General features: G+C 59.9%; 4 protein-coding genes across 6 annotated transcripts in view; 3 read left to right on the top strand and 1 right to left on the bottom strand.

Annotated features, from left to right (window-relative positions):
* Positions 1–388, top strand: part of H2BK1 (H2B.K variant histone 1) — a gene marked incomplete at both ends in the record, with an annotated part of 985 nt that extends 597 nt beyond the window's left edge. The window contains one exon of the mRNA XM_079538281.1: positions 152–388. Coding sequence (XP_079394407.1) covers positions 152–388 — 237 coding nt within the window. The remainder of the gene's footprint in view (positions 1–151) is intronic.
* Positions 389–10,995: 10,607 nt separating this feature from the next.
* ASB10 (ankyrin repeat and SOCS box containing 10) lies at positions 10,996–17,451 on the top strand (the record flags this gene model as incomplete). Its single annotated transcript, XM_079538439.1, has 5 exons — positions 10,996–11,293; positions 14,629–14,896; positions 15,444–15,948; positions 17,004–17,117; positions 17,266–17,451. The coding sequence occupies 5 exons, from the start codon at positions 10,996–10,998 to the stop codon at positions 17,449–17,451; spliced, it is 1,371 nt and encodes a 456-aa protein (XP_079394565.1).
* Positions 17,452–30,848: 13,397 nt separating this feature from the next.
* On the top strand, positions 30,849–36,602 carry GBX1 (gastrulation brain homeobox 1; the record flags this gene model as incomplete). The annotated part of the gene is made up of 2 exons (XM_079538056.1): positions 30,849–31,308; positions 36,082–36,602. The coding sequence occupies 2 exons, from the start codon at positions 30,849–30,851 to the stop codon at positions 36,600–36,602; spliced, it is 981 nt and encodes a 326-aa protein (XP_079394182.1).
* Positions 36,603–43,442: 6,840 nt separating this feature from the next.
* On the bottom strand, positions 43,443–136,625 carry AGAP3 (ArfGAP with GTPase domain, ankyrin repeat and PH domain 3; the record flags this gene model as incomplete). Of its 3 annotated transcripts, XM_079538398.1 has the most annotated exons (18): positions 43,443–43,664; positions 43,809–44,064; positions 46,176–46,398; positions 46,680–46,770; positions 47,150–47,304; positions 55,329–55,490; positions 58,261–58,434; positions 71,556–71,721; positions 75,738–75,842; positions 82,155–82,247; positions 85,567–85,722; positions 91,817–91,944; positions 95,600–95,734; positions 97,306–97,447; positions 105,320–105,405; positions 105,546–105,633; positions 108,716–108,774; positions 113,090–113,864. In XM_079538398.1, 18 exons carry the CDS (start codon positions 113,862–113,864, stop codon positions 43,443–43,445), a joined length of 3,216 nt encoding a protein of 1,071 aa, XP_079394524.1. The 3 variants fall into 3 exon arrangements, with proteins under 3 accessions (XP_079394524.1, XP_079394525.1, XP_079394526.1); XM_079538399.1 differs by lacking the exons at positions 43,443–43,664; positions 43,809–44,064; positions 46,176–46,398; ... (6 more) ...; positions 82,155–82,247; positions 113,090–113,864 and adding exons at positions 83,383–83,445; positions 136,343–136,625; XM_079538400.1 differs by lacking the exons at positions 43,443–43,664; positions 43,809–44,064; positions 46,176–46,398; ... (7 more) ...; positions 85,567–85,722; positions 113,090–113,864 and adding exons at positions 83,383–83,445; positions 136,343–136,625.
* Between the last annotated feature and the right edge of the window lie 5,145 nt (positions 136,626–141,770).

The following is a 141,770-nucleotide window of genomic DNA, read 5'->3' as shown; positions in this document are numbered from 1 at the left end:
CTAAAGGGACCGGCCACCAATGTGAGATGCATGGTCACAGCTATTTCTCCCCGGAGATACAAAGGGTGGCCCCGTTCTTCTCAGGTTAGTGTAGCCCTACTGCCTGTCAGACGGTAGATGTATGTGACAGTGCTTCATTTGCACCTTGCAGGTGCACCCTGACACAGGAATCTCCTCCAAGGCCATGAGCATCATGAACTCGTTTGTCAATGACATCTTTGAGCGGCTGGCAGTGGAGGCGTCGCGCCTGGCTCAGTACAACCACCGCTCCACCATCACCAGCAGAGAGGTGCAGACGGCCGTGCGGCTCCTGCTGCCTGGTGAGCTGGCCAAGCATGCTGTGTCCGAAGGCACCAAGGCTGTCACCAAGTACACCAGCAGCAAGTGATGCTGTGTTGCAATAAAGCTTCCTGCTCTGACTGCACTCTGTCTGTCGTGGTGCTGTGAGTGCCGTGCAGCTGCTGTTGGGTGTTTCTGGAGTACAGTGTACAAATGGCTTGCCTTAACCAGACCTGGAAGGGTGGTGGTGTTCAGAAAGGCAAAGTATGGTTTTAAATTGCTGCCAGCTATTCTGAGAGGTGTTAAGTGGAACCCGGTCTGCTGGAGGGTGCGTTGGGTGGACCTTAATAGGCAACCCAGAAAGAGGATGGAGCACGCATCTGCCATGGCTTATCCCACAAGCACTGATTGAATTGTTTTCCACATACTCCTCTTTAAGATGTGGAAACCTCAGAGGGGGAAGGGGGGAAAAAAGCTGGGTAAAAAGCCAGTGAAGTTACTGCGGTACCTGAATGTTCTGCAGTGTCTTCTGCTGCAGCTCAAACAACTCATCTGTGGTCTCACCCCAACACAGTGCGCAAGGATGAACTACGCACTGGGCCTGGCAGTTGGCTGCTCTTTAAGGGCTTGTCCTCATCATGGGCATGATGAGCAGATGGGGAAAGCTTGTGCTGATATCGTACTTAGCAGGAGGGAAACTGTAAGTCATATTTTCTGTCGAGTTAGTATTGAGGGAGGAGGACTACTTCAGTTTTCCAGACGCTTAACTGCTGTTCAGAGGGTTGGCTTCTGATGAAGGGGACCCAAAAGCTGGTCTGAGAATCAAACCTGGTTCAGAGAAAGCTGCAGTTGGGGTGTTGGTAGGAGGCGCAACCAAAAAGTAGTGCAGATGGCAGGTAGAAAGTGCTGACTGTCAGCATGAAGTTTAAACTGCTGTAGGTGGTGAGTGAGTACGGGATTCTCCGTACAAGGACAAAAAAAATCCTGGGATGACAGAACAAGCAGTCAATGAGGTCATTTATTTATTACAGACTTATATTTAATCAAATCTTGTGGTTTTTAATGAAAAAAAAAAAAAAAAAAAAATAAGAAAAACCCCAAAATGCCTACTTACCTGTGAGCAAGGTGTCGAAGAGCAGTTGAATGTGGCAAACGCTCCAAGATCAGCATGTCCGAAACTGCTGGTAATGCAGCAGAGCAGGGACCTCTTCGAATGTGTGGAGAACTGCAGTAACAGAAAATGTTCTGTAAAGGCTTCTTACTGCACTTTGTTGCTTAGAGAGAAAATGTTCCACTCTGGGAAAGGTGTGGCTGGGTGTGGGTCAGTTGTCCTTGCATTTGTTCCAGCCAAAACAAATGCTGCTTTAAGGCTTGCTTGATATTTAACTAAGAGACTGGAACATGTGTAATTAAGTGGTTTATGGAAAGAAGATCTTACCAAATATTGATGGATAATGGCATAAGCTTGTCATCTTTAATTTGTGGTCTGTCTCGGCTTTAATTAGCTCTGTATGTCATCTAGAGCAGCTGGTAGCAGGTGGAGACCTTTTGGCTCCCCACTTCTCAGAGAGTTATCACAGATTACTGATGGAGGTTCCTCAATGCAGGCTTGATGCATCCAAATTTGGTTTGATGCAGCAATAAAAAGCAAAGCCTGCAAGTAGACTTGTAAAACCACCGATAATGCCTTTAACCCTTACATCGCAATTTTGGGGGCGCTCTGACCTGTGTTCATCAGAATTGTTTCAGCAGACTGATGGCCAGATGGTGTTTGTTTTGATCGCTTTCAAACAAGAAGAGGCTGCTTTGCTTACACACAGAAGGCTGGGGTCATTCTGGAAGCAAGATGAGTCCTTCCACAGTCCTCCAAACTCCTTGTTTCTGTTTCTTGTATTCCTGATTGCAAAACCTTATGTCATCTTCAAAGTCCCTCTTGCTCTTCCTCAAGTGCATCTTTAGTATGCTGGGCCTCTTTGCACCAGCCCAAATTACCAGAGTAGCTTTCATCCACTTGTAGCAGACAGAGGATGGACTAAATCCCTCTGTGTCACTTGTGCAGTTTGGGTAGAGTCACCCGGGGTTCAGTGAAGGTCCCCTGCCAGTTTGGTGGGACTGGTTGCTCCTATTCCAACATCTTCCTGTCGTAGCAAAAATGGGGGTTGGAGCATCAGGGGGAACCAGGGCTGCGCTGGAGCTGAGGTGACAGTATGTGGGGCGGTGCTGCACTTCACAAAGCTTATGACTGATGAATCTCATGAGCTGTGTGCCCTAACAGCGCTTGTCCTGGTGTCTGTGGGCTGCGTGCTGTGCAACAGGGGCAGGGTGCTGTGGCTGGGCTGTCTGCAATGTGGGCTCATGGGCACCTGGCACCCGCAGCAGGTTGGGAGCGTCCAGCCGAAGAGCTGGATTGAGAGTTCCCACTCACAGCTGAAGGCGAGCGGTGCCTCTCATTGCATGGGAAGTGATGTCCTGCTGCTTCCAAGGCCGCACCGTCTGCATCTCGGCAGCAGCATTTGCGTTTCCCTGACCCGACTTTGCGGTTCGGCTCGTTGCGGCACAGGAAGCGCTCGCCGGCAGCTCGGAGCTGCAGTTCTGCTCCTGCCCTGGAGGTGACTCCCTCTGCCTGCTGGATCTCGCATGTATTCCTGCAGCACGGCCGAGGCTGCGCTGCTCCCAGCAGCTGCCAGTGACTGTAAGCTTCGCTCCGCGGTGCCCCGGCTCCCTCTGAGGTCACCGCACACGAGGGTAAGGCGACGGGAGGCAAGAGCGGCTGCCTCCTGGAAATGTCAGGTGGGGCTCCTGGCGGTGGCTGAGGAGTAAGGCTTTGCTGGTGCAGATCGTCCAGCTCTGCAATCTGTGCAGTCCCCAACCCTGCTGTTATTGGTTGGTTTTCTTACACAGAGGCTGAGAAGGGTGGCTTTGGTGGTTGGCCCCATGTCCCTCCTACATTGCTGTTTCCTCACAAATGTGGAAGGAGTTACAGCACACAGCAGAGACGCTCCAGGCTCAAAAAGCAGAAGGAGTTGGTCGGTCCTGGAGTGGTGAGCACTGCTCCGAGCCTGCCAGTCTCATCTGCGTTTCCTACATGGAGAAGATTCATGCTTTGCTGTGCAGGGGAATGCTGTCTGTTTGTCCATGGTGCAGCCACGTAGGGCTGCCTTGATAAACCTGCACAAGATTTGAGGGAGGGAATAAGAGAGACCTCATTGTGGCCTTCCAGTACTTCCAGGGAGCCGATAAACAGGAAGGGGAAGGCTGTTTGCAAGGGTGGATGGTGATAGGACAAGGGGGAATGGTTTGAAACTGAGACAGGGGAGGTTGAGGTTAGATATTAGGTGGAAGTTTTTCCCCCAGAGGGTGGTGAGGCACTGGCACAGGCTGCCCAAGGAGGCTGTGGATGCCCCATCCCTGCAGGCATTCCAGGCCAGGCTGGATGTGGCTCTGGGCAGCCTGGGCTGCTGGTTGGCGACCTGCACACAGCAGGGTTGGAACTGGATGAGCATCGTGCTCCTTTGCAACCCAGGCCAGTCTATGGTTCTATGATAAGATGATGTAGATCCTCCTCTCTTGACGGACCACTCCACGTTCTTTTCTGAGGCTTTTGTGAGCACAGCTTCACAGCTCAGCTTCCTACAGACTGGACTTGTAGCCTGTAGCCTCTGTGCCTGTTTGTGCCCTGGTGCTCATTTGAATCAGGTGAGGTCTGAATGAAGTTTCTATGGGAGCAGTGAGTAAGCTGTTCCAACCAGCAGGGGAAACTGATCATAGCAGCAGTGAGCCAGGAGCTGGTAAAAAGCACAGCTTAGCTTGGAGCTGTGCAGGTACTCTTCCGAAGAGCCTTGGGACCACTTCAGCCCATGTAACTGCCTTCTTCCAAGTTTGCCCGTATCCTTGCTAGTCTCCCCATGAGCTCTCAGTGCTGCAGTGCATCCCTGGCCCCATGTCCATCTGCTTTGTCCCTATCAAACGTTTTTTATCAAACGTATTATGTGTGCCCGTGGGCCAGAAGCAACCTCTTTAGGGAAGGAGACCATGGGGCAGAGCACCTCTTTGGTCTGTGACGGGTGGTGCAGGTCTGGAGGGAGATAACTTTCTGGGCAATCTGCAGACCTATGTGCGTCTCTCTTCCCATGTTACTGTGTCCCTTGGCAGCAGTGCTGCCAGGTGGCTGCTCTGGTGCATCATTCACGCTGTTCCAAATGGCTTAGGCAGGAATGGTTCAGCACTCAGAGGAAAACAAGCTGGTGATGGATAGCTCTGGTGATGCCAAAGCTGTTAAAATATGAACCTCTGAAGTGCAGCCAGGGTTTCAGCACAGAAAGGGACAGTGACTCTCATCCACTCTGTGCTCAACTGCTGGAGATGGAGTGCGGAGCTGCTGCTGGCCTGTGTCCCTTCCCTTCTCTGCTTTGGGCTGAGACAGGCTGTTGTCTCTGAATAATGGCAACTCCTTAACTTGTTGTGGCCCAGAATCCTTGCCAGAGAATGGGAGACGAGTGATGATTGAAGGGCAGACAGACACTCCCCCTTGAGCACACATGGCTGTCTGAGGCTTTGTTGTGCCTGGTACTGTCCTGTAAAGGGACTGAGGAGCTGTGGCACCCTTGGCGCTGCTCTCCAACTATGCTCTGACCAGCAAGGATTGTTGCAAGTAGTTTATTTCATCCTTTGTTGTTGCTCTTCATGTTCCATTCGCTCTGGAATCTTGGATGCAGCCAGCAGTAATGCTACTTTTCTCATCCCCCCCTGCCTAGGAGGGGGGTGGAGAGGTATTCACAAGTTAATTTTCTTGAAAAGTAAATATTATCCAATATCTGTAATTCCATTGCAAGATAACGATGTGGGGCAGGAGGTATCCCTGTTCTAACGGCATTTCCAAGCCCTGCGTTGCCTCCTGCCAGACATGCAGGAATGCTGAGGGACTGCTGCCTGGTTAGATCCTGTTGTGTACTGAGATGTGGGCAGGGACTGCAGGGCTCAGTGCTGATCCAGTGCCATGGCCCTGAACGGAGGAGCCTGGGGCAGGGCAGCGCTTCTCTGCAGCCTGAGGATGGCAACGGGAGCGCTGGCTGGTGGTGCCCTGCGTGGCCTCCGGGTGGCAGGGGGGGGGATGCTCCCCATGGCCCCATGCAGGGCGTAGGGCTGGAGGAGAGGATGACACTGGCAGAGTGGCCCCATGAGGAATGGCTGCTGCAGGCCACACGCCGTTTTCCCATTAGCGAGTGTTTAGTTCAGCGTTTTAAATAATTGTGTCCTCAGAATGATATTTAAAATCCATTTGGGAGGCAATGAGGCGGGAAAGTGCCTCTGCCATTGTGATGACGCTGCGCAGGCCATGCACACATGCATATTACAAACTCGTTACAAGCTCGTTTACACGCGCGCTGCTCGCTCCCCACACAACCTCTTTCTGATGTTCCTAATGTTTCTTCTTTCCCACCGTGGCTGCTTCCACCTGGCTAAAGGGAGAAACGCACTTGGTAAGGCTGCCTGGCGTCATTGCAGCAGGAGGAGCAGGGAGGTGGCCAGGTGCTGGCCTTTCAGTGGGCTGTGTGCTGGTGGCCCTGTCTGCCAGGCGTCCTGTCCTTCATGGCCAGTGCAAAGCTGTGTCTGCTCTCAATGCGCCCCGCAGCTCCCAGGTGTGCTGCTCTGCTGTGGGAAGGGCTGCAGTGCCTGCAGCGGGGTGGCTGTGGGGCTGAGCACCATCATGCACCATTGGATGTCTGTGGGAGTCTGTGGCTGGAGGGGCCAGGCGTGAGGGAGCAGATGGAGCAGGAGCTTCAGCAGAGGTTTCCTGAGCACTGCTGGGTGGCTGGAAGAGAGGGCAGCCTCACTGCTCCTTCCTATTGCTGTTTCTCTGCTGGATGGGCATGCCTGGCTGTCCTCCCAGGCTGTGCAAAACAGAGCTCCTGGCGCTGCTTTGTCCTCGTCCCCTTGTCCTATTCCTCCTGATCGTTTTCAGCACTAGGAGATTCCAGCTGTGATTTTTTTGCTTGGTGCCACCTTAGGTCCAAAATTAGTGGGATGATTATCAAGCTCCCCATGTGTACTCAAATGCAGGCTGGACTCTGGCATCTGTATCCTCTGAATAGTAACAGCTCTGGCTGCTTTTCTGACTGTCCTGAATAGGAAACAGGTGACTACAGCACCCTATTTTCAGAAAAGACCCCTGTGCAGCTACCAGGGCTGAAGCGAAGTGGGGGTGAGGGCAGAGGCTGTCAAACCAGAGGATGACAGAATGCAAACATGGGGTCTCTTCATGGTTGAGGTTTTAAGTGGTCTCAGGAGGTGGGATTGCTTCCCCCATCCTGTCCCAAGGCTGCTGTTCCTGCGCTCCAAAGGCAGTGGGTAAATGCAGGTGGCCAGATGGATGCGGGACAGAGGATTTGGGTCATTGCCTTGTGCTGAAGAGGCACAAACTGTGCTGTAACCTGGGGCAGTATTTTACACTGAGCATGGATGTGTTGCTGGGCCCTGTGAGATCACTCATACTGCTCCTGACTGTTAGGGACCCCTGCTTTCCTGCTCTGTCTTTCTGCATAGCAACCAGGAATTTTTGGGGAATAGTTCCTTTGGGCATGGGGCTTCTGTGGGTAAAGGTGAGCTGGGTGGAATGGAAACTGAGAAGGGAGAAAGAAAGAGAAAGGGAAGAAAGAGAAGGATAAAAAATAAGAGTGACACATAATCACTGACACTGGCTGCCAAGAGGACCACAGGAGAGGTTGGAAAGGACCGAGTGTGACAGAGAAGGCTTAGGCCAGGGCTTGAGAAGAGTGGCAGAGAGCCTGGGAAAGGAAAGCGATGTGTTGCAGTTGGGATGAGGGAAAGGATACGATCAGAGGCGTGATCTGTGATACCATCCCTTGGTGCTGTGTGTTGATCCTCGTACTCACTTCTTGAGAGTAGCTCACCAAGTCTGAACTGCTCACCAGGATCAAAATGAAGGTTTGGTGCTGCTTTTATCCAGATTCCTGACAGCACTCAGCGGTGTTCCCAGTGTACCCAAGTAACAGAGCTCAGCTCAACTTTGTTCTCCTCTCCTTGTCCCTAATTACGGCCTCCTGTGGGGAAGCTGTGACATCTGGGGACCTGCCAGTAGACGATCCTGCTCCTAGCACTGATGGCTGCAGGTCTGCACTGCAGTGTCTCCCAGTGATGGTCAGCTGCTGTCCCCGTGGCATTCTATGTGCACTGCTATACCATATGAGAATTACACTGTAAGCTTTCTGATTTTGATCTGCCCATCTTGGCCTCCAACACAAGGAAAGTTTAATGATAAAGCAAATAAACGATGCAGGAAGAGTCAAAACGCACCTCTTCCAGTAACAGCAAAAATTCTTAGAAGAGGACTGATAGCTGAATACAACAGCAACATGCAGTTTTGAGGATGTACATCCTCTTCCCTCCTTGGGTCTGGCACGGGTTGTGGGGTTGCATGTGACCCCATTTACTCTGACTCTCTCAGTATTCTTTCCTTCCTCACACAGAGCTCCAAAACATTGGAGGCAGAACTTGCTAAAGGCCCTGAGGTCACTGGAGACAGAGGGTGCTGCTGATCTTATGTAGCTGGTATGAAAATAATGTACAAAAACAGTCAGGAGGAGGTGCTTCCTTCCCCCACCCCCCACACGAGGCTGTGCAGCCCACTATGGTGCACACGGTGGGTTCGGTGAGCTGGATTTGAAGGAAAAACTTTGTGCTAACATAAACATAAAGGAAATGTTCTGATGGGGGGGAAGTCAGTGAGTTTTTTGGGAGGGGGAGGAAGAGTCTGATTGTGTTTTGTGCTTTTGTTTGTTTTTGTAGTGATGGAGGTAAGAAGACTCCATAGTACTGCTACTACTCCATAGCAGCAGCTGTTATAAAGCGTGCAGAGAAATGTGCACAATCTCAGCTCAAGGTCTGTGAAACTTCCTGAATGTGGATGTGATGTCTGGAGCTCTCAGCTCTGCCCAGCAGCCCGATTGTCCCTCTGGACCCGTTTCCTGGGTGGCTGTTGGCTGTGAATAGCTCTGAGGGTGGAAGTCTATGTCTGGATGCAGTGCCTAAGCCACAGCTGGGGGAAGCATGACCCCATTGCTTCCAGTTGCTGCAGCAGCAGGAGTTGGAGGGACAGGCTGGAAAAGAGCTAGGGACTGGTAAATAAAGATAGTACTGGGTAAAAGGTGTCTGCTAGTAGTGCAAGAGACAGCAGAAGTGAAGGAGACATAGGGGAAGGACAAGAAAAATAGAATAAACAGTTGTGATTGGGTACCTATTAAAATAGTTGTGATCGTCTGTACCTATTGCCCTGGGACAGCACCTCTGGTCAATTCTAGTCATCGTCTGTCTGCAGAGAGGGGAGAGGGTTTGGGGAATGGGTGTCTGCACTGAGGGAAAATGAGAGAGCTGTGCACGTCTGTACAGATATGCACACAGACATGAGGGTTCTGTGGTGTGGTGAGCACAGAGAAATTGGGTGAGGCTGGAGGGTTCTGGATGTGAGTTTGAGGGAGGAAAGCCAGAGTTTACATGGAAATCCTTACAGCAGCATTCTTGGTGGCTGAGCTGATCTGGCAGTTCCTGATCCAGCTCTGAGCTCGCTGTGTGAATGGGACAAAGGAAGAGGAGCAGTAGGAGGAACTACGGGGTGCCCCCTCTTCTAGTTCCTCAGCCACTCCTGCAGCAGATGAGGGGGTGAGGGAAGCCCTGTGCTGCCTCTGAAGATTAGCAGATCTTCCTGGCCGATGTGTTCCCTGTGTGCCCTCCTCTCACTGCTCTGCTGGGGTTTTTGTGTTGTTAAACTTGCAGGTGGATTCCAAAGTGTGTCCAGGTCTGGAGCCCCCAGTATGAGAAAGACAGGGAGCTGTTGGAGGGGGTCCAGAGGAGCCACAAAGATGCTCAGAGGCTGCAGCACCTCCCTACAAAGACAGGCTGAGGGAGCTGGGCTTGTTCAGCATGGAGACGAGAAGCTGCGGGGTGACCTCAGTGCAGCCTTCCAGTATTTAAAAGGGGATTATAAACAGGAAAGGAAACAACCTTTTACAAGGGTAGGCAGTGACAGGACAAGGGGGAATGGTTTTAAGCTCAAGGAGGGAAGGCTTAGTTGGATGTCAGGAGGAAGCTGTTTTCTATGAGAGCAGTGAGGTGCTGGAACAGCTGCCCAGAGAGGCTGTGATGCCCCGTCCATCCCTGGAGGTGTTGGAGGCCAGGTTGGATGGGGCCCTGGGCAGCCCGGGCTGCTGTGAAATGGGGAGGTTGGTGGCCCTGCATTGGTGGCGGGTTGGAACTTGATGATCCTTGGGGTCCCTTCCAACCTGGGCCATTCTGTGATTCTATTCAAGTGGGGTTGGAGATAAGACCACACTGTTCTCCTGGAGAATAAGTACGCCTGTGTCCCCAGAGCCACACAAGCCATACCAGAGCAGTGTGTGCTCTGCTTGTGGGCATTGCTGATCTGTGCAGTGGCAGTGGGATCTCCTGTCCTAGCTCCTGAAGGCAGCCAGTGGACCTGGAACTAGATTGTGGGTTCTTTTGGGCTCCCCAGCTCTGGAAACAGACACTGAAAAGTACAGAAGTGAAATCCAGCCTCATGTGTAACCAGTGACACAATGTGCTTGTTTTGTGGGATGGTGAAGCCCAGGAGAGACATCTGCAGGGCCAGTGTGGTGGCTTTAACAGCACCTCGCTCTGCAGTGGGACTGTGTGGTCCAGGAAGTCAGTGAGTCTGTGCAGCTGAGAGGTGCAGAGCCTCCAGTGGCATCTTGCAGCGCTGCCCAGCACCCCGGGCTCTGGTCAGTTATAGGACTGGGCTGAGCACAGAGCACCGTGCAGCGGATGGCTGATGTTCCTGCAGCAGCTGGTGAGTGACAGCCTGCCCAGCTGGAAGGTTATGTTGACAGGGCACAGCAATTAACGGCTTAGTTATAGGGAAGTAATCTGAGACTGAAAACATTTCACAGGTCCTGAACCTATGTCAAGCCACCACAACATCATGGCTAACAAGATCTACTTTCTATCTCACCACAAGCCTCAGTGGCTGCATTTGGGCATCCAAAATGTGGCTTCTATGTCTGGAGGTGCATAGCACAGCTGGACACAACCTCCCCAGAGACCCAAAGGCATTACCAACATCCCGAGGTTCCCATAGGAGTCTGTCTGCTGCAGTGCCAGGGAATTAAGCTGACCCTCCCAGGGCTTAGCCTATGCTCATCAGGGTGCAGGCTTCCTCAGTGCCCTTCCTCATTACCTTGTGTTCCTTGCAGTTCCCAGAGCAGCACATGGGCCTTGGGAGGGCTTTTTTAGACCTTATGGATTGATCTGAAGGGAATACCTCAGTACTCTGTCCCATATGATTTCTGACAACACCCTCCCTGCCACCACCCTTGTCTCTGTCCCCTTGTTTCCAAGGTGGGGGCACAGTGCAGGGCAGGGATTCTGTAGAGTGAACCAGAAAGCATGGAGAGAAGTCTCAGGCTGCCTCTGTCCTGCACGCAGCCCAGTCTATGCCGGTGACTGCATCCACGAGCTGAAAATAAACTCCTGGAAGGTGGGAGGTCGCAGGGGAGCTGCCAAGCAGGACTATTTATACGGGGGTGAGTTAAGCCTGTGCCCAAACCCAGCCCAGAGCTGGGAAGCTGCAAACTGGGAGCAGCCTGCACAGGAGGCAGCCTGAAAAGGAAACTCTTGGCTGCAGCAGGTTTGCAAGGTTTGGAGTTGTCCTCTGTGCTGCCCGTCATGGACTGCTCCCTTCCCTTCAGCTCTGCCACGCAGCGCTCGCTGCAGCAGGACAAGGAGCAGCTGGATCAGCAGAGGCGTGCTCAGCCCCAGTCCCTCCATCCTGAGCGCAATGTGGCTGCCCAGCAGTCCTGGGTCGGGCGCAGGGAGCCCCTGCAGTGCCAGGATCTGCTGGTGCAGAACGCGCTCTTCACCGGGGACCTGGAGATGGTTCAGAAGTTCTTCACCCGGAGCACAGCCATCAACCTCATCATTGAGACCAGGAGTGAGGAGCTGCGCTGGACCAGCAAGAAATTCGGTGGGTGTGCAGAGTGGGAACGCTGAGGGGAGGCTGTTGGTGACGCCTGTGCTGGGGTGGAGAGGCTGAGATGAAGGCCGCTTTGCAGAGGCGCGGGCTCTTCTCAAGCATCGTGGCACAAGGCTGCAGACCGTATTGACTGAGTTGGGCTCTGGGGGATCCATCCTAGCAAGAGGCAACAGGAGGGGTGAGCTTTCAGATGCAGGTGCTGACACTTTTTGGATGGTGAAGGTTACTGAGATCCAGGATTTTTATAACCGTGTTTTGTATTGCTACAGTCTGCTTAGGAAGAAAAATACAGATGTTATTTCCCTTTGCGTAACTGAGACCACTTATCAGAAAGCCATTAATTGCACGCTTTAATTCCTGCCCTGTGCTGGGCTGGCAGGCACTTCAGCAGCTCGCTTATGAAATCTGTGTCCCGGAGAAAACAGAGCAGCTTCTGTAAAACAGCGTCACCCAGAAGTGGATGTTATCACCAAAGATTCAAACTGTGAAAAACCCAACCAAACAGGTCTGTGCATCAGGCCCGACCAAAGATAAAAAGCATAAGGCATCAGACACACCTGAGTCTTCGGCTGTGTGTCCCTGAACTGCACAAACGGGTGCTGAAACGTGCCAAGCAATGACCTAAAATTAGAGCCCCATGACCTGGCATTACTGAGGTTCCTCCCTGCTGGTATTCGAGCAGCCCTCAGGTGTCCGTGCGCAGTGGCACCAACTCACACACCTTTTGTCTCCCCTGTGGTGCTTTTAGACTTGGGGAACTCGGGCTCTTACTGGGTGCTTGTTTGCGTCTTTGGGGAAATTGAGGGTCCCACGAGGTGAGGCAGTGCACCGAGGGCTTCCCTCCCGTTACTCTTTCATGCACTGCGTTGTGCCTGGGCTGCTGGTGGTGAAGTCTGCACAGGCAAAGGATGCTTTAGGATGGCAGGATAGAGTACAGTCATGTATTTCCATTATTAGGAGGGTAAGGTTTCCCATTTTATACTCTACTCTGGCCTCCCGTGTCGCTGTTGTTGGTGTCAGTTTGCCTTGGCTGCATGATCTAAATGGCATGAGACAAAATGAAACCTTTCAAGAAGTTTGGAGTGTTTGTGAGAATGTGCTCTGAACAAATCATGGTAGCAAGAACTGTGAGCAAAGTGCTCTTCTGAAACCAATGCAGGGGGAGGATGTGCTTGTGCAGCAAGTGTGGAAGGGAAAATGCCATCTCAGGATGAAAGGACAGCAGTGAGGAATGCCTGGTGATGGGATGTCAGGGGGATGGGAAAAAGCAGAACTTCAACTGTAGGAGCTTTCAGCAAGGCTGAATTTCAAGGAAATGTAGGAAGAGATCTAAAGGATAATCACGTTCTGTGTGTTCACTTGGCTTGTAGTGCTTCATTCCCCATCCTTGATCTACTTCTAATGCTACTTTGGCTTTGAGCTTCAATAAGAAATAACTTTCCTGTTGCCTGTTTAAAAACCTGCCTGGTGCCACTGACTTGGTTGGAACCAGCAAAGAGGGATGAGCACAGCGCTGGATGGAGCCAGCAGCATGGCAGCTGCGTGCTGTGAGTGCACAGTCAGCCACACGGTGCTGCAGCGGCACAGGCAGCAGCGGGGTGACAGCAGACGCTGCTCCCTCTTGTCCTGTCGGTGATGTCCTGCCTCTACCCTCCTCCTCTACCCCACGCGCTGCGGTGCCGCAGGGGTTCCCTGTACGGCAGCGATGCAGAAGCGCTGCTGCCTGGAAGGAGAATCTTCCCTTCCCTGTTGCACTACTGCAGGGTCACGAGGGTTCCCAAAATAGCAGAGAGATCTGAGCCGTTCCCAGCCCGAGCCAAGCAGGGCTGTGACATGTCCCTGCTCCCAGACAGGCGGTGCGGGGCACGGCGCGCTGGAGGGGCTGTGCCACGGGCCGTGGAGGCAGCTGGTCCGGCCGTGGCTCCGTCTGCAGGCTGGGTTCTGCATCATGGGCAGCCCCATGGGCAGAGGGGATGAGCGGCGGGAGCCCATCTGCACACGGAAGGCAGAGGGCCCAGCCCAGGCCTTCTGGCAGGCACTGCTGGCAGGGGAGCGGGGGGTTGTGGCCGATCTCCTCAGCCACCCTGAGCACCAGCTCAGTCCCAGCGCGGTGTTTGACACCAGTGACCTGGAGGAGTGGAGGAACTACCGCTTCAATTTCCGTGGGCTGAGTACGAGGGCTGCTGCGTGGCGCTGCTGGGCGCGCGCTCAGAGCTTCGCTTCTGCTGCAGGGCGTAGAATTGTGTGCTATGGGTTCTGCTTTGGCTGTGGAGAGGTGGGGATGGGAGTGAGTATGTGGGATGTGGCGGGGTGCCTCTGTGTGTGGTTGGGAGTGTGAGGTGTGCTCTGGGTACCCGGCCCTTGTATGACTCCGTGGGAAAGCTTCTGGGTTTCCCCTCTGGACGCAGGAATTCAGGCTCCAGGTTGTGCTCCCATAGCCTGCTTCCATGCCCTTGTGCTGTCTGTGCAGCTGAGCTGGCTGCAGGGCTGCTGGTGCTCTCTGCAAGCTGTCGTGGATGAGGAGTTGCCACAGCTCTGTGCTGGGTCCTTGGGAAGGTTCTGTTTGAACCCAGGCCTATAAGAACAGCTGAGCGCATGCTGTCTCTGCAAGAAGAGGTAGGAGGGAAGCAGTCCTGAGCAATCGGGTGGCCTGGGATGGGACACAGCCCTGCAGCTCAGTCCAGAGGCAGCAGGGAGCATGACTGAAGGAGAGTTTTTCTTTAACAGCTACAGGCTGTGTGCCTGCAGGCTGCACCAGCTCAGCAGTGGTTCCAGCTGGGTCAGCATCTTTAGGAACTGGCAGCTTTCAGCTGCTCCTCTGCCACAGGCCCTGGATGACCATCTCTGCTGAGGCTTGCTTGTCTGTGCCATGCTCAGGGCTTTTCTTTGTGGCAGCCTGCTCCAGCATCCATTTGTTTTGCTGCCTGGTCCTTCTTTGGTGGTGCCTCATGTATGCCGCTCTCCCCAGCCACCCTGTTGCTCTCAGCCCTGCCTTTGCCCACAGTCTCCTCACCCGCTGTGCTCCTGCCAGCAGAAGTCTTGCGCTGCTCAGGTGAGCTGCAGATGAGAAGCCAAACCCTGGGAAAGGCCTTGGCCCTGGGGCTTCTCCTGCTCCTTGGGGCAGGCACAGCATGCAGCCTCAGCCAAATCCTGGCTGTCCTGTGCCCTCAGCAGGCCAGGCCCAAGGCAGAGACTTTGGTAACTGGCAGGAAGAGAGCTCCTTGAGGGAAAACCCCAGTCTCAGGAGGTTATATTTGGTGCCCTTAGAACAGGGCAGCTCCGCAACCAGGGCTGGATGTGGCTCCCTGACTCCCCTTTCTCTGCAGGACTGTGGTCTCTGAGCTACGAGCAAGAGCTCACCACGCCACTACACATCACAGCCAGCCGGGGCTACGCAGACTGCCTGCAGCTCCTGCTGCTCAGGGGTGCTGCCGTCAACTTTGCACCGGGGGGTAAGACTGCCCTGCACGAGGCTTGTGTGGCGGCCAGCACTGACTGCGTGCGCCTGCTGCTCAGCTTTGGCGCTGACCCTGAGGCTGTCTCTGAGGATGGCTACAAGCCTCTGCATCTCTGCAAGAGTCCAGACTCCATCAAGTGAGTTCTGCCAAAGGGGAATAGGGGGATCTCCCCTGCTTGAGCCTCACCTTGTGTGGAGGGGATCCTTCCATACACCTGCAGGTGGGCTGGTGGATGCAGCCAGTTGGCTGATGCACAGGGTGGCTTGGCTGCATATTCCTGGGCCAGGGCCATCTCAGATGCCTGCCAGGTGACTGCAGGCTCCAGTTCTCAGAGCTGATGCAGCTGAATGTGGTACTGCTGCCTTGCTGCCTGCTGGCAGCGCAGAGCTGATGGGTGATGCTGTGGAACTTGAGGCATGCGTGTGCCGATGGATGTGGATGCAGACTCCGGGTGTACTGACACTTATCAGGCACCTGTGGAAAGAAAGGAGGCTGGCAACAGAATCTCTGCTGCCCTGCTGTCCTGGCTTAAACCCACTGTTCCAGGCATGAGGAGCTGGGATTTGGGGATTCTTGGGAGTTGTGAAAGCCATGGGGTGGTGCAGAGAAGAAGATGTGGGGGTTGCAGGTAGGATAGGAGCTGTAGAGGAGGGGTTGTCACTGAGTCTTCTTGGCCCTCACAGGTGCATTCAGCAGCTGCTGAAGCACGGTGCCCATGTGAACAGCCGGACAGAGGAGGAGGAGGACACAGCGCTGCACGTGGCAGCACGGCACGGCCTCCCCAGTCACGTCCAGCTGCTGCTGCAACACGGAGCAGAGCTGGAGGCGAGGAACGAGGAGGGGCAGACGCCGCTGAATGCTGCCTGCGCGCAGCCCCACTCGCCCCAGGACATGGAGCGCTACTACAAGGTTTGCCAGCTGCTGGTGGAGAGCGGTGCCAACGTCAATGCTGCTGACAGGGACCATCAGCACCCACTGCACTTGGCCTGCAAGAACGCCAGCGCTCAGATAGCAGAGCTACTGCTGGCCCGGGGCGCAAACGTCAACATCATGAATTACAGTGGCAACACAGCCCTGCACAACATCCTGCAGACAGCTGCCTACAAGCTGGAGCACCATCCTGAGCTCGTGGTGCGGACCCTGCTCAACTACGGGGCCATCCGCATCTGGCCTGGCTCCCTCCTCAAGGTGCGTGGGCTGGGAGTGCGGCGGGGAGGGCGGACGGTGACATCGGGACTGCAGCGGGAGCGAGGGTGATCCTGACACTGCAGGGTGTGCTCTGGGCTTGCTGGCTGGGCTGCTTCTTCCCAGGGCCTGGGGGAGAAGGAAAAGCTGCTACTGCTAAGGGATTTCCTGAAGTTTTCTCCCCGGGGCATGTTCTCCTGTAGGGTTCCACAGCACCCATCTGCTAGGCTGTATGGACAATCCCTGCCCAGTTTCCATAACTGCTGGCCTCAGGAAGCGCTGCCTTCCTTCTTCTCAGGTGCTGGTTCTCCTCCCTGGGGTGTATCCTCCAGCTCATGCTTCCTCTGTGAGACACCAGCAAATGAAGAGTTAAGTTCCTGTCTTAATTCCTGAGCAGCGCAATAATTACCCAGCCCGGAGATCAGCAGATTGCTCTCCCCTTTGGGAAAATACAGGAAAATCAACAATTAACACTAATTAATCTCCTATTAACGCCAGATAATGAGGATCACTCTTACAGCCAGAATAGACTCTGACAGCGGCTGCTGGCCTGGGCCATAGGGAGTGGGAACCCGGAGCCGTGGGGCTGTGCTGGGTACGGCCACGTGTGGGTGCTGTGCGTTCCCAAGTCTGTGCTGGCGTAAGAGAAACCGTCCCAGGTGTGTCTCTCGCACTTCTGGGTGCCATGAAAGCCTGGGCACGGCGCACAGCAGAGATCTGTGTCGCACCAAGTGCGTATGATCCCTTTCTGGGGTCACAGGGGCACGGTGCTGGGACTCCAATTACACACAGCGCAGGCAGAGGATGTCTGCAGCCCCAGCGGCACAGCGCAGCCCCGGGAGCCCCACGGAGCTCCCATCGGAAGGGCTGTGCTTTGGTCCTGCTGCACACAGGACGGTGTCAGTCCCTGCCCCACGTGGCCTCCGCTCTGACCAGACGTGTGAGGAAAGCAGCCAGGCGCACAGCACGGGGGTGGAAGCACCGAGGCGGCTTTCTGAGAGGTGAGGGGGTGACCCACAGCACCGTGGGTCCATCCATGGGCTGCCTCCCACGCACAGGTGCTGCGGTACTGCAATGCCTGCCCGCGTGCCATCGAGGCGCTGATGAACTGCTACGACCACGTGCGTGTGTCTGAGGACTGGGTGTCGGCGGTGCCAGAAGAAGTTGTGCAGGTGAGGGATGGGAGTCTGGGAACTGCTGGGGGGCCCTGCAGGGCAGCGGGAGGGAGGGGTGCACCCAGGTGCCGGGGCAGAGGGGAACCACCTGGCTCAGCTCTGCTCCCATTCTGTGCGTCTCTGACCCTCTGTTCTCTCCCTGCAGAAGTATCCCCGTTTCTACCAGTCGCTGTTCTCCCTGCAGCAGAGGCCCCGCTCCCTGCAGCACCTGGCGCGCTGTGCGCTCAGGGCCTTCCTGGAGGGCCGGCTGCTCCCGGTGCTCTCCCAGCTGCACCTGCCCAGCGCCCTGCACCGCTTCCTGCTGCTCAGCTTCGAGGACGTTCTCTACTGAGTGCGTGGCCCTACATCCCACTGTGTCTTCCTGTGCAGATTTTACGTCCGTCCCGCCGATCCCTTCCCTCTTGCTGCACTCTGCCAGTGCCTCTGCTGTGCTGTCCCTGCCATCCCTGTGTGCTGCTATGGAGTGCTCCGTGCACCCACACTAACCACGACGAGCTCCAGACTCACCACGAAAAGCAAGAGGTGAGGCTCAGGGCATTTTGTGGATCGGGGAAACGTGCTGGACTGATCTCAGCTTTGTTGTAGACCATCCGCCTTCCTATCCCAAACCTACAAATTCTAACCAGACCCAGGCTGCTCTGCTGTCACAGACATCTGTTGGATCTTATCTTTTGTCATGTTTACAGTCTGTACACAAGGCTTTTTGAAATAATCACTAATAAATGCCAGCCTACAACTTCATGCAGACTGCATGTCCCAGCTCAGTGTGACAGCTGTGCACAGCAGCTCATGTACTCAGCCCTGTGCGTCCGTCTGCTCCTCTGAGGACCAGGGACGAAGGGTGCTGGACACAGAGCTGAGGCTTCCTGAATGCACTCTTCCCATGCAGGTGCAGTGTCTGGATTTGCCAGGCCTTGCAGCTTAGGGCAGTGCTTGTGCCAGCTCCAGGGCTGGGGGGCGAGCAGGAACTGTGCCCTGGTCACAGAGCAGCCTGCCCCTGTGCCCCCAGCCACTGACAGCCCAGTGCAGGGCCACGCACAGCTCGTGCTGCACTGTGAGAAAGGTGAAGGTAGCATCTGCTTCTGTGATTGTAAGTCAGTGCTGTCAAGGCTAACCAGCTCTTAGCTATTTGCTGGAAGTTAATTCCATCCTGACACTGCCTCAGGGAGTGTCTAGGCTGCTGCTGTCTGGCAGTCTGTGCTAGGACAGCACTGTGATCACTCCTCTTTGTGCAATGATCTTCTGAAGCCTCTGGATATCCACACTGGTCCCAGGGCACAGGGAGATGCAGAGCTGAAAGCTGAGCAGTGGGACAGGCCTCTGCCTCTGCCTGGACACAGAGCGTAGCTCTGCTGCCCGTTACCACTGCCTTGTGCAGCCAGTCCATGCTGCTCTGAAGTAGTGAGCCTGACACAACGGTGAGTTGTGGTGTGCCATTCCTTGTGTATTTGCACCAGGGACACATCACACACAGCACGGTTCCTAACGGGATACGATATGGATGTGTGCTCTTAGGCTCACAGCGTGTGCCAGGAAGCCGGCTGCAGCAGTCTGCATGCGCAGGTAATATGGTCACAGCGTAGAGATGATGTAACCCAAAAAGGGTTGACAGCTTGCTTTATGGCATCAGTGGGCAGGGAGAGGAGGTGATTTCCCACAGCTGCCTACAAAACAGCAGGAGGAGAGCAAGGGAGTGAGAGCTTTGGAATACATGGGATAACAGCCCTGCTTGTAGCATGCTTCAGGAGTGCATCTGCCTTGAACCAGAGCTGGAACCCAGCATGAAGTCACCACCTCCCTGAGGCTGAGCTCACATGACTGCTCAGGATGATTTGTTTATGGGAGCGAGTCCCATAACCTAATTCTTGCAATTCGAACCACTCTTTATAGTGGTTTATAGTTTGCTTTTTGGTATGATGTATCTGTGGTTGGGGAAGGACAAAATAGGAAGGCCTGTCTCGTGGTGATGGTGTGGATTTGGGTTGCCTTAAGCTGGCTGGACATCTTTGGTATGGAGGCAGCCTACAGAGCAGTGCATGTGGGGTCTAGTTGTTTTTTTTTTTCAGTTTTGGCTGAGTCAAAAAAGACCACAATGTTCATCCAGTTCCAACCCCCTGCTGTGTGCAGGTCGCCAACCAGCAGCCCAGGCTGCCCAGAGCCACATCCAGCCTGGCCTGGAATGCCTGCAGGGATGGGGCATCTACAGCCTCCTTGGGCAACCTGTTCCAGTGCCTCACCACCCTCTGGGGGAAAAACTTCCTCCTCATATCCAACCTCAACCTCCCCTGTTTCAGTTTCAAACCATTCCCCCTTGTCATATCACTATCCACACTTTCCAGTGCTGTCCTGCAGTAATGTATGTTCAGTAATGTGTACTGAGCTACTAAGATAATATCATTTTTGTGAGACCAGGGGAGGCCTGAATTTAATTGTTCTACTTTGTCCATGGTATTTCTCACAGCTGTTAGACTTCAGGCCCAGCCCCATTCCACTTCTGCTGGATCTGCCCTGCATCTCAGTGCTGAGGGCAGTGCAGACTGACAGAGGTCAACCTACAGAATATCTATCTCTGTTTCTGCAACCAGAGGAGCACACAATGCCCCTGCACATGTGGACAGCCCAATTCCAGGAGCTGCCTGTCCTCTTTGGGCACCTGCTGTGATGCAGGAGCTGCACTGAAACTGGCTCAAATCTGATCTCAGTGTCACACGGAGCTGCTGACAGCCGCTGCACCAGGTGCCAGGAATGCCTCCTGGGCACAGGCAGTTGTTCAGCTTCAGCATTTGTCTCTACTTTTGGGCAGAGCAAAGGGAGGCACCCTCGTGACTGGCAGAGTAATGCGAGCCCATGGCTGTGCCCAGGAACAAAGCTGTCCCATTTCCAAGCAGAAGTTTCCATCTCAGCCGCAGCTGCTGGGCGTCACTCTGCCCTTCTCTCAAAACATTGCCTATCCCTTTCTCCATCGTGTCCCCTTCCTTTAGCTAAGGGTCAGTTTCCACTGATACCAACTCTGGTGATGCTGTAACTCAAGTATGGCGCTGTCTGGTTCTGGGCCCCTCACAGCCAGGAAGACATGGAGCTGTGCAGTGTGTGCACAGAAGGGCAGTGCAGCTGGGAGGTCAGGAGCACAAATCTCACAGGGAGCAGCTGAGGGAGCTGGGATCGTGCAGCCTGGAGAGGCTCAGGGGAGACCTTATGGCTCTCTACAACTGCCTGGAAGGAGGTGGTGGTGAGGACGGGGTCGGCCTCTTCTCCCACGTAACAACGATATGGTGAGAGGGAACGGCCTCAAGTTGTGCCAGGGGCGGCTCAGGTTGGATGTTAGGAACAGTTTCTGCTCTGGAAGGGTGGTCAGGCGCAGGAAGAGGCTGCCCAGGGAGGTGGTGGAGCTGCTGTGCCTGGAGTTGTTCAAGAAACGTCGAGATGCTGAACAGACCAATATGGTTTGGTGGGGAAATGGTGGTGGTAGGTGGACGGTTGGACTGGATGATCTCAGAGGTCTTTTCCAACCTTGGTGACTGTGTGACTTTTCCCTATGGGCTGGGAACAGCCTCAAATATCTCCTTGACCCTTACCTGTCCCGTCCCTGGGTAAGCAGCATTATGTGCCACATTATCATATTTAACAGCTCTGTGTGGATCTTTTTCCACCATGCATTTAACCTGTCAATTTTTGGACCCACGTAAGTGTGAGCGTTACGATACTCTTCTAGAAAGAAGCTCATAACTAAGTTGCACGCTGTGCCCATCATCTCTTCCATTTGTCCTCATGCTGTCACCTTGTTTCATGGCATACCTTTAAACTCTTGCCTTCAAAAAAATCTGTGCGTTTGTGGACTGTTCTGCATCAACTACTGGAGATCTTACAGGTCACTGCCTCTTCCCTCCTTAATGGGCTGGAATTCCATGTGGCTGTGTCACTCCCTGTGTGAAGGCTGTCACCCACCCTTAAGCACAGACCTTCCCCGGTCCCGGTGTGTCTGTTTGAGCTGAGAGGATTGGCCCTGAGCCCAGCACCCGAAACGTGGCTGCATGGTGTTCTGTAGGGTCACTGCTAGCGCTGTGGCTGTGAGATGTGCACAGCTGTGCTTGGCCTTACCAGGGCCACGAGGCCCAGGAGGTGCATTGGCAGTGATGCTCTCCCATCCAGGATCTCCCCTGTTCAGCTGGCACATAACAGACCTTCTATTTCTTGAGCTCACTGCTGTCCACAATCTGGTCTCTGTATTAAAATGAAGCCTACATTCTTTGTGCTCCTGTTGTCCCTGGAACTTGGATACACTGAAGCCAGTTTTTCAGGAACCTGATAGGATCCTTCAGGATTCCTGCAGTGCAGACCCCATTGTTCTGGCCAAGCACCACCTGACACTCTCACCATCCCAACATTTCATTTTTAACCACCTCAACACTTCTACCAAAAATTACTTTTCCTTTTCTCCCTGCTTGCTAATAACAGCACTGATACGTGAATGGAATGCAGCCAGTTCTCCTGTCAGAGTTACGTGGAATTACTGTGCTGTTACCCAGCTTCCTCAACTCCATGAACACTGATCGCATCGCCTATAGCAGACAGCTCATATTTCCCATACAATATGGTGTAGAACCAAGTCAAGTGACCTGCAGGAGTCCAGACATGTCATCTGTATGTACTCAGCTCTATTGAGTGCTTATAGGCTTACAAAGAAAGAAAAAAAAGAGATCAACAAATGAACAAAAGCCCCAAATGTTTATAAGTAACTCTTTCACTTGGAAAGAATGAATGCTGTTATTTGGGGCTCTGGCTTTCACTGATTCACCCGAGCATCCCTTGGCTGTTTACCTGGGACTGCTGGGGTCTGTGCTGAACTAACTGCTCTCTATTTTCTTGGATATCTGTGACCACATTAAATACCAGTCAGACATCAGATTTCTTCCCTCAGTTATCTTAAGTTCCCCAAGGTGCCATGATTTGTCATAAAGAAAAACAAAAGGTCCAGTGAACTCATTAGCCAACTAAAAACTCTTGGATGCAAGTTATCCTCCCACAAAGATTGTTAATTAGTTCCTTTTCAGCATCTTCCTCAGTCACTGATGGAATAGGCGGTGCACCACCACCACCCTGCAATATGAATATCACCCCTTGCCACTGCCTCGAATACAGAGCAGGAATATGTACCAGCTTCTTGTTTCCACACACGGCACCGTGAGGAAGGTGCCCAGACACTGCGAGCTTTGGCAACTGTTACTCTGGAGTCCGTGTTTTAAAAAGCAAAGCAAGAGGGAATTGGTGAGGATTCAGAGAAGAGCTGTGGATTGCCAGTGACGCACAGCGGCGCAAACCTGGCCGAGGCGGCGGGTTGCACCGCGGTCCCGTCCCACGGTGCTGCGTGCCGTCCTGGGCGCTGCAGGCAGAGCAGTGATGGTGCTCTGCCAGGACGGCCCCACACCTCCTGGTGGCACGGGGAGCGTGGGGCACGAGCGGTCCTTCGGCATCGCCAGCCCTTCTACCTGGCACTCGGAGATAAGATGAGGTCCAGTGCTGGAAATGGAAGCTGGGCAAAGACAGATTAGAAATGAGATGGGTTTTAATAGTGAGGATAATTAATCTGCTAGCTAATTGCCTCTTAGAATAGCTTATCGTGCTGAATGTAGATTTCTCATCTCTGTCACCCTTAAAACCACCGCCAGGCCTGCCCTTGCCCAGGCCACGCTTCATCCTGTGCGGTGCTCAGCCCAAGTCCCAGGGTGATCAGAGTGCTTAATTACAGCGCTGTAATCCACGATTCTTCACTCCCACGCTGGTCTGCTGCTGGCCTCCACTGCAGCTGAGACTGCATCTGACCCTGGGGTAATTAAACAGCTCCACGTTTCCACCAACAGCTCTGCTCATGGATACTTCACTTGATGCCTCTGACTTCCCCTTAGCTCCCAGCGCTGTATGAATGCTGGTTGGCACTGGCTCTGCTGAATTCCTTGCTCTGGATGTGCTGCATATTCTGGATTCTGAAAAAGACGTTCTGAAATAAAAGGTGACGGTAGCTTATACTCCTGGTTCAATATTTTCTCTTGCTCAGTTCCACTCACAGACTTTGTCACCCTGCGGGACAGGGCAGTGTCTGTGGATCTCAGAGGATCTCAGGATGAGGAGTGATACACACGAGGCTACTGCCATGAGTTTCTATGGGGACTCACCCAGGGAGGTTCTCCATGGTGTTCAGACATCCCAAGGTCCTTTACCCCATGCAGCAGAACCCTCAGCACTGCCCTGACCTGCAGCCCCACACTGCAATGCAGCCACAGGCAGAGCTCTCTGCTGACCTTACCATGTCAGCTTCGGCCCTGCCACAGCTCTGCTGGTGCTCAGTGCTTCTTGTGTCTCGCTATCAGGAGCACGGAGACAAGTGCTCACACATCTCTGCTCCCATTCAGATGCTGATGCTCCCATAGTACCAAAAGTATCTCATAGCTCACCAGTATGCAGCTGGTCAGACCAAGGCTGCTTCCTCAGCAGGCTAAAGGGCCAGTGGGAAGGGGACAGAAAAGCAAGTGTCTAAATTACATGCTCTCTCACATAAAGAGAGCACATAAAGATCTCAGAATGGAATTAAGAAAATGCAGTATAGAGTGAAGAATATTAGGAGTGTGTAACTTGTCAGAAAACCCCATTCGGGGACAGTTACCTGTAGTGAAGATGCAGTGATAAGCAGGGGCTTACCTGGAGGGCTGCCCTGCACCTGGCGCTGCTCGCACCCACACGAAGGAACAGCCATTGTGCTTAATTAATCTGCAGAAGATGCTGCACCTGCTGGGGCTGCAGACCTGTAAGGAAAAATACCAAGTTCTCCCCTAGAGGCAGCTAAGCCCGGCTCTGGGGGCCATGATAAGGCCCAATCTGCCAGAGATGGGGCATGCTGAGGTCATGGCTGAAAGCTAGGATCAGTCTGCCTGGAGAGGAGGAGGCTCAGAGTGTCCACATCAGTGTCCACAAACACCTGAAGGGAGGGACAAGAAGATGGAACCAAGCACCTTTCAACGTTCACAGGGCCAGGACAACAGACAGTGAGCACCAGCCAGAATTCAGGGGACTGAGCATCAGGAAACACTTCCTTACCATGTAGATGATTGAGCATTGACACAGGTTTCTTGCAGAGATTATGGAGTCTCCTTCTTGGAGATATTCAACAGCCATGTGAACATGGCCCTGGGCCATGTGGGAGGGAGCTGGACCAGGCAGGCTGCATAGGCTCATCCAACCCTAAGCACTCTATGACTCTCTGATGCTTGACTGAATGGAGAGAAATGGAGAGAGCCCTTTGCAAAGGCTCCATGGTAATTTCCAAGAACCTCCAACCTCCCCCTTCCCTGCACAATCCCCTGCAGCCAGGGGCCAACAGTGTGCCAGCTATGCCATCATACAAAATGGACCCTATCTCACCTGTTGAGGACTCTATTGTGCCTTGAGCAGTTCTCTTCTTATGAAGGTGTTGACTTGGTGATGGTTTCTCCCTGCAGATCTCATGCTTGCCTTAGCTCTTTCTTGCTCTCTCCCTTCTCCCCATTCTGTCTGCATTCTGTATCAGAAGCTGTATTTCCTGAGCAATGCCTCTGATCTCATTGGGAACAATTATGCTGCAGCTGAGCAGCTGGCCTAGATGGAGGAGCCACATTGATGGTTGTAGCAGAAATGCTGTCACAGCTTGAAGCAGTGATTGAGCACCTGGTGGGAAGGCAGGGCAGCCCAGGGGAGCTCAGGTGCAATGAACCTGAGTGATGGAATGGGTGAGCCAGGATCCACCCCTTCCAGACCTTATCTAGGGTTGGCAGTGGAGGTGAGGGTATCTCTCTTGAGATTCCTGCATCCTTAAGGTCTTCTGAAGGCAAGCAGCTTCTTGCCTTTGTTTCTGTGCTCACTGCTGTTGCATTCGGGCATATTCCTGCTTGCTGCAACCTAGGATCTTGTTGCTCTGCTGTCACTGCTGCACTTTTCCATTGTGTTACAATGGTCCTAGGAGAGATTATGCAGGTAGAAAATAAAGGTAACTTTGCAGCTCAGGTGCAGGCACTGCTTTGGGAATGTTGCCCAGAAGACCCAGTCTCGGTCTGCTGTACAAAAATGAGCCAAAAGCAAGCAGGAACTGTCAGCTGCACCTGATGGCAGAGCAGCAGTGAGGCAATGCCACCACAGTGCCAATAGAAGCCAACTGTGTGCCGTAGGACGCAGGGCTTTATCTGCAGCACTTGACGAACATCACTCTTCCAGAAAGGAAAAGCCAGAACCCTGCTCTGGAGGAGATGTTAGCTCTCCTAAACAGAACAGGCCTCAGAGATGTATGAAGGCTTCTACTTTTTCAAGGAGTAAAGAACTGAAATCAGGAGACTGGAGGCAGACAAGTCAGGTTTCAGTGCCATCTGTCTGCCCACGGTGTGTGTCCAGCACTGGGTGCAGGACTCAAGAGGGGTGCCAGGAAACGTTGAAGTCCTGAAGTGGGATTGTGCTCTGCTCATTGGCCTGGACCATGGTGGGATCTTTGCTGGGTAGACCTGCTGCCTGCTGAGGACGAGGGTGCTTCACCTGTGCATCGCTGTATTTTCTGCCTCATCCACGAGGCCTGGGGCAAATGGGCAAGGAGAGATGGTGCAGATGTGCTTGGATCGACTGCTGCCACTCTGGGTACTGACGTGGTTGGCGCCTTAGCTGATGAGACCCCAGAAAACCCAACAGCCCTCACTCCAGCTGAGAGAAAGTCGTCTTCCAGGTGCTGCTGGGAGAGCTTCCTGTCTTCCCTCGTCCACTGGGGAAAGGGAGCTGTCAGACCAGGGAGAGGCAGCTTAAGAGCTGCTCCTGGGCACCCTGCTGGATCATGGAGGGCGGCACACAGGACTGGTCCTCGTCACTGCTGCCCCTGCGCAAGGCTTATCAGAAAGGTATGTGTGATGTTCTGGAGTGCCAGCTCTGACTCTGAGCCCCAAAACGGATGACTCTGCGTTTTCCTCACCTCCAAGTTACAGTCTCCTCTTATTTCAGAAATGCTGGCTTGGGCCAGGTCCTTGTAAGGAGCCTTCTGCTGTCCCGAGGATCCATCAGTAGCAAGGCTACACACTTGGGAAGTGTCTCCTATAGTGAGGATCCTGGGTTCTTGCTATCCCAGCTGCAGCCCTGCCAGGCGCAGTTCCCAAGCGTGCTCACAAGGAAGGAGAGGCAGTTCAGCAGCTGCTGCAGGCATGAAGCTGAAGATGGAATCAGACGGGGCAACGTGGCGCTGGGGTGAAATGCGGTGAGGCTGCGCCTCAGAGGCCAGCTGGAGCCACTGGGTGCTCCTTGCACTCCAACTGCCTGCTGGGACGGGACCCTCACAGCCTGCCCTGAGCCTGCTGCCTCCGGGGCTGCTTCACATCGGGCCACTTCATGGATACCAGCGGCAGAGCCTGTGCCTGAGATGAGCCTAGCTGCTGCTAACACCCAGCTGTCCCATTCTATGGACTTCCCAAACTCAGTGAAACGTTTTGCAGCATCACCCTTGCTTTTAATGTGCCCAGTGGCTGTGCTGCTGGAATGCCCAGAGCATGTGGCCAGAGTCAGTCCTGTTTTGCCAGATTCTGTGCTCAGATCATAATGGAGGCAGGCAGAGGCATAAAGCCAAGGTTGCGTGGCAGTTTCCATTAGAAAGACCTGCTTCCCTTTGCAGGTAAGTTTTTAAATGTTAACTGGTGCAGTTGTGTTTTGCCATGCTGTGTGCCTGTCTCAGGCTGAACTTTTCCCTTTATAGCTACAACAAAATTAATTTTAACGATCTGCAGGGTAAGATTAAGGCATGTTGAGGGCCCTGGGCCTTTGCTTAGCCAACATCCTGTGATACCTGGAGAATCGCCTTCACAACCCACTGTGCAGCAGCCGCTTGCAGTGCAGGAAGAGGGGCTGGCCTGGATGGTTCCTCTTCTGCTCAGCAGCACATGACCAACTGCCCCCTCTGAGGAGCCCGTTTGGTATGCATGCTCAAGGACATTTCCAGGGCTGACTTTCTCCCATTCATCCCAGCCTTACCCATGCTGAGCAGTTTGAAGCCATGTCAAAGTCTCTGTGTTGACCAGAGAGATCATTTAACCACCCTCAGCATTGTCAATTTGAGTCAAATTGTCCAAGGTTCTGCTTGCTGACCCCAGACATGCAGGGATGCTGGCTGTCCTGTGCTCATCTGCCTGCAGCAAGAAACAGAGGGGTGGAGGATGGAGCTCTGAAGTCCTAATGCTGAGAGCAGCCAGGAGGAGGGCTAGGAAGCAGAGACAGGCTGAAGGAAGTCCAGGTCAGGCAGTGATGTGCCCAAGGGGTGAAGTGTTATCTGTAAGTGAAGAGCACTGCCCTTCCCCAGTGAATCTGAATTCAGTGCTCATGGCCCAGTACTGGGAGACCAAAGGCCAACTGGTGAGGCTGAAAACATAGGCTGATAATGCAGTGAGCTCCTGAAAGATGGGAGACAGCAGGGCTGAAATCCCATTTCAATGCCTGGTAATGTTCCAGCAAGGCTCTGAGGGCTGTCAGCAGTGCAGTGGGACTGGGAGCTTTACAAAATGCACCTGCAATTAATATTTCTTGTGTTCCTGGTGTGCTGGACAGTGTACCTTCAGGGACGTGCAGGGAACACACCAGATACCTGCAAAGTGGGGGATGGAGCCTGATAAAACGGAATAGAGTGGCTCCCCGTAGGGAAAGTGTGCGGGGAGAGAGAAACACGCAGGGAGAGCGCTGAACAGTGGAGCTCTGAGCCTCAAGTGGAAGCCATGGAAACTGCATTTGTGCCAGACAGAAGCTGAGGAAGATCAGACCCGGGATGCAGAAACAGGGAAAGCCCTTGGAAGTCCCAGCAGCGTTGGAGTTAGCACAGCTCAGACCCTCGCTCTTCCACTCCGGCTCACCTGCGACGGTGGCACTGCAGGAAGCCTCAAACTGCACCTTGCTCAGTGTCCACACTTGTACACAGCATTCGCTTTATTTTGCTTGCAAACCTTTTGTTTCCAGTCAGCTGTTTCCTCTCTGCTTCTTGCTTTATCATTCAGCAAATGAATTTCTACCTTTCTTTACTGCAAAGTCTCAAAAGACAAAGTAAGCCAGAGCGCGCAGTAAGTGTAGTAAGGCTGAGAAGTTGTAATTGCTCTCTTCTGAGGGACCTGGCTCCCTGGAGTCACGGTCTGCGCTGCTGCAGACATTGATGGACTGGGGGTCAGTGTCTGAAGGACAGGGGTTGCAGCTAATGTAAGTGTGTGATCAGGTAAGCAGCATCTCCTACTCGGTGACATATTTAGGGACTTGTAGGCTGCAGGATACTGATTTGCAGAGGTCAGTATGGGATCTTGTATTGCTGGCCTCGGGAAGGGCCTGCCCTTGGGCACAGGCAGTCACTGCTCCTGGTGGAGCTGTGGCTCATTTGCAGCTCTCTGTGTTTCCCCAGCAAGGTGACAAAGACAACGTTTCCCAGCTGCTCTCAGAGACCTTGCTAACTTACAGGGCAGTGTGACACACGGCTCAAAGGTCGCACTTAAAATATTCATTCAACAAATGGCCAAACCAAAGTTGCTGAGGAGTAGGAACTTGCTTGCAAATCCTTGATGTGGACCACAAGTCTAGAGATCCAGTCACATGTGATTATGCTTTAATGTTCCCCATAGTCTAATGTGTCTTGGTAGCAGTGGAATGAACGCAATTCCACATGTGAAGATGACTCCAGCCTTGAGGGTTCCTTTCCCACAGAAGCGTTTGATGGATGAAAGCGGAGAGTTGGGGCAAGGACAGCTAAAAGATGGGTGCTGACTTGCAGAACCTGATTGCCTTCCTTCTGGTGCCCCACTGATCCTTGAGGCAGGATTCATGGCAGTGCCAGTCACTGCCAGCCTCCTGCCCAGTCTAGAACCTGGGGTCTCATCCTAGGGAAGGGGCCAGACAGCCCCACAAGCGCTCGCTTCTCTTCCTTGGTGACCCAAGAGCCATTGGTCAGAGGTGTTTCCTTGAGGCTGTGAGGATAAACCACAGGGAACAGTACAGAACCATGCAGAAAGGCTCTGCACAGGGATTCAGGTTGTGCCCAGTTAGCAGAGGAAAGCTGAGGGCCCCGTCAGCCTGCTGGACGCATCCACCCTTATTTATGTGCTCTGCACAGGATTCTACTGAGGGCTGCAGGAAGGCAATGAGCCAGATTATCTCCAGTCCTTGGAGATAGAGTAGAAGGTGGTGTGTGTGGGGAGGACATCCTCGCATTCCTTCAGATGTCACTGCCACCAGGCATTGCAGGGAACCCAGCAGCTGGAGGGATTGCACTTCTCAGCAGAGGCTGAGCACAGGAACACACGGGGAGCTGAGTGTGGGACTGCCTGGGAGATGGTGGCTGCTTGGAGCAGAGCTGTCCCATGGAAAACGCCTTCAGGGTACATTTAGACACGACTTCAGTTCTGGCATTTCTCTGTTTCTGGGTGCGTTAGGAGGCAATCCCGATGCTGATATTCTGCTGCAGCAGGGCCTTTTTGCTCAGTGTTTGACACATTACATACCCGGGGACCACCTCTTCACAGGTAGGAGCACAGCACAGGTGTCAGGAGCAGCAGTAAGTGCTCTGCTTTGGCACAGGAACTCCCCCGGGACGCACAGCAAGGAAGGGCAGAGCCGCGGAACCCTCGCTGCAGTTCTCCACCGGCTCTGGAACGGCGCGAAGAGGCGCCCGTCGGCACTCAATCCCGCGCTCCCGGGGCTTTTGTGCAGCGCAGCCCGGGCGGATTGTAACCCCGATCCGGGGGCGTTCCGCAGCTCGGGGCGGACCGCAGCCTCCCGGGCACCCCCCGGCCCGGCAAGCGTTCGGCGCCGCTGCCCCTGATGGAGAGCGGCGCCGAGATCCGTCCGGCGGCGAACGGAGAGCAGAGCGGGGGGGCGGGGAGAGCCTCAGACCCACTGTAAATCAGCCCGTCTCGTTCCCACCCTGCACCGGGCGGGACCGCGTCTCCAGACCGCCCCCGCCGCCCGCCCCGTCGAGACCCGCTCCGAGCGCCGGGCGGCCCCGCGGCACAGCGCGGCGGGTGGCCGCGGAGCGGCGGGGTTGAACCCGGTGCCTGGCGTGGAGCGTTCCGTCGGGGCTCTCGGGCTCAGCCGTTAAAAGCCGCCACCGCCCGTCAGAGCGCCGGCCCGGGCCGAGCCCGCAAGCCCAGAGCGGGGCCGATTCGCCCCGTCCGTCGTCCCAGACTCAGGGGAGGATAGGATGCGCCGCGAGGCACGGACCCGTCCCAGCCCCACAAAAGCGCCCTTGTGCTGGCCCCATAATTGCTAATCATCAATCACCATTAATAACAGCTGATGAGGCGGGAGGGGGAGGCGCCTTCCCAGGGGCCGACCGCGCTGGGGGGAGCGGGGAGCTGTGCCCCGCCGGAGCGGGCGCTGAAGGAGGAACTCGACCGTGATGTGCGGAAGATGGATGAGAGCAGAGGGCGACACCCCCGCCCGCCTTCCCACCCCACCCCACTCCTCCCCTCCCCTCCGCAGCCCGGCCCGGCCCCCCCGCAGCGGGGCGGGCGGGCGGCTCCGAGCGCGCCTCCACTCCGCCGCGCCGAGGCAGCGAGCGGGCGGGCGGGCGGCAGCTCTCGCCGGGCGCCGGAGCCCACGGGAGGCGGCGGGCGGGGGCCGGGGCCGCGGCGGGGCCCGGGGTTGCGGCGAGTTGGCGGCGGCCCGAGCTCGCCGGAAAGTTGGTGCCGGCTGAGCCGGTGGCGCCCGCTCGCCATGCAGAGACCCAGCGGCCAGGGGACCGCCTTTTCCATCGACTCGCTCATCGGGACGCCGCCGCCGCGCTCAGGGCACCTGCTGTACACCGGGTACCCCATGTTCATGCCGTACCGGCCGCTGGTGCTGCCGCAGGCACTGTCCCACGCGCCGCTGCAGTCGGGGCTGCCGCCGCTCGCACCGCTGGCCTCTTTCGCCGGCCGCCTCACCAACACGTTCTGCGCCAGCCTGGGCCAGGCCGTGCCCTCCATGGTGGCCCTCACCACGGCGCTGCCCAGCTTCTCCGAGCCCCCCGACGGCTTCTACCCGCCGCAGGAGCTGCCCCCGCCGCGCGCCACCCCCGACGCCGGCTGCCGGCGGGGCGCCGAGGGCCTGGAGCCGGAGGAGCTGCCCCCGGGGCGCGACAAAGGGCCGCCCGAGCCGCCGCTGCACTTCCCGGACCCCTTCCCAGGCCTGGCAGGTAAGAGAGGTGACGGCGGCCCCGGGAGCCCCGGGCAGCCTCGCGGTGGGCAGCGCCCCCCGGCCGCCCCTTCCGCGGGCTCCGTCCGCGTCCTCGGCACCGGCTGCGGGCGGGCGAGCGGCACCGCCGGCTCTGAGCTCCCAGGGGCGAGATTCCCGAAGGCGGCGCGCCGGGTGCGGGATGCGGCGGGGCCGGAGCTGCAGGAGGCGGGGGGGGGGAGGCGGCTCGCCGCTACGCTTCCGCTCTGTCCCATCGTGCCCAGCGAGGGGACCGGGCCGGCCGCCCTCCGCTCCGGGCCGCCTCTGCAGCGCCCGCAACTTTGGCGGCTCGGAGCCAAACTCCGCTCGCCGCTTCCGGGCCGCGCGCAGCGCGAGCCGCCGCAGCCGCCGGTCGGAGCCGTCGTGCGGGGCGGGGCGGCGGGACGGGGCGGCGCGGAGCTCTCCGAGGTGCTGCCGACCCGGCCGGCCGAGGCGGAAGAGCCGCGGGGCGGATCGGTCCCGTCCGGGCGCCGCTCGGCGCTCTCTGTAGGTCCGCGCCGTGTACGCGGGACGGGATCTCCGGCCGAGCCCTCGCTGTCCCGCGGTTCGGCCCGTTCCGGGTCCCGCTTTCATCCCGGCTCCGCGCCGCCCGCAGCCCCGCTCACCTTCTCTCCGGTTCGCTGCGCCCGCGGCCCCGGCTTTGCCCGACGGAGCGGGCAGCAGGCGGCTTCTCTCCGGGCCCCCGCCCGGTGCTACCCTGAGGCTGCTTCCACCACGGCCCCGGGCTTTGTGAACATCCCCGGCTGCGCAGATGCCCTCCCGGTGACTCGTTGCGCCGTTTCTCTGCCGGCCCCAGCTCTTGCTCTGTTCCACCCCTGCTCCCGCAGTCCGGGGATGGAGGCTTCTCTGCAGCGTGGCTGACACAAACCAAACGCTGCCTTTCTGTGGCACGGCCTGTTCCTGAGCTCTGCCTCCTCCCGACGGCTCCGAGATCCACCTTTGTCTCAGTCTTCCTGGCACAGATCCGTGCTGAGCAGTCTCTGCAACTTCTCGCAGGGCTTGGCTGTGCTCTGTCCTCCCGTTACACTCCTGGCTAAGCCCGGCTGCTCTCCTTGCCCTGACTTGTTCCTTGCTCAGAGGACCGTTGCATGCATGCAGGTATCCCTTGAAACCACTCTCTGGTTTAGGACAACTGCGGCGTTTTGCCTCTCCTTTATTTGTTACTGAGCTTTGGTGATCCCTCAGCACTCTGTGCTGAGTCAAGCACCCACAGAGGTCTCACTTTTGTTTTGAAAGTCTCCTCAGGAACAGAACTGCTATGGCCAAAACCTGCATCTGTGCAATCACATCCTCCCACTCTATCGGGAAATGAGCAGCACTGTGCTTCATCTCCCTCTGTGGCTCCTCTGTACCTGAGCTCAACGTGTTGTCCTCCTGAAGGACTCAGATGAGCTGTTCTGAAAATTGGACATTTCTGATATTGGGAAATTGTATCTCTGAGGCTCACCCTGTTGTGACTGTTCTGATGATGGAAGGAAATGTGTCTTACTGCTGCTGATCATTCACTGCTGCCTGTTAGCAGCTCTCAGCACTGTTCCTGCTCTGAAGTCGTGAAGGATGCTTCCTTTTCTGCCCATGTGGAGCCATGAAGGCACCTTTGCCCAGGTCTGAGAGGATTCCTGTATGTAATTTTTCTCTTAACTGTACCTGTCAGGGCCCACGGAGATGGACGGCAGGCTTGTTTTACCAACCAGGTCAGGTGAAAACCATGATGGTTGCTGTGGGTTTTTTCCACAGTCAAGAAATTCAGGGAAATACAATTCCCAACCGTAATGCAGCTTTCAGTAGCATCCTGCCCGTGGCCCTGGCCAAAACTTTTGTCCAGGGAGGAGTAAGAGAGTGTGATCCAATGCAATACTGCCTACAGCAGCCTCCTAATGCTGCACCTCAGTGGCTGCTGTTTCTGGGTATGTATCAACCTTTGACCAATTCCTTTTCTATGTTCTCATTTAGCCTCCTCTGGAGCTCATCAGAAAGGAGACAAACTTGGTGATACCTACAGGGCGTTCTGCAGATCTCTTATCTGCGGTAGAAACCGTGCTGAGGGCCTCCTTTTGTCTGTCTGCTGACATTGGGTGAATTCTACTCTAAAGAGGTGGTTTCTGTCCCCAGCCTCCATTAGTGCTGGAGAGTCATTGCTCCATTTTAGGGCCTCTCTCTGCACCTCCTCTGTTTCAGGCTTCCAGTTGTGGTCACACTTCTTGAGAGGCGAGAGGCGCTTAGGGAAAGTGGTGGTAGGAAGCAGTGAAGCCTGGGGGCTGCTTTGTTGCTGCGGCTGCAAGGAGGAGTTTGATGCCCAGGAAATGGCACTCAGCACCCTTCACATCCCTCAGAGCGCATTTCTTCCTGAGCTGCAGAGATCTCCACCAACATCCAGCCTCTCTTGGGCCCATGCAGTAAATCCACATTCAGTTGTGTCTGAGAATAATTAGGGTGGAGAAGTATTGTGTTGTTCCCTATCAATGAGCGTGACAAGGAGCTCTGGAGTGTTTAGTAACACAGGGCTCTTCTGGCTCTCGCAGCACCCATTCCTGAGCCAGGTCCTCCTGACCCTGCTTGAATAACTGCCCCCTGTAACGTTCTCCGATCCCTCCTCACCGTTGCCCATCAAATCCATCATCAGGTCAATGACAAGTTGGGATTTTGTGAGGAGGGAAGAGATGGACCAATCCTATTCTGGCTCTTGGTGATTTTTTCAGTCACAACACTTTGCTCTGTGCCAACTTCACGACCTGCCTGAGCGCCTCGGAAAGCCTCAGCACACTTCCCACCAAAGGGGTGGGCTCCACTGCCTCCATATTTCCTCCGTGAGGACGTAGCAGGTGGTAAAGGGACCAACATAACAATTGTCTTTGTAAAAACATCTGCTTTACAGTTCACCACGTAGTCTGAGTTCCTTCCTGCAAGCTCAGCCCTTTTGTAAGATGCAAAGCAGTCGGTGACTTGAAAACCTGTGGTCTGGCTGTGTGTTCAGGTAGCAGCTGCTTCACGAGATGATGTGTTGCAGTTGGCAGCTCAGACTTTCTCCAGTCTCCTGGTGACCATTTGCACCCACAGCAGCAAATCCCATCTCAGCACCATCTCAGGGTGCGCTGCCGGCCTGTCCTCCATCGGTGCGGAAGGGCAGAGTCTGAGCACAGCTCTGAGCTGGAGGAGGCAATGATGTCCTTGTAAGAGCTTTCTCATCTTGTCAGGCCTTGTGAGCCCACAGGCAGGGCAGGCGCACAGAAATGAACGCCCTCCTTCTCTTGGGCAGAGCAGCACTTGCACGAGGCCGCGCGTGAGCAGCCAGGAGCTTTGTGTCGCCTGCTGCTCATCAGCCCCACAGCACAAAGTTTCCAGGTCGTACATTGCCAGGACCATGGGAGGCCCCTCCCTGCTCTCAGCCACCATGAAGACAGCGCTGTCTGTTCTCCCGTATCAGAGCAGAGATAAAGGTGCTTACTGCTGCACGAACCAGGAGGAGCAGAGGCAAAATTTCAGATCTCCAAAGTCAGTGACCTATTCTTGGGCAGCCACAGCCTTGTGCAGGATGCAGAAGAGAAGTGGGAGCCCCACATCAACCAGGCTTGTAAGAGCATCTCCTGGGCTCAAGCGATTTCTTGCAGCTGCTGCTCACGTCTTTGCAACCATCCACCGTCAGGCACCGGAGGGCTGCCCAGCCTTCCTCTGAGGTGCAGGGAGCTTCTGGAGCACCAGTGGCACGTGTTGGTTCCCATTACTGCTTAGAGACTCAGAGAACTGCTGCTGCTCCATCTGCATGCAGGATTGTGTTCAGTGATGGTGCTTCAGCACCAGCTCCTTCCAGCTGCAGTTCCTGCCCCTGGGTTGATCTTGGAAATCTTGGTGGTTTCAGTACCAGAGGGCAAAGCTTTTTCGTCTGCTTCTGGTTCCTCCTCTCTCTCTGTGATCCGTGGCTGTGTCCAGGAGCACCTTTTCACTCTACCTACTATGAGGCCTTTGCTGGAACCCTTCTGTCCGGAAAGTGACTGCCTTCCAGGTTGCTTTCTTCTCCACTGCTCCCACCCACGTTCCTTCTTGCTCCATGGCTGTCTGACCACTCAGGCACCCCTTTGGACCACAAGAAACAGACGAGAAGTCTATCCCCACTGCATCCTTCCAGTATCACTTCAGGTGACGTATCAGAGATGTCTCCTGGGGTCCGAATCCTTCCTTCCATCGGGTGTCAGGTGATGCTGGCAGCCTCTGGCCTTGCGCCATTGCACAGAGTGGTGGGAGAAACCAAGATTTGGTCATCAGCTGCCTACACACGCTGTACCCCTCTGCTGCAGGGAGGGAGGTATGGCAGCAGATGCTTCGCAATTGCCCTGCAGAGCTTTGCTGGCTGGAGCCAGCTCGGGCTGCTGCCTGGGAAGATCCTGCAGCTCCTCTGGGCCGACTCTTGATGGATGAACAGCGGTAGATGCAACGGGATGGGGCAGGGGAAGGGCCGAGCCGAGCGAGGAGCAAGGCTCTTGTTTTCCTCTGGGGTTACAGAAGGCTGGACAAGCCCAGGGGCTCCGCGGTGCTCTGCCGGGGTGCAGCATCTCTGCTGTCACAGCGGGAAAGGGGTGGGGGCAGATGCAGGCGGTGCCTCGTCATACCCTGCGGCGCCCGCGGATGTGCGGGGTGTGCGGGCGCTGCGGGGCAGCGCGGCGGGGTGGGATGCTGGGAGCGGGGCTGCGGGGGCTGCCGGGGGCTGCGGGTGCGGGCGCTGACGCTGTGTGCCCCGCAGACGCCAAGGCGTACAGCTCGGACGAGGAGAAGCTGGAGGTGAAATCGGCAGCGACGCCGTGCAGCGAACGGGAGGAGGAGAGCTCGGCGGGCGACAGCGAGGAGGAGCCCTTCCTGGACGGGGCGGCCGCGGCCTCTCTGGGCCCCAAGGGGAAGGGGAAGGGCGGCCCCGCGGCCGAGCAGCCCCCGCCGGGCTCCGGGGCCGGGAAGAGCCGCCGGCGGCGCACGGCCTTTACGAGCGAGCAGCTGCTGGAGCTGGAGAAGGAGTTCCACTGCAAGAAGTACCTCTCGCTGACGGAGCGCTCGCAGATCGCGCACGCCCTGAAGCTGAGCGAGGTGCAGGTGAAGATCTGGTTCCAGAACCGCCGCGCCAAGTGGAAACGCATCAAGGCGGGCAACGTCAGCAACCGCTCGGGAGAGCCCGTCCGCAACCCCAAGATCGTGGTGCCCATCCCGGTGCACGTCAACCGCTTCGCCGTGCGCAGCCAGCACCAGCAGATCGAGCAGGGGGCCCGACCCTGAGCCGCGGCGGCTCTCGGACCCTGGGGCGGAGCGCCGGCAGCGGGAGGGGCCCGGGGCCGCTCGCACTCCTCTGTACATGTCCCTTATTTATTCCGTGTAAACTCTGTACATACGGCGGCGCGTCCGTCCGTCCGAGCCGCGGGGAGCGAGGGCCGCCCGCCCGCCCCCCGCCCCTCGCTCACGCCTGCTCCTGCCCCGCCGGGCCGGGGCCGCGCTGTCCGCCAGCGCCCGCTCGTGTATAGCTGTGATTTCAATAAATTATTTTCTATGGAGCCTCTTCCGCGATGATGCGGGGCGGGTGAGGGGGGGGCAGGGCGCGCGGCCGGAGCGGCGGTGCGGGGCGACGCGGGGCGGCGCTGCGAGGGGCAGCCGTGGATTCGGGGACGCCGTCGAGTCCCGTCCGGTGCCGGTGCTGAGACGCGGGAGGGTCCGGGGCATCGCGGCGGTCTCTGGAGCATCCTTGGGACCGCCCCCACACGGCCACCCGTTGCCTCTGCCGGAGCCCCTCCTCCGGTCGCAGCTCATCCGAGGCGAACGGTGCCCCAGCACAGCAGGAATTCCCCCCCTAGGTCCAATCCACACGCTGGCAGATGTGCGAGGTCCTGCAGGCAAAGCCCTTGTGCTACAACTGGCCCTGAGCTAAGCAGACACCCATGCTGAAGCTTCCTGCCCGCTGCCCCCCTGCCCCCCAAGGGCTGCTCCAGAGCCCCGCATCAGTTTTGTGCGTGCTCACACTGACAGCACCACCAAGGCCCACCAATTTCTCTCCAGCTCTGTGTGTTCCAAAGTGAGGAGGGTTCTCACCACTGAGCTGAACTCCAAGGGCCTGATGAAGATCCAGTTTTGCAAAGGGCACAGCTGCACGAACAGTGCTGGGCCAACAGTGCAGGAGGTTGCAGTGCTAGCTGGATGCTGGGCCATGAAACCCCCTCCTGCTGGTTGGAAGAACATCAGCCAGAGAGCTCCTGTGGTAGTAACACCCAGTGCAATCCCATCCCAAACAGGAAGAAAGCTCTCCCTAGGGATGTGGGATGTTGCTGCTGGGATACTGTTGGTCATTGCACCCCTCCTTGGAAGACACAGCTTCTGAGAGTGGGAGACATCTCTGACAGCCACGGCTGATATCACGGCGATACAGAATCACAGAGTACTTGAGGCCGTGAGCGCTTCAGGGTCCTTCTACCTCCCCCCTGTCCCAGCAGGGCCACCCAGAGCAGGATGCCCAATAGGTGGGATTGGAGAACCCACAGTCTCTGGATCTGTGTACACAGCTCCTGCTGTTTCGCTGCACATCCTTCAGCCACATTCCCAAGCACCAAAAAAAGAAACTCTAACCCATTTCCATGCTACCTGGGGGAGGTTCCCTCTTACAGCCCTTCCCTCCTCAGCAGGTGGCTCCTCTTAGTGGGGAGCCTGGCCCTGTGCTCATGCAGCACAGCTGAGTCCTCTGGCTTTGGAGCACAGGGGGCTTCTTGCAGCCACATTGGGATGGATTCTGTCTCTGTCCCCTGCATCACTGAGCTGGAAAGGAGATGCAGCATTCCCCCTGTGGGCTCAGACTGCTCAAGTACAGCATCTGTTGGCATTCACTGTGGATCAGGGGAAGTGGGAATCCTGTGGCAGCTGCCCCCACCATGCTGCCCAGGGGAGCAGCGGTGCCTTTGGGACACTGTGACAGAGCTGCCTGCACCTGAGAGCTGTGGCCAGGTATCTTCTCTCTTCTTAGGTCCGGTTTGGGCTGAGGCTCAGAACACAAACTTACCAGCCTTACGCGGCTGCAGAAAGGGACAAATGCCACCTGCAGAACTTGCAGCAGCTCCTGCGCAGGGCCTGGGCCAAGCGAGGATGGGAGCAGCAGTGGAGGAGCACAAGAAAACGTGCAGCAATGAGCAGTGCTGTGTTACGTAAATGTGTGCACGTGTGGGGTGTGAGCGCTGCCACTGTAACCCTGCGGCACAGCCCCCTGCTCTGGGACACACACAGCAGCAGTGCTGGGAGCCACTGGAAGGTATTGAAATGCATTTTACAGCGTCGGAGAACCCCCTTTTTTCACCTGGCATTTCCTGCAGCTGATGCTGCAGTTTGGTGAGTCCCATCAGTTCATTGCATTCTCATCCCATCTCCCCACCTCCACCACTGCCATGGGCACGCACAGCACTGCTGCTGTGGCTGCACTTTGCTCAGGGACTGCTGGCAGCCAACTGGAGCTTCCAGCTGCTTGAAAGTTATTTGTTTTTTGCCTTTTTATTGTTGACAGTCTGAGAACCGTTACACAGTGCAACCCTACACACACTGATGTCAATAGAACTAAAAATGCTGCAGAGGGGCAGCACTTTGGTGCTGATGGAAGGGACAGACTCAGCGCTTCACCAGGAGCACTGAGAGCTGCAGAGCAGCACGGTGCCCCTCACACAGTGCAGAGCTGAGCTCCCTGTGGGCATTGCAAGGCATTTCCTCCCTGCTGCACAGCACCAAGAAAAACACTGCAGCACTCCAGCGAAGGCAGTGCATGGCACTGCCTGTGCTGCATAATGTGGCTCCAGCACATCCCAGCAGAAGAGCCGCTGGGGCAGAGGGTGCTCCACGAGTCAGAGCTGCAGGTGCTGCACCATTCAGGCTGGAGGGGGAGGAGAGCACCAAAAACACAGGCAGGAAGGACAGCCCTGCTGTGACGGAGCCGTGCGGACAGGAGGAAACCTGTGGGGGTCTCTGCTCCAGCACTGCTCGAAGCTGTCTGTCTGGGGAGGATGCTGAGGAATGAGTCCAGCCGACCCCATGCATCTCCAAGGGTGCCCATCCCACAGCGTCATTGGGAACCCATCCCAGGGTCCGAAAGCCTTCCTGGGAATTTGTTTTCCATCTGTCTAGTTGGAGTTTCCCATGTATCAGCTCGTGCGTGGTGCCCTGGTGTAGCTATGGGGAGGAACTCTCAAGCGGGCACCCAAACAACACACACAGGGTATAAGGAGATACAGACGTGGGTGTACAGACACTGTGTATACACCAACATGCATATATGTATACATGCATGTATTTATATATATATACACAAGACTTTTTTTTGCCCTCAGTTGTCAGTTTCATCTTTTACCGGGGAATTCTTTCTGCGCAGACCCGCTCACTCATTTATTTGGAAAATGATTCTTGAAGAATTAGGAAAAAGGCAATGATTGCATCAGATGGGATGCTTATTGGCCTCCTGTCAGGACAGGGCTTTCAGTACAACACTTGTGGATCACAGCACATTCCACCAGTGGGGCTGCACGGAGAGCTGCTGGCACACAGTGCACTGCTGTGCCCTGCCTGGGCTCTGCAGGAGCCGTGCAGTGGAGCTGCTGGAGGCTCCCAGCAGGGAATGCTGTGCTGTGATTTCCAGAGCTCTGCAGTGGTGGTTGGTGCAGGTTCTGACCCCTTGAGGTGAATTACACTGTGAGGTGAGCGTCACCACTGCAAGAGCCCTGCTATGCAGAAAGCCTCTACCCCCATGGGGAGAAGGGCTCTGGCTGCACATGGGCAGGACAGGAACAATAGAGTAGAATCCATAGAATCATAGGATGGCCTGGGTTGAAAAGGACCTCAGAGATCATCTAGTTTCAACCTCCCTGCTGTGGGAAGGGTCACCAACCACCAGACCAGGCTGCCCAGAGCCACGTCCAGCCTTTTCCCGCTGGACTGGCACATAGGAAGGGTCAGGAGCTCTGACCACCTGCAGTGCCTCCACAGCCACAACCACAGCACCAGCACAGCTCCAAATGCAGGTGTAGGGAGGGTTGGTAGCAGGCTTGGCCACGATGACCTCAGCAGCAGAACGCCAAGGCTGCCCATAGCCTCAGCTCCTCCACCTGGTTCACAGCCTCACCCCCCAGCCCCATGCTGCCCACAGCTCCAGCTCCACCATCCCTCAGTGCTGCCCCTCTGTACCCGTAGTCACAGTCCCACGTTCCCCACCTTGGAGCTCCATGCAGACCCTGCATTGCACAGCTCTACTCAGCTGTCCCTCATGCTGGTTGCATGCTTTGCATTGCTCTGCCTTCCCTGCACCACGCGTCCTCCCCCCCAGTTCATTCAGGCACTGCTGGGAGGGCGCAGGACCCACCAAGGATCTGCTCAGCCCCCAGCCCCATATCAGAGGCACCGGTGTGCTCTGGGCCCTTCCCAGATGCTTACGTGTTGTGCCGGTCCTTGTGGTGTGCATCTGCACAGAGTAGTTTGTTGACACCTGCAGGACTGCTGGGGCAAACCTCCTGGAGAAGGGCTGCATTGGGTGTGTGCTGGCACTGCAGCTATCTGTCCTGCACAGCTCAGTGCGTTACGGAGATCCCAAGGGTGCTCCTAGTGCCCCGGGGCAGACCTGGCCATGCTGAGATGTGCTCCCACAGCCCAGCAGTGCAGCCTGAATGGTACCTCACCACAGTCAGTGCAGTGCAGGTGCTCTGCAGCTGCTTGGTGTCAGTAGTGGGGATGTAGGGCACCTGTATTTTCTGCTGGGGCAGCTGTGCCACTCCCCAGAACTCCATCTCCAGCCCCCACGCATCCCAAAGCATCGCCAAGCTGCAGGGCAGGATGCTACTGGAGTGCCTGCAGAAGCCGTGGGGCACAGCCCCGTTGTGAAACAGCCCTGTCACCCTGCCCTCCCGAGCTCTGACAACTGCCACGCTGCACAGCTGGGCACACGGGCACCCGGGAGCTCTGCAGTGACAGCTGCATGGGGACAGCTCATAGGATCTGCGTTGAGGACGGGACAGCATTGCAGGGCGACAGCAGGCGGGTGGCAATGGGGCATCTCCTGCCTCCATAAAGGGCTGTGCCTCCCTGCTTCAGACCACAGGCAGCTTCAGCTGCAGGTCCCCTGCTGCTGCCCCGCAGTGCTCGCTGCCCACCGCGGCCAAACTGCCCACACGAGCTGGGAAAAGGGCTTCTGTCCCTTGTCTGGGCTCTGCCACACCACGTCACTGCCGGCACGGGGCAGCCGCCGGCTCCCAGGATGAGGGCAGCAGCAGGGAGTCGGGGTGGCAGTGCCACCGCCAGCGGGACACCGGCTTGGGCGTCACTGCCACGGGAGCCGGCCGCAGTGCCGCGGGTGCTCTGGGGGCTGCTCAGGGCTGCATCCTCACATGGCCCGCGGGCACGGGCGCAGCGCTGACCCCGGAGCCAACGCTGGGGGCTGAACGTGGGGCCGTGCCCACGGCTGGGGCCGTGCCAGCAGAGCCCTGCGTCGAGGGCACGGCAGGACCGGGGCAGGGCGGGATGGGAAGGGAGGTGCCGGGGCTGGGCCGGGCGGGATCCCGCACGGGAGATGATGTATGGGCAGATGTATCAGATCGCACAAGATAAACAAGCAGTGAATTTCATCAGGGCCCATCATGGCTTTAATTTGGCTGCCTAATGAGTCAGATCCAGCCGCGCAGATAAAAGTTGTCAGAGCCGCAGCCCTAATGAATTTCTTGCCACTTGTAATCAAGGCAGCTTGTCTGAGGGGGATGATTAATGGGCCCCAGAGGAGCTGCCGTCCCTCGGCTTCCATTCCCACTAATGCAGTCGCCAGGAAATTAACCAAACCCAGCACCGGGCCGGGGCCGGGGAGCGCGTGCGGCTGTGCGGGGGCAGCGGAGGGGCCGGGCTTGGAGCGGCAGAGCGCGGGGCAGCGCAGGAGGGGCAGCACGGGGACATGGGCGCACGTGGAAACGTTCCGGCACCGGAGGAAGGGAACGTTCCTCACCCGCAGCCTCCAGAGGGGCAGCCCCACCGCGAGAGGAGAGAAGTGGGGCTGGGAGGGGGCTGCAGTGGGGTGCCTGCAGCGGGGGGAGGCGTTCCCTTGGTACCGCACAGGACCGGGGGGGCACACAATCCTGCACCCCACCCCGGTGCCGTGGCACAGCTCCCCGGGCGAAGGTCTGCCTGTGTGCCAAGAGCACAGCAGAGCCCTCATTGCGGCGCGGAGCCCCAGGGCAGCACGCGGAGACACGCTGGCAGGAAGTGGGTGCTTTATTGGCCTTCATCTCCTTGGCTGCAGGTAACACACACAGGGCAATTCATGGCAAAGAAACACTATATACAGAGTGTCCATATAAATATTTCCAATGTACACTTTATACACAAGTGATGGAGACGTTCCAAGTCAGCGCTCGAAGCCTCGGGGTCCCGGTGCTCAGCTGCAGGACGGCCCCAAGCAGAGCAGGCACTCTGCTCCTCCCTCCTGCTCGGCCACAGGGCGCAGTGGGACCCGCAGGGAGGAGGCACTGCGCGTGGCTGTGGGGCTTCAACCTGATGGGACAGTGACTCTACACAGACAGACAGACACAGATGGGCCCCAGAGCGTCCTCTGCCCCTCTGGTAAGCAGTGGGGTGGAGGGGTCCATCCAGGGGCTGCAGGGAAGGACGTTCCCTTGGCATCAGTGTGGGCAGCACCAGCGAGGGGACCCCCATACTGGCCAGAAGCAGAGAGGGCCAGAGGGCTGCGGTGAAGAAGCGTTCATCTCCCACTGCCCCCCGCTGCCCCCCTGCACCGGGGCACCTCATGGCCAAACGGAGGACAGAGGGACAGGCGCAGCACTGGTTCTCCCCATACCTCTGCACAGGGGTGGGCAGCACCCCGGACCACCTCCAGCCCTGCACTACCTACACGTGAGTGTGATGGGGGCACACAGGAACTGTCTCTCCTTCCCCTGTACCGGTCATGAAATGGGGGTACCGAGTCCCCATCCAGAGTATCCTCTGCACAAAGGCAGCGCTGGGCCCCTTCCAGCCGCAGAGGTCCCAGGACCTGGGCACAGCACAGATGGAGCGGGGGTCCGTAGAGGGGAGCACGCAGGGAACAGCCCTGAGCCCCGCTGCGAGGAGCTACACGGCGCTGGGGCTGGTGCTGAGCTCGGGTGGCACGGCAGCGCAGGTGTTGTTGTTGGCGTTGGCGTTACGGCGGGGCAGGCTGGGGGTCAGCGTGGCACCATCGCCGGGACAGCCGTGCTGCAGCAGGATGTCGATGCACTCCTGGCTGCCCGCACGCCGTGCGTAGGCCAGCGGGGTCAGACCCCGGGCATCCCGACTCTTCACATCCACCCCGTACTGCGTGGGAGAGAAAGCGGCCGTCAGTGGCACCCGTGGCACATGGCCGGCTCCATGGCACCGGGGGGGAGATGAGCAGCGCCCAGGGCACTACTGCCAGGCTGGGGGGAACCCAGGGGAGCAGGTGCTGAATCACAGCCTTACCCAGATGAGCAGCTGCGTGAAGACAACGTTGGCCATGGCGCAGGACAGGTGCAGCGCCGTGCGCCCATCGCCGTCCCCATAGGTCTCGTTGACCTCCTCCTTGGTGCCGTGTGCCAGCAGTGTCACCACCAGGCGCAGGTCGTCCTCCACCACCGCCCGCAGCAGCTGCTGCCCCAGTGGGATGTCCGACTGCGGCAGCGGTGCCAGGAACAGCTTCTGCTCATACTTAGCGCGGATCCAGCGCTCCTTCTCCTCCCTGCGGGTGGAACAGCGTCACACGGGTGCCAACGCGGCTGGGCTGCGCCATGGGGCGGGCGCATCAGCACCGCCGTTCGAGCATCCCGTGCGTCAGCAGCAGACACCGCGGCCACGTGCACGGCCGTCAGCGGGGCTCTGCGCTCATCGCCTCGCTCCCGACGCGCACCTGTCTGTACCGACCTGCGGCTCCGCACCTCCAGGCGGCGGGCCGCGTGCTGACGCCGAGCTACAGCCCCCATCCTGCACGGCGATCCTTCGGGCCCCTCCACTGCGGAGCGCTGCCCCGCGCTCCCCTGCCCGCCCGCACCGCGCCAGCCCAGGGACGGCCAGCCCCGCTCCGCACCCCGCCGGCAGCAGGAGGCTCGGTGCCGCGCAGCGTTATCGGCAGCGTTATCGCTGCTGCCGTCTCGCCTGCAGCCAACAAAGGCTGTGGCCGCGTCCGTCCCGCCTGGGGCTGCGGGGCCGCCGGATCGATGCGCGCCGTGCCGCCGCTATCTGCTGCCATTCTATCCATCTGCATCTGGCGGGCGGCCATCAATGCCCCGCGCTGCGCATGCTCACTGCAGCCGCCCCCTGACCCGCTCTTATCCGCTGATAAGGGCAGAATGGGCTCTTGTTGGGATGAGTGACAGCGGAGGCGCTCCGATAGGGACAGACAAGGGCCTGAAAGGGACGCACCCCTGAGACCCGCAGGCGCTGCCAAGTGTCTGTTAACCCCTTCTGCCCCGCAGCCAGCTGGGCTCCAGCAGCCAGTGTGCGGCCATGAGCCCTGCTGGGTCCTGATGGGTGGGACAGCCCTGCTGGGAAGGAGCGGCCCTTTGTTTCCTAAACGGACACTAAGAACGGGACAGATTTTAGCAGGGTCTGCTGTGACAGAATCACAGAATCACAGAACGGTTGGGTTGGAAGGGACCCCAAGGATCACGAAGCTCCAACCCGCCACCAATGCAGGGCCACCAACCTCCCCATTTCACAGCAGCCCAGGCTGCCCAGGGCCCCATCCAACCTGGCCTCCAACACCTCCAGGGATGGACGGGGCATCACAGCCTCTCTGGGCAGCTGTTCCAGCCCCTCACCGCTCTCACAGCACACAACTTCCCCTGACATCCAACCTCCAGCTGCCCTCCCTCAGCTCCAAACCATTTCCCTCGTCCTGCTGCCATCTCCCCTTTCAGAGTTGAGTGACAGGACAAGGGGAAATGGTTTCAAACAAAAGGAGGGGAGATGTAGACTGGAAATAAGGAAGAAGTTGTTTCCAATGAGGCGTTGGCATGGTTTGCCCAGAGATGTGGTGGGTGCCCCGCTCCTGGAAACGCTGTGGGTCAGAGGACAGGGCTCTGAGCACCTGATGGAGCTGCGGGTGTCCCTGTGCACTGCGGGGAGCTGGGCTACACGGCCTTTAGAGGTCCCTTCAACTCCAACCACTGCATGATTGTGATCACTGCGTCCAGTGAGTATTGTGTTCTGTGAGCACTGTGCCCAGTTCTGGAGCCCCCAACACAAGAAGGACATGGAGCTGTTGGAGCAGGTCCAGAGGAGGTCATGGAGATGATCAGAGGGAGCAGCTCCCCTACAAGGACAGGCTAGAAGAGCCGGGTCTCTTCAGCGAAGAGAAGACTCTGAGGAGACCTCACAGCAGCCCTGCAGTACCTGCAGGGGCCTACAGGAAAGGGACATTTTATATGGGCAGGTAGTGGCAGCACCAGGGGAAATGTCCTAAACTGGAAGAGGGTAGATTTAGACTAGATATTAGGAGAAATTCAGTACTGTGAGGGTGGTGAGACACTGGCACAGGTTGCCCAGTGAGGTTGTGGATGCCCCTCCCTGGAAGCAGTCAAGGCCAGGACAGATGGAGCTTCAAGCAATCTGATCTAGCAGGAGGTGTCCCTGCCTATAGCAGGGGGTTGGGACTAGATGACCTTGAAGGTCCCTTCCAACCCAAATCACTCCATGATTCTATGATTCTGTGATGCTGTTGACATCCCAAGAGCAGGCAGACCCTGGCACAGCTGCGGCTCTCTGCCCATCCTCTGCTGATTGCTCCCAACCTCCCCACTGGACGTCGCGGTGCAGCTGTGAGCTCTGTCCCTGCAGAGCCCGTCCCCTTACCGGCTGCTCTCGGGGGTGGGTTTGGGGTATCCCTCCACAGCACCCTCCCAGACGGCGTTGGCCAACGCGTTGCCGATGGCGGCCATGAGGGTGAGCAGCTCTCCAGGCCAGTCGTCCAAGTCCAGCGAGCGCACGCGGGAGAGGTGCGTGCCCAGGTTGCGGTGGATCCCAGAGCACTCGATGCACATCAGGGCACCCAGGTTCAGGCTCGCCCAGTCAGGATCTGCAGGAGGTGTCATCAGAGGGGCACAGCCAGCATGGGCACATCAGCCTGTTCCCCTCCCGTCACCCCACAGACCCTCCCAGGCATCCCAGTGGCACAGAAGCAAGGACCTCCAGGACCAGCAGGGCATAGGGGTCAATCCCGCAAGGCCCTTCCATCCCCTAACGACTGGCTCCCCAAGGAGGGGACAGAGCAGCCCCTCAGCACAAATCCCCCTGTGGTCAAGGAGGTGGTGGCTGCCCCTGCCCACCCCTCCCGCCCCCCAGCACGGTGTTCCTTACTGGGCGCATCGCAGTCCACGCAGAAGCTGTTACCCCGCGCAGTGCGCACTGCCTGCATGGCCTGCGCATCTCCCTGGCTGCCCAGCCGTGCCTGCAACAACACCAGCAATACAACAATAGCAATCTCAGGTGGTCCCACAGCGTCCTCTGGGTCACCACCCCCAGGGTCACCACCCCGGAGCCATTGGGAGCCCCAGTGCCGTGCTGCAGGGGCGAACAGTGCAGGGTTCCTGAACACCAGACAGATCTGGAGGAAGCTGAGGGGCAGGGCTGGGGGCCAGGAGGAATAGGGCTCCCCAAGGGGTGGAGCTGAGCTGGGGAACGAACCCAGAGAGGTGATGGGAAAGCAAGGAAGGAGTGCCACAAGGACTGGGAGCAGAGGGCTGAGGATGCATTCAGCCCAGGGCAGGCGTGGATGCATCAAAGAGGTGCCAAAGAGGAGGGATGAGGCAGCATGCAGCTGCCCTTACCTTGTTCTTGCTGCTCTCACAGCCCTGCAGGCTGGCCAGGATCTGGCTCTCGATGGCCTGCACCCAGAGCTCCCGCTCCTCTGACGTTGAGGCCTCAAAGAGCCACGTCTGGCCCGTCAGGGACACGATGATGAACTCAAAGGGTTCGTCTGGCTCTGCAAAACAAAGGCAGTGGCACTGTCAGGGCTGTGCCTTGTGGGGTGCAGGCATGGCAGGGACAGCGGTGTCCCCAGGGGAGGCATGGGGACGGCATACAGGGAGGACCCAGGGATCCAAGCCAGCCCAGTGCTGCTGCTACACAGCTCCATCTGGGCACACAGCCTCTGCCATGCACCAGCAGCTGCAGCCATGTTCCCTATTGCCCTGGGCTGCGAATGCTGTCGGTCTGTGAGCTATTGGAGCCCTGCTCTCCGTGCCTCACATCTTCCAGTCCCTGGAGAAAGCTGCTGCCAATGGTAGCAGCCCCTCTGAGGACCTGCAGCCCCCACCAGCTCCCACCAGCCCATCATCCCCATGGGCTGCCCTACACAGCACAGTGTCCACACCCCGCAGCAGTCCCAAAAGTGGCACCCTATTACCAAAGCCTTTCTCTTGCCGTGAAACACACGAGATCCAATTCCTGACTTCATGTCTTTGGAGAGGTATTTTTGGGGAGCCCCACAGCTGCTCACACACCTGGAGGTCGGATACGGCCATCCCTCTGGGTGCAGGATGGGCTCAGGGGTGGTGCGGAGCATCCCTGCATCGAGCTGCAGCAGGGGGATGCAGAGCACCTGGCTGAACATCTCAGTGCCCTGCACATAAGGAAAAGGCCCCAAAACAACCAAACGCTGGCCCCAAAAAGTGGCCACTGCTGGGCTCTCTGCACTGCCGTCCCAAGCAGGCAGGGCTCAGCACCACCCCGCCGTGCGCCCAGCGCCTGCGCCCACCTTTTATTGCCAACTCCGGTAGTTAGTGCAGTAAATGACTTAACTAAGCGGGGCCTGAATGGAATGACTAATAAACGTTATGTCACAGCACACGCTTCAGCTCATAGCAAAATGATTTGTAATTACCTAATTAGCGTTATGCAAATAACACCCTCATCTCCATAATGTGCCTTCCCAGCTCTCTATTAAAAGCAGAGTCAACCGCATGGCTCCGGAGGCAGCGCGGGGCCAAGAGCGCGGTTTGGGGCTGCGCCTGGGGGTGAGCAGGTCCTGCCCCACAGCTGGGGGAGGCAGGGAGGGCAGCAGGAGGTTGGGAGCTGCTGGCCAGAGCCCACAGACCCACTGCGGGGACAGCGAGCTGCTGGAGAGCTTTGTGGGCTGGACGTGCTGTGCCCACACACGTGCCCCACTGGTCTGCTGCCGAGGGAAGGCTCCGTGGGGAGGGACAGCTGTGTCCCCCTTGCAGGCCCACGCTTTCTTTGGAGGACCACCACTCACAGCTCTGCGCCTCCCTCTGCACAGCTCAGCTCTCGCTCCGAACAACGTGAAGGTAAACGTCATCCCTGTGCCATGGCGCAGTGCCACGCTCCTCACACAAGCTCAGGATCCCACGCCTCTTCTGAGAGTCAAACACCCAGAGACACCCAGCTCCGTGCTGCACCCTGCACAGAGCCCAGCAGCACCTGTTGGGGTTGGGAGCACAGACGGGGTCAGGAATGCGGGGCCCGGTCCCACATCAACAGACATTGGGAGGATGGAGCAGCCCCAGGACGAGGGTCCCAGGTGCAGTGCCAGCTGCCTGCCCTTACCATGGATGGGGATGCTGCTCCATGCCCTGCACCCTGCACTCAGCGGGGGAACGCCTCTAGGGAAAGCTGCCAGCATCGCCCCTCTCCTGCAGAGATTGGAGGTGTGGGGAAGCACGGGAGGAGGCAGCGGGTGCCAGCAGTCTCATTGCTGGGCTCATCCCCTCCTCAGTGCTGCCCTTTACCTAACGTGAAATGATGCTTTGCACTGCTCCGGCCCTACCTCCAGCTCTCAGACAGTGCACAGCACGAAACCCTGCAGTCAGTTTGCCTCTCACCCTGAGAGATTCACTGTGCACGCCCAGGGATGGCCAACACCAGCTCAAAAACAGCCCCGTTCCTTCCTCTCACCGCTCAGTACCTCTGCACTGAGCACCACTGCAGCCCAAACCCCCCTGCACCAGCATGTGCCTGCCCTGCAGTGCCCGCCTGCCTCTGGGGCTGCTCTGAGCTCAGGGTCCCAAGCTCAGTGTTCTCCCGGACAGACAGGTGACACCCCTGTGGCTCTGGGGACGTTCTCACCCCGAGGACATTCTGCAGCCCCACAGCCCTGCCCCAGCACCGCAGCCTCCCCCCCTGTGCCGGACCTCAGTTCTGCCCTCCTTTGTGCCGCATGGATTCCAGCCCAGCGCTGAACAAAGGGCCGCTGCTCCCACAGCCCGCCAAGAGCGAACAAAGGGCGGCTGCTCTGCTTCCATGCCGGGCTCCTTTCTGCAAGGGAAAGCACCACTGCGCCCTGCAGCAACTCGGGGCAGCGCTGCGCTGCGGGACGGAGCTCCTGAGGGGCTTGGGAAGGCTGCAGGATGGCGGTGGGATGGCAGCAGGGAGGTGTGGGATGGCAGCGGGATGGCAGTGATGGCTGTGGGGGACAGGGAGGGCTGTCCCAGGGCTGCTGCAGCACCCATCTCCCATCATCTCCCCTCTCCCGGCCCACGGGGCGCTGGTGGGAGTCCATTACGCAGCTCCATTAGAATTAGTGGGCAGTGGAAATGAAGGAGCTCGCCTCTCTCCCTCTTGATGATTTTTTGATGATGTTTTAAAGACTGAGCTCTGTGAAGAGCTGCTGAGCGGAGCTCGGCACGATGCAGCTCTGCTAATGGGCGTTAACCCCCCGACCCTGCTCCAACGCCGCCCGGCAATGAGTGCTCCAAATGAGAGCAAAATTAACGAGGGCACCGCACAGTGCCAGGACGGGGCAGGGCACGCAGCACTCGGACACGGGAAGTGGCCACATCACCACACTGAGCACGCTGAGGGCCCTCAGGGACTAATCATCCCCAGCCCCACCATACACACAGCCCTGGAAGGAAACAGCTGTCCGCAGAGCCACAGAGCAGAGCTGCCCAGAGCAAAGCAGTCCAGCAGAGCATGGAAACGGCACTGCCACCTTGCAGCAGGGACACCTGAGGCAGAAGCAGCACAGGGAGAAAAAAGGGGAGCAGCGGCATCCCAGAGCTCATGCCAAGGCCTGTTTGCTCAGCTCTCAGCCGGGGATCTGAGCAGAACCGGTACCTTCGGGTGGCTTCAGCACCGGGTGGAGCGCACCGAGCCATCCTGCTGGGGAGGGCTCACACCACCGCCGCGACGGCGCAACAGCAGAGCGCAGCAGAGCCCTGCAGGACCCCCATGTCCTGCACTCCCTGCTGCAGGACAGCTCCCCTGGGCTGTGCCCCCCAGGGGGTCCCCAGCCCACAGCTCTGCTGCTGAGCTCCCGCAGTGCCCAGGAGCGGGCAGCCGGGTCCCCAGCCCCGGGATGCTTGTTTGCAAGCTGCCACTGTACCACATCATTATGAGGTGTTTGGGATATCAACAAATTAGCAGGCGTCTGGGAAGAGAAGGATGCAGCACCATTCGTAAATGTCAGCTCGCTGCCTCCTCATTTTGCAGATCATTAAACCCAATATTCCTAACCTGTATTAGTGCAACGGGGACGGGCCCCCTCCACAGTGACGAGCCGCCAGGAGAGCTGCAGAACATTGCTATGGAGACCCTGCAGCGCTCCCGGCCCTGAGCCACAGTCCTCCATGGCCCCACGCTGAGCCGGCACCTTCTGCCATGCCCTGCCCTGCCCTGCCCAAGGGCTGTGTGGGGCTGTGGGCAGTGGGGCTGGGCAGCGACATCCACAGAGATGTGCAAACTCAGCTGGGTTAAGAGCATCCATCCTGGGGCACCAAATGCCTGTGCACACGTGTAAGCGTGCATAGTGGGGAAGGACAACGAAGGCAGCTGAGCAGGCGCAGCCAGGACTGGGCGACGCTCCTGAGGGATGCAGGGAAGGGCACTGAGGTCCCCATGGACTGGGGCTGTCAATCTGTGTGCATGTGCAAGGCACGCAGGCAGCATGCGGGGCTGAGGGGCACCGACAGGGCGATGCCATGCACATACTGTGCTGCGTGGGGCAGGCGGGGGCTGAGCATCGCACTGAGATCCAGCAGTGCAGTGTGCATGGCTCAGCCCCGTGCTCACAGCTCAGCCCTGTGCTCAAAGCTCAGCCTTGTGCTCACAGCTCAGCCTTGTGCTCAAAGCTCAGCCCCGTGCTCAAAGCTCAGCCCCATGCTCACAGCTCAGCCCCATGCTCACAGCTCAGCCCTGTGCTCACAGCTCAGCCCCATGCTCACAGCTCAGCCCTGTGCTCACAGCTCAGCCCTGTGCTCAAAGCTCAGCCCTGTGCTCACAGCTCAGCCTTGTGCTCAAAGCTCAGCCCTGTGCTCACAGCTCAGCCCTGTGCTCAAAGCTCAGCCCCATGCTCACAGCTCAGCCCCATGCTCACAGCTCAGCCCTGTGCTCACAGCTCAGCCCCACGCTTGCAGCTCAGCCTCGTGCTTGCAGCTCTCTGCCGTCGGCCCCGACAGCCGCTGACAGTTGGCATTAATCACGCACCGCGCCCCAACACAACTCTTTACTGGCCATCAATTTCCCATGGGTTTTAAAACTAAAAAACAAAGACAAAACCGCGTCGTTTGGCCGCCGCTGAGCAGCACATTAAGGGGCTGTCAGCTTCTCGCCATGCACCCTGCATCACTCTTTAAGCACATGAGAAGTTCATTATCCCCGGAGCTCTGGCAGCCGCGGGGATGCTGGTGCAGGGAGCGTCACGAAGGTGCTGCTCTGACTCTCGGCCCCGCGCCGCCGCCACCAAGCGGAGCCACGGCAGGGCACCGGGGGGCACGGGGCTCGGCTGTGGGGATGGCACTGCTGCCCACGGCACTCTGTGTCCCCGTGGCGCCCGCGGCCCGACACCAGCACCCAGCAGGGTGCCATGCAGTGCCACGCCGTCACAGAGCAGCACGGTGCTCCTGCAGCCCGTGCAGCGCTGCGCTGCGCAGTGACAGCCCGGCAGCCCAACAGCACGCCTGCCAGAGTTTGCTGATGCTCCCTAGCAGCCTGACACGGCGCTCTCTTTAACATGCGCCCATGTAAAAAAGCAACAGCTCGTTTGATTTATGATACTTCAGAACAACTAAGATTCAATTGCTCTGCACGTCCCCGGCTCTGATTACCTCCTAAATGAGATAAACCGATGGCAATTTATCCCCAGACCTCACCAACTTTCCCAGGATGCTCACCTGAGCTGCGTGCCTGGTGCACACAGGTTGGGGCGGCTGCAGCTCCTGGCTCTTCCCTGCTGCTTGCACCCGCCTGCAGGGCCTCACAATGGGCTCTGCCAGGTCCTGTGCAGCGGCACTGCTTGTGGAACCATCCTCTGCGCTGCCCCCGTGCCCCCTCGTGTCTGCTCCCAGCAGGAGCGGCACTGGGGGACGCCGGCTCAGATGCAGAGCACTGCAGCCCCACTCCGCACAGCAGTTTTACACTTTCGCTGCGTTGGCTGTGTGAAAGCAAAGAGCTCGGGAGATCCAGCTGTGAAAGTACTGCTGGTAAATGTGCAAAAGCAGATAATAAAGAAGCAGTGAAGAATCAGCCCTACGGACACTGTCCATGACATCAGCCACAGCCATACCCACTACGTGGGGCAGTGCTGAGCCCCAGGTTCACCACCAGAACCGAGTGCAGACACCAGGACATGGGCATGGGACCTCACACAGAGGCTCATTCATTACTCTGGTTCGCTCGCTGCTCGTTTGGCTTCTGATGCAGATGACCACACAGTGAGCCGGCCGTGGCTGCAGCCCAGCACACAGACCCCAGCCCTGCCCCAACCACTTCCAGGGCTGCAGGTCCTGGGGATGGGCCCTGTGCTGCAGGGCGGATGCTTCGGCCCCATGCCAGCAGGGAGGGCCGCAATGTCCCTTCCAACCCAGCCATGCTGTGCTTCCATGAAAAGGACTCCTTGGCTCTGCCATTCGTATGGAGCAGAGATGTATGGAGCACTTCCCAGAGCCATCCCCAGGGTGGATAACCGCAAAGGACAGAGCTGGAGCCACGGGTGAGCGCTGCTCACAGCCCCTGGAGCTGCACGCAGCCCGGCTGCAGGAGCAGCATGCTCTGCCTGGTGCCAGGGGCTGCAGGCAGGAGCCACAGCCGTGTGCCGGGTCTGCGCCGTGACAAAGGCAGGTAGCTGATACCTCCCTGGCAAACGACGTTCCATGTTGATGAATGTGAAGCAGGAGAAAATGACGTTATTCCAACAGCTGCCAGGCTTCTGCATTAATTCCATCGGCCCGAAGCAGGGCTGGGTACCACTGCACAGCACAGCACTGTGGGCAGGGAGCAGGGGAGGGGGCAGCAAGGGGTACTTGGTGCCCTCATACACTGCATGGCACCGCACCACGTGCTATTCCCACACTCCACCTCTCCAGGACACTGCCAACAGTGAGAGATGAGGGTGGGCACACGTCTGCAAAGCTTCCTATGAGACGGCAGAGGATGGGACGGGCTGAGATGCACAGACTGGGGTGACAGCAGCTGTGCATCCACTGGGGGCAGAGAGCAGAGAGCTGTGGGACCAATGCATCTCCTGGAGGAGTTCATGTAATTGTGAAGCTCTGAGCAGCTGCTGGTCCACACTGCTGGCTCGTCAAAGCGTGCTCATTTTTAATTACTCTCTCCACTAACTGTACTCAATTTCGCACAGCTTCAGATCTTTGCCTCTGCACCTTCCTGTGCCACAACCATCTGCGTTGCACTCCAGGGCCGGACCGCTCCGTGAGCACTGATAACAGCAGCCCTTCAGCCCTGCACCTCCCACCCTTCTTCCTGGAGAGCCGAAACCTTTCACATCCATACCACAAACAAAGCCATCAGCCCCAGTGCCACTTTGAGATCTTCCCTACAACGCTGCAGTGTCTCCAAGCCCTCCTGCAGTGTCAGTCACTGGGTGGGTCACAGCACTGCCTGCTTACACCCATGCACAGGTACAGAACTGCTGCACTCAGCCCACAGGTCACACGTGGACAATGTGCCTCTCCCTGCCACGGTGCTGGGAGCGCTGCAGATGTGGGGAAGGGCAGTGAAGTGTCCAATAATCACCACCCATCACAGCTAAGCACGCACTGGTCTAACATGATGAACGTACAGCAATACTTTCTTGCTTGCCATGAGACGCCCAGTGCACATCACAGACCCGAATGACGCTCGAGGTACCGGAATCAAACATTAAGGGAAAGTCCTTCCCAAACGTGGTGTCATTCAGGTGTAGATCAACTGCATACGGACTGAACCAGAGCTGCTGAATCCCCCTGCAGACCTACACCAGGATGCTTCCCGAGGGAGGAACGACAAAGAGCTGCTCAGGCACAGCAGGTACAGCCGAGGGCTGCAGCTGCCCTGGGATGGGGCAGGACAGCAGCACGGCCATGGCGCAGGACAGACTGCACTGCACCTCGTGTTACAGCCGGCATCTGCTCTGATCCTGTTCTTAGCTCCCTTCTTCAGCCACCTGAACTCCATCCTTAGTTTGTTTCCTGCAGAAGCTCACTGCTGGCTGCAGGACACGGAAACCTCAGATGACGCCCAGTATCAGCGCCTGAGCACAGCACTTTGCAGAGGCCAACCACGGGTTCAGCCCCTACAACTGTGCTGCACTGAGCTGCGCCTGCTGACGTGGGCAGCCTTCACACAGCCCCGCACAGCTCAGGCTCTGCTTCAGAGGCACAGACACCCGCAGTGCCCGGCAGCACGCTGCCCGCTCCGTCACACTGTGCTCCCCTGCAGCAGATGAACACCTCCAAAGACCCTCACCTTGAGGGCGAGGCCTTCAAACGGTGCAAGTGCGGCAGATTTACAAGCGCGCGGATACGAGCTCCTATGGTAGAGAGCGTCTGCACACCTTCTGCACGCCTACGTGCGCCCCCGGCCCTGCTGGTACAGCCCATAATTACCACTACCACTAACTGCACACAGCAGCACGCCGGCAGTCCTGCTGCACCGCAGGTGGGACACCACGGGCAGGTCCAGGGGTGACGGCTCCCTGAAGAGGCACCAATGAGTTGGGCAGGAGCACCCCGTGCCCCGGTGTCCCCGCGCCGCGGAGCAGAGGCTGCCTACCTTCAGCCGCCGTGCTGGGGCCGTCGGGCCGCGTCGTCCCCGTGCTCTTTTTCCTGCGGTGCTTCTTCCTGTTGGCATGCGGCGACGGGGGCGGCTCCAGCTTGGGGCTGGCGGCGGTGGAGATGTTGGGGCTGGAGCTGAGGGAATCGGCAGTGCCGTTGGCTACGGACAAAGAGAGAGAAGATGATGTACAGCGGGAGGCGCGCGGCGCTCTGCCTGGCCGCAGCTGCACGGCCCCGACCTGCAGACGGAGCAGGAACTGCGCTGCTCAGCGCTGGGACGGTCCGGGGCCAGGGGGTCTCCGCGTGGGTCCCTATGCTGCATGGGTCTCCATGTGGGGGCCTGTGTGGGTCCTTACATGGGGTCACTCTGGGCACGGGGACTCCCTTCGGGGGCTGCCGAGGGTCGCTGCCAGCACTTGGATGGATGGGACACGCACAGGCACCGTGCAGGGCAATGCCTGCGTTCGGAAGGGACGGAGCAGCACGCTGCCATGTGCAGCCCACAGCCCTGCACCTCTGCAGCACCGCACCCTGCACGGCCTGCAGACGAGGCAAGGGGTTGCCAAGCTCAGGAACTGAGCGCAATGGTCTCCATAGGCTCCCGATATGGAGCTGAAGAAGCTGCATCCCCAGCAGCAACGCACCAAATTTATCCTCAATCATACTGTTCCTTACAATTAATAGCAGAATTAGAAACAATCAGGGAGCTGCCTAATTACTGTCAATTAGAGCGCGCTAATCAAGCTCCGATCACACACACACACGCTGCCGCTGCACTCACCATTAAATGTCAAATTTCATTAGAGACCAGCAACAAAATCAAAAGCCTGACATTCAATTTCAGCAGCACACACAGCGCAGGCTTCCAATCAGCATAAAAATGCAGACTCCGGGGAAGGCAACGAGGCGCAGGAGCCCTCGCTGCACGGTTAACCCTCTCCGAAATGTGCTCCTGCCTCTGTGTGCCCACAGCACCGCTCCGGCCCCGCTGCCCAGCACGGTGCTGCAGCCCTCGGGGCGTCCCGGCGAGCACCGAGCGCAGCCCCAGGGCTGCTGGCACGGGGGGGTGAGCGGTCCTGGTGGCCCAGAGCGGCGCTCAGCAGCACGGAGCTGCCCACTGAGCTGCATGTGTGCATGGCCGGGATGGGACGTGGTGGCACAGCTCTGCCGTGCCTGGCTCCTGCTGGATCTGACACACACGAGCGGGCGTTTCCCCTGCTATTAATCCACGGGGAAATAGCTCACCCTTGGCAATTGAGAGAGATAAATCTAATAAAATCAGATCCCACTTTATGGATATAAATTACCTCTGCTGTTTGGCAGGACGGTGCCTGCAGGAGGTGTGAGGTGCCTCCCACCCCCCAGCCCAGCACTGCAGGGATCCGAGCTTTCCCACGTGAGGGACAGTGGTGCACCCCCCTGTGCTGCCTGCCTGTTCCCGCACCCCTGTGCTGTGCCATACCTCGGGGCTGCGGGGTACCTGCAGCCTGCACTGACCCCGTGCCCTCGCTGCACAGCAGCCATCACCCAGCCCACGCTCTCTGCACTGCCCTGCAATCACTGGTACAGAACTGGAGCTGGGGGCTTGCAGGGTCCTGGTGGGATGGGGAGGGGGCAGGAGTGGGAATGCTCCCTCCAGAGAGAGGGAGAGTTTTTCCTATTACTCAGCATTGAGCTCTTCCAACCCACCCGTGGGTCTCCAAACCCCCATCTCATCATGGAACCCCTCTACACGCACAAGTGGGGATGCTCCTGGGTGCTTCCCCCAGACCAGCCGGGTGCCTGTGAGCCATGAAGGCCAAACACCAGCAGCGCTGGGGCAATGTCTGTGCCAGCTGTGCAGCCCTCCTGAGGAGCTCACCAAGGTGCACGTGAGAGGGGACAAGGGGGAACGGCTTTAAACTAAGAGGGGAGATGTAGGTCGGATGTAGGGAGGAAACTCTGCAGGGAGGCCCCAGCAGTGCCGCTCAGCAATGCGGGTGCTCCATTCCCAGAGGTGCCCAAGGCCACGGATGGGCCCTAGGCAGCCTGCAGGCGGGGGCACCCAGCCAGGGGCGTCCCTTCCACGTGTCCTACGTGACTCCACGGCTCTACGATCTCTCGGAGCGGGTGCTCAGGCCTTTGGCTCTGAGCAGAGACCCTCTCCCCGCGGAGCAGCCTTGCGGGGCCAAGCCGTACAGGGCAGTGCCCAGAGCATCCCCAAAGCAGCACGGCTGCTCCGCGTCCGGGGCTCGGGCTGGGGGGGCCGTGGCACATTACTGCTCAGAGCTGCGCCCTTCCGCTGCCGTCGCCGCGCTGCCCCATCAGCAGTAACAGTCTGATTAATTCGCTTCCAGCAGGGAGCTGATGGGGCCAATGATGGAGCCGCTGCATCAGGCGCGCTGAAATTGATAGTTTTTCACAGTTACAAATGAGGAGCCTCCTCAGCTGCAAATGGCGCCCGCACAGTCGGACTCCGGTAATGATCATAAAGAGGCTCTCTTTAAACTGCGAAAGCCCCTGGGACCGCGCGGGGGGGCGGCTGCCGCGCTAATGAGAACTACAAGGGGCGAGCAGGCATGGAAATGGCTCCTCCACTCTTGATGTGCATTTAACTGCTTTTTTAGTGCGGCGGCAGAGCCAGGAACGAAGGAGTGATGAATGCAGCACAAAAGCATTTATTTTCCAATTCGGCAAAGTGGCTACGTTGGGAAATGTATGAATTATTTTAATTCACTCAACTGTCCTGAAACGTCGTGGAGCGAGCGGGCGCGGGGGGAGCCGCCGTGCGCACACAGAGGTGGAATGGCCACTTTGGGTTCCTCTGCCCCAAAGCCCGCAGCGGGGCGGGCGCTAAGAGCAGCCTGCGCTGCCCCTGGTGCGCGCTGACCCTCGCTGGGGCCCACCCCACAGAACCTCCCGCAGCCCCGCGGGGCCGCAGTGCCACTCACCGGGGTTGGGGCAGGCGCCGGGCAGCGCCACGGCCTCGCTCCACTGATCGGCGCTGGAGACAGAGTAGGAGCGCTGGTGCATGCCGTCGGGCTTGGAGCTGAAGCCCACCAGGTTGATGCCGCTGACGGAGCGCTCCGAGTGCAGGGAGGTGCTGCTGCTGGAATGTGGGGCGCCTGCAAGAGAGCCGCCGGGTCAGCGCGAGCCGAGGGCCGCCTGGGGCAGAGCCGGAGCCCCGTGCCACGTGTGTGCAGGTGCCCGGCACCAGGGCTGCTCCGGCCCTCCTCTCCTGCAGGTCCTCACACGGCACCGGGCAGCCGGGTGCCCAGCGCGGCACGGCTGGGGGTGCCGGCACGCAGCCCCCCTTCGGCCCGGTTCCGCGCTCTGCGATCTGCTCCCGGTCCCCACCACGACTACAAGCACCTGCACCAGCAGGCACCGCCAGCAGCCCCGGCGCCCATCCTCACGCAGTTCCACCGCCTGTGTGCCCCAGCACAGAGCACAGGGCGAGCGGAAACACCATGGAGGATGTCATGGGGACGTGCAGGGGGAAGGCCTCTGCCCCCGCTGGGACCCCCTGAGCTGCATCCCTGGGAGCTTGGAAGCCACGGAGGAAAGTTCTGGGGAACAGAAGCAGCCGAAGAAGATGAGATCGCTTTGATGTGAAATGGGTCAAATGTTTCTGGATTACGGGAACAGCCCCAGCTCCCCACGCAAACACACGGAGCTGCTCCTGCTGCTGAGTGCCGCCAGCGGTGAGTCTGGGGGGGACGACTCTGCTGGGGGGGACCGACCACACCGGCACTGCACACACAGCCCCACACCTCCCCTGCTGCCACATGCTGTGAGGTCAGCTGCGTTCTGCTCTCCGGTGCCCCATGGCTGCATCCCCCCCAGTGCACCGCCAGGGTCTGTGCATGAAGTTACAGCTCTGTCCCCACCATTCCCCCCCAAAAATGCAAAATGTGATCCAAATGTCACCAATGTTTGAGTGCTGCCTGTGGCTGCGGAGTGCTGGGATCTCAGTTCCAGAAGCCCAGATTTCCATTACAGAGAGCAGTGGCTGTACCTGGTGGCCAGGGCACGAGTAGAATGGGAGCCAGCCTGAGTGTCTCCCCCCTTGCAGCCACGGGATCAGGTCCTGCAGCCCCGAGCACCAGCTGTGGGGCCAGGCCCCGGCAGAGCCATGGGGCCAGGTACTGCAGACCCACAGCCCCAGTGCTGTGCCACTGCTCAAAGCCCTCAGCCCCACTGCCGTGCGCTCCCCCTCCCTGCCTTGTTCAGCACCACAGAAACACGTGTAAAACCATGACACTGACTTTGCCTCTAATTAGCCCTTAATTTACAAGACACACTCGGAAGGGTAATTAGCTGGCGCTCCGCTCTTGACTGCCGCATCCATCTCCTCTCTGCTCCTGGTGGGAGGGAGCCCGCTGCCACCGGAGCAGGGGACACCCCTGGGACTGAGAGGGGATGGGTCCTGGGAGGGGACGACATGGAGTGGGACAGAGTGGGACAGGACGAGATGGGACGGGGTGGGACAGGATGGGATGGGGTGAGGTGGGAGGGAAGGCGGTGGGATCCCCATCTCAGCCAGTGCAGGCTGACCTGCGCCATACTGCGTTGGCAGCACGTGTGCAATGCACAGCAGGGAGCGGAGAAGGCAAACAGCACAGAACACTGCCTGGGGAAGTCCTGCAGCAGAGGGCAGCCTCCTGATGGCCGTGCAGTGGCCCAGGTCTGCCCAATGCACAGCTGGAGCACCAGCTCCCTGCAGGCACTGCCCCACCAGCAGCGTGACCACACAGAGCACCCAAATCCTGGGTCCCTGTGGAGCTGCCTGAGCCCTGCACACACTCCTCTTGTCCTGGGGATGGGTAGGTTGGTCCAGCAGAGGACCCCCTCCTCCCAGACATGACACCACGAGCTGCTACAGGATCCCTGTACATTAGGCAAAGCAGAAGGTAAACAGAAAGCCGCATGTAATGCACTGCCTGCCTCTCTGAGCACAGTCCCCCAGGACTGACCTCTCCCTGCCCCCCCCACAGCCCATCAGCAGAGCTTTTCCCATTCCTGTTTGCTCAGAATTCAAAAGTAAAGAATTTCACATCAACGCGTTGGTGTGACCTCAGCAGTGCTCACAGCCCACAGCACTGCAACACCACGCAGCAGATGGATTCGTGGTCGCATTTCAGAGCATTAACACTGCAGCCATCTCTGACAGCATCACTGTGGAAAGGACTGCTTCCCTCTGACAGTGCACTGATCCGACCAGCGCTGATGAAGCTGTGGCACATCAGTTCTGCCCCTACCAGCACGGCTGATGCCCACTCCCGAGCACCAAGGCAAAGCCGGATCACAGACCCGCAGTGTGGCTGAGGATGGGGCCCTCGGGGTCCCTCTGGTCTCCCCAACCCAGCAAGGCCACCCAGAGCACAGCGGGGTGGGAGCTCCCCAAGGAGGAGGGCCCGCAGCCGATGTCCCCACGCAGAGCTGTGTGCAGGCAGCTCCTGGGCTGCAGTTTGTGCCAGCGCCGCATGCCGCCCCAGCGCCAAGCAGAGCGCAGCTCTGTGCCCTTACAGCTCCTGCAGGGCTCTGTGGCCACGGTGGAGCCCCCTGAGCCTGCCTGGCTCCAGGAGGAGCAGCCCCAGCAATCAGGCTCTCCTCCCAGCAGAGCAGCCCCAGGGCTGCAGTGGCGGTGGGAGCTGTGCTGCTTATTTCCAGTCTGAACCCCCCCTCCTCAGCCGCCACTGGACCTTGCTATACATCTATCTGATAAGACGCTCGCTGTTATCAGTTTTGCTCCTCTCTTGGTACTTGCAAACAGCGTTGGAAAAACCTCAGCCCCTTTCTTCTGCTACACCCACACCAACAGAGCTCCCCACACCTCTCCCAGCACAGCACGTTCTGCAATCACAGGACATCCCCTGAGCCCCCCAAGTCCTCCCAGCCCCAAACTGCAGTCACCAGACAGCTGAGAAAGGCTTCCAAAATTCCCGAATTAAATAATTCACACTCGCTGATTCCAACACGTCTAAATCTCCTACCTGCTGTTTAATTTGCTTCTAATTACAGCTGGAATATGAAGAATTCATCATTCTGTGCTAAGATACATCATCTCTCCTCTTCCCAGACACCAAACAGAAGTGTTTACTGAACACGTGGTTCCTTTCTTTATTAACCGCTGTATTATTTCCACGTAGTAATGAAGCAGCGCTGTGTTAGGATTCATTAGTTCCTAATAAACTCGAAAAGAACTTTTTGCTGTCTGTACCCTGCTGCAGCCCCTTGTGGTAACGGCGCCGTGTGCTCCTGCACCAGCGGAGCTGGGCGATGCTGGGCTGTGCAGGGAGGAGGAAGCACAGGTGGGGTTTATCCATTCCTTAAGTAAAGTAGCACGAGAGAGGAGCAGAGAGGGCTTTCCCTGCAGGACAGGGCAGCACGTGGCCGCCCCAGGCCAGGCTGCTCAGAGGAGGCTGCATTCATACACACACACACAGGCTCTGGGCGGCCTGTGCCGCTGCTTGGCGATCCTGCCCACAGCAGGGGGTTGAAACCGGATGGTCTCTGAGGTCCTTTTCAACCCAGGCGTTCTATGACTCGATGACAGATGATACAGCTGCATGAACGGGGCCAGCAGCACACAGCCTGGTTCTCCTTGCTCTGCTCCTGTGCATCGGCTGTGATCCGGACGGAGGGAGTGAGCAGTTCACGTCTCCTCTAACCCAGATTCATACCTTTAAGTAGCGCAGCCTCTCTTTTGATTTTGACTTTTTGCTATCCAGTCAAATGCTCCTTTCATCACTCCTAATTACGCTCCACACTTTCTCCTGTTTCTTTTTCCCCAAAGATCTGGCTCTAATTGCTTTCAGCCCTGTGAAATTGGCTCAGATATGTATTTTTGAGCACGTGTGCATCTATGCTGTCTATGCGTGTTTGAAGCTCCCTATTTCTGCTCTCAGCTCTCCTCTGCCTGAGCAGCAGCACCACATCGGGGTTACCTGTGCCTGAGCTGCTGCTCTCCAGCTCTGAGGTCTCTGCTCAGAGGGAGCACAGCATCTCTGCAGTGCAGAGCTGTGCCTCAGCGCAGCGGGTTCAGGACGGCACCATTCCCACTGCGTGGCTCCTCCTGTGGGTATCACTGTCACAGCATCATTCGTTCTCCATCACATCACAGCACAATGTTTAGGAACCATTTCTGAGACGCACAGCCAAAGTGCTGGAAAGCAGGAGCAGGGAGTGGGTGATGAAGAAATGATTTTCAACCTGCCTTCTGCTCTGCTAGTGTGACCGTAGGTGACACTCAGTCCCTGTGGAAACCTGAAATCATGAGCTACAGAAAATATATGTATGAGCAACACTGCCTAAAATGCAAAACCAAAAGGTACCGTGCAGCTGAAAGCCCAAAAGAGATCAGCACAGCCGGGATGGGGGCTGCCAAGCACGGCATTAAGGCTGCAGTGCTGTGCATCACTGTCTGCACTGACCGCCAGCAGCACAGCTGAGCTGGGGACGCTGCAGTGCACGGAGTGAGAGCAGCCCTGCAGAACACACAGCATCAGTGCAGCCCGAGGCTGCAGGCAGAGCCCCAGCAACAGCTCTGACCCACATGGGGTGCAGCAGAGGGAGCTCCCATCCCGTGAGCTGCACGGCCCCGACCTGCCCTGCAGCCGCTCTGAGAAGGAGCAGTGCAGAAGGGCCCTCAGCCCCCTCTGGAAGATATCAGCTGCCCCATTTCCCAGCTTCCTTGGCAGCACGGGCAAATAATTCAGAGCCACGTTTTCACAGGTGGCCGCTAATTACATCTCTTCATTTTTGCAGGTGCCCACAGCCAGATGCTCAGCACAGCAGCCTCAGCCGTGTGCTGCCCTGCGCCCATCTGCCTCCCCCAGCACTGCCCAGCACAGCCACAATCCGTCCTCTCCTCCTCACCCCCCCCAAAGCTGCCTTCCCTGCTCAGCCCTGCCATGCACTGCTCTGCTCCTTTAGTGTTTTAGCAAGCAGCAAGTGTATCAAGTCCCAGTAATTGTCTCTAATTAGGGTCAATGATCGTACTGTCGGGCGGGAGCAAATCAATCTCTGCTCTCCCCTTGGAGAACAGCAGGTTGTGCGAGGCACGTTGCAGTGCAGGCACTGCAGGCACAAAGCAGTGTGGGTGCTGCAGGGTGCAACGCAGTGTGGGTGCTGCAGGGTGCAACGCAGTGTGGGTGCTGCAGGGTGCAGTGCAGTGTGGGTGCTGCAGGGGCTGCAATGCAGTGTGGGTGCTGCAGGGTGCAATGCAGTGTGTGTGCTGCAGGGTGCAACGCAGTGTGGGTGCTGCAGGGTGCAAAGCAGTGTGGGTGCTGCAGGGTGCAAAGCAGTGTGGGTGCTGCAGGGTGCAGTGCAGTGTGGGTGCTGCAGGGTGCAAAGCAGTGTGGGTGCTGCAGGGTGCAAAGCAGTGTGGGTGCTGCAGGGTGCAGTGCAGTGTGGGTGCTGCAGGGTGCAAAGCAGTGTGGCTGCTGCAGGGGCAACACACAGCCTGGATGCTGAAAGCTCTGCTGTTTTGCATGCTGAAACTGGAGAACGAAGAGGCTCATGAAAGGACTCAGCCCAGTGGCAGGAGCTGCTGTGCCCAGCAATGCTGAACCCCTGTACAGCCCTGCCTCACCCCTGCCTGCTGCTGCACGCTGCCATTGGCACAACACAGGAACAACTCTGCACATTCATGCAGAGCCTGGGAGAGCTGCTGAGCAGCCCAGTGCGCCTTCCTTCCTTACAGCCCTCCGCTGCTGCGCCAAAGCGTGTCCTGGAATGCAGCACTGGTCAGTGCATCCCCCCACACACCTCTGCTTTACTTCACTGGGAGCAGAAAGCATCACCTTCCTCCCACCAGCCCAGCCTCGGTCTGCCAAAACCATCCGGCTGCCCACCTAAGGCCGCAGGGAGCCCACAGCCTGACCGCAGAGACGTAACGCCACGCTGTGATGCGAGGATGCAGCGTGACGCCGTGCTGTGAATGCCACCGACCCACGGTGTGGCACGTTGTGACAACAGCCCTGGACACGACAGCGCCCTGCGGTGGTGGCTGAGCACTGCACTGCTCAGCGCATCGCCGGGATGCGGCTGTGCACAATTATCCCCACTGCACAGGTGGGACAACTGCACGGAGCACCGCTCAGGTCCCTCAGCCTTCTCTCCTCCACACACGCAGCCCAGGGCTCTCCCAGGCCCCACCAGGAGCTGCTCCAGGCCCCACCATCTCCGCATCCTCCACTGAGTTCCTCCAGCAGTTCCCATCTGCCTGGACCTGGGCAGCCCAGCACTGGGTGCACTGCTCCAGCCGTGTCCCCCCTAGGGCAGGACGCAGGGGGGGATCACCTCCCTCACCTTGCTGGTCACACTCTGCACTGCATTCCAGGGTCCTTCTTGGCCACCAGCACACACTGCTGGCTCACAGTCAGCCTGCAGTCAATCACTGGTCAACTGCTGGTAAACCTTTAGCCAACCTTTGGTCAACCATTGGCTGCTGCTGCAGAACTCCCTGCTCACATCACCTGCACCAATACTTGTCAGTAAGAGCTGCTAACAAAGTGCCTCCTGCTCTGAGTGCCCAGCAGGGGACTGAGCACCCACAGCAGCTCAGCAGGGCTAAACGAGGCCAAGTTCCTGGGGAGAAACAGCAGCTCCTGGGCTCTGAGCTGGGGGCACGGCTGGCAGGCGCCTCTGACAGGTCTGCCTTCATCTCTGCCTCAGCTCCCTCTCAAAAATAAATAACAACGGGAGAGAGAGCAGTTACACCTTGTGGGAACGTGGTATCCCAGTGCCTGCAGCACAGGGCACACACAGGGCTCAGCCCTGCATCTTCCTGCAGCTCCCTGCTCCCATCTGGCCCCGCAGGTCCTGGCAGCACAACGCTGAGGGCAGCGGCTCTGCTTCGCATTCGGGACTCATCTTCCTGCTGAAGGGAGTGGGTAAACATGCAGGAGGTGTCACCACCTGAATGCTATAGTGCATATTTGTAATATAAATATGAATTTGCACTATTTTATACATGATTCATGATGAAAAGTATTAATTACAAACAAATTCAATCTCTGATCTGCGCTTTACTCTTAGACTACAAATAACCCTTAAGGTGCTGCTGGGAGGAACAAAGGTCCTGCACAGAGGAACTCCTGGGACCCCGTGCTCCCACTCCCAGTGATGCTCTGCTCTGTGCAGCAGCACAGGCACTGCCCCAGAGCCTCCATCACGGGGTGGCACTGCACCCAGCACTGCTCCCAGCAATGCACCCATCAGCAACCACTGCTCCCAGCACGGCTCCCAGCACCCAGCACCCAGCACTGCTCTCAGCACTGCACCCAGCACTGCTCCCAGCACCCAGCACCCAGCACTGCTCTCAGCACTGCACCCAGCACAGCTCCCAGCACCCAGCACTGCACCCAGCACCCAGCACTGCTCTCAGCACTGCTCCCAGCACCCAGCACTGCACCCATCAGCCAGCACTGCTCCCAGCACTGCTCCCAGCACCCAGCACCCAGTACTGCTCTCAGCACTGCACCCAGCACAGCTCCCAGCACCCAGCACTGCACCCAGCACCCAGCACTGCTCTCAGCACTGCTCCCAGCACCCAGCACTGCACCCAGCACCCAGCACTGCACCCAGCACTGCTCCCAGCAACGCACCCAGCACTGCACCCATCAGCCAGCACTGCTCCCAGCACTGATCCCAGCACCCAGCACCCAGCACTGCTCTCAGCACTGCTCTCAGCACTGCTCCCAGCACCCACCACTGCTCCCAGCACCCAGCACCCAGCACCCAGCACTGCTCCCAGCACCCAGCACCCAGCACCCAGCACTGCTCCCAGCACTGCACCCAGCATTACACCCAGCACTTTGGGCTTGCAATGACTTGATGCAGAGGCAGCCGGGCGGTGAGGAACACCGAAGCATTCCAGCAGAATCTGCCCCTGTCCGTAGCAGAGCTGTGAGGCACCGCTGCAGGCAGAGCCGCGCACCCAGGTGGAGAAGCTGCCGCGGCTCCCCCTGCACAGCCACAGCTCTCCTTCCGCAGAGCGCCGTGCAGACAACGGAGCAGCCCGCGGGCCGTGCGGGCCGTGCGCCCTTTCCGCAGCTCCTGCACTCCGCCCCACGTCCCGCAGGGCCGCCCCCGTGCTCCCAGAGCTCTGCGTGGCGCTGATTGCGGGCGCTGCGGGGCGGCTCCGCCGCGGAGCTGAGCGCTGAGCGCCGCGCACCCGTCCCAGCCTCTCCGCCGGACGGGGCGGCTCCGGTACGGGACGGTCCCAGCGCTGCCCTCTGCTGCTGCTCTCCCTCAATGTCAGCGTCCCCCACGGCGAGCAGCACCGTGCCGGGAAACTGGTTTTCCCTTTTCTTTGTTAATTCTTCCCTCATTACATTTGAAATTCCACAATCAGTGTGCACTGTAATTGTCGAATTTGATGCTAATGATTAATGAATTAAACATGGATCCATCAATTAGTCCTCGGAGAATAATTCTGCATAAAGCAGCGGATAATGTAATTACAGTAACAAAGATAATGAGATGTTAACATCGACGGAGCCCGACGTGACATGAGCACAGCAGGCGCGGCACCCGGCCCGGGGAGCCCATCCACTGCGCTGGGGGGCAGCGCGGCCGGCGGGGGCTCAGCGGGGACCGGGCGGCGCAATGGGCTCCCGGCACCTGGGGGCGAGCGAGGACCCCGCGCCACCACGCACCGCACCGTGAGCAGCATCTCCAGCAGCACCGAGCGCTCACAGCGCCTCCCCGGCTCCAGGAGCAACCGCGCACGAGCAGGAGGAGCTGAGGAGCCGCCTCCATCCTCCCCTTTCTCTGCTGGCTGCTCACCGGGGCCCTGTGTCCACCGCACCGTGCAGCAAGCAGCAGTCACGGGCTCCGCGGGCGCCCACGTTAAGCGTGCAGGGATGCACGCAGCACAGCCCACGTCCCCCAGCAGTGGCCTCCGTGCATCTCCCTGTGCTGGGAGAAGGGCCCCTCTGCAAAGCAACGACCCAGGGCTGCAGCTGTGCTCAGACCAGGCTCGAGGTGATGGACGATCCCTGGGATGCTTTCCATCCCATCCGAGTGAGAGCTGCCTTCGTCCTTCCAGCTCAAAACACGCACTGATGGGGCACCAAAGCAGAAGGGATGAGCTGCTGACCCACAGCCAGAGCACAGCGGTGATCCTGGAGGAGGAGACACCCAACCCCACGCTGCCACACTACAAGGGATACACCACCAAACCCCAGGCGTGCAGCCCTTCACACCCAGAATGCATTCCCAGGTGAGAAGGGCCCGTCCTGCTGGTGCTCCCAGCCCAGACGCTGCTGGGTTTGCACCACGCAGTGAGCACTGCTCGTCCCTGACTGCAGGAGCCCTGCTGGGCTCTGTGCTCTGCATCCCTGCACCGCCCTGGGCAGCACAGCTCCCAGCCCCGCAGCGCAGCCCTGCTTCCCACCGGGCAGACACTGCTGAGAACCCTCCTGAAACCCCTCTGAGCAGCACCCACTTGTCTTTTCCCTGTGACACTTCAGGGGTCTCCGCAGCCCTCACCACGTGGCACTGAAACATCAGATTTCTCCCTCCACATCCAGAAGGAACCATCACAAAGGGTGATCACTCCTACATAACACTGCCTCAGCACGCACCGCATGAGCCCCAGTCCATCTCTAGCAGCTGCAGCCCCAAAGGGAGCCGACCAACAATACCCTCTGCACACACCTGGCCCCAATGCAGACACCGGACTCCATGGCAGACACCTGACCCCACTACAAACATGCAGCCCCAATGCAGACACCCGGCCCCATGGCAGACAGCTGGCCCCACTGCAGAGACCTGCTCTGCATCCACGTGGCATTAGCAGCACACTGAAGAAATGGCACCTTTGAGACTCAAAACACTTCTTGGACTGTTTGTTATATTAAGGATAACACTTCATGAATGCTGACAACCACGGACTGTCTAAATCTGCTCACCACCGACACCACGGGCTGCTGGCCCTCACGCACATGAGTCCCATCCCAGGGATGAGAGATCCTGCCCTGGATGTGTGGGAAGGAAGCTCTTCCTCCTTCTCCATGCACCTGTGGATCTCCCAGGACACCGCACTGCTCTGCAGCACCCCGCAGCACCCCAACCATCCCGCAGCGCCCTGCCCTGCCCAGCACCCACTGCAGAGCTGCATTGCTGCCCAGCTCTGCGTCCAGCACTGGCTCAGCCCCACTCAGCCAGCTGTGGGACTGCACCCAGCTCTCAGCTACTGCAGTGCCCCTGGTTGGCCCTCACCGATACAACTGCACGGAGGGACTGAAGCCAGGAGGGCACTGCATTGCACAGTGAAGGCTAAACAAGCAGAGCAAAGCAGAGGCTGCCCTGCCAGCACAGCCTGCGGGGATGCAGTTCTCAACGAGCAACTTGCAACAGCTCAGATCACAGCCTGATGGACACCTGGGGCACAAGGAGGTGAACAAAACAACAACGATACGAAACCACTTCTAACTGAGGACAGAGTTTTGGTTGGGAGCCAAGCTCTGCACCGCGTGTCAGAGGAGCTACAAGCCCAGAGATGAGCTGCTGCAGCGCTGAATGGGAACCAACGATCCCTATGGTCCCTTCCAACCCGGGATGTTCTGTGATTCTGTGACTTCATGCTTCTGCACCTCTGCAACGAAACGTAAAGCGGAGGCAGACATGGGCAGAAGATCCCAACGCCGACAGCTGCAGCGTGACATTGTGCCTTAGAAGCAGTGTTTGTGCAGGGAATGTGTGATGTGAGCAGTGCATTACTGGGCACGGCCATCCCTGAGCCCAGCCGTGCAGTTCCCATACCAGCAGCTCTCCATCCCTTCACTCAGCTCTGTGCTGTGTCTGCCCCACACCGGAGCTCGGCTGGAGCCCCAGCAGCGCTGTGTGCTGCCTGCACACCTCTGGGCACGCTGAGAACTCTCCAACTTCGTTCCCCCTCCTCCTCTCTCCCCACCGCTCCTCTTGTCCACATGAGGACAGTGGCACAGCTCTCAGTGGCACGGCTCCGACCTCGCCATGCGCTGTGCTGCACCCACACGCTGCTGGGGGAGAGCAGAGCCCCATCTGCAGAGCACAGCACTGCTGGGGGCTGCACTGCCCAGAGAGGGACAGCAGGGACACTGTGCCCAGGGAGCAGCTGTTACCACAGCGGAGCTCTTCCACCCAGCCATCAGCTGCACCACAGCAGGCTGAGCAGAGCCCCGCCGAGCGCCCCACTGCTGTGCTGTCTGTGTGCAGCACCACACTGCTGTGCAAAGCCAACGCACACCTGAGGCTGCTGCCCCATCCCTGGTGCTGTGCGCTGTGGGGGGACAGTGCTGGGATACAGCACTGTGGGGACACTGTGCTGGGGGGACATGGTGCTATGGGGTGCTATGGGGACATGGTGCTATGGGGACATGGTGCTGGGGGGACACAGTGCTATGGGGACACGGTGCTGGGGGGACATGGTGCTGGGGAGTGTGCTGTGCAGGAGCGCAGAGCGAAGGCAGTGTGTGAGTGGGGATCCCACATTCACTGATCTGATGCCAGCACAGCCCGCAGCACCCATGTAGCGCACACAAAGCATCTCTTGTAGGAAGATACCTGACCTGGTGTTCAAGGCTCCAAACAGCACTAAGCCCACCACAGTCCTGACACACGACGTCAGCACTGAATCACACTCCCTGCCAGGGAGCTGCAGCTCCAACCACAGCCCTGTGCTGCTCTCCTCTTGCTGCAGGTGAGGCTGAGGCCCCACGCAGGGCTTCAGGCAGCAGTGACCAGGAACAACTCACATCACAACCCACGTCCCAGCCCACATCCCAGCTGTGAGCACAGGAGGGCAGGACAGCTGCAGGGGGGGGACATGGGGTACATGGTGCAGGATTCATCACGGGAGCTGTTCTGTGCTTTGCCTGAATCCTCCTCACAGCTCTGGTAACTGTGGGTGCAGACATCACACCCAGCACCCTGCAAATATGTCTGAGCAGTGCTGTGCAGGGGCAGAGCTGCCACCGGGCTCCTGCATGCTGAGGGCGCATGGCAGTGGTGGCGAAGAAGTAGCAGCAAACAGAAGAGAGCAGAGGCAGACTACAGGCAGAAGCTCCACATCCTTGGTCAAAAATCCCTGCAGCCATACCCAAACAGCAGAGCGAGCATGGCTCTGCACGACCTGCAGTGGGTGAGGAGGGTTCAGTGCTCCACAGCAGTGCCTGTCCTGGGTGCTGCTGACCACAAGAGCTGGCACTGAGCCCCCCGGACCCACTCAGCCCCACGTGTGGTGGCTGCTGCACACTGACAGTCATCCCAGGGCAGCTCCCTGGGATCGTATGGATGCAGGAAAAAGTAAGAAGGAAAAGGAGCCACAGAAGCAGGCAGGAGCAGAACAGAGCTTTCCATGGTCAAGAAACATTGCCGGCACTTTTCCACCACTTTATGTTGCAGCAGCTGCCTCCATACACAGCAGCTCGTGCAACTCATGCCATACTTAGAACCCAGCAGCAGCCACCTGGGGGTTACCCAGAGACACCAGCACACACCAAAGGCATTCAGAGCACTGAAAGCCAGGAGCAGCTCCCGCTGCTGCTCAGCAGAGCCAGGTGCTGCCCACCTGCTGCAGGAAGGGCAGCACAGCCCCCACCACCCCAACAGCACCCTGGAGGCACCGAACCCTGGGGGCTGGAAGAGACCTCCTGAGACCTTCTAGTCCAGCCCCCCTAAAGGTCCCCACGAGGGAAGGCACGAGGTGAGGACACACTGCTGGCTCATAGTCAGCCTGGCACCAACCACTGGTCCACTGCTGGTCAACCAGGATCCCCCGGTCTGCCTCTGCAGAGCTCCTTTCCAGCAGCTCAGCCCCATCCCATACTAACGCTGTGGTTATTCCCCCCAGATGTAGGACCTTGCACTGTCCTTGCTGAACCCGTAAGATTCCTCTCCGCACAGCTCTCAGCCTGTCCAGGTCTCACTGAACGGCAGCGCAGCCTTCAGGTGTGTCAGCAGCTCCTCCCAGCTTTGTGCCATCACCAAACTTGCTGAGGATGGACTCCATCCCTTCATCCAGCTCACTAATGATGATGAACACCGTACCCAACACCGACCCCTGGGGAACACTGCTGGCCACAGACCTCCAAGCACACTGCGCCGCTGGGCACCCAGAGCTCTGCCAGCAGCTCCCAACGCACCTCCCCATCCGCTCGGCTCTCCCACTCCTCCTGTGCTTACCTACAAGGATGTTATTGCAGGCAGAGCCAAAGCCGTGCAGAAGGACGGACACAACGCCACCACCTACCCGTGCTGGCTGCCAGCTGTGTGCTGCTCCGCTCCTTTGCCAGCCCGTTGGCTTTGGGGCTCGCGCCGGGCGCTGCCGCCGAAGCCCTGGGCAGCCGCTTGCCAGGCACCTTCACTGTGGTTCTCAGCAGGTCGATCTCCTTCCCGTGCACGTTCTGCATGTAGTCCTACGGCAGAGATGGTACAGATCAGCCACGGCCCGGCCCGTCACTCTCAGCCCCTCTCTCATTCACTCCATCCAACCAACATCCGGATCCCCCCACGCTCGTGGCTGACAGCAGCCCCTGGGGGTGACCGGTGTCCAGCCCACACAGGGGCACCGAGCTGAGCTCAGGGGTAGACATCCCACGGCCCACGGCCACCCCAGCGCTGGTGCCCAAGGCTGTAGGCAGCCTAGGAAGTGGACGGAGGGCCTGGATGCTGCTCCGACCTCTGGGCTGGGACCTAGGAGTGCTGGGTCCTGCTCCCAGCGCCTGCACAGCGAGAGCAGGTCGAGTTGGTGTGCTGTGAGGATCTCTTTGTAGAGTCCTCTCTGGGGGTGGGGACAGATGGGGGCAGAGGGGCACGCAGACAGCAGGCAGATCCCAGCTCCTGCATCGCAGCGCTCAGGTGCAGCAGATGACAGTGCAACATAACCTGGTGTGGGTAATGCGATGTGGGAACTCCAGCTCAGGTCCCCGCTGGCGCGACTCAAGCCCAGAGTGGCTCAGCTCAGCACAGCGCCCCTCTGCACTGCACCTCTGTGGCTCTGAGTCGCTCCACACTCGGCGCTTCCCCCACTGCCGGCACAGCACTGCGCAGCTCCAGACCGCATGCAGACCACGAGCATCACTTCGCCCTCCCAGCAGCGCCCACCTTCAGCCAGAGCACGGCTGCAGCTGTGCTGGGAGCCACCACACCTGTCCTACCCTGCAGTGCTGCACCCAGCCGTGCTTCCCTGGGCCCACACAGAAGGAAAGCACTGAGCCTGTGGTCCCCGCAGAGCCCAGGAGTGCCAGCCCCGTCCCGGCTCTGGGTCCTCCAGGCTCGTGGGGCAGCCCCAGCTCTCTTCTCCATGACGGGCAGACGAGAGGCAGCAGCCGCGTGGGGCGAGCTGCGGGGCTCGGGGCTCGCTCCAGTTCACAAGGAGGTCGCCGAGGGGCCGGATCCGAGCCGGTGCTGCACGAACCGCTGCTCCAGAGCTCGGCGAGACGAGCGCAGCCAGCAAGGCGCAGCCGCTCCAACCGACGGCGGCGGGGCAGCTCCCGTCCGACCGCAGCCCCCGGCACCCCGACCCGCGCAGCGGTGGGGATGCGCGCACATCCCCGGCGGCTCCTCAGCGCCTCCCAGCGCAGCGCCGCCCCGCACCGCTCCCACCCAGGGGCCCGGCGCAGCCCTGGGCCGCAGGATTTCCCTGGCTCAGCACAATCGGCGCTCGCCGGCTGCCTGCCGGAGCCAGCGGTCACCGGCGCTCCGCTTTTATTGCACGCCATAAAACAGCAATTTCTTCCCAAGCCTCCTCGCTAATTACCCAGCCAGTTCTCTCATTTCATTTTATTACTGGAATTAACAACGAGTTCAAAGCGTGGAAAGCTATTAAGATGTGTGATTAAGCCACATTCAATTAGTTTCTACAAACAATTTAATTGATGTTGCAGATAGAATTAACAGAAGGTGATTGTGTGAATGGCTCCACTGGCTGCAAAATGGGAGCTGCTCCGCTCGGCTCCGCGCAGCGCAGCGCGGCCACGGCTCAGCCCTGCCAGTGGGAGCAGCACACGCGGCCGGGGAGGTGCTGGACCGCACCGCGCAGCTCGCCCTGCTCACTGCTTCCTGCCTCTGAACACACGCGTGGGAAGGTGGCAGAAATGCAGGCGCAGGGAGGAGATCTGTCAGCACAGAGCGGGGCTCTGACCGCAGCGCAGCCCCGGCTCTGCTACCTGCACAGCTCTGTGCCGCTGCGCCACCCGCGCGCCTGGGCTTGGAGCCGCTGCTGCTCATCCGTGTGCCAGCAGCCCCTCTGCGAAGCACAGCCCTTGTCTGACTGCAGAGAGGCAATGCCGAGGAGGGGCTGGAGGGGCCCAGACACAGCGCCTGGAATAGGTGCGAGGTGCACAGCCCTGACAGGGCACCTTTGGTGGTGAGATGAGAAGCGCGACCCTGCCGAGAGATGGGGCGCAGACCCGGAGGGGGCACCACTCCCATCCCTGCTGGGCAGCGATGGGCAGAGGGATGACAGAGAGAGGAGATCCTGGGCAGGGAACACCTGGACAACCCCGAGGAATGCCACTGGAATGCAAAGCAGCCAAGAGATCATAGAATCACAGAACCATATGGGTTGGAAAGGACCGCAGTGCTCATCTAGCTTCAACCCCCCGCTATGTGCAGGGTCGCCGAGCACCAGAGCGGGCTGCCCAGAGCTGCTCTGGGGCTGAGCACCCTGGGGGGGTTGGGCTCTGTGCCCTGCATTCACCTCACCGCCTGCATTCCCACAAGTGAGGGGACAAAGCAGCAGGCCCAGTTCTGACCCATGAGCTCTGCTTCACATCCTGTGAAAGATGCAATGTCTTGCAGGGAACCTGCTTTAGCAAGGGGTTGGAATCGATGACCCCCAGAGGGCCCTCCCAACCCCAATGACTGTAACACAGGTGCCCACTTTGTGCTCCCAGAGGGCAGGAAGCACGCCCAGGTTCACCACAGAAGATGGGAGGGCAGGACTTAGCGGGGCCCCATTGGAAGCACCAATCTGTAAGGCTGTCCCTGCACCCAACCCTCATGCAGGGAAGGCGAGGAAAGGCTCCTGTGCCCCACACATAACCGGTCTCTGCTGCAGGGAAACAGGGGGCACCGCTACCCTGGTGCAAGGCTGAAAGCTTTCCAAGAGATGTGGGGGAGGAGGCGCCCACCCGCACCTCTCAGCTATGGGCTGTGCATCACCAGTTGCACCAGGTGGAAGCAAACCAGATTTTTGCTCGAGGCAGCACAGAAATGAAACGAAACACCAAAGAAGTGAAGTAAGGAAAGCAACTGACATCAAACGAGATCACCCCCTGAGGAACGAATGGAGTAAAGAGGAGACAAACCCAGTGTGCAGCAGCATCAGCTGAGAGCAGTTAAACAACATCCCCAATTACTCTGCCTCTGCCACTGATTTTAACAGCGGCCCTATGATGCCTCCAATGGAAAGCTGATAAACCCACGCACGCATGTGAGCTCAGAGCAGCCACTGCCTCCCGCTTTGGGTCAATAAAGACCAAAAAACGGGGCTGCAAAGTTAGAGGGCTGCAGAATCACACAGAACACCACACAGCTCCAAGGCTACGAAGGAAAACCAACTGTTCCAGCACTCCTCTGAATCAGGGAAAGCAAACAGGAGGACTGGCTCCTTCGGTAAGGATGGGGCTCAGGATGTGGGGATGCAGCACAGCAACCCAAGAATCAGAGGCACAGCTGCCCATGGGGCTCAGCACTCAAACGTTACATCTGAGGGAATGGGGACGCAGAGGGGCCTGCAGCGTGTGGGGGCTGCGCCCCGACTCAGCCAACGCAGCCCGGCTGCAGCGGGTGTCACAGGTGTGCGCGTCCTCTGCTCACTGCTCCAGCAACAAACTGTGCTCAAGAGGGAACGGGGAAGAAGTCATTAGCCCCACAGTGGGGAGGCGACAGAGATGGATAGGGCAGCAGCTGCGTGCCTGAGCCGAGCAGCGAGGAGATCAGGGATGCATGGAGAGCTGGCGCACGGCGGGCTCCGCGCAGGCACTGCGTCCCCATTACCCAACACCCAGCAGCCAGGAAAATTGTTCCACACCCAAATGGCAGCACCAGACGCGGCTGCGAGGAGCCTCTGCCCACTCCTCACCCGGGATGCGGGGAGGCAGCAGCCCCTGCCTTCATGGACTGACGAAGGGCAACGGGAAACGGACAGATGCATCTACTGAGCATCTTTCTGCGCTGAGTTACGTTCCCATCAGCTCTTCCCAGCCAGTCTGGCACTGCAGACACAGCCTTCAGGGCAGGGACACGGTTTCCTCCATGCCTTGCTAAGATGGAGCTAAACTGTACTGAATGACCTCACGCTCCGGGTCTGCAGCCCTCACCAACGCCAAACTCTCTGCCAGCAGCTCTCTGTGGCCGTGGCACCTGCAGGAGCAAAAGGGGACCGCCGTGCCCTGCCTGCTCCTCGCCCCGCGCCAGCAGTACTCACGTGCAGGCTGGGGTGGTAGGTGAGCACACCGTTGTCACACAGCGTCACGTACTTCTTCTTCCACTCCTTGTTGAGCGACTTGCCGCTGCGCTTCAGCAGGATGCCCTGTAAGAGAAATGACAAGAGCCTCAGGCCTCATTAGGTCCAGGCAGCTCCCAGCCAGCCCCACGGCCACCCCAGGAGACACACAGGACCCGCGAGAACACCCAGAGCCTTGCCAGCAGTGCTTCTCTGTGACTGGCACACAGTGGGCTGCTCCCCTGCCCTCCCCATCGCTCCCCAGCCAGACCTCGTCCTCAGAGTGAGGCTGTCCGTGTGCCCTGTCCCACCACCCCTCCTGCTGTGCTGAAAGGCATAAAAGCAAGGCAAGGCCCAACCTCACCACTGACTGCACTCCTTGCTCTGCTCCACACCTTCCTCCAGCCCCAGATGGGGGGGTGGATAAGGACCGTTCAGGAGAGGTGGTGTAACAACACCCCAAAGAGGATCATTCAGGAGAGGTGGTGACCATACTTTGAGGCAGCCACAAGGGATGGATGCTCCCTTGGTGCCGGCAGTTCCTCCCTAGAGGTGTCAGATGGAGCCAGGGACACACTCTGGGAGATGGAGCAGCCAAGGTGCTGGTGCACCCCTTCCCACCTGGTGCTCCCCCAGACCCGACCCGTGGGCTCCAGGCACTGCGCACTCACAGGGCCTGGGAATGGCCACGATCCTCCTCCCCAACACCCCGGTCCAGAACAAACTTTCATGGATTAAACCAACTTTGAAGGCTGCGCCCTCCTCCCCTTCTCCCAGCCCAGTTCTGACCCCATGAAATCTGCACCAGGCAGGATGGGAGGCAGCAACAAGGCGGGCATGAGGCCACTGCAGCAGAGCCTGGGGGAGGACACCGAGCGCCCTGCCAGCAGGGAGAATGGGACAGCACAGAGCCAGCATGGGGACAAAGGGATGGATGAGTGATGGGGTTTGGGAACAAGCAGGACCCGGGCTGCAGGGCCCATCCAGGGATCTCTGGGCAGACAGCAAGGCGCTGCTCCAGGCCCCATGCCAGCACCTCCCCACAGAGCAGCTCTGTGCACAGCGTGGAGCGCTGCCTGGAGATGGGGATGCTGGGTCTGCCCATGGAAATGCAGGGCTGTGTGACGCTGCACGGATGGCTGCAGCACCCGGTGACAACAGGCACTGTTTTGGTGATACTGAGTGAGCAGTACGTAACGCTGAGATCACAGAGGTCAGAAAAGAACAATAAGAAGCCGCTGGGCCATCCAAGTGCATGAGATCCACACAGCTGTTAACAGACATAAACCAGCCAGGTGGAAGCTCTCAAAGCAAAATCACTGATGGGAACAAGTGATGATAAATGGCAAACATGTGTCCAGCCTAAATATGTGTACACAGGTCTGCCCATCTGCATTTGACTCCTGCTCTTTACGTAATGAGCCCAAGGAAAGCATGAACAGAGAACGTGAAGGTAACAGAACCCGCACCGAGCTGAAATGCTGTGATGCCTGTGGTTCAGCCACGGCTCCCTCCAGCCCGCGCGTTCCCTCAGTGCTGTCTGTGTTATGGGAGCACCCCAGAGCCCTTGGTGCCCACCAGGAGCACCTCCAGGGCTCCCCATCCCCCCCCACCCTCACCCCAAACCCATCGCTGCTGCACTGCACAATGCACCCTGACAGTGACAGCCCTCTCCCTTACAAAACCCCACACGTGAAGATGGCTCAGTGTTACAGCCAACCTGGACAAATGGTGGATTCTCTTTCGGGAGCATTTATTTGCCCTCTCTCAAGCACACCTGCTCTAGAGCTGACAGAAGTTACACATCTGGCACAGTCACTGGGTGAGTCCCTGCCTCATGGGCACCACGACCCCAATAGGCACCACGACCCCAATAGGCACCACGACCCCCACAGGCACCACGACCCCCACAGGCACCACGACCCCACAGGCCATATATGGACCCAGTCCACCTGCCTGTCACAGCGCTGCCACCTCCACCCCTAGCTGCCCCCTGCTCTGCTGGTGCCCACAGCCCAACTGTGGAGCCCCCCCCACTGCAGCCCCTGCTGAGCCCCCGAGCAGCACAGAGCTCTCTACAGCCACTTCAGCTGCAAACCCGAAACCTCACACACAGAAGCCAAAACAGACCCAGAAACAGAGAACCGAGTACAGGCAGCCCAGTTTACCCAGCCAGAAGGCACAAGAATCCAAACCTGGGAGTAAGCACCTAAGAAAACGAGGGCAAAGGGGCCTGCAGGACAGACGCTGCAGGAAGCAGCGGAACACAGGGGCAATGCTTGGCTGTGTCTGCCCTTTGCTGCTGTATCAGAGGCAGGGACAGCAGCTGGGAGTCCTGCAGGTCCCGGTGGCACTGCTACACTGCCTGCACCCGGGCTGCACACCCTGCAGTCCACTTCTTTGCGATGGCAGATTGTGGAGATTTGGCCCAGCAGCACGTGGGGAACTCTGCTTTTTCCTGGAGGAAACTCTCCATGCATAACAGAGTCACAGAACGGCCTGGGTTGCAAAGGAGCACGATGCTCATCCAGCTCCAACCCCCTGCTGTGTGCAGGTCGCCAACCAGCAGCCCAGGCTGCCCAGAGCCACATCCAGCCTGGCCTGGAATGCCTGCAGGGATGGGGCATCCACAGCCTCCTTGGGCAACCTGTGCCAGTGCTCCAAGAGAGGCAGGGGGCCGCAGGGGCACACAGCCCACGGCAGGGCTGCAGGCAGGCGCATCCCCTCCTTGCACACCCCCTGGCCGCGCTGCTCCTCACCACGGGCTCACTCCTCCAGAGTTCCTCCCCAGCACAGGGGCTGTGCACCGAGCAAAGGAACTGAGAGCCCACCCACTCCCATCCCCACGCTTCCTCCCCTTCCCCGCACGCCGCCGGCCGGTGCGGTGCTGCCTCTGCTGGGTTCGGATGGCGGCGGTGCTCCGTAAAAGCAGCAGTAGCAATATGCAGTGTAATGAAGCAGGGAGCAGCCATGGCCCCCAAAGGACTCGTTTGCTCCACAAATCTCCCTTCCGCTCACTTTTTTGCTAAGAATTTTAACACCAAACTTAATTGTAAAGTCGCGTATTGATTGGAAAATGCAAATGGCAATTTAAATGTAATCTAAGCTCCCAGCATGATCCCAGCTCCCGAGGAGGAGGAGCTGCTGCCCTGGGCACTGCTGCAGCATGGCCCAAAAGGAGCCGGGCCGGACCGGGACCGCTGGGCTGCAGTGGTGCCAGAAACAATGCGTGCACAATTAGGAACCCCTGGTAACACACAGCCAGGGGAGCACCGTCCCTCATTAACCCACTTCTCTGTGACGGGCGTTGAGCGGCAAGGAAACACTTCCAGTTCCTCCAGGACCTCGTGGAGCTCCAGGCGCAGCATCAGCACTGAGCGCAGGAGCAGCGGCTGCAGCAGAGGAGGGAGCTCAGAGCACGGCCCCCATCCCACTGCACTGCTCTGCTGTGTGGGTGCGAGAGGGGCAGGAGATGGAGCAGCTCAGCTGGGGGGCAGGCAGTGCAGGGTGTGCTCCTGGAGCCTTCCAATGTCCAGAAAAGCCTCCACCTTCCTCACACACCCATGTGGGCCTCTCGCCCTGCAGCCCTCCAGCCACTGGCCCAGGATCTGTGTGCAAAAGTCCCGAGAGCAACGCATGGCTGCTCACTGTTCCAGCACCGAAGCTGCGGTGCTGAGCTCTCCCTGCAGAGCTGCACTCACAGTGGAACCCAACCCCAGCCCCAGGTGCTGGGAAGCAGCCCACTGGGCACCCACCCACAGCACAGGTCCTGATCAGAGCACAGCCATCGCCGTCTGTCCCCAGGCTCTGCCACACAGAGCAGTGCTTTGGGAGCCCCTGCTTCTGTCCCATTGGTGGTACCTCCGAGGGGGCTGCCTGGTGGGGGCTGGCAGTACTGCAGAGACCTGTAGCACCCCAATATCCCTGCACAGTCACCCCACCCTCATTCCACAGGGTGCAGGTTGCTGGCCTGTGTTCTCCATCGGGAACAAAGCTTTGCACCCTCCTGAGAAGCTGTGGAAGGACCGTTTGGTTCAGGCAAGCAGGAGAGCTGCAATTCCGACTGCCACAGCATCTCAGGAGCAGGGCAGTTCCCCGAGCACTCTGCACTGCCCCAGGGCTGGCAGCTCCAGCACAGTGCTGCAGCACAACGGAGCCCACGAAGGTGGAGCAGCCCTGTGCCCTGAGGCCACCTGGCTGGGAGAGCACTGCTCCCCAGCAACCCCACAACTGCTCCGAAGCACTGCAGCTCCAGCAGCCTGGCCACAGCCCAGCAACACACAGATATGGGAGCAGGCAGGGGAAGCATCCTGCTCTGAAAGGCCCCCAGACAGGGAAGCAGTGGAAGAAATGGTAACGAGCACCATGATCACCACAGCAGCCAGGAGAATAAGAAAAGGATCTGCACCTCCCAAGAGCAGGGCTGCGACCAGCACACAGCTGACACTGACATGCTGCGCTGGGGCTGTGCACGCTGTGCCATGCTGCAAGTACAGCATCCCCACGGCTCTGCCCCTGCACTGCTGCCATCCCCAGCACTGAGCTGCCCTGGGCAAACCCACAGCAGTGCCACCACACGCAGTACAGTGATCCAGGGAACTCCTGCAGCAGCACACTGAATGTGCTGGGCCGGGGAATCCCAGCATGGTTTGGGTTGGAAGAGACCCCAAAGCCTCCCCCAAGCCTTCGGGACACCTCCCACAGCCCCATCCATGGCCTTCAGCACTGCAGGAATGGGGCACCCACAGCTCTGGGCAGCAGTGAGAGGGCCTGGGTAAAGAATTTCCTCCTTGCATCTCACCCAAATCTCTTCTATTTAACTTAAAACTGATCCTCTGGTCCCCTGAGGGTCCCACTCCCAGCAGGTTCCCGCATGGATGCATGCCCTCCCCGTGCACACAGCTCAGCATGGGCACAGCCAGGGGCTGCAAGGGTGTGTGTGCATCCGTGCAAGAAAACCCCAGTGCCAACATCACCCAGTGACCACCTGCCCTCTCAACCAGCACTGCTGCTGCTCTCAGGCTGACGTGCACACAAACACCCAAAGCTTTGGGTCAGCTCCCAGTGCCTCGAGTTTCGCTTGGGCCAAACAGCACAGCATGGCACAGCACAGCACAACATGGCACAGCGCAGCACAGCACAGCATGGTGCAGCCACTTCATAGAATCACAGAATCCTAAAGTTGGAAGGGACCTTCAAAGGCCATGTACTCCAACTCCCCTGCAATGCACAGGGACACCACAGCTGGATCCTGGCGTGGACCTTTTTGTCTCTCCCGTACTGAGGACTCCGCATCTGGACGCAGTGCTCCAGGTGAGGCCTCACAGTGCAGAGCAGAGGGGCAGGATCACCTCCCCGGACCCGCTGGCCACGCTTCCTTCGATGCAGCCCAGGATACAGTTGGCTTTTGGGGCTGAGGACGCATTGCTGGCTCATGTCCGGCTTCCCACCCACCAGTACCCCCAGGTCTTTTTCAGCAGGGCTGTGCTCAATCCTTTCATCCCCCAGCTTGTATTGGTAGTGAGGGCTGCCTCAACCCAGGTGCAAGATTTTGCATTTGCATTTGTCAGACCTCATGAGGTTCACATGGGCCGGCTGATCAAGTTTGTCCAGGTCTGTCTGGATGGCATCCCGTCCCTCTGATGCTCTGACTGCACCCCACAGCCTGGTGTCACATCAGCAACTTCTTGCTGCTCCCAGCCCTCAGAGCCCTCGGTGCTGCTCAGGGCAGAGGATGCACGGAGGCAGAGCACAGCGCAGGGCCGTGCAGGGCTGTGGCAGGTGTGGGGCACAGATGCCCTCTGCTGGAACCGCTCCTGCTGCAGCCCTGTCCCCGTGCTCAGTTTCTCGACAGGGAATTCTCTGTGCCCTGTCTGCACCCAAAGCCCCTTCCCGGGAGGTGCCTTCATTGCCTCACAGAGGCACTAAGGCTGGAGAAGACCCCTGAGATCCTCACACTCAGCCCCCACCGTGCCCACTGAGCACGTCGCAAAGTGCCACGGCTCCATGGCTCTGGACGCCCCCAGTGAAGGTGTGCCGGTACCCAGCTGCAAGAAATCGTTCCCACTGCTCAACCCGACCCATCCCAGGCACAACGTGAGACCACCCCCCCTTGCCCTACTGCCGTTAGCTGCAGCAGAGGCCGGCCCCACCACGCTCCATCCTCTCAGGGTTTACAGAGCAGTGAGGTCTCCCTGAGCCTCCTGTGCTCCAGGCCGACCCAGCCCCATCCCCAACCGCTCCCACAGCGCGGCACCGCTGACCCCCACAGCCCCTCTCTGGTCACGCTCCAGAACCTCGGTGTGCTTCTGGCACTGAGGATCCAGCGCTGAGCGCAGCACTGAGCACAGGGGGATGCAGAGGGGGGGACGCGAGGGAACGGCGCGGGGAGGATCGCACCTGCTTCATGGGGATGGCCCTCCCGCTGCCGATGCTGTCCGCTTTGCACTCCGGCACCTTCTTGTCCCGCTCCGCGTCGGTGCCTTTCCGAGACTGGAAGAGAAGAGATGGAGGTCGTTAGGGTGGGATGGGAGGGACGTGGCCCCGCCGCCCCTCACGGGACAGAGCCCCGCGCTCCCGGCCCCCCGACCCCACAGCGCTGTCCTACAGAGCGGGGCCGCCTGCCCCCGGCACACGGACACGGCACAGACAGATGCGTGGGATGCGGTGAGCATGGATGGCAGCGGGAGAGCCGAGCGGTGAAAGGAACTCACACCTCTACCAATCCAACAGGTTTATTCCGGGAGCACACTTGCACCATACAAAGTAGCACGGTCACCGGGCGGACACCGGCCCTTACAAAAGAGCATGGACAGTAAATACCGATCCCACGGCCGGGGCCGAGCGCGGCGCCCGCCGGGCAGAGCAAACCCCAATAAATACAATATGAAGTGTACAGTCTGTGGAGCGGAACTCATTCAAAGTGCTTAGGACAGAGGGCAATACCACGTCATACACGGCATGGAGCACGACCAATACATTCAGAACCACGACAATGAGAGGGCAGCGCGGCGCCGCTGCAGCGTCCCACACCCGTCGGGAGCGCCCGTGTGCTTTGGATCAGAGGGGGGCGGCGGCCCCCCGGCCGGGACCCCCATCCGCCGGCCCGGGGCCCAGAGCAGAACAAAGAGATCGAAAGAGAAGAAACTAAAGAGCCACAGACGGCCGCCGTGCTGCGAGGAGAGGAGCAGGAGTCCATGCAGGAGGTGCGGCGGGGAGGAGGGAGCCGGGGGCCGGCGGCGCCCGCAGAGCTCCAAGCAGCAGCGAAGCGTCCCTGGGCCCGTCCAGCCGCACTCGCTGCCATCGCCGTCCCGGCGCCACACGTCGTCCCGTCCCGTCCCGGCCCGTGGGGTCGTCGCCCGGCTGCCCCACGGGTGCCGCCAGCATCCGGCAGGCCCAGCAATGTCCCGGCAAAGTGCAGCGCAGGCCGTCGCGGCGCCTCCTAGACTTTACATGGGGGGATTTAAAAGGCTCCTGCGTGTCTCCGAGGGGGGGACCCATGCTGGCTGGAGGGCGGGCGAGCCTCTAATCTTAGATCAATCCCAGTGCCCATCCCTTATCCGGCCCTGGAGAGGCAATGAAAAGTGAGAGAATTGGTACAGAGGTGCCGTGTAACCACCTGGATCTTCTAATTTGGAAGGAGTTGGAAAGGCCTTTTTGTTGATGAAAAGTTGGAAACAGTGGCACATATCTGCAAATATTGAAAGAATAAAGAGTTTGGCAAGTTATACTCAGAACACGGACACGAGATGCCGGGTGGGCGCAGCCGGACCGGGCGGCGGGCGGCAGCGGGGACGGGCGGGCACCGCCTCCAGCCAGCGGCCCCCAACGCAGCCCTCCCCTGCAATGGCAGGGCCCAGAGCAAAGAGGAGGAGAGGAGAGGACAGGAGGAGAGCGGGAGGAGGAGGAGGCAGGAGCCAGGCACAGCTCGGGCCGGATCGGAGCAGCGCGGGGCGCAAAGAGACCGTGCCCGGCTGGGGGACCCGGCATCGGGGGCACGGGGACAGCTGCAGCCGCGCTGCGCTGCCCGCAGGGAAACCAGTGGCAGAAAGAGCCGTCCCTGCCTGCCTGCCCTGCCCCGCTGCGGGAGGAGGTGTCAGGAGCTGCTGCTGCTGCTGCCACGATCACACGGGGTGAAGACTTCAATGTGAGCCATGTGTGCGCCAGCACAGAGCAAGCAGTGAGCCCAGGATGAGCACGGGTGAGTGGCGCAGTGAGAGCAAGCTGGAGCCCAGAATGAGCAAGTGAGCAAGAGCTGCAGGAGGGTGGTGACATCCACAGCAAAGAAGCGTGACCCACAGCGAGCCCTCCGCCTCCCCATGAGCGCGTCTGCACCGAGCGAGCGTGGCACCCGCAGGCTGTGAGCTGAGCGTGGCACCGACAAGCCCCGAGAGGAGCGACAGCGTGAGCATGAGCTGACGGCGAGTCCAAACCCGCGGTGAGCAGAGGATGGGTGGCAGTGCATGGGCGCACGGTGCACAGCAGCAAGCATGAGCGAGAACGGCGGGAGCGGGGAGTCCATCGGCACCGAGGGGCAACAAAAGCATGACCACCAACAACGGGGGACCTCCGGGCACCGCCAGGGAGGTGTGGGCACACGGAGGGGACAGCGGTGAGGACGCAGCCATGCGTGCGGAGCCGTGGAGCCGCTGCCCTGGGCTGCAGGGCAGGTTGGGGACAGAGAGACAGCGCGTGCTGTGGGGGCCAGGAGCACGTGCACAGATCTACGGGCACGGAGCTGGGGGCACGGGTGGGGAGCGCACAGAGCACTGGGGACCCCCAGAGAGGGAACTGCCAGGACATCCAGGCAGAGGGGGGGATGTGCTCCCAGCACGAGGAGTTGGGAATTTGGGATGCCAATAGCGCAGGAGAGGGATGGGGTGTGGAATGCTGAGTCGGTGTGATCGGGGACCAGAGCAGTGGCAGCTGTTCACACAGTAACACAGTGCAACACGGACAATGGTTGGTGGCGGGCAGTTCCACAGACAGCAGACACGGAGTACGGAGCAATGGAGGCTGGGAAGCACACGTAGATGGGAGGAGGGCCTGAGCCTGGCACACGTACCGGGCACCGGGGGAGAGGAACGCGGGGACCTGACCTGGGCACGGGGACCGGGAGCACCGCTGCACTGACAGCACAGGGACACTCGGGGGCTGCTGACAGCAGGGCAAGTGTGAGCAGGACCGCGTGCACGGTGCGTGCACGGTGTGAGCACACTGGAGGCGGGCTGCGTTCAGCCAGCCAGCAGCCAATCCCTGCACCAAGGCCCCGCGCTGCCCAGGTCCCGCAGCTCTGCCGGCTCCCTGCCGCCTCCATTCTCTGCTGCTCTCCCCAGCCCCCAGCAGACCCCACAGCACTGTGGCTGTCACGCAGCCGCAAGGCTCGGGTAGCGGAGCCAGGGGTCCAGGGCCACGTGCTGGCACAGCACAGCTGGCACCACCAAGGGGCACCGGAGGCTCTGTGCCACGCTCTGGGGACACGGCTCCAAGGAGGAGCAGAGCTCACCGGTGCTGTGCGCACAAGGTGCAGCTGCCCAGCAATGCACAGGGAGCTGTGCTCCCTGCACACAGCCAACATGCCCTGGGCACACTCCTGCTGTGCAAGGAGCGGCTTGCTGACGCACGCCTGCGCACACACCAGGACCAGTGCTGTCTGTTGTGCCCCCTACACGTGCAGAAGCATCGCCCCTCTCCCCGCCCCTCCCTGGCCAGCACGGCCAGGTTCCCCGCAGCCTGGCACAAACAGGGGCTGCCTGCCCCTCTCCCGGCTCCGCAACGCTCCCAAAGCTCCTCCGGCCCCGGCGCTGCGTACCGTGAAGATGTTGGAGCGCCGCTTGGACTGCTTGCGGATGGGGGTGGGTGTGTTGGAGGCAGCGATGGTCTCGATCCGCAGCTCCCGCTGGCTGATGCTGGGGGTGGAGGGCACCGAGGAGGAGTAGTCGCTGAAGGCTCCTCCGCCGTTGGTGGCCTAGGGCAGAACGAGGTGGTGATGCTCAGCACGAGGCTGGCAGGCGCAGGGACCCCGCGCGGCGCCTTCCTCCCATGGGGCTGCGGCACGCGGGGATGCTGCGCCCCATGCACTGCACCTGGCACTGGGGGGGTGTGGGGAGCTGCTGCCCTTCTCCGCTTTTGTTTTTCCCCTGGAGGAACAGTAACATTCCGAAGCCAACAGAGACAAGCAGGGCAAGGACTCAGTGACATCAGCTGAGCCATCCACTCTCCAAGGCCCCTAGCAGGGAGCTGTGAGGAGCCCAGCCTCATTGCTCCCTTCTGGGCTGAGCTGCACGCCACGAGGACGTGCACCCTGCAGCTCTGGCCCTGGCCCTCCCATCACACTGCTGTGGGTGCTGCCAGCTGCGTTCATGCAGTATATAGAGAAAGCCCAGCTGGCAGCACAACACCCACTGCCTGCAGATGGAGCCCTGAGCCTTTTGTAGCAAGAGATGTGGCCTAGGAGCCCTGCTGCCCCACGCGTGCTCTGTGCTGGAGCAGGGGCTTGGAGCACCACGTCTGCCTGGAGACAGGAGAGCTTTTGCTGCCCCAAATCCGGGACAGGGGGAACCCTGTCTGCTAACACCTCCCCAGGAGCTCAGCACGCCAAACATACAGGCTCTGCCAAGGCAGGGCTCAAGAGCAGGCACACACAGTATGGGCTACCGGGGCCCAGAGAATCTGCTGCTCCTTGGTAATGCATCCATGAAGCTACGACTGAGGGAAGGACTTCACACAGAAGGGACTGCAGAGTTTGAGCTCCTGCCCTAACAGCTGTGATAGATCTGATTTATGTGAGACGATGGACAACAAAGCTCCTAGGAAAAAACCTCACCGAATTGTGTTCTGTACTTTATACGCTCCTGTAACATTGCTTTCATTCCTTGCCTAGCCAGAAAACCCTCCTTCAGCCCCCAGCGTGCCTGGTGCTGGGCCAAGTGCAGGATGCTGCAGCCCCAAGAGGCAGCAGCCACCACCATGTGGGTCTGAGGAAATGCAGCTCCAGGGCTGCAGGAGAGATCCAGGCCCCATGCAAACCACAGCTGCTGGAGAACCTGACAAGGGGACCCCCCACGTCCTGCTCCTGGAGCTGCTCCATCACCCCAAACGAGCACCCCTGGTCTCTACTGCCATCAGAACACACGGTGGAAGCTGAAATCTGAGCGAAACACACACAGAGATCCTCTCCATTGGCGTGCAATGGGTGGATGTCATGAACTGCAACAGACACCGACAGCACCCCGGGTGCTCGAGCAGAAAAGGGATCACTCAAAGTTCCCAAGTAGGAACCGTCACACAGAAGCAAGGGCAGGAACAAGGAGCAAGGTCTGGGAAGAGCTCTGAGTGGAAGAGTGCAAACAAACAGCAGCCACTGCCTCAGCATCTGCACGGAACGGGGCAGGGGATGGCAGTGCACAGATGAGGACAGCACAGGGCAGGGCACCACGAGCCCGGCGGGATGCCGGCACCACAGGGACACACACAGCTGCTGCCCGCGCTGCTCACACAGGGCTGTGCACTGCCTGCAGCTCGCACTGCTGAACGTGCACTGCCAGGCTCTGCTGGGACGTGCTGCAGCAGGCACAGAAGGCTCTCATTACCAAGCACAGGTGAACTGCAGGTTGCTTTTCGTTTCACTTGCAAACTTCACGTTCTCATTCCTGCCTCTCGTTACCCACAGCCCAAGCACTTCTGTATCTCAGCAAAGCACCGCTCACTGCGGCCGGGCTGCGACAGAGGGTTGTGCTGACCCAGCAGGGGGAGCAGCGGGGCCGGGCCCATCAGCAGCACCCAGCGACACAGAGCACAGAGGGACACGAAGAGCAAGGTCTGAGTGCTGCAGAGCTTGGGCTGTGCCCCTGCTCCTGGCTGCCGCTGGCAGAAGGACAAACTCCATCCCAAGCAGTGGTGACCCATCCCACAGCTGAGGGTACCCCTGAGGGCACCTCGGAGCCCCTGCAGAAGGATTCTAAGCAGATGAGCTTAGAAGCAGTGAGAATCAGGTGCAGCAGCTCTGAGCACTGCAAGCACCCACCGGCCTGTGGAACGCCTGCACCCTGCAGGCAGGGAACAGGATGGGGCAGGTGGGAGCAGAGGCCAAGCCAGGATCCCAAACCCATCAGACCTGCTCGCCTCGCTGCAGGGGCAGGAGCAGCACCCGCACCCCTGGGGCTGCAGGGCGACCTGAGCAGCCTGACAACGGATGCAGAAGCTTCCCAGGAGCCAGGGCCGGGGAGAGATGCTGCTGCCATGGCCCTGATGGGCACACTGTGCTCCAGGAGGTGCAGCTGGAAATGCTGAGCACAGCTGGCCCCTCTGTGCCCTGACGGAAGCAGCACGCCCTGTGGCACTGCGCACCACTGTGGAGTTAAAGGAAAAACTCCAAAGCTCCAAAGACAAAATGAAACCAGGGCCTGCTTCAAGAACTCCATCATAAATCGAATCATCCCTCTGCAAGGACAACAACCCCCTCCTGCAGCACCGCTGCCCATGGGCACGACCCTGTGGGTGCAGAGAACAGCCAGCCTGGCACCAAGTGGAGTTCTGACACAAGAAACCACTCTCTGACAAGTGGATCCAAGTGGATCCTCTGACACAATGCTGAGAACACTGGGGTGCACTGATAACCTCTCCAGTCACTGCCATGGGCTGGTGTGACAGATGGCCGGGCTGTGGGGTGCAGGCAGCATCCATTTCCTACAGGCTCAGTTCGGCTTTCAGCATCTTCCAGAGCAGCTGGTCCCAGGACTGTCCCCAGCTCCTGCCTGCCCTACGCAGCCCTCTGTAGGGATGCTGGTCCCATGTCCAGGAGACACAGCTGTCCCTGCAGGCACTGGGCACTGAGCAGGACGTCCCCAGGCACAAAGAGGGGCAGTGCAGGCCATACCTGGCTGCAGTATGAAGTCAGAACAACGACAAGACAAAACAAAGCTCAGAATTCAGTCTGGCTTCTTGTCATCCTGTCTCTAAGCTAAATCCTGTGTTCCCAAATCATTCCTGGGGCTCCTCGCCCCTGCCTTGGTATCTGCTCCCAAGGGTCAGCAAAGGCCATAAGAAACCCAGAGAGAGCTTCTACCCTGAAATGGGAAAAGACAAAGCGGTGTCACATCACTCCCTCATCCAGCCTCGCTGACGGAGCAGAGCTCCACTCTCCCAGAGCCCCTCCAGGCAGGGACAGCAGCTCCTGCGTGGCACTGCGCCCTGGTGCAGCACCCCCAGCACAGCGCACCGCACAGCAGTGGCTCTGGGCTCTCTGCACCCCTCTGCAGGAACTGCTGTGCTGCAGCAGCTGCTCGCTGCTCAGTCCTGGCACGTCCCCTCCCTCATGGGCAGTGTGCTGCATGCACCGACAGGGCTGCTCTGCCCGGGTCAGTGACAGAACACCTGCAATGGACACGGTTTGGTTTCTCAAAGGCAGCTGGATTTGTTCTGGGGACAGTGGGAAGCAGATCCAGAACTCCGAGCCCCACTGAGAACGTGCAAACACTGCAAGGCACTCCGCAATCACTCACCAGCTCCTGTTCTAGGGAGAAGTACTTCTTGCGAGGGAAATCTGCAAGCACCAAGGCACAGAGTGCTGCAGGGGGTCCTTGGGAACCCGGGGGGCTGCGGTGGAGCCACAGAAGACCCAGGGAACAGAGATGAGCTTTGGTCCTCACTGCGGCCCCCAGGCTGGTCAAGTACAGGGACAGACAAAGCTTTGGACAGGCACAGAGCAGGGATGGGAGAGGGAAGACAGAGGGCAGAAGCTCCGGAAGGACACGGCCTCTATCACTGCTGCAGTCCAGCCAGTCAGGAACTACTTGTCGTTCAGAAAGGCCTCACAGCGAGCTGCCATTCCCTGTCGCCTCGTGCTGCATTACTTCCCTGTAACGGCTCTGCTTCCCACCAGATCTACCCAGGTCCCTCCAGCAAAGCCACAGGAGCACAGCAGGGAGCTGAGAGAAAAGGTTCTGCCTCCAGGCCCAGGAGCCAACATCCACCTCTACACAGAGGTCGTCTGCACACCGGGCTGAAAGGTGCTCTGCAGGGAGGAAAGGAAAGCAAGGAGGTTTCTGAGCAAGAACCTCGAACGCAGCTCATGCCACGCCATTAGGAACCTCCTCTGATGCCCAAACTTTGCCTTCCCGTGGCCACTCTTAGATCCACCCCTTCTGTGCTAGCACCTTTTCACAAAAAGTGCTTTTCTTTCACATTTGTGTCCTTCAGAGGTTGGGTTTGGTCCATTTTGGCCCCCGCTTTCCTAAGCTGAACAAGCCAAGAGCTTGGCACCCTCCTGTGCACAAAGGTCTCTTCCACAAGCCTCCTTCTGCTCAGCACAAACGCATGCTCACAAGTGGGATCCCACTGAGGAGCCACCACCACACACAGGAATGCTTTTGCCCACTACAGAGACACGCTGGCAGGCACAGCAGTGCCATCATTAGTTTGTCAGTGTGCTTCTTTCATACTCTGGCACATCGAACACAACACGAAACGGCTCCCCCCTGAGGAACACGGCCTTCTGCTGCCTGCACCCTTCCCGCACAGACTGCCTCCCATCTCCAGCAATGCACTGTTCCCAGTTTGCTAAGACAATTCTCTCATCACTGGATGCACTCACACCTGTGTTGAACCTGGAGGCCTCCTATCAGCCTTCCCAAGCGCCGTGGGTCCCCAGGCACGCTGTAGGACAGGGATGGCTGTGCATGTTTGCAGGCAGCTGTGCTCGCTGCTCCCACTGCAAGCTGCTGGACTCTGCTCAGCAGGCTGTGTGGCTCAGCAGCAGCTCTGCTGCCAGTGGGGCTCAGCGTATTCACCTGCACACAGAACTCATGTGAACAGGCTGGAGCCCGACCTGGAGCACCAGGGAGCTGCAGAAATCCATACAGAGCAGCTCACAGTCCAGCACCACAAACCTATGGTCAGGCACGGCGCCCATACGGGTGTTTAAAATCCCTGATATGGGATCAATCTCACTCTCTTCTCAGTTTCTACGTGCTCCTCTGAGTCCTTCGCCACTCTCTTCCTCAAAAACCATCCCACGTGTTGCTCACCAACAAAGCAGCTGAGGGATTCACGCTGCTCCATCTGTGTCACTTCCCAGCACTCAGAGGACCCAGCTGCAGCCTTTGCTGCTCCCCAGTCTGACAGCAATGGGTCAGACACACAGATTTAGTGAAGTCCTTATGACAGGCCCAGTGATTGCAACATAACATCCATTTGTGGATGCCCCATCTCTGCAGGCCAGGCTGGATGTGGCTCTGGGCAGCCTGGGCTGCTGGTTGGTGACCCTGCACACAGCAGGGGGTTGGAACTGGATGAGCACTGTGCTCCTCTGCAACCCAGGCCACTCTATGATTCTACGGTAACAGCTGCTTTGGAGCTTGCTCCATTGGCCTGAGTGCCTGAGGAGCAGCAGAGCCATTTCTCACCTTCACCAGAAGCAGCTCAGCACTTGCACATGCATTAGGAATTGTAACAAAGCCCCACTGCAGCAAGCAGGCTGCCAAGGGTCTCCTGCACCACCCCCCTGCTATGCCAGACTGCTCCTCTTTCTGATCTGCTCCATCACCCAGCACAGACACCGTGGCAGCTCCTGCCAGGCTGATGCCGTGCCTGAGGAACAGCACCGTGCCCTCCTGAGCTCCCAGAGCACTCCCTTCTCCTCTGCACTACCCCTGGCACTCCAGAGACGTGCTGGAGGAGCCCACCTGTATGCACACAGGCCAGCAGCCCCCTGGTGCCAGGGCAGCAGGACCAGGTGCACTCCTGGCTGCATCACAGACCCCTGCTCTGCCAGGAGCTCCCTGCACACAGCTCACAGCTGTGCAGCAGCTGCTCCAGGAGCACCACACAACGTCTGCAGACGTACAGCACACGCAATGGCTCGTACTGCAGCCTGACACCAATGTCAGCAACGTTCTGGGCTACGGGCTGATGCTCCAGTGAACAGCTGCTCTGCCTCCCAACAGCTACTCCAGGGCTGTGGTGTGAGTGCAGAGCGAGGCTGAACGGTCTGTGCTGTGCAGTGAAGGAGGGGTGGGGAGGAGCACGTGGGGTTCCTGCCTTCCCCTGTTCCTGTTTCCCACCTGGTTGATGTGAACAGAAGGGATGGAGGCTGCGGAGACAGACGAATGGCTGGGTGAGTTGGGCAGGGACTTGCAGGGACCGATGGAGAGCTGCTGCTTCTTCCTCAGAGCCACCACCTTCTGAGCCACTGGAAGAGCAGAGAAAAGGACAGGGTCAGAGACCTGAAAGCCACTCCGCCCCTCAATAAATCTCTGCAGAGCTTCAGCAAGACCCAAACCCTCCCCCTGCCTGATACCAACTCCTGAGGCTCGAACTGCAGCATCCCAAAGTAACAGAGGAGATTTCTGCAGAGCACCCAAACTGGCCATCCCCATCACAGTCACCACCGCACAGCTGCAAGGTCTGGTACAGCTCCTTTGCAATGCCACACTCAGCACCCAGAGGCCACCACTCTCTTGGGTCCCATGCAGAGCACTGACTGCGCAGCCACACAGAGCCCATGACCCCTTGGCAGTGGCCACAGGAGCCAGGGACAAACTGGGCAGCCTGGGCAGTGCCACCTCCCTTGGCCAGGGCACACGTGGCCCTCAGCTCTCCAGATGCTCCAGAAATGAACATCACAAACAGCCCTTCGTTCCTTCAACCTCACTGCCCGATGCCAAAAGCCCAAAGCTGCATTTCAGCCTTCCAATCTCCCAGCCAAGGAGTGCAGCATCAGCCATGGCTGCACGCCACCCCTTCTGCCCCTCATGCACACTGCTGGCCATCCCTGCAGTCACAACGAGGAACTTTTGGGAACATCACATCTCCTGACCAGCATGTTTCACACAGAACCATTAAGGTTGGAAAAGACTTGAGATCCCCATCCCCACAGTGCCCACCAACCACATCCCCCAGTGCCCCATCTCCACAGCTCCTGTCCACCCCCGGGATGGTGACCCCAAACTCCCTGTGCAGCTGTGCCAGCACCCAGCTGCTCTTTGGATTTGCAATTGTTCTTAATACCCAACCTGACCCCCCCGGCACAACCTGGGACAACAAACACCGAGCTGGAGAATCCCTGAGGCTGAAAGTGGCAGAAACTGCTGGTGCAGCAGCAAATTCCCACCTGCTCCAAGTAAACAGAGGCTTTCCATTCAGCACAGTGCGAGGCCTCCAAGGAGAGCGAACAGGAGGTGAGTGATGGAGAGGGGAGCCCAGGCAGGACCCAAAGGCTGCAGCACAGCCCTGTGCCACGTCTGCCCCACATCACAGCCACCTCTGGCTGCTGCAGCTCACAAGCAGTGAGCATCAGAGTGTTCTCTTTCCTCACTGACGCCGAAATACAGAGTGTTGGCCAAATGTTTTTTCAGTCCCACCTGGCTACTGCACATGCATGCATTCACAGGTCAGCGATCAAATCTCACTTGCCCCATCAGAGGGCATCTCGAGTTGGCTTTCACATTGCTGCTCACTGAGCAGAGCTTCTGCTTTTCCAACATCACAGGACTCGGTTCTTCCAGGATGACCTGCCACCCTCACGGCTGTGCCTGCAGCCATTTGCTCACCAAGGTTTCTCCCCTTGCAACACGGAGCTCTCAGATATGCAAACATTGCAGCCATCCTGGTGCAGAACCTCTGTCCAGGTACAGTGCTGCCACTGGCCAAATGTCACCACGGTGCTGCAGGACTGGTTGGCATCTGAGCACCTCACGTGGAGTCTTACAGCAGGGAAGGCAGCAGTGCAGCATGGCTGCAGCTCTCCCTGCGCACTTGCAGGGTCAGTGCTCAGAAACAGCGCCGAGGCAATCACTGCCAAAGGGCTCTCCACAATTTGCCCTTCAGTACAGAACAGCAGGGACCGGGAGGGGCCTACAGAGATCATGGAGTCCAACACCCCGAAGCAGAATCCCTACAGCAGGTTGCACAGGAAGGTGTCTGGGAAGGTCCTGGATATCTCCAGAGAAGGAGACCCCCACTCCTGTGGGCAGCCTGTGGCTGTCCCAGGGCTCTGCCACTGAACAGTGAAGCGTTAGTGCAGAACTCCCTGTGTTCCAGTTCATGCCCACGAAACACTGCTGAGACGAGGCGTGAGAGTCGAGGCACCTCCATGCTGATGATTCTCGCTGTTGACCTGGCATCCTCTAAGCTCTCTGAGACTTCTGCATTTAGAACGAAGCTCCTTAACCCTACGCCTCCAAAGCTAAGCAACCAGCAGGCGCTGCTCCCACCCTGCGGCAGCTCCTGGCAGGAGGGAAGGCTCTGCACTGCCCACCCCTCCAGGCACCCACAGCTGCCACTGCCGAAGCTCTGATGCCGCAGCTGGGACCTTCCCACAGCCTCCCCGTGCTCAGCAGCACCGCACGTGGGGCTCCTGCACAGACAGAGCCTTGGGGAGGAAGCATTGGCCTCAGCCTTTAGCCAGGCATCACCAGCGGTCGCACCAGGACCAGCACAACCTCAGCGTGCTGCCCAAGGGGACCAGCACTGCGTGTTGCACAGGGCAGCACAGAGCGTGCACCTGGATCTGATGCTGCACCTGGACCTGATGCTGCACCTGGACCTGATGCTGCACCTGGACCTGATCCTGCACCTGGACCTGATGCTGCATCTGGACCTGATCCTGCACCTGGAACGAGGTCACAGGATCACAGAAACACCAAGGCTGGAAAAGACCTACAAGATCATCCAGTCCAACCATCACCAATCATCCTCACTAAACCACGTCCCTCAACACAAAGTCCAAACGTTCCTTGAGCACCTCCAGGCTCGGTGACTCCACCACTCCCTGGGCAGCCCATTGCACTGCCTGACCACTCTTTCAGAAGAGTAGTGTTTCCTAATGTCCAGCCCAAACCTCCCCTGGCACAGTTTGAAGCCATTCCCTCTAGTCCTACCATCACCAATTCCACCAGAGAGGTCAGTGCATGCACTGCACAGCATGGATATGTGAGCAAACTCAGCAAAATGAGCAGCAACCTCAGGTTGCAGATCTTCCCTTCTCCACTGTGGAACCTTGAAGATCGCTGAACCATAGAATGGTTAGGAAGAACTTCACAGCCCCCACAGCCCCACACCAGGTTGGGCTGCCCAGATTCCCTCCATGGCACTGGGGCATCGCAGCGGCTCTGGGCAGCGGTGCAAGGCTCTCATTGCCTCTGGGTGAAGAATCTCCCTCCATCATCTGACCCAGACCTCCTCTCTTTTAGTTTAATACCCTCCTTGTCCCATCAGGTCTCTGCCAGCTGGCAGTTGGTCGTTATCTGTGGCTTTCTCCCCACGTAGGTATTTAGCCATTGTAATCAAGTTACTCCTCAATCTTCTGTATTTGTGAAATGGTTGAGCTCCTCACACTCTCAGCTACCTTTTCTGACCTTTGATTCATTTCTACAATTTCTTGATGTTTCTCAAACGTTCATTTCCCTGCACCCTTTTGAAACGCCAACACCAGAATCCAGCAGGTCTCTCCAGCAGTGTTCCTCCTGCACGCAGACAAGGATCCCTCCCATCTCCCCACTGCTGCTCCCTGCTCTGCATCCCAGGGACACGGCCTGGAAAAGTTCTCCTCGTGCTGAGACCCCCCTCAGTCCTTGTTCCCACGCAGCATCATCACCCTGCACCAGCATCGGTTTGCCTGCACCGTCCCCAGCTGCCACACTCTTTGCAATGCACCCCAGGGTCCCTCTGGCCCTCTTGGCCGCTCGCAGACCAGGTCTGTGCCTGCACAGTAACTGCACTGCACGTGGCCATGCACTGACAGCCCCCCGGCAGCACTCCCAGCTGTGCTCAGGTCATGCTGAGCCCACGCTCTGGGACAGCACTGTCGCCTGCCTGGCCCCAACACCTCCAAACACTGCAGTTACCATCCTGGAAGACCCTCTCCACGTTCAGCCCGTAGGTGGCACAGGTCTCGTAGTATGTGCAGCGCTTCAGGTCGTTGGAGAGCTTCCGTGCCCGAGAGTCATCAATGACACGAGGGTTGGTGGCACTGATGGCATCTGCAAGGCAAGGGAGAGAGGTGAGGAGCAGGCAGCTGTGTCCCTCGCACCCACAGCCCCGGGGCACTCCTGGCCTCCTGCTCCTTCACACTGATACTCACCTGTGCAGCACATCCTGCCCTACTAATGCCTCGGGTACTGAAGTCCCATCTGCAGAACATGGATTTGTTCACATTTTCAAATGAACCTTCCTCTACTCTCCTAACCACCCAGACGCTGTACTTCTGAGAAGGGCAGCAAGGAGCGGGAGGTGAAGCTGGGAACACAAAGCTGCCTGGGTGTGTGGAACAGGACAGGGCTCCAAGAACACCCAGCATCATGGATGGGACTGCAGCTGAGGGCAGCTGGAGGATGCGCAGAGACAGCAGACAGAGCTGGGGGCAAAGGTGTGAGCAGGGCGGCCCTGGGCAAGAGCACAGCCCCCTCTGCATGGGGATGACGGTGCTTCCACGGGCTGGAAGTGACTCATGTGTGCCACGGCAGCTGGAACCACCTTGCACTCATCTGTGAGTCTGCCTCAATGGCAGAGCTGAGTGGATCTGTCATCATTTCAGCTCTTAGGGCCATACTCGACAGATTAAAGAACCAAAGGGCAGACGTGATGCTCAGTTAATGGGGAAAGCTGGCTATGAGGATGTGCTCACAGCTGACAGCACTAACAAGAGGCTGTTTGTACCACCAGCCCGGGGCCACACCGAGATCCCTGAATCCTAAACCAATTCCACAATCTTTAAATATCAGAATTTTTACAACTTTGTCCTGGACTTAGCCTGGGGCACAGAGCACACAAACTGAGACCTCCTGCTCCACAAGCTCTCGGTGGCAAACTGCTTGCTCTGCTCAGGAGCTGGGTCCAACCAAGGCTTTCTTCCTATTCCCCATCCCCTGCTCTTGCTCTCTGCTGGCACCTTACACCCACAGGTTGTGTGCAGGGTCCCTTCTGCCCATGCCCTGTGCCTGTACGTAGGAGGACTCTCCTCATGGGAACACAGAGCTCAGACACCTGCAGCGATTCCTTCACTGCTCCCCTTCTGCCCTTGTTGCTCCCCTCCCCGCTTCCCAGGTGCTGCACTTTGGCTGTTGGAAGCCTGCTGCCCCAACACGCCAGGGGAGCCGGAATCCAACTGCAGGGCCCCAGCCCTGCCCAGGCAGCAGGAGGAGGGCAGCTCTGCACACTGCTGCTCCTCCCCACGCCCAGGCTGGGCTGGCAGCACTCGGGGGTGGCAGAGCCCCACCGCCCAGCACAGCACCGCTCAGCCCGTGGGAGCTGGCAGCTCCGTGCCACCCCTCAAACCTTTCCTGCTGCAACTTGCCCCAGCAGCACAGATGGCAGAGCATCAGCACCAAACCCTCAGGCATCAGCCTGATGCTCAGCCACTGCAGGCAGAAGCTGGCAAGGCAGCGCAAAGGCAGCGTTAGGAGGTGGAGAACAGAAGCAGCTCTGGGCACAGAAGCTGGGAGGGCTTGAGGAGGAATTACGGAGCTCCTCCAAGGCCCCTAACCCAAGCCTCTCCTAAAAACTGCCTCAATACAGATTACAGCCCAAAGCAGGGAGAGCCCCCAGCACTCACCCTGTGTGCCCACCAGCACCATCGGCACCTCCGCCGTGTTCCGGTAGCTGCACAGCCGCAGGTAGTAGTTATACACTGTCTGGAAGCTGATCTCGTCCTCCAGGCTGAAGACAAACACCACGGCATCAACCCAGGCAGCGAACTGAGGGTGGGAGACACAGCAACAGTCACAGATCATCACCAACCACCAGCACTCACACACAGCCCTGCACTCACACACACACAGCCCTGCACTCACACACACGCAGCCCTGCACTCACACACGCAGCCCTGCACTCACACACACACAGCCCTGCACTCACACACACAGCCCTGCACTCACACACACAGCCCTGCACTCACACACACACAGCCCTGCACTCACACACACACAGCCCTGCACTCACACACACGCAGCCCTGCACTCACACACACGCAGCCCTGCACTCACACACACAGCCCTGCACTCACACACACAGCCCTGCACTCACACCCACAGCCCTGCACTCACACCCACAGCCCTGCACTCACACCCACACAGCCCTGCACTCACACACTCACAGCCCTGCACTCACACACTCACAGCCCTGCACTCACACACTCACAGCCCTGCACTCACACACACGCAGCCCTGCACTCACACACACGCAGCCCTGCACTCACACACACGCAGCCCTGCACTCACACACACGCAGCCCTGCACTCACACACACGCAGCCCTGCACTCACACACACGCAGCCCTGCACTCACACACACACAGCCCTGCACTCACACACACAGCCCTGCACTCACACACACGCAGCCCTGCACTCACACACACGCAGCCCTGCACTCACACACGCAGCCCTGCACTCACACACACGCAGCCCTGCACTCACTCACAGCCCTGCACTCACACACACACAGCCCTGCACTCACACACACACAGCCCTGCACTCACACACACGCAGCCCTGCACTCACACACGCAGCCCTGCACTCACACACGCAGCCCTGCACTCACACACACACAGCCCTGCACTCACACACACAGCCCTGCACTCACACACACACAGCCCTGCACTCACACACACACAGCCCTGCACTCACACACACAGCCCTGCACTCACACACACACAGCCCTGCACTCACACACAGCCCTGCACTCACACACACACAGCCCTGCACTCACACACACAGCCCTGCACTCACACACACACAGCCCTGCACTCACACACACAGCCCTGCACTCACACACACAGCCCTGCACTCACACACACACAGCCCTGCACTCACACACGCAGCCCTGCACTCACACACGCAGCCCTGCACTCACACACGCAGCCCTGCACTCACACACACACAGCCCTGCACTCACACACACGCAGCCCTGCACTCACACACGCAGCCCTGCACTCACACACACACAGCCCTGCACTCACACACACACAGCCCTGCACTCACACACACACAGCCCTGCACTCACACACACACAGCCCTGCACTCACACACACAGCCCTGCCCTCACACACACAGCCCTGCCCTCACACACACACAGCCCTGCCCTCACACACACAGCCCTGCACTCACACACACACAGCCCTGCACTCACACACACACAGCCCTGCACTCACACACACACAGCCCTGCACTCACACACAGCCCTGCACTCACACACAGCCCTGCACTCACACACACACAGCCCTGCACTCACACACAGCCCTGCACTCACACACACAGCCCTGCACTCACACACAGCCCTGCACTCACACACACGCAGCCCTGCACTCACACACACAGCCCTGCACTCACACACACGCAGCCCTGCACTCACACACACGCAGCCCTGCACTCACACACACAGCCCTGCACTCACAGCCCTGCACTCACACACACACAGCCCTGCACTCACACACACACAGCCCTGCACACACACACACACAGCCCTGCACTCACACACACACAGCCCTGCACTCACACACACACAGCCCTGCACTCACACACACGCAGCCCTGCACTCACACACACACAGCCCTGCACTCACACACAGCCCTGCACTCACACACAGCCCTGCACTCACACACAGCCCTGCACTCACACACACACAGCCCTGCACTCACACACACACAGCCCTGCACTCACACACACACAGCCCTGCACTCACACACACAGCCCTGCACTCACACACACGCAGCCCTGCACTCACACACACAGCCCTGCACTCACACACACGCAGCCCTGCACTCACACACACACAGCCCTGCACTCACACACACACAGCCCTGCACTCACACACACACAGCCCTGCACTCACACACAGCCCTGCACTCACACACACACAGCCCTGCACTCACACACACGCAGCCCTGCACTCACACACACACAGCCCTGCACTCACACACACAGCCCTGCACTCACACACACAGCCCTGCACTCACACACACAGCCCTGCACTCACACACACTGCCCTGCCCTCACACACACGGCCCTGCACTCACACACACAGCCCTGCACTCACACACACAGCCCTGCACTCACACACACAGCCCTGCACTCACACACACAGCCCTGCACTCACACACACGGCCCTGCACTCACACACACAGCCCTGCACTCACACACACACAGCCCTGCACTCACACACACACAGCCCTGCACTCACACACACATCCCTGCACTCACACACAGCCCTGCACTCACACACAGCCCTGCACTCACACACACAGCCCTGCACTCACACACACAGCCCTGCACTCACACGCACAGCCCTGCACTCACACACAGCCCTGCACTCACACACAGCCCTGCACTCACACACACAGCCCTGCACTCACACACACACAGCCCTGCACTCACACACACACAGCCCTGCACTCACACACACAGCCCTGCACTCACACACACAGCCCTGCACTCACACACACACAGCCCTGCACTCACACACACAGACCTGCACTCACACACACACAGCCCTGCACTCACACACACAGCCCTGCACTCACACACACAGCCCTGCACTCACACACACACAGCCCTGCACTCACACAAACAGCCCTGCACTCACACACACACAGCCCTGCACTCACACACACGCAGCCCTGCACTCACACACACAGCCCTGCACTCACACACTCACAGCCCTGCACTCACACACACAGCCCTGCACTCACACACACAGCCCTGCACTCACACAAACAGCCCTGCACTCACACACACACAGCCCTGCACTCACACACACAGCCCTGCACTCACACACACAGCCCTGCACTCACACACACACAGCCCTGCACTCACACACTCACAGCCCTGCACTCACACACACAGCCCTGCACTCACACACTCACAGCCCTGCACTCACACACACACAGCCCTGCACTCACACACTCACAGCCCTGCACTCACACACACGCAGCCCTGCACTCACACACACAGCCCTGCACTCACACACACACAGCCCTGCACTCACACACACACAGCCCTGCACTCACACACACGCAGCCCTGCACTCACACACACGCAGCCCTGCACTCACACACACGCAGCCCTGCACTCACACACACAGCCCTGCACTCACACACACAGCCCTGCACTCACACACACAGCCCTGCACTCACACACGCAGCCCTGCCCTCACACACGCAGCCCTGCCCTCACACACACAGCCCTGCCCTCACACACACGGCCCTGCACTCACACACACACAGCCCTGCACTCACACACACATCCCTGCACTCACACACAGCCCTGCACTCACACACAGCCCTGCACTCACACACACAGCCCTGCACTCACACACACAGCCCTGCACTCACACGCACAGCCCTGCACTCACACGCACAGCCCTGCACTCACACACACACAGCCCTGCACTCACACACACACAGCCCTGCACTCACACACAGCCCTGCACTCACACACACACAGCCCTGCACTCACACACACAGCCCTGCACTCACACACACAGCCCTGCACTCACACACACACAGCCCTGCACTCACACACACAGACCTGCACTCACACACAGCCCTGCACTCACACACACACAGCCCTGCACTCACACACACAGCCCTGCACTCACACACACAGCCCTGCACTCACACACACACAGCCCTGCACACACACACAGCCCTGCACTCACACAAACAGCCCTGCACTCACACACACAGCCCTGCACTCACACACACGCAGCCCTGCACTCACACAAACAGCCCTGCACTCACACACACAGCCCTGCACTCACACACACACAGCCCTGCACTCACACACTCACTGCCCTGCACTCACACACACACAGCCCTGCACTCACACACACACAGCCCTGCACTCACACACACACAGCCCTGCACACACACACAGCCCTGCACTCACACACACAGCCCTGCACTCACACAAACAGCCCTGCACTCACACACACGCAGCCCTGCACTCACACAAACAGCCCTGCACTCACACACACAGCCCTGCACTCACACACACACAGCCCTGCACTCACACACTCACTGCCCTGCACTCACACACACACAGCCCTGCACTCACACACACACAGCCCTGCACTCACACACACACAGCCCTGCACACACACACAGCCCTGCACTCACACACACACAGCCCTGCACTCACACACTCACAGCCCTGCACTCACACACACACAGCCCTGCACTCACACACTCACAGCCCTGCACTCACACACACACAGCCCTGCACTCACACAAACAGCCCTGCACTCACACACACACAGCCCTGCACTCACACACACACAGCCCTGCACTCACACACACACAGCCCTGCACTCACACACTCACAGCCCTGCACTCACACACACAGCCCTGCACTCACACACACAGCCCTGCACTCACACACACACAGCCCTGCACTCACACACTCACAGCCCTGCACTCACACACACACAGCCCTGCACTCACACACACACAGCCCTGCACTCACACACACACAGCCCTGCACTCACACACACACAGCCCTGCACTCACACACTCACAGCCCTGCACTCACACACACACAGCCCTGCACTCACACACTCACAGCCCTGCACTCACACACACACAGCCCTGCACTCACACACACACAGCCCTGCACTCACACACACGCAGCCCTGCACTCACACACACGCAGCCCTGCACTCACACACACGCAGCCCTGCACTCACACACACACAGCCCTGCACTCACACACACAGCCCTGCACTCACACACACAGCCCTGCACTCACACACACACAGCCCTGCACTCACACACACACAGCCCTGCACTCACACACTCACAGCCCTGCACTCACACACACACAGCCCTGCACTCACACACACACAGCCCTGCACTCACACACAGCCCTGCACTCACAGCCCTGCACTCACACACACGCAGCCCTGCACTCACACACACACAGCCCTGCACTCACACACAGCCCTGCACTCACACACACAGCCCTGCACTCACACACACACAGCCCTGCACTCACACACACACAGCCCTGCACACACACACACACAGCCCTGCACACACACACAGCCCTGCACTCACACACACAGCCCTGCACTCACTCACACACAGCCCTGCACTCACACACACACAGCCCTGCACTCACACACACACAGCCCTGCACTCACACACAGCCCTGCACTCACACACACAGCCCTGCACTCACACACACACAGCCCTGCACTCACACACACACAGCCCTGCACTCACACACACAGCCCTGCACTCACACACACACAGCCCTGCACTCACACACACACAGCCCTGCACTCACACACAGCCCTGCACTCACACACACAGCCCTGCACTCACACACACACAGCCCTGCACTCACACACACACAGCCCTGCACTCACACACACAGCCCTGCACTCACACACACACAGCCCTGCACTCACACACACAGCCCTGCACTCACACACACAGCCCTGCACTCACACACACACAGCCCTGCACTCACACACACAGCCCTGCACTCACACACACAGCCCTGCACTCACACACACAGCCCTGCACTCACACACACACAGCCCTGCACACACACACACACAGCCCTGCACTCACACACACAGCCCTGCACTCACACACACACAGCCCTGCACTCACACACACACAGCCCTGCACTCACACACACAGCCCTGCACTCACACACACAGCCCTGCACTCACACACACGCAGCCCTGCACTCACACACACAGCCCTGCACTCACACACACAGCCCTGCACTCACTCACACACAGCCCTGCACTCACACACACAGCCCTGCACTCACACACACAGCCCTGCACTCACACACACAGCCCTGCACTCACACACACAGCCCTGCACTCACACACACAGCCCTGCACTCACACACACACAGCCCTGCACTCACACACACACAGCCCTGCACTCACACACACAGCCCTGCACTCACACACACACAGCCCTGCACTCACACACACAGCCCTGCACTCACACACTCACAGCCCTGCACTCACACACTCACAGCCCTGCACTCACACACACACAGCCCTGCACTCACAGCCCTGCACTCACACACGCAGCCCTGCACTCACACACACACAGCCCTGCACTCACACACACACAGCCCTGCATTCACAGCCCTGCACTCACACACACAGCCCTGCACTCACACAGACACAGCCCTGCACTCACACACACACAGCCCTGCACTCACACACAGCCCTGCACTCACACACACACAGCCCTGCACTCACACACACAGCCCTGCACTCACACACACGCAGCCCTGCACTCACACACACGCAGCCCTGCACTCACACACACGCAGCCCTGCACTCACACACGCACAGCCCTGCACTCACACACGCACAGCCCTGCACTCACACACACACAGCCCTGCACTCACACACACACAGCCCTGCACTCACACACAGCCCTGCACTCACACACACACAGCCCTGCACTCACACACGCACAGCCCTGCACTCACACACGCACAGCCCTGCACTCACACACAGCCCTGCACTCACACACAGCCGTGCACTCACACACAGCCCTGCACTCACACACACACAGCCCTGCACTCACACACACAGCCCTGCACTCACACACACAGCCCTGCACTCACACACACAGCCCTGCACTCACACACGCAGCCCTGCACTCACACACGCAGCCCTGCACTCACACACGCAGCCCTGCACTCACACACACACAGCCCTGCACTCACACACACAGCCCTGCACTCACACACAGCCCTGCACTCACACACACACAGCCCTGCACTCACACACACACAGCCCTGCACTCACACACACACAGCCCTGCACTCACACACACAGCCCTGCACTCACACACACACAGCCCTGCACTCAGACACAGCCCTGCACTCACACACACACAGCCCTGCACTCACACACACACAGCCCTGCACTCACACACAGCCCTGCACTCACACACACACAGCCCTGCACTCACACACACAGCCCTGCACTCACACACACAGCCCTGCACTCACACACACACAGCCCTGCACTCAGACACAGCCCTGCACTCACACACACACAGCCCTGCACTCACACACACACAGCCCTGCACTCACACACAGCCCTGCACTCACACACACACAGCCCTGCACTCACACACACAGCCCTGCACTCACACACACACAGCCCTGCACTCACACACACGCAGCCCTGCACTCACACACACACAGCCCTGCACTCACACACACAGCCCTGCACTCACACACACAGCCCTGCACTCACACACACAGCCCTGCACTCACACACACAGCCCTGCACTCACACACACACAGCCCTGCACTCACACACACACAGCCCTGCACTCACACACACGCAGCCCTGCACTCACACACACACAGCCCTGCACTCACACACACAGCCCTGCACTCACACACAGCCCTGCACTCACACACAGCCCTGCACTCACACACACAGCCCTGCACTCACACACACACAGCCCTGCACTCACACACACAGCCCTGCACTCACACACACACAGCCCTGCACACTCACTGCCCCCTGTGCTTCCCTGGGATTTTCCATCCTCTGGCCCAGCAGTGCAACATTTCCTACCTGGAGCTCGGGGGGGCCGCCCTCATCACGAATGAGCAGCAGGTAGCTCTGACCATCCACCACAATCTCCTTCTTGAATCGGCCGCCTGGGGGAGAGAGCGCGGCGGTGAGAAGGGCAGAGCAGGCAGTGGGGTCCTGAGACAGCGGGGGAGGCAAAGGGGGAATGGGGGCTGTCTTTGGGGCCGGGGGAGCGAATGCCCCGAGCACTGCAGCAGCTGCACCTCACCCTCTGGAGATTCCTCCTGCACGTAGGTGCCGGTCAGGTAGCGGTGCACCAGGGCCGACTTGCCGCTGGACAGGTTCCCCACGATGCCCTGGGAGAGAAACGCGTGTCAGCAGCTGCCATTCAGCACACCACGAGGTGACCCAGCGCGGTGCCGCAGCCCCCGTCCCCCATCCCCACACTGCAATCAACCGGCAGCAGAAGGGAACTCATCTCCCAGCCCACGCATCCCAAACCATCAGCGCTGGAGCTCTTGGAACTCAGGCTGATCCCTGAGCCGGGACGTGAGCAGAGCTTTGGGCTGAAGCCCGTCGGGCTCAGTCTGGGGCCACACTGCTGATCTCCTGCAAAAGGAGCACAGCTGCCCCGGGCTGTGCCAGCAGGATGGCCGTGCCTCTTCCTAAGCCAGCACCTTCGCAGCAGATCGAAAATGCCCAGGGCCTACGAGCCTGCAGGCCGGCAGTCTGAGCAGAGAGCAATGCTGGGTGAAGCATCCCCACGGCACCTGGCCCTGCTGCACAGCCTGACTGCATCCACAGCGCCCTCGGGGACAACTCCTGCCAGGGGACGGCACTGGGGGCGCCCAGAGGAACAGCTCTGCCATTCTGGCACTGCCTGGTGCAGCCTGGGGCTCTTCCACCACTGCCAGCTTCCTCTTGGTTCCACCACACATAAGGCTCCAGCTGTGCTGCCCTCAGCTCCTCCTCCACATGAATGTTCTGCAGGCATCCTCACTCCCTGTCCCCACTGCTGGCTGCCACAGCTCCATCAGGATCTCAGACCTGCAGCAGAGCCACGCCGACATCCTCATGCAGGGACTGCTGCAATCCTCAGCACCTCACACCTCTGCACACTGCATCACAGCAAACACACAGCAGTTCTGGAGCACTCGGGTTGCTGCCCTGACCCAGGGCACGGTGACCTCACAGCCCCCTGCCTGTCGCAGGGCTCCCAGCAGGCGCACAGCTTCACGAAGGCGCCGTGCAGCCACACACACACGAGACCCAAAAGCAAAATCCACGCTCTGTGAGCTGGCTGCAGGTGCGTGGGCCGCAGCAGGAGCACTGCGTGCCATAAAGGGACCCCGATGAGCCGACGATCGGTGCCCACAGAGCTGGGGAAGGTCTGCACTGACAAGCAGGACCAGAAGGTCAGGGACAGAGCAGAGCTTCGTGTGAGCCTCTCCCCCCACCTGCAATGCATTGCTGCCCATCACGGGGCTCCACTGCTGCTCTCCCACACAGTGCTCGTGGCACAGCCTGCCCACAGGGCGCACACTGCTGCACAGCTGTGGCACTGTTGCACCATGAGACCCAGCCGTGCCACGCTCAGTGCCTGCTGAGCACACTGCTGATGGACAGAGGGCTGGGAGCGAGGCTGGAGGAGCTCCTGGCAGCTCAGGGTGTTTGGTGACACCTGCGCCGACTGCGGGACGGCAGCACGAGGGGCAGAGTTGTGCACATTTGTGGCAGCTCGGGCTGCTGGCTCCAAGACCTGCCTGCCTGCAGGGCTCTGGGGAGAGAAATGGACCCTGTGAGCGATGGGGCGGCCGTACATCAGGGCGGGTGGCAGAGGAGCAAAAATCCAGAGCCCAGGGAGGAAGGGAGGCATCGCACTGCAGTGCCAGAGCAGCACTGGACCCACACTGACTGCTGCCTCCAGACAGCAGCAGCTCTGTGGGCAGACAGCTTCCCTTTGTGGAATCACAGAATCATTCAGGTTGGAGAAGACCTCCGAGATTCCCAACCCCAGCCCACCACGTCCCCAAGCACATCTCCACGGTCCTTGAAAACCTCCAGCAGTGGTGACCCCCAGCCCTGTGCAGCTGTGCCAATGCCCGACTGCTCTTTGGAGAAGAACTGCTCCTAAAACCCAACCTGCACCTCCTCTGGCACAACGTGCAGCCAGCCCTTCCCATCTGATCACTTTGATGCTTTCCTTCCCTCAGGACAGGCCTGCAAAGGGTCTCCCCACCACCACAGACTGCAGGCAGGCAGAAAGGGGCACAGCTCAGCACCAGCCTGAGCGCCTTTGGGAAGCACCACAGCGGCCAGATGGAACCCCAGGGCTGATGGCAGACAAGGCAAAAGGCCGTGCTGCTCTGGGGAGAGCTGAAGGCCTCAGGTTTGTTCAGCCTGCAGCGCTGCACGCTGTTACCACGTCAGGAAGCAATACACAGAATAGCTGCAGGAGCATCTTTGGACAGACACACGTTTTACAAGGGAAACTAACAAGTGAATATTCAGAGTTTGCTTTCATTAATACTTAACTGCAGATAAGAAAAACCGTGGCAGCACTGTGCTGGTGTGACTTGCCAAAACATCCCTTGCTTTTCAGAGTAAGACCGAAAAGCATTTAATCTTAAAAGGGCCGAAAGGAGACGTGCCAACAGTTCTCAAAGGGAGTTACGCTGAAGGCTGCTGTCGAGCACAAGAAGAGCCAAGCTCTGAATGGATTGTAGGGGTTCTGGGAACAGCTGGGAGCACACGGTGCTCTGCACAGCTGACCCTGTCCCACCACAGCCATCCTGAGCCTCCCCCCCCCCCCAGGCACTGCTCTGGGCCCTGGTGCCCATCAGCCAGCTCAGCCCAAGCAGCCACCACCCGTCCCCCAGCAGTGCTGACAGTGGCAGCTCACAGGATCCAGCAAGGACACGTGGTGGAAACGTCTCCGGCCTCGGAGGGCTGCACCCTGAGAGCAGATCCCTGCTGCAGACGGCCCATAGACACCCCAACATGGGGTGAGGTGGGCGGGGGGGGACTCCACTGCCAGAGCCCACGCGCCTCCCGGTGTCTGCCCTGCAGGCAGGCAGTGACAGCTCTGCAGGACGCACTGCAAGCCAACGTCCGGATGCTCTCTGCTGAACACAGAGCACAGTGCTGGAGGTGAGGTCTCACCCCACAGCACCCTTAGGGCAGGGACACCGCAGGGTGGCCACAGGGACGTGGGAGCACCAGAGAGGTGCTCAGCTCTGCTCCCACGTGCTCTCCCACACCAGCACCCACTCCTGCACAGCGTGGTCCCCCCAGGGAAACCCCCCCAGCACAGCAGCAGCCCCAGCCCCTCTGCACTCCGTGGGGCTGGAGCCCTGTGCGCATTCACTGCGCCTCAGGAGGACGCGGGGGCCGTTTGGGGACGTGGAGAAGCATTGGAGGGCTGATGTGAATACTCACCACCTTCAGCTCAGGCACCGAGCGGCTCAGGGTCCATTCCTGGCTGTTCACAAAGGAATCTGCAGAGCAGAGAGCAGAAGGGATCAGGACAGGAGCTTCGCTCTGTGCCACGCTCCCACCCTCCTGCCCAGCCCCGCGGCAGCACAGCCGCCAGCCCCAGCCTGCATGCTGCCTGCACTGCACGCACGGAGCTGCAAACGTGCTGCAAGCTGCAGTGCACAGAGCTGAGTCCCTCCAGCCCATCAGTGCTTCTCCCAGCACCGCTCCTCCCACAGCTTCTGTCCCGCTGAGCTCCCCGCTGGATCACCGCAACACACGGAGCACCACCACCATCTTCCTCTTCACCACACCCCCTGCATCCCGTGCAGATGAAGGAAGCACACCCTGCACTGCTGCACTACACGTAGAGTTTCCTTGAACTGTGGCAGAACTGGTGAAAATGGTGAGGTTTTGCAGGGGCTGTGACTGGAGCACAGGTGAGATGCGCTGAGCTGGGTGCCGTGCAATAGAGCTGGGGGGGGGGAAGGCTGCTCAGACTGAGAGCAAAGCTCATCCATGCTGGCAGCCCGCCCTGCTGTGCTGACACCGCACTGTAACCAGGCTCAGGAGTTTGTCAGCAACAGATTTTTACCGTGTTGTGCTGAGATCCAGCCTGCACCCCTCCTCATGCCCACCAGCACCCATGGGGTGAGCTCTGCAGCCAGCCCCAGCCTGCAGGCAGCCATCAGCCCCAGCACTCACACCACGTGCCTGCAGCCCCAGCAGCCTGCACACCTCCTGAGCCGCCTCTGCTTTGTTTATTGCACACACTTGTGCCTTTTCCTAAAACCACATCAGATCTCCCTCCCGTACCGCTCTTCAGTGATGAGTTTCAGGAGTGCAAACACCGCCTTAAATCCCAGCTCCTGCAGCCTCCACGCAGAGCCTGGGGGCTTTCATTGCGCCCTGCAAGCTGCACAGCCTCAGCACCAGGCGGTGTCAGCACCTGGACCCCACTGCACCGTGAGCCCCACAGACACCTCCAGAGCTCCCCACAGAGCAAAAGGAGGACAGATGCCTCCATCCACACACCATACTGGCTGTGCACCAGCAGCACGAGGCTCTCATTTTCCCCTGCCATTCACTCCCCATCAGCACGGGGAGCTCCATGCAGCACGGTGCAGAAGGCCCGCCTGCCTCCTGCTTTGGGAGGGCACTGCCGGGTGCGTTTGGTCTCCACAGACACAAATAATCATTAACCAGCACATCAACCGAGCCGCTGCGGCACAACTGGGACGCTCGGACATCCCCACCAGCCCTGCAGCCAGGTCAGAGGCCGAACAAACAGCCCACAGACCACGTTCCAAAGTCCCCAGCCGACAGCAGGGCACGGTGCCCATCACAGCCACCCCTTTGGCACGGGGTGGGGAGAGCTCAGCCCTGCAGCACGGAGCTCTCTGCAGCTCGGGAACCAAAGTGAGCAGCGCCGGCAGCCATCAGAGCACCCAGAGCCGCGTCCTCTGCAGGGCTCAGCTCAGCACCGAGGGGCTGGGAGCCGAAGCTGCTGGCAGCGCAGCGCAAGCACTGACTCCCACCCTCGTTGCTCAGCACTCAGCAGCAGCGGGGCAGCCTGCCCTGCTTTCACAGGGTGAGCACCCAGCCCCAACCCGGGCAGCGTCCCACTGCAGACCGAAGGACACCCAGCAGGGTGAGCTCTGCCCGCCCGCTGCAGCAGCCCTGCAGGCCGTGCCCAGGAGCACAAAGCGCTGCCTCCCAGCGCCCCGCCAGGCGCTCACCTCACCGGCAAAACCTGCTCCAGGTGGGTCAGACTCAGCTGCAGCTGAGGGCAGGGCAGGCCGGCAAAGGCGCCGCCCTCGGAAACGCTCCCTTGCTCCCTTCCTACAGAGCGCAGGCTGCAGGCAGCCGCCCCGTGCCTGCGGTGTGCGCCCCCTCCAGACGAGCACCCAGACCCCCGGTGCCAGCTGCAGCTCTCAGAAGCACGGGCTGCCGCTGCGCTCAGTGCTGGAGGCGCAGCCCGGCCCCAGCCCCGCTCCCCCAGCGATCGCAGGCAGGTGCTGACACGAGGTGATGCCTATCACTGCCTGCTCCGCTCGCTATGCAAACTTCCCTTGAATACACAAGCACCGTCCTCCTCTGCAGGCAGCCTTCCCTCACCTACCCTACGTTCCTCTGTGGCACCCAGCAGGACAGCGGGGCCTCACCTCCAACCTCGAGGCACCTTGCAGGAAGCAGAGCTTTTTGGAAGGCGAGCAGGGAAATGCTCAGCCCGTGCTTGCCGTTTGCAGGCTGTGTCTGCAGGGATGCACGTGGACACACAGCTCCCAGCCCTCAGCGTGGCTCTGCACGCTGGCCCAGCAGGCTGCACGTGGGCTGACACAGAACCAGATCCAAGGGCCCCTGTCCTTGCTGGGTGCAGCCCCTGCCAGCCTCCATGGTGCCACACACAGATGAGCTCCAAGCTTTTTCAGGTATCAAATCCTGCATTCCCCGACCACCCCTTCCTGTGCCTGGAGCAGGACAAAGCCCCACGCCAGCAGGAGCAAGCATGGTACAGAGATCTGAGCGGGTCACGGGGGACAGCACCGTTCTCCCTTTAGGTGGCCTTTGGGGTGCTCACGGTGCGTGCTGTGCTGGATGGGTCTCTGCTGTAACCAAAATGCTCCTGGGACTGGAGAAGCTGCACTGCTTGGAGCTCTGCCTGCAATACCCAGCATCTCCAAGGAGCTGATAACCACAGCTGCAGCTGCACCCCTCAGGGGGGCATGTTAGGGTGGCTGAGCAGCTCTCCTAGGGCTGAGGTGGGCAGCACAGCACACAGCAATCGAGGTCTGGAAGTGCTGAGCACATGTTAGGAGCAGCACCGGCCTGCAGAAGGACAGGGCAGAGATCCCCAAGCCGTGCACCCAGGCAGCTGAGCAGGAGTGGGGCTGCAGTGCTCCACGTCCAACTGACAGCTCTCAGGGCCCATGGAAACAGCTCAGTGTGGAGATGGGACACGTCCAGCAGGATGAAGACGTCAGCTCTGCCCTGCAGCCCCACGGCTCTGCAGCCTCACTGCTGCTCCTCTGCATCTCAGTGACCCAGGAGCACGTCCCGAGCAGGCAAAGCAGGCAGCAAACAGCAAAGCAGGAACTCCGAGCAAGCACCAAACCCAAGCACAACCTGTGCAGCCCCAGCTGCGCCACAGCAAGCGGAGGTCCCACAACCAGCCCACGCTGCGGTGCTGAGGCAGCACGGCGCCCGCCCGGCAAGGACACCGACGTGGGGACACAACCCCAGCTGCACCCCTGGGAACGTGGCAGTCGGGCTGGTGGCTGCGGGCGCAGCTCCTGCCGGGAGTCACCAGCAAGCAGCAACAGATCCCTGCTGCACCTCCCAGCCCGGGTACACCCACATTCCGCAGCCATGAGTGCGGCCTCCGCTCGCCTGGGAACCTCCTGCCACGGGGGGAGCGTGAGGCCGGGAGCACCGAGGCAGGGAGCGCAGCCCTGCCACCCCGCAGCGCCCCGCGGCCACACGGACAGCCCTGGAAGGCACCGCGAGCCCCGGGGATGAACGCGTAGAGCTCCCCGCGCTGCAGCGGGGCTGTTCCCACGCTGAATCCGACCTTGCCGGAGAGCACCTGGGCGCAGAGTCGCCCTGGAGCCGCTGCCACAGCGTCAGCTCCAGGGACCCAAAACGACGGAGCCCCGCGCGGCTCACGGGCGCCTGGAGGCGCTGCCCAAAGCCCAACCCCCACCGCTGCTCCATCCGCGGCGTTCAATGCCTTAAAAAGCCCACGGGCGCCGCGCGCTCCTCCCAGCTCCGCGCCTGCCGCTGTGGGGCCACGCGGGGGAACGGGATGGGGAACAGCGCTGGGAAATGGGGCCTGGGGAGGGAGTGCGGGCAACCCAGCTCCACGGAGCCTCTGCCGAGCCGGGCAGCCCCGGCACCGGGAGCGCAGCCCCCGGCAGCACGGCCCGGAGAGCTCCATCGGAGCATCAACTCCCGAGCCCACCACGTGTCCGCGCCCCATCGCGGGCCCCGGCCCACCGTGCTGCACCCTCCGCACCCCGCAGACCGCCCCGCGCCCCAGACGCAGCCGTCAGGGACCTCACGCGGCGTTCCTCAGCCGTCGCGTCCTTCGGCCCCGTCCGGGAGCGATGCCCCTCTGCCCTCCCACGAGCGGGACGCGTTCCGGTTCCCTGCGCTGCCCCGACAGCCCGCACGAGGCTTTCCTCCCCCCGCCCCGCCGGCTCCGAGCCGCCTCCCCCGGGCATCGCACGCGGGGGCTCCTCGGGCCGCCCCCCCGAGCAGGGCGGCGGACGCGGTGACGGCGGCAGCCCCGCGATGCCGAACGGCGCCCGACCGGACCCGGCGCTCCGCCGCACTCACCCAGCGCTCGCAGAGGGCCGCCGCCCAGCAGGACGGGGTCGTTGCCGCCGAGGGGCTCCTTGGGGCCGGCACCGCGCTCCCGCCGTCGGAAGCGGCTGGTGAGCAGCTTCCAGAGCCCGCCGGGCGGCCCGGGCTCGGCCCGCAGCGCGGCGCGTCCCAGCTCCGGGTACAGCAGGTCCCGCTTGCTGGGACAGGCGTGCAGCGATCCGGCGTCGCCCTCGCTTTTGGTGCGGAGGCGCGCGGGGCGCAGCCCGCCCGACTCCGAGCGCCGCAGCTCGTGGCCCCGGCGCAGGCGGAAGCTGAAGCTCTTGCGGAGGGCGCTCAGGTGCCGCCGCGGGCCGGGACCGCCGCGGCCGAAGAGGTTCCAGCGGCGGCTGCCCCAAAGGGACCCTCCGCGGGGAAAGCCGGGGCTGTCGGCGGGCAGCGGGCGGGCGGCGGGCGGGAAGGACGCGCTGCCTGGCCGCGCTCGCTGCGCTCCGCCGCCGCCGGGCTCCCCGCAGTCCCCCTCCTCGCGGCGGCGCGGTCGAAAGAAGTCCAGCAGGCCGCCCCGGGAGCGCGGCGCGGAGCCCAGCAGCGCCCCGACCCCCGGCCCGCCGCCCGGCGCGCAGAAGCTCTTGGGCCGGCGCCGCTGCTGCTGGGCGGCCCCGAGAGCGGCGCGGACGGCGGGGACGCCCTGCAGGTCCAGCGATTCGCACACGCTGACGGCGCGCCGCGGGCTCGGGCTCGGGCTCGGGGGGCCCCGCGCCGCCCCGCTCCGCCGCCGGCCCTCCGCCATCGTCACCCGCGGGGCTGCCCCATGGCCGCGGGCCCCCCCGCGCGCCGCCCGCCGCCCGCCCGCTCCCACGCCGCTCCGGCATGCCCGGGCCGCGCTCCGGCGCGCCGCCAGCCGCGGGGCGGGCCCGCCCCGAACGCGCCGGGGGGACGGGACGGGGCCGGGGCCTCCCCGCCGAGGCCGCGCCCTCTCGGGGCCTCCGCGCCTCGGCCTCGAGCCCGGAGCGGCCCCGCGGAGCCCCCCGGCCCGGAACCGGCGGTCGGCCGCCTCGGACCCCGCGAGTCCGCCCTGCCGCTGCGCGCCGCCCGCGGCCGCCACGGGGGGGCGCTGCCGCCCGACGCTCCGCGCTGAGCCGCCTCCGAGGCCGGCCGGCAGGGGGCGCTGCAGCCACGGGCCCGGCTCCGCGCGCGCGTCCGGTGCCGCCCCGGGAGCGCGCAGCGCATCGGCACGGGGCGGCGCGGCTCTGCGGGACCGCGGAGGGCGTTCGCGAGTCACGAAGCCCCGGCGCCAACGGCACGGAGCCCGCCCGGCCCGGGGCCGCCGTCCCCCCCACCCTCCGTCCCCCATCGGTGCCATCGGCCTCCCCCGCCCCCCGGGGCGCGACCCCTCAGCCTCTGTGCGCCGCCGTGCGCCGCGCTCCCCGTCCCGCAGGAGCGCGCAACACCCGCGCTGCTGTAAATCCTCCCAACATCCGCCTCCACGACACAGTAACACAGCGGTGTTTTCGCCGATTAGCTTGTTATAAAGCAAAGGGTTCCGTATGCCGCAGCATCGGCGTAAACCCCCGGCGCCGCTCACGCAGCACGAACAAAAGACACAATTGACACAACGCGCGGTGGCGGCGGAGGAGCTCCGAGCTGCAGGCGGCGCAACCGACGAGGAGGCCGACGATGAGGCGGGGCGCTGAGCCGCGATCTCACCGCCCCGACTGCCGCCGGCTGGGGCCGCGCACGGGGATAACGGCCGGTGAACCCGGCTGCTGCGGACGGCGGTCAGGCGGCCCTGCGCCGCGGTGAGGCACGGCGCGGCGCGGCGCTGCGGCAGCGAACATCTGGTTCCGATTAACAGAAGGACGTGAGAGGCCGAGGAACAGCCGCACGGAGCGCCGCGTTGCCGGCTGCCGCCCGGCGCTGCTGCTGGATGAGGCCCCGGCACGGGGAAAGGCAGCGCCGCGCCGCGCTGCGCTTCTCCGGGGTGCCGACGTCGGGCACGGAGACGCAGGGAGGTTTTGCTGCAGGAGGATCGCAGCGTGGGACGGCTGCGGTCACGGCTCCGTCCGAGTGGCACGGAGGGGCGCAGGGCCCATCTGACAGCCTGGAAACAGGGCTGAAGGGCCTCTTTTGGGTCCTGGAGCGCCTCCCATCACCGCTTACAGCAGCAACGATCCTCTTAATCCAGCAGCAGCGGAGGAAGTGAGAAACGGAAACAGAGCAAAGGGGTGAACCCAAGGGACGGACGGTGCAGGAATAGGATGTAGTGGGCAGGTGAAAGCACCTGGAGGTCACTAGGAGACAAAACCTCCCTGCCACCCCACTGCACTGCACCCAGAAACCACATTTTCCAGAAATGCAAACCCACTTCCGTGCAGAACAGAGCACAGAGCTCAGCAGCAATAGTTTTAGGAAAGGAAACAGAGCTCTGGAGGTGGTGCATCGCCGTGCACCAAGGTTACAACAGAGCTGTGGGTGAGAACATGCGATGCACTGAACAGACACTGTGGGTCCTGGAGCAGCAGAACTGCCTACAGCCCGCTGCAGCCCACCCTGCAGCCCTTCCCCAGCCTCAGCCCCGCTCCTCACTGCTGCACTGCTGCACGAGGCAATGCACAGCAAGCTGAACGCCTGCAGCATCGGGCGCCAGCAGCCTCAGTCTGCAGAGAACTGAGGTGTCTGGACAGCCTGAAAGCATTTCGTACAGCGAAAGGGGAAAATGTGTTTGAGGTGAGAGCAACAGCTGAGCATCGGGCTGCTCAGCAGATTCCGTGCTCTGAGCGCTGCAGGGCAGTGCCGCCTCTGCTGGGAGCTGCCAGGCTTCGTGCCAGCCCCGGTTCTGGGTTCTGATGGCTCCTAAGGGATACTGAGAGCTTCCACAAAGGGGCGGCTGGTGGATGAGGACGTGTCCCTGTGACGAGCAGGCAGCCGGGGCTCCTATGGAGGTGTGGTTTGACAGCCGTGCTCTGCAGTGAAATGAGAGCGCAGGAAATCACAGCAGCACTGCTGGGCGCAGCGCCTGCAACCACACGTCAGTGAACGCACAGCTTGTGCTGCTCCTGCTCCTGCCCACACCTGTGCTGACCGCTTTGAGCCTCTGAGCTCAGCAGGGCTCTGAGTCGGTGCCACCTTCCTCAGACAGAGCCTTTGCACCCTGCTCTGCTCGCCCCCATCCCCACACACAAAGTCCCCTCACGCAGCCTCAGCGAGGCCCCGCTCCCAGCCCTGCCATCCCACAAAGCAGGGCGGCCCAGGCCCAGCAGCTTCCAGGTACTGAGCTCCCATCATCAGCGTCCACAGCCCACGGCGGTGCCTGGGCTTCCAGCAGAGCTGGGCAGAGGCAGAAATGCAGTGAGGGGGATGGAGAGGGGCAGCGACGGGGCTCCAGCACCGCGTGCTGCTCCGGTCCGACCGCAGCTCAACCCGGCGCAGCGCAACCCAGCTCACACAACCACGAGGTTACCCCACCTCACCCAATGCAGCCCACAGCGCAGCCCCCACCTGCAGCCCCTCCGCGCTGACAGCAGTCAGGAGCTGACGATTATTTTGCACATCAGTTCCTGAAGCCTCGCAAATGGCCAGCAGTGACTCCAACTGTTCTGGATCCTGCGCCGTTGCTCCCAGAATAGAAAAGTAACCACAATCCCTGGCCAAGTCCTGGCTTGTTAATTAAGCTTTCTTTTATACAGGCAGCCAGCCCAGCCTTTCAAAGCTCTCCCTCACCGCTCGGCTCTTTCCAGCCCTAAAGCAGCTCGCTCTCAAGCCAGCTACATAAATGCAGCACAAACAAGGCCAGTGAGCGCTGAGCAAGGCAGCGCCCACCCGTGCCTCATCCCACAGACCCCAGCCTGGCTGCAGGACCCACCAGGACCTGGGGTCCCCCTGCTCCTTCCAGGACCAGCAGGGACGGGGATGTACCCACAGCTGGCGGCTCCTGGGGCAGCAGGGCAGGCTGCTGAGCAGCCCCGCAGCGCCTGCAGGCACAGAGCACAGAGCACAGAGCCATTCATGTTGGAAAGGACCTCCACGACCAAAAAGCCCAACGTGCCCGGCTGCCAGCAGGGTGCCAGGAGGTGACTCTCAGCCAGAAGCAGACGAGCAGCTCCCATGCAGTGCCGTGCATGCAGTGTGCTCCCGAGTGAGGCAGTGTCTGTGCAGTGAGTGAGCGCGGAGTTACGGGCTGTGTTAGGAGCTGTGTGCAGAAAGGCCGTGCTGAGATAGAAAGGGAAATGCACATTCATGGGCAGGAGGCTCTTGCAACTAAAATAATCGTAGAATCATAGAGCCATAGAACGGCCTGGGTTGCAAAGGAGCACGATGCTCATCCAGCTCCAACCCCTGCTGTGTGCAGGTCGCCAACCAGCAGCCCAGGCTGCCCAGAGCCACATCCAGCCTGGCCTTGAATGCCTGCAGGGATGGGGCATCCACAGCCTCTTTGGGCAGCCTGTGCCAGTGCCTCACCACCACCTTGTTTAGACTCAGTGTTGCTTTCTTGCAAGCAAATTCATCAGCCATCTATTCTGTATAATGGAGAGAGATGGAACCATGACCTGGGCTCCTGGTGCTGCAGCCCCACTGCCAGCTGTACCCCCATCCCTCATCCCACTGCTGTGCCCACCCAGACCCTGCAGTCCCTGGCTGCCAGCCCTCACTGTGAGTCACACAGAGAGCTGAGGGATGCCCTGCTGTCCCCCTGTGGCACCACAGAACGACGCAATCATTCAGGGCAGAGAAGACCTCTGAGATCCCCAGCTCCAGCCCATCCCACGGTGCCCACTGCCCGCATCCCCCAGCACCACATCCCCACAGCTCTGGGCACCCCCAGGATGGTGACCCCCCCACCCCCAGGCCGCTGTGCCAGTGCCCGACTCCTCTGTGGGGAAGAAATCGTTCTTAGCACCCAACGTAACACGATGCAATGTCAGACCACCCCCTCTCATCCTAACAGCAGTGCTGACGGCACTCAGCACCCCCATGCGCCCACCTCACACCACAACCAACACCAACACGGCTTTCCAGGCCAGGGCTGGACCCCCCCGCAGGCACAGAGCAGTGCAGCACTGCCCCGGAGCAGCCCTGGGGCACAGCGCTCCGTGAGCAGGGCCGATCCCAGGGGACGTGCACAAGGACCAAACACCAACCACAGATCAAACAAACCGAGCTGTGGCTTTCTGCCTGCGTTCCCACCGCGCCCCAGAGGCTCTGCTGTGACCGCAGACACCTCAGAGCGGAGCGTCGCTTCCTCCCCAAAGGCAGCTGCTGGTGCCACGGCCCCCAGCCCCAGGGGAGCCGCTCTGTGCCACACAGCGTTCCCTGCTGAGAGAAGCTCATGGGGAGCCCTCGGGGCTGGACCGCAGAGTGCAGCCCACAGCCCCAGCACAGCTTCCTGTGTGCCGGGGCAGGAGGTGGCGCTGGGTGGCACGGCTCCGGAACGGCTGCTCCTACAGGGACAGATGTCATCAGAGCTGATGTGAGAAGCAGGACGGACAGCTGTGCACACCGTGTCCAGCAAGGCAGCCCTTGCCCAAGCAGCAGAGGGACAGGGAGCTTCTGCCGTTCTCTGCAGACACTGAGGGCTGTGTGACGACACAGCAGCCATCCCTCCTCCGTGGCAGAGTCCGTGTTGCTCCCAAAACGGGGCCAGGATGGTGCAAAACTCCAGTGGAAACTCAGCTGGTATCATTTTCATATAAACTCCATACTGAGAGCCTAATGAATCCATCTTACACCTTTCATACCGACCTGAAATTGTTCTGTCTTCTTATCAGGAGACCGCCCATAGAACCACAGAATTACTGAGGCCAGAAAAGACCTCTGGGGTCCCCAACCCCACTCCAGCCCCACCACCCCTACTGGATACTGGCCCCAGTATCCAACCGGACCCTCCCAGTGCAACTCCATCCAAAACCAACCTCAATCCAGTACAAACACATTGCTCACACACACAGCTGGACGAGGCAGCTGTGCCCAACAGCTGCAATCCATGCTCTGAGAACAGACCCATCCAGCACAGAGCAACCCCACAGCACAGCCCTGCTGGACGTGGGCTGCTGATGCACCTCGTTTCATTGCTTAACTCACTGCTTTGGTTTATGTTCAGTAACGTCCAATTTTTCTCCATTAGCAATTAAATATACATAACAACTTTCTCGTCCCAAGGAGCCCCTCCTCTGTGTGCCATTAATGGTGACATCTGGAAGTCCTGGGCACAAGCCAGAAGCACTGCAGGGAGACCTCAGTGCTCTGTCTGAATCCTGAGAGCTTGGAGTGAGGTTGGATCGGCCTCTGCTCCAGTAACAGCAATAGGGTGAGAGGGGGTGCTCCCATGTTGTGCCCAGGGAGGTCAGGATGGACGTCGGGAACAATTCCTTCTCCAAAGAGCCAGTGGGCACCGGCACAGCTGCCCAGGGGGTGGGGGGTCACCATCCTGGGGGTCACCATTGGGGGATGTGGTCAGTGGGCACGGTGGGGATAGGCTGGGGGTGGGCATGGGAATCTCAGAGGGCTTCTCCAGCCTTAGAGCCTCTGCAGTGTGCTGACATTCACTCCATGGTTGGATGCCCACCAGTTCAAGCTGTCTGTGCCTACAGGCTGGAGGAGTCAGCTCCGTGCTGGGCAGAAGCCCTGTGAGCACACAGCAGCGTTCTGCACACAGCAGTGCTGGCAGCGCTCAGCCCTCTGTGCACCCACCCTTAAAGTCCATCCTGCTGACAGCACACAGCAGCTGCAGGACCAGAATTTCCACCCAGGAAAGGCCAACGGGGCACAACGCCAGCCCACGTGCAGCAGTGGCACAGCCATGGCACGCAGCAACAGCCAGCAGGGCAGCAAACAGGAAACTCAGGACGGGCTCCATGCGGAACAGCAGCTGGCTGGGAGCATAAAGAGTGCATTGAGGTGGGGCTGCATGGAGGACGGCTCTCATTAGCAGCCTCTGCTCAGAGTGCAGAGCACAGCACTGAGCACAGCATTGAGCACAGCACTGGGCACAGCATTGAGCACAGCACTGGGCACAGCACTGAGCACAGCGTTGGGCACAGCACTGAGCACAGCACTGGGCACAGCACTGAGCACAGCACTGGGCAGAGCACTGAGCACAGCACTGAGCACAGCACTGGGCACAGCACTGAGCACAGCACTGAGCACAGCACTGAGCACAGCATTGGGCACAGCATTGAGCACAGCACTGAGCACAGCACTGAGCACAGCATTGGGCACAGCACTGAGCACAGCACTGGGCACAGCACTGAGCACAGCACTGAGCACAGCATTGGGCACAGCACTGAGCACAGCACTGGGCACAGCACTGGGCACAGCACTGAGCACAGCATTGGGCACAGCACTGAGCACAGCACTGGGCACAGCACTGAGCACAGCACTGAGCACAGCACTGGGCACAGCACTGGGCACAGCATTGGGCACAGCACTGAGCACAGCACTGAGCACAGCACTGAGCACAGCATTGGGCACAGCACTGAGCACAGCACTGAGCACTGCACTGAGCACAGCATTGGGCACAGCACTGAGCACTGCATTGAGCACAGCACTGAGCACAGCATTGGGCACAGCACTGAGCACAGCGTTGGGCACAGCACTGAGCACAGCACTGAGCACAGCGTTGGGCACAGCACTGAGCACAGCACTGAGCACAGCATTGGGCACAGCACTGAGCACAGCATTGGGCACAGCACTGAGCACAGCACTGGGCACAGCATTGGGCACAGCACTGAGCACAGCACTGAGCACAGCATTGGGCACAGCACTGAGCACAGCACTGGGCACAGCATTGGGCACAGCACTGAGCACAGCACTGAGCACAGCACTGAGCACAGCACTGAGCACAGCACTGGGCACAGCACTGAGCACAGCACTGAGCACAGCATTGGGCACAGCACTGAGCACAGCACTGAGCACAGCATTGGGCACAGCACTGAGCACAGCACTGAGCACTGCAATGAGCACAGCACTGGGCACAGCATTGGGCACAGCACTGAGCACAGCACTGAGCACTGCACTGAGCACAGCACTGGGCACAGCACTGAGCACAGCACTGAGCACAGCACTGAGCACAGCATTGGGCACAGCACTGAGCACAGCACTGAGCACTGCACTGAGCACAGCATTGGGCACAGCACTGAGCACAGCACTGAGCACAGCATTGGGCACAGCACTGGGCACAGCACTGAGCACAGCACTGAGCACAGCACTGGGCACAGCACTGAGCACAGCATTGGGCACAGCATTGGGCACAGCATTGAGCACAGCACTGGGCACAGCACTGAGCACAGCACTGAGCACAGCACTGGGCACAGCATTGGGCACAGCATTGAGCACAGCACTGAGCACAGCACTGAGCGCAGCACTGGGCACAGCACTGAGCACAGCATTGAGCACAGCACTGAGCACAGCACTGAGCACAGCGTTGGGCACAGCACTGAGCACAGCACTGAGCACAGCACTGAGCACAGCGTTGGGCACAGCACTGAGCACAGCACTGAGCACAGCATTGGGCACAGCACTGAGCACAGCACTGGGCACAGCACTGAGCACAGCACTGAGCACAGCACTGAGCACAGCACTGGGCACAGCACTGAGCACAGCACTGAGCACAGCACTGAGCACAGCACTGAGCACAGCACTGAGCACAGCGTTGGGCACAGCACTGAGCACAGCACTGAGCACTGCACTGAGCACAGCACTGAGCACAGCATTGGGCACAGCACTGAGCACTGCATTGGGCACAGCACTGAGCACAGCATTGGGCACAGCACTGAGCACAGCGTTGGGCACAGCACTGAGCACAGCATTGGGCACAGCACTGAGCACAGCACTGAGCACAGCATTGGGCACAGCACTGAGCACAGCGTTGGGCACAGCACTGAGCACAGCATTGGGCACAGCACTGAGCACAGCACTGAGCACAGCATTGGGCACAGCACTGAGCACAGCACTGGGCACAGCACTGAGCACAGCACTGAGCACAGCATTGGGCACAGCACTGAGCACAGCACTGAGCACAGCACTGAGCACAGCATTGGGCACAGCACTGAGCACAGCATTGGGCACAGCACTGAGCACAGCGTTGGGCACAGCACTGAGCACAGCATTGGGCACAGCACTGAGCACAGCACTGAGCACAGCATTGGGCACAGCACTGAGCACAGCACTGGGCACAGCACTGAGCACAGCACTGAGCACAGCATTGGGCACAGCACTGAGCACAGCATTGGGCACAGCACTGAGCACTGCACTGAGCACAGCACTGAGCACAGCATTGGGCACAGCACTGAGCACAGCACTGAGCACAGCATTGGGCACAGCACTGAGCACAGCACTGAGCACAGCACTGAGCACAGCACTGGGCACAGCACTGAGCACAGCATTGGGCACAGCATTGGGCACAGCATTGAGCACAGCACTGGGCACAGCATTGGGCACAGCACTGAGCACAGCACTGAGCACAGCATTGGGCACAGCACTGAGCACAGCATTGGGCACAGCACTGAGCACTGCACTGAGCACAGCACTGAGCACAGCATTGGGCACAGCACTGAGCACAGCACTGAGCACAGCACTGGGCACAGCACTGAGCACAGCATTGGGCACAGCATTGGGCACAGCATTGAGCACAGCACTGAGCACAGCACTGGGCACAGCATTGGGCACAGCACTGAGCACTGCACTGAGCACAGCACTGAGCACAGCATTGAGCACAGCACTGAGCACTGCACTGAGCACAGCACTGAGCACAGCACTGGGCACAGCGTTGGGCACAGCATTGGGCACAGCACTGAGCACAGCACTGAGCACAGCACTGGGCACAGCATTGGGCACAGCACTGAGCACAGCACTGAGCACAGCACTGAGCACAGCATTGAGCACAGCATTGGGCACAGCACTGAGCACAGCACTGAGCACAGCACTGAGCACAGCACTGAGCACAGCACTGAGCACAGCACTGAGCACAGCATTGGGCACAGCACTGAGCACAGCACTGAGCACAGCACTGAGCACAGCATTGGGCACAGCACTGAGCACAGCACTGAGCACAGCACTGAGCACAGCACTGGGCACAGCACTGAGCACAGCATTGGGCACAGCATTGGGCACAGCATTGAGCACAGCACTGGGCACAGCACTGAGCACAGCACTGAGCACAGCACTGGGCACAGCATTGAGCACAGCATTGAGCACAGCACTGAGCACAGCACTGAGCGCAGCACTGGGCACAGCATTGAGCACAGCACTGAGCACAGCACTGGGCACAGCATTGGGCACAGCATTGAGCACAGCACTGAGCACAGCACTGAGCGCAGCACTGGGCACAGCACTGAGCACAGCATTGAGCACAGCACTGAGCACAGCACTGAGCACAGCGTTGGGCACAGCACTGAGCACAGCACTGAGCACAGCACTGAGCACAGCGTTGGGCACAGCACTGAGCACAGCACTGAGCACAGCATTGGGCACAGCACTGAGCACAGCACTGGGCACAGCACTGAGCACAGCACTGAGCACAGCACTGAGCACAGCACTGGGCACAGCACTGAGCACAGCACTGAGCACAGCACTGAGCACAGCACTGAGCACAGCACTGAGCACAGCGTTGGGCACAGCACTGAGCACAGCACTGAGCACAGCACTGAGCACAGCGTTGGGCACTGCACTGAGCACAGCACTGAGCACAGCATTGGGCACAGCACTGAGCACTGCATTGGGCACAGCACTGAGCACAGCATTGGGCACAGCACTGAGCACAGCATTGGGCACAGCACTGAGCACAGCGTTGGGCACAGCACTGAGCACAGCACTGAGCACAGCACTGGGCACAGCACTGAGCACAGCACTGAGCACAGCACTGAGCACAGCACTGGGCACAGCACTGAGCACAGCACTGAGCACAGCACTGAGCACAGCACTGAGCACAGCACTGAGCACAGCGTTGGGCACTGCACTGAGCACAGCACTGAGCACAGCACTGAGCACAGCGTTGGGCACTGCACTGAGCACAGCACTGAGCACAGCATTGGGCACAGCACTGAGCACTGCATTGGGCACAGCACTGAGCACAGCATTGGGCACAGCACTGAGCACAGCGTTGGGCACAGCACTGAGCACAGCACTGAGCACAGCATTGGGCACAGCACTGAGCACAGCATTGGGCACAGCACTGAGCACAGCACTGGGCACAGCACTGAGCACAGCACTGAGCACAGCATTGGGCACAGCACTGAGCACAGCACTGAGCACAGCACTGAGCACAGCATTGGGCACAGCACTGAGCACAGCACTGAGCACAGCATTGGGCACAGCACTGAGCACAGCGTTGGGCACAGCACTGAGCACAGCATTGGGCACAGCACTGAGCACAGCACTGAGCACAGCATTGGGCACAGCACTGAGCACAGCACTGGGCACAGCACTGAGCACAGCACTGAGCACAGCATTGGGCACAGCACTGAGCACAGCATTGGGCACAGCACTGAGCACTGCACTGAGCACAGCACTGAGCACAGCATTGGGCACAGCACTGAGCACAGCACTGAGCACAGCATTGGGCACAGCACTGAGCACAGCACTGAGCACAGCACTGAGCACAGCACTGGGCACAGCACTGAGCACAGCATTGGGCACAGCATTGGGCACAGCATTGAGCACAGCACTGGGCACAGCATTGGGCACAGCACTGAGCACAGCACTGAGCACAGCATTGGGCACAGCACTGAGCACAGCATTGGGCACAGCACTGAGCACTGCACTGAGCACAGCACTGAGCACAGCATTGGGCACAGCACTGAGCACAGCACTGAGCACAGCACTGGGCACAGCACTGAGCACAGCATTGGGCACAGCATTGGGCACAGCATTGAGCACAGCACTGAGCACAGCACTGGGCACAGCATTGGGCACAGCACTGAGCACTGCACTGAGCACAGCACTGAGCACAGCATTGAGCACAGCACTGAGCACTGCACTGAGCACAGCACTGAGCACAGCACTGGGCACAGCGTTGGGCACAGCATTGGGCACAGCACTGAGCACAGCACTGGGCACAGCACTGAGCACAGCACTGAGCACAGCACTGGGCACAGCATTGGGCACAGCACTGAGCACTGCACTGAGCACAGCACTGAGCACAGCACTGGGCACAGCACTGAGCACAGCACTGAGCACAGCACTGAGCACAGCACTGGGCACAGCACTGAGCACAGCATTGGGCACAGCATTGAGCACAGCACTGAGCACAGCACTGAGCACAGCATTGGGCACAGCACTGAGCACAGCACTGAGCACAGCACTGAGCACAGCATTGGGCACAGCATTGGGCACAGCATTGAGCACAGCACTGAGCACAGCATTGGGCACAGCACTGAGCACAGCACTGAGCACAGCATTGGGCACAGCACTGAGCACAGCATTGGGCACAGCACTGAGCACTGCACTGAGCACAGCACTGAGCACAGCATTGGGCACAGCACTGAGCACAGCACTGAGCACTGCACTGAGCACAGCACTGAGCACAGCACTGAGCACAGCACTGAGCACAGCACTGAGCACAGCATTGGGCACAGCACTGAGCACAGCACTGAGCACAGCACTGAGCACAGCACTGGGCACAGCACTGAGCACAGCATTGGGCACAGCATTGGGCACAGCATTGAGCACAGCACTGAGCACAGCATTGAGCACAGCACTGGGCACAGCATTGAGCACAGCACTGAGCACAGCACTGGGCACAGCATTGGGCACAGCACTGAGCACTGCACTGAGCACAGCACTGAGCACAGCATTGAGCACAGCACTGAGCACTGCACTGAGCACAGCACTGGGCACAGCACTGAGCACAGCGTTGGGCACAGCATTGGGCACAGCACTGAGCACAGCACTGAGCACAGCACTGGGCACAGCACTGAGCACTGCACTGAGCACAGCACTGAGCACAGCACTGGGCACAGCACTGAGCACAGCATTGAGCACAGCACTGAGCACAGCACTGGGCACAGCATTGGGCACAGCACTGGGCACAGCACTGAGCACAGCACTGGGCACAGCACTGAGCACAGCACTGGGCACAGCACTGGGCACAGCACTGAGCACAGCATTGGGCACAGCACTGAGCACAGCACTGAGCACAGCACTGAGCACAGCATTGAGCACAGCATTGGGCACAGCACTGAGCACAGCACTGGGCACAGCACTGAGCACAGCACTGGGCACAGCATTGGGCACAGCACTGAGCACAGCACTGAGCACAGCACTGGGCACAGCACTGAGCACAGCACTGGGCACAGCATTGCAATGGGGAGCACTGCAATGAGTGCAATGTGTGCAGGCAGCACTGCAAAGGAGACAACAGAGCAGCTCCAGAGCATTGCTCAGGGTAATGAAAACAGAAGGAGCTTAAAATGCTGAGCAACCAGGTGACTGCAGGTGGAGATCAGCGTAAAGCGCAGAGAAAAAGATCTCATTTTGCATATAGAATAATGAGCTGCAGTTCCTCGTTAGCATCAGAAATGAAATCCTGAGGTCATTCTGAATATTGGCAGCAATCAGAAAGCAAACAGAGCACGGGCAACTACTGAGAAGGGAAGAGAGAACAAAGCAGGAATGCGGATCTGAGCAGCCCCGTGGCTGCAGCTGGAGCTCCATGCTGCACTCCCAGCCAGCCCCCCTCACTGACCCCAATTACATCCCAAATCAGACACAGCAACCAGGAAGGCTCTGAGAAGGGCAGATGACCAAAGCCTGGCCCAGGTCCTGCGAGCAGCCTGAGCAGGGTGAGGATGGGGGGAACGAAGTCTGCAGTGCCAGAGAAGGGGGAACAGGGAGCAATGAGTTTGCTGCTCCCTCCCAGTGCCATCCAGGGGATCACAAGTCAGTGAGGCGGCTCACGGGCAGGAGGAGATGGGTTTGAAGCAGTGCTGCACTGCAGAACGCCTGGCAAGCACTCAGCTGATGGGGCCAAGTGCAGGAGAAGGGCCACAGCCCCACTGTGCCACAGTATGGGGGTCCTGCAGGGCAGCACCGTGCTGCACCCACCCCAAGGACACTGCAGTGCCACGCAGTGATGGCAGCAGGGGGCTCAGCACCCCGCCAGCCCCACGGCTGCAGTGGGGATTTCAGTGCCACCTCCTGGCACCCGGAGCCTATTTATAGAAGTTGGAGCAGAAGCAATTTAGATCTTTCCAAAAACGAGGTTAGGGAAAAAGAAGGGAGCTCTGCCGAAGCTGTACAGCCTCCGCTTAGCAATGGGAAGAGCGAAGGGACCTCTGAGCCACAGAGCTGGAATCGGGGGGTCCCACCTGGACAGGGGTCCCTGCTGCCCATAGACGTGCACCGAGCTGAGGGCACACGGCCCTGCGGCCGCAGCTCAACCTCCCTGTGCACACTGCTGGATGCTGGAAGCTCCTGCAGCACCAAAGGAGCCCCCAGTGCTTCTCTGCTCCCCGTGCCTGATTTACAGCCCTATGGCTGCTGCTCAGGTTTATCTCAATGTTCCACACACAGGAATGCTTCCAGCTGAAATCCAGGCTGAAATCCTCCTCCCATTGAGTCCCATGTATTGTCACTGACGACAGACCACGGACGCAGCAGAGATGTCCCTGTGCCACATCCCTGCGCTTCTCTGGGTTGGAAGAAGCCACTGAACATGCAGTACATCCGAATGATCTCCTGTACCTGAGCTGCAGCTCTGGTGCTCTGCACAGCAATGCAGGCTCCCATCTGAAGCCCCACAAGTGCTGCCTGCGTCCCCAGCACAGCTGCTCTCCATGAAGAGCTGGGTGCTTTAAAGCTGTGTCCATGCAGCTCTGAGCTCTGCCACAGCATCGCGTTCTGCCTCAGTCCTAAGCTCACCTGGCTCCTCTTGCTGGGCTTCGTGCTGCCCTCCCTGCTGCATTCTCCAGGCTTTCCATCCATCCATGCTTTATTGGTAGCTACTCACGTTTTTAAGCAATGTTAAAGTAATTACAGGCATTAAGGCCACACAGAGTGCTGGTGGCAGCGCTGTCAGAGTCACAGAGTGCTGCAATCCATGAACTCTGCACTCTGTGAACTCAGAGCCACCCGTGTTCAGAGAGGCGCAGAAAGGCTGGGTTGGAAGGGTCCTTAAAGATCACAGATGCACAGAATGGTCGGGTTGGAAGGAGCCCCCCAGTCCCTCCTGCAGTGGGCTGGGTGCCCCCCACCAGCTCAGGATGCCCAGAGCCCCACTCACAGCCTCGGATACCTGCAGGGATGGGCAGCACTGCTGCAGTTTGAGCACTGTGAGGCTCAGTGCACCCACCGCCCTCACCCACACACCCCCAGGAGCCCCACGGCCCCTCCTGGTGCAAGCGGTGGAGGGGGGCACCCTGCAGTTCTGAGGGCCCAAATGGAGCGCGCCCACCCCCAGCCTCACGTCTTCATCACAAGATCGTTCCATCGCCATGGAAACGGCAGAATTAGAGACTTGGATTTCAAGACGATTTCCAACGCGGGCAGGCAGTGGCTGAGCCCAGCAGTGCACCATCCCTGCCCTCACAGCGCCCAGGGCCGCGCTCCAGCACCGACCCCATCAGTGCCACGAGAGCGCAGTGCTTGCACCGCTCCAATGGCAGCACAGTGCTTGCACCGCTGCCCTGCACACCTCATCCACTGCCTCACCTGTACCCCAAAGCTGCTGGGTGCCCCAAAGCTGCTGGGTGCCCCAGAGCTGCTGGGTGCCCCGAAGCTGCTGGGTGCCTCAGAGCTGCTGGGTGCCCTGAAGCTGCTGGGTGCCCCAAAGCTGCTGGATGCCCCGGAACTGCTGGGTGCCCTGAAGCTGCTGGGTGCCCTGGAGCTGCTGGGTGCCTCAGAGCTGCTGGGTGCCCTGGAGCTGCTGGGTGCCCCAAAGCTGCTGGGTGCCCTGGAGCTGCTGGGTGCCTCAGAGCTGCTGGGTGCCCCAAAGCTGCTGGGTGCCTCAGAGCTGCTGGGTGCCCCAAAGCTGCTGGGTGCCTCAGAGCTGCTGGGTGCCCTCCAGCCCCACTGCTATGCCTGCAGCCCCCGGCCCTGCAGCACTACCCCCTCCCAGGGTCGGCAGCCCCCCCTCACACTGCAGGGCCCCGTCAGCCTCCCCACATCACCATGAGGCCTTTTGCAGGTGCCGCCCGCCTGGGAATCCACGCAAACCAAAACCTCGTTAACCACGCACTCATTTTAGCACGCTGCCTTGGCTGGGAGCCCTGCGCCGCACGGCAGGAGTGGCACAGTGAGCTCAAGGAGAGGAGGGCACGGGGCAGCACCACAGCTGTGCATGGGGACGGGGGTCTGCTCGGACACCTCCAGCCCTGATGCTTCTACAGCAGCAAAACCGATGGCAATTGGGCTGATGACTCGAACAAGCTCAGAAGCCATTAACATCCAAATGCCAAAAAAGGGTAAAAAGGGAAAGAAAAAAAAAATAGAGGAGGAAACAGATGTCTGTAAGTTGTTGGGCAAAGGAAGTACCAAAATTGGTGTGGGAAGCTGAAAAGTTTGGGGGAAAACAGAGCCCATGACAATGGCCAGCAGGAAGCAGCAGCCCTGCAGGGCACCGCAGGAGGAAGCGCTGCAGGGTGGTGGGGGTGGGAGGCAGAGGCACCACGCAGCTCCAAGCCACGAGCCGTGTATGGATCCACGTATAAAGAATGGACAGTGTCATTGGAACAGGGCTTTACATCAAAAGACACAAAGAGCTCGAATGGAATGCTCTCAGATGGGGAAGCTCGCAGAAGAGACCGCTCTTTGAACTGTCAGCACGCACTGAAGTGCTGGGGTGCCACACTGCAGCCAACCAGGAATGGCTGAGATGGAGGAAAGCCTCCTCAGCATGCAGAGATGGGCAACCCCCCACTGCCTGCCTGGAGATCCCCTGCGAAATCAGGGGAAGGATTAACTCCATTTTCTTCAAACAGAACTTTGGGCATAGAGCTGAGTTCAGCCTCACTTGTGTGCTTCAAGTTCAGCTGGTAAAGGCAACTCTGTGTGCACAGGGAGATGAGGCTGCCATCCAACACTGCTGTTGAGCAGCACTGGGCACAGAGCTGTGGGTGCCCCATCCTCAGAGGTGCCCGAGGCCACGCACAGCATCCCAGCATCCCAGAGCCGCAGGGCTTGGGAGGCACCTCTGGAGCCGCCCCCTCCATCCCCCCACAGCAGCTCCTTCAGCAGCTGCACGGCGTCCAGAAGGGTTTGGGATCCCCACAGGAGACTCCCCCACTTCTCTGGGCTCCGGTCCAGGGCTCTGCCACCCTCACAGCACAGCAATTCCTCCTCACGTTCAGATGAACTCCCTGGGCTGCAGTCTGCGCCCGCTGCTCCTCGTCCTGGCGTCGAGCACCACCAAACGGAGCCCGGCCCCCTCCCCTGCCCTTCCCTTCAGGTCTCCATCGGCACCGCTCAGGTCCCTCAGCCTTCTCTCCTCCACACACGCAGCCCAGGGCTCTCCCAGGCCCCACCAGGAGCTGCTCCAGGCCCCACCACCCCACAGCTGGGCTCTCTCTAGCAGTTCCCATCCATCTGGATCCAGGCTGCCCCGTGCTGTGCACAGCGCTCCTGATGTGCCCCCCAGGGCAGAGCAGAACACACTGCAGCCTCAGCCCTCAGCACAAACTCCACACACCCACCAGCCCCTATCACTGCCCAGCCAGCATCCACCTCCCCAGCTTCCCAGCAGGGACCTCAGAGCAGATGGGGGCTGAGTGAGCTCCTCCACAGCCACTGAGGTTGGATGTCAGGGGAAGTTGTGTGCTGTGAGAGCGGTGAGGTGCTGGAACAGCTGCCCAGAGAGGCTGTGATGCCCCGTCCATCCCTGGAGGTGTTGGAGGCCAGGTTGGATGGGGCCCTGGGCAGCCTGGGCTGCTGTGAAATGGGGAGGTTGGTGGCCCTGCATTGGTGGGGGGTTGGAGCCTCATGATCCTTGGGGTCCCTTCCAACCCAACCATTCTGTGATTCTGTAATGTGCAACATGCACAACACCCTGTGCTGCTGCTGTACTCTGCTGCCCCCATCCCGCAGTGTTCCCAGCTCCCAAAGCCCCCCAGCACACCCAGCAGTGGATCAGGCAGTGGCAGCACAGAGAAGGGCCGTCCTGCAGTGCAGGAGGAAGGACAGCACACAGCCTGCAGCACGAGCTTATTGGAAGCAGATCTGCAATAAGAGCGTTGCTGGGAGCTGGCAGGTCCTCAAAGCTGACGGAACAAGCAGAAAGCATCCCAGCGCAAAGGAACACGAGTGTGGTGAGAGCCCCATTTGGAGAGCTGGCCGGGCTCCTTGCTGCGCTCAGACACGAGACGCTGTGCACATGGAGAGTGCCAATTAGGTCACGTTAATGAGGATAAATAGGAAAGAGTGGCATCAGCCATGTGGCTGAGCTCAGGAGAGCTACGACAAAGAAGAGATAACAAGGAGCAAAGGCAGGGTCCATGCTCACATATGAGCAGCAGATGTAAGAGGTGGCATGCTGCTCTGCCCGGCGGCACCGCGCGGCCAGGAGGGGCGGTCGGCACCACAAGCAGCACTGCACCAAAACTCCCAAATGTGGGGTTATAAAACAGCAACGTCAGGTTGTGACAGAGTTCACCCCGCAGCGCTCCATCGTCTGCAGGGCCGCACAGCAGCCCGCAGCTCACAGCTCATGGGGAGGGAACTGCGCCCACCTCCCAAAGCGCGCCGCAGGACAAACGTATTGCAGGCTGAGATGGAGCTGGTCACAGAACTGCACTGCAGCTGTTCAGCAGAGAGAACTGCACACATTGAGGAGAGCATCAGGACCCCAATGGGGTGAAACCCCCCGGGACGGCTGTGAGGCTGCACTGCCAGCACCCCCCGGAGCAGCACTGCCAGCAGCCCCCAGCCCTGCCGCCGCCTCCTCCTCTCTCTCTGCGCTCCTGGCCCCATGTGTTCATTTCGTTTCTGCTCTGCCAATGACTCAGTTCTGCCATTCTGTTCCCAGAGTCTCTGCCCAAAGCCAAACCTCGGCTGCTCGCCTCCAGCGCTCCGGCAGCCGTGTCCAAACTGCGGCCCAGAGCCACGCATGGAGCCGCCAGCCCGTGCTGCACAGCTGTGGTCCTCCTTCCCTGCACACAAACCACAGCTGCCTGCCCGCACCCCACACCCACCCCATCCTGTGGCCGACTCCTCTCCCTCCCACCCGTGGCAGAGATCCCCACTTGCAGCTGCTCAATTCCAAGCTCTCACCTATCTGTGTTCCCCCATCTGTGATTGGTGCCAGAACAGAGCTTTGTAACACCCTGAAATCCGCTCTGTCACCCTCCCTGTCACCCAATCCAGGCGCTCCTGCTCCTGCAGGGGGATTGGAATAGATGATCTTCCGAGGTCCCTTCCAATCCCTGGCATTCTGTGATTGTCTGAGTGGTTAAAACAGGGTTAACGAAGGCCGGGATTCACTGCTGGGTAACGAAGGACCCAAAGCAGGCAAAAAACAACAGCAGGATGCAGGTGGGCAACGGCCGCATTGCTGTGCAGGACCCAGCAGCCCACAGTGCCTGCAGCACAGTCAGGGTGGGAGACGGAGCTGAGCGGATCACACAGACCCTGCAGGACTCGGGAGCGGGGTTCCAGCACAGCCCTGCAGCGTGTGGTGACGGAGAGGATTTCATCACATGCAGATTACCAGGGAGGAACCATCCCAGACGTCCCCTCGGGCTGCAGCTTCCCGTGACTCACAGCACCGGAGGCTGCAGAGCCGCCATGCAGCCCTCGGCACAGAGCCTGCAATCAGAGCCTGCACCGGGCTGAGCAGCACCTCTGTGCAGCACCTCTGCTCTGCTCTGCTCTGCTCTGCTCTGCTCTGCCTGGGTGCTGCAACCAACCTCCTTTCAGCAGGAAGGCAGGCTGTGAAATGATGGGGAATTTGATCCTCCCTGCCCTAGATGTCTCCATGGCATCAGCGCTGCACTCACAGCACCCACCTGGATGTGCCCAGCAATGCCCAGAGCGTCACAAGGGCAGGCAGGATGCAATGAAGCTCTGGCCACGTTCATTCACCACTAGCAGAAAGAGCCCAGCCGTGCCGTGTTCCCTCCGTGCAGCTGCTGAGCGGGAGGCTCCGACTCGCCGAGTCCCGGAGGAGGGATTTTAGAACCAGACACCGAAGTAGGAAGGTGAGATCACGAACAGAAACAGCTCTGCTGCTTCCCAGCAAGGGATGCAACTGAAGCACGACGGTGCCAGCGGGGGCTGAGAGCTCTGAGCAGCATGAGTTGCACGGCAGCTCCTACCTCTCCATTTCTAGCAGTTCTGCCTGCACACAGAATCAGAGGACCATAGAATGGCTGGGTTGCAAAGGAGCACAGTGCTCATCTCGTTCCAAGGCCCTGCTATGTGCAGGTCGCCAACCAGCAGCCCAGGCTGCCCAGAGCCACATCCAGCCTGGCCCTGAATGCCTCACATCGCCCCCTCTGCACAGCACTCCTTCCCCGAGCTCAGTGGCACTGCCCACAGCTCCTTCCCTCGCCGCCAGCTGTGATCACAGATCAGCACAGCAGACGCTGCCCAGCCCCGGGTCAGTGGCAGACAGCAGTGCTCCCCCTGCCAGCCCGGGTTGGGCACAGCCTTCCTCCCCACTCTGCCCAGCTCCAGAGCACGGCGCTGCCCACGGCTCTCACAGACCAGACCTGCAGCTGGGAGCTGCGGGCGAAGTCCTGCAACAGAATCACAGAACGGCCCGGGGTTGGAAGGGACCGCAAAGATCGCGAATGTGCAACCCTGCGACGGCACAGTGAGCTGTGAGCTGTCTGTCACCACCACAAATCAGCAGCATTTGGTACAAATGGCCCGTCCTGCCCTCCCACTGCCATCCCTGCCTGTGTGTCACCACCTCCTCGCTCAGCCCACGTGCTGTTGGTGCAGCGAGTGACTGCCTCCTGATCAGCCCAAACGGGAGAGCTGGGTCTGACTGCAGGCCACGCTGCAGTGGAACACAGCGCACCGTGCTGCCGTGCTCTGCCACGCTCTGCCATGTACTGCCGTGCTCTGCCAGGCTCACAGCACTGCACCGTGAGGTTGCAGCGCAGCCCTTGCTGCCCCAGCTCATAGCTCTGCATCCCATGGCTCCATCCGCCGTGCCAGCATCCCTCAGCCCTGCCACCCCCACCCCCACCCCGCTGGATCCCACCCCCCCACCTCACTGCTGCCACTCTGCCTCCCAGCTCCATCAATCACAGCGCTGAGCAGCATCCTCTGCTTCTCCAACTCCCATCCTCAGCCTTGCTGAGAGCTGAGGTGAGAACCACCCCCACGTGTGCACGGCATCCCCAGCACAGTGCTGGGTGGGTGAGGAGCCCCATCCCGCTCCGGCCCCGCTGCTCCCACCCGATCCAGCTCCGTCGTTCTGCAGCCACCACTCCCCATGCTCACACAGCTCAGGGAGCCCACAGGTGCACAGAGGGACACAGCAGGCAGGACGCAGCTGGCTCAGCAATGCCAGCCCTGCAGCCCGGGCTGCGCGCATCGCGAGGCCCCGTTGGCGCGGCCGCATCGCCGGGCTGCCGTGTGCTGCACAAAGGGCTGGAGCTGCACAGCTTCTGCTGAACTGAGCAAAGTGGCCACGTCCAACCGGTGTCACCCATCAGAAAGAGGCAGGAAGAGACGCCACCCGTTGGTCTCAGAGGCTTCAAGCACAAAGACACCGAGGGAGCACATCGTGTCACAGTGGCTCTCAGAGATGCCACTGGGTGCTGATGACCCACAGTGAGACGGACAGAACTCCTACAATAAGCGGCCCTCCATCACAACTGGGTCTCAGAGCGCTGCCTCAGCTGCACGCCCTACATGGACCCACCTGGGACAGCAAGGCTCCAGCAAGGCAGGGGCTGCACCACTGCACTGTGCCGTGCTTCACTTTGCTTTATGCAGACACACAAATCCCAAACACGGCTCTGCAGTCTGCAGTGCAGCGAGGGAAGAGCCCAGGAGGGGAGAGCTTTCTGCTGACCCCCGGCACTGCCCAAACGTGGTCAGCAGCCACGAGCACCACCGGGGCTCAGCCACAGGGACACAGCTGGGCCCATCACCCCGTGCCCACCAGGACCCGGCCCGCACCTCCTTCCCTTCCACAAAGGAAGGAACTGCCCACAAACAGAACCAGGAGAGCAGGAAGAAGTTTGGCCAATTCCAGCACTAAGCATTGCAGATGTGACCGGTGCTGCAAGCAGCACATCCAAAGAGCACGGAGCAGTCACTGCAACACTGAGCAAGGAAAGCAAACAGCAGCCAGCAATTCCAGCACGGAGCACAGAGCAGGGGCTCAGAACCACATCCCCTCTGTGTCACATCTCCATCACAGCCCCTCGGCGTGCCGTGAGCCACCAGCAACACCATCCAGCTCTTCTCCAGACTGCAGCACACACTGCACTCGTAGCCACCCGTTCAGGGCAGGCTGGGCTCGGGGCAGGCTGGGCTCTCAGCATCCTCCAGCAGCAGCGCGCAGTGCGGGATGTGAGGTTGCTAAGAGACGCAGCGCGGCGCGCGCATCTCCGGCCCACCAATGTTTACATCCTGAAGGACACCCGGGGGAAGGGGGCTGGGGGCCCATCATGACCCCTCCCCCGACCCCACGTCCCGCCTCCAGCCCGGAATGGCGCCCATCGCGCCCACCCCCCGCGTGCCGCTCTCCCCCGGCCTCTGCGGCAGAACCTCGCGGGGCGCTCACGGAGCCGGCAGAGCCCCCGGAGCCCCCCCCGCTTCTATCGGATTTCCATCTCCGCACGCTGAGCCCTTTGTTCCCGCGCGGCAGGACGGACCGAACCCATCCCGGGCCCGGCGCGCCCTCGGCCCGTCCGTCCTCGGATCTCTCCCGGCTCCCCTTCCCCCATCCCCGGCCCAAAACGGACGCGGCCGCCGGGACGCCGCGGCGCTGGGTCGAAGCCGCCGCATCCCACGCAGCGCCCCGCAGCCCCGCGCCGGTTCGGTTCCGGGGCTCCGGCACGAGGGCGATCCGCGACCTTCCGGGCCGAGCCGACACGTGCGGGCGGCGCCCGACCCCCCCCCCCCCCCCCCCCCGCCCCGCCCGCCCGTCCTTCGGCCGTTCCGCCGCAGCGCTGCGCATCGCCGGCGCTCCCCGCCCGCAGCGCTCCGCCGGACGCGCCCGGCCCGACCCGCGCAGCGCCGCCCCGCAGCCCCGCAGCCCCGCACCGCCCCCGCGGGCCGCAGTGCCGGGGGCGGCCGCTGCCGCAGGGCCCGAACGCGGTGCGGTGGGACAAAGGGCGGCGCGGGGACTCGGTTCGGCCCGGCCCGCTTCGGCCCGCTCACCCTCGATGGAGATGACGTGCTCGCGGATCTGGCTCTGCAGCGCCAGGTCCTCCACGCGCTCGATGAGGTCGTAGATGGCGTAGATGTTGGGGTGCACCGACTCGAAGCGGCCGATCTCCGCGCGGATGGCGGCCGAGTTGGACAGCCCGAACTGCGGCGGCGGCGGTCCGCCCGGCTGCGGGCCCGACGGTCCGGGCACCGGCACCGGCACCGGCACGGGGCCGCCGGGCGCCGCCAGGCTCTGCTGCTGCGGGCTCTGCCCGGCGCCGCCCGCGAAGTTCATGGCGGCGGCGGCGGCGGCGGCGGTCAGCGCGGGGCCGCCGGGATCCGCTGCATGGCCGCGCGGGGCGCGCTCTGCCGGGATGCGGCTCTCGGCCGCCCCCGCCGCTCCGCTCCGCTCCGCTCCCCGCCGGCAGCGCCCGCGTCACGCACCGCCCCCGCCTCGCGCGTCAGCGCCGTGCGGAGCGGCCCCGGGGCGGGGCGGGGCGGGGAGGGGGCGGCGGGGGCCGGGCCGGGGGGTGCGGAGCTCCGCGATGTCCCGCGGCCTCCGGATGGCCCCGCCGTCCCCTCCGTCCCCGCTGCGTCCCCACGAGCCCGCACGGCTCCGCGCGGTGCCGGTGTTCCCGCTACGGGCCGGATCCTGCCCGGCCTGGGCCGGGTTGCCCGAGGAGGTTGCGGATGCCCCGTCCGTGCAGGCATTGGAGGCCGGGCTGGATGCGGCTCCGGGCAGCCTGGTACGCAGGGTGTCGGAACGTAGCACGGGGTTGGAACCGGATGAGCGTTGCGGTCACTTTGCAACCCAGGCCGTTCTGTGATTCTACGCGGGCCGAGGGAACCGGGCCCTGCAGAGCCGGGACCCCCGTGGGGCTGCGCCGTGGGGCGCTCGGGGGGAGCGGACCTGAGGATGGGGAAAACTGTGCGAAACAGCTGGGAGAGAGGAGGTGAGAAAACGCAGAAGAAGAATCCCGCAGCCCCCGAGGCCGGTGCAGGAGGGGCGCGGAGCAGCAGCTCCCCGCAGCCCAGGGGGGGCCGCGGTGGAGCGGCCCGTCCCCCACAGCCATGGGCGCAGTGCTGGGGCAGCGCCCCAAGGGGAACCCCGCGGTACGGAGCTTTGCTGGGCAGCGCTCGGAGAGCTGCGGCCACGGGAAGCCCCCGAGGTTCCGTTTGGGAAGGACGCATCCCCTGCCTTTGGTCATCGCCTCTCAGGTGCCAGCAGCAGTCGCTAAATCCCATCTGCTCCCTTTGATCTTCTGCCCTCGGCCCATCTCCCGTCTCCGCCCATCGCCCTCTCCCACCGCCTTCCCCACCCCCAGGAGGGGCAGTTCGGGGCGCTCGGTTTGGGCGTTGCGGTGACTGCAGGACGGACCCTCCCCGCCCCCTTCTGCCTCCCTCTTTTGGTCTCCATGAGTTCCTCCAGAGCTCCGCAGACCCGCAGTGAGGCTGAGGATGGGTCCCCTCGGGGTCCCTCTGGTCCCCCCGCCCCGGCAAGGCCCCCCAGATCAGAGTGGGGTGGGAGCTCCTCAAGGAGGGGAGCCCACAGCTGCTGTCCCTGTGCAAGGCTGCGCAGCGCAGCCTCCCCATCTCTGCCCACCGTGAGCAGTTATTTAGAAAACAGTAAAGCCTTTTCTGAGGGTCATGATGAAAGCTTTCAGAACCCCACGTGCGCTGTGCTGACGGGAGCCTCACCTGTGTGTGTTTGTGCTTTCAGAGCCCTCTCCGCGGATCTGAGTCACTATTCTGTTTACAAAAGCCTCTGACTCTTCCCAGCGTTGCTTTTAACCCTGCCTGCTCCTCGCTGCGCTGCCTGTTGATGTATTTGCTCCAGGGGGATGTGAGCTGTTACAGCCACTGGAGCTCTGTGTGCGCATCCTGTGCTCCCGAGGCTGTGGAGCTGAGGCAGCAGCTTTGCTCTTTGTAAATCACAGAATCACAGCATCACAGAACGGTTGGGTTGGAAGGGACCCCAAGGATCACGAAGCTCCAACCCCCCACCAATGCAGGGCCACCAACCTCCCCATTTCACAGCAGCCCAGGCTGCCCAGGGCCCCATCCAACCTGGCCTCCAACACCTCCAGGGATGGACGGGGCATCACAGCCTCTCTGGGCAGCTGTTCCAGCCCCTCACCGCTCTCACAGCACACAACTTCCCCTGACATCCAACCTCCAGCTGCCCTCCCTCAGCTCCAAACCATTTCCCTCGTCCTGCTGCCATCTCCCCTTTCCAAGAGCTGATTCTCCTCCTGTCTGCAGGCTCCCTTTAGGTACTGCAGGCTGCACTGAGGTCAACCTGAAGCCCTCTCCTTCCCAGGCCAAACCAGTCCAGCTCCTCCAGCCCCCAGCCCCCCTCAGGTGCTCCAGCCCTGTGTAGACAGGTACACACATACATCGGCTTCAGTGCTTTGCTTTTCTTTGTTGGAGAAATTAATGCTCCTCCAGCAGCTGCCCCCCACCCCTGTGCAGCTGTGCCGATGCCCAACTGCTCTTCAGGGAAGAAATTGCTCCCAGTACCTGACCTGACCCCCCCGGGCTCGGTGTGAGGCCCCCCCCTCTTGTCCTCCATCATGTTGGCAGATGCCCGTTTCCCCAGAAGAGCTGCTGCCAGCCTCCTGCTCTGCACCTTGGAGGTGCCAGCTGATCCCCAACCCAACCGTCCTATGGTTCTATGATCTTTGGGACTTTTCCAACCCAAACATCCTATGGCTCTGTGATCTTTAAGGTCCCTTCCAACCCAACCATTCAGTCATTCGATGGCTCAAAGTCCCGATTTACAAACCAGAAGCAGAATCAACCCGAAGAGGAACACAGCTCAACGCTGCGCCGTCATCCCCCAGTGCTTTCCCACTGCCTTCAGCTTCCCGTGTCACTTTTCTGCTCACCATACACTCTCATGCTCACTACTTTCTGCTTCCAGTTAGTCCATGCCTGTGCCGAAGGACCGTAAGGATGCGGCCCTGGGGGCACGGGGGGGGTGGGCTGGGGTTGGGCACGGAGATCTCAGAGATCTCCAACCTTAACGCTTCTGTGAGCCCACGATTGGCACTGCTGGACGTGCTGCCCTGCCCTGCGCTGCCCCGGGGTGCTGGCTGTGCAAATCCCATGGGTCAGAACCGGTCCGGTGGGGCCATCACAAGCGGCGGCGGCACCCGGGGCAGCGCCGCCTCCAGCACTGCTCCGCTGCGCCCTACGGTGACGATTCGGATTCAGTTCAAACGCTCCTGCACGACTCCGGTTTTCCTCCGCGTGTTTTGCATCGCCCTCAGCACGGAGATGCTGACAGCTGTGCTGCAGGCGGGTTCCCACGGATGGGAGCCCAGGAAGGAGCAGGAGAGCCCCGCTGGTGGAGCAGATGCCACAGCGGAGCTGGTGAGCACCAGTGTCTGTATGGGAACGCCGGGCTGAGGACGAAGCTGCGGCTTGTTGCTGGCATCGCTGTGCTCTGCTCAGTGAGAGCAAGAATAGGGGAGAGCTGGGCCGAGCAGAGCCTCTCACTGTGAGGAATCCTTCCCAAAGGCCGTTGGCTGCTCATCGGGACGGGCAGCAGCAGTGCTGGGACCTCGTGGTGCTGCAGCACACGCGCAGGGCGCTGAATGGTGGCGGAACCCAGGAGGCTGCAGGGTGAGGCGAGGAGAGCGGGGCAGGGGAAGCGATGCTGGCTGCTGAACGCGGCAGCCCAGAGCCGCAGGTCCCGCCGCTGGCCTGCAGATGCGCACGGCCGGGTGCCGGAGGAGCGGCGCTGCTGCGTCCCCCGCTCGCACCGCTCCGTCTCCGAAGCGTCCCGCTCACGTGCAGCCGCTCCTCACCGCCTTCCCAGCAGATGATGGCCGTTATCTGATGGAGTCGCCCCCAGCGGTCGCAGCAGCGGCCATCCCAGCCGCGGGAGCAACGCTTCGCCAACGCTGCATCCCTCACCAGGGACGCTGCACGGCCTGGCGTCGCTGCCCGCTGCCCGGCATGGAGCAGCGTGACAGCAGGGAAGGCTCCGTGGCACAGCAGCACCGCTGCTGATGGTGCCAGCACGAGGATGATTCACGCGCTGCTTTTTATGTCAGCAGGATCAGAGCTCTTCTATTTACATCTTGCAGCAACCCTGCAAGCAATGGGATCAGCAAAAAGAGCCTTTTGGGAGAGGAGCGGCTCAGTGCGAGCGCTGCTCAGCGCAGCGGCACCAAGAGCAGCGATGCTGGAGGTGAGAACACCACGACCACCCTGGAACAAAGCAGGGAGGGAGAAACCACAGCGCTGCAGAGTTGGTAACCCCCATTAAAAGCACATTGGTGTCACCCCACGCCCAGCATTGACCTCCATCCCAGGGCTGCTCCCCAACCCGTGTCACCCCGGGGCAGTGCGTGGCACGTGGGTGGGGGGCCCCGATTCGGGTGCCCTGGTTGCCCTGAGGGGGCAGTGAGCAGTGGGTGGTGGTGCAGCGACCCTGTTACCCCCCCCCCCCCCAGGTGTGCAGGTGAGGTTTGTCACCTCCTGCACGGTGAGGGCTGCACCCACTGCTCCTGGAGCTGACAGCCACCGCAGCGCCAGAGCCTGAGTCACCGTGTGCCCCACGCAGCCACGTGCTGCTGCTGTTGTGAGGCCACGGCTGCGGCTGAGAGAGTTGGAGAACTTGGGAGCTCTCTGCTCACGTCAAACAGAGCAGCAGGGGCTCAGCACCACGAGCGGGGCAGGGGCTGCGTGCACCTACTGTGCTCCTGGGCTGTGCTGAGCGGGGCTGGGAGCGCCATCATGGGCAGCAAACCAACATCGGAGCTCGGTGCCACCCGAAGCACGGCACCACAGTGAGACACCAGAGGCAAAGATGGGGAACACGCAGCTCAGCTTAGGGGTGTGGAGGTGGGGACCCAGTGCAGAGTGGGCGGTGGGCTCAACCCTGCAGCACCCCTGGCCTGCGGGAGGCACCGGCCCACGGCGCGATGGGCACTGAGGTCCCTTCCAACACAGCCGTGCCATGGTTCTGTGATCCCAACCCACCCCGGGTGTGAAGTGGACGGAGAAGGGCAGCGCCCAGCCCTGTGCACAGCCCTAATTCCTCTGTGTCTCCTGAATCCCAGCAGGTAAGACAATTACCTGTGAGCCATCATGGGATCGCTACCGACAGATTCATGGATTTCACATGAAAAAAAAGGAGTGGAACGATAAACAGCAATTATGGTGCAGACAGAGCAAACCAAAGCTCTTGGCAAGCCAGTCCCATTCAAGTAACATGTATTTAAATAGTCAGAAGCATTCATCTCCCTGGCAATGAGAGCTGCAGCCCCAAGCTGGAGAAGTGCGGGCTTTGCTCGAAACCCAGGCAGGGTTTGGGAGCTGCACGTTATGCAAACATGGTGCAGAGCTGCTCAGGATGGCTGCTGGCACTGCAAGCAGGCTGGGTGCTGCAGCACGGCGTGGACACAATGCAGGGTGGGCTCTGCGCCCA

The sequence above is a fragment of the Tetrao urogallus genome (genome assembly GCF_951394365.1).
Source record: "Tetrao urogallus genome assembly, chromosome: 7".
Taxonomy (NCBI): domain Eukaryota; kingdom Metazoa; phylum Chordata; class Aves; order Galliformes; family Phasianidae; genus Tetrao; species Tetrao urogallus.
The sequence above is the reverse complement of the archived record's forward strand: the minus strand, read 5'-3'. Positions and strand labels throughout refer to the sequence as shown.